Here is a 121,896-nt window from a genome sequence, read left to right as displayed (position 1 = left end):
TAAATTTAATGCCTGTTGATAAATTGTTGGGCTTGTTAGAAAAAAAACTCCTATAAGCTCGCACCTAAATGGCGCATTTTTGATAGAAGGAACTAAAAAGAATACATCGGGTGTTGTTGCCAAAAAAAGGGAATACATTTTTTAGCCAATGTGCAAGTAAGAAAATAGAAAGAAAGAGTTTGTAAAAAGAATTAACATCAATAACCATCTGTTTTTTTTTTTTTTTTTTTTTTTTTTTTTTTTTTTTTTTTTTTTGGGTGTAAAGTCGGACCATCACCTCCAAGCCTGGTGCACCCTGGATAACCAACTGACGATGGCCGTGAAGCTGTGATAGGTCTAGCAAGCCAGCAGTGGATAACTATATGCTCAAGATTTACGCAATCAGCCTCGAAATTATGGACAGACCTACAGGACAACGAACCCGGACCGGACCAAGACCTACGACTACATGTTTTTTGGAACTATCAACATTGGCACTTTTAAAGATAAGGCAGAAGAAATTGTACATAGCATGACACAAAGAAATTTACATATACTTGGACTTGCTGAAACAAGACATGCAGGCAGCGGACAAAGAAGACTTCATGATGATTATGAATTATTTTACTCTGGTGACCACTTAAATACAAGACATGGTGTAGCTATTATTTTACATCCTGAAGTCAGCAGATTAGTGGAGAAAGTTATTTATGTAAATAACCGAATAATAGCTATTACTTTAAACTTCAAGAGTTATAAAATCTCCTTTATACAAGCTTATGCTCCACAACAAGGACGCCCACAAGAAGAGAAGGAGTTATTCTATGAACAATTGCAAGACACTTTTGACACACTACCTACTGAAAGTGAAATTATCATCATTGGAGATCTAAATGGACATGTTGGAAGTATCAAGGTGGAGAATGTCATAGGGGACTTTGGAGTTGGTGAGAAAAACGTGGAAGGTGAAGCAATAATTGATTTCTGTATTAGAAATGGCCTTTCTGTTATGAACACGTTTTTCAAGCACAAGGAAGCCCACCAGTACACTTGGTACAGGTACAATTCTCACGTTGGTACCTATGATATTAAAACTCAAATTGATTTTGTTCTCAGCACCAGAAAATCAATTATCAAAGATGTTAAGTCAATACCATCAGAATCTCTGGATTCAGACCATAGACTGGTGAAGGGTAAAATGAAAATACACCTTCCTAAGATTGAAAAAACATCTGTTAGAAAGAGAGTGAAAATTGGAAATATTAAAGAAGCCGCTGATGACATCCAGCAAGCTATCAGAGAAAATGCTGATAGTATTAAAAGTAATGATGTTGAAGAATATTGGAAGAATCTTCGTGACCATCTCCAGGATATTCAAGAAAACATCATTGGTATGAAAAATGTTGGAAAGACAAAGAAAAAGAAAACTGGTTGGTGGACAGATGAAGTTAAATTGGAGGTTGATAAGAAGAAACTGCTCTTTAGAAAATGGCTAAAGGAACGTACACCAGAAAGCAGAGAATCTTATGAACATCAAAGAAAAACTGTCTATTATACTAAAAAGAAAGCCAAAGCTAATATGTGGACGAGTATTGGCAAAGATCTTGAAAATGATCTTAAAGGCACAAGAAAACTCATATACAGTATGTCCAAGAATTACAAAAACAGAAACGAAGATAAACCAAAGAATGCTACTATTAAAGACAAGGATGGAGACATTGTAACAGGCGAAGAAAATGTTGCTGCAAGATGGGTGGAGTATTTTGAAGACCTGCTAAATGTAGAAATTGAGGATAGTGTAGAGGATGGTGAACATGTTAATGAGAACCATGCTGAACCTGAAATTGACAATTCTGCTAACCCAATCACAATGGAGGAGTTGGAAAAGTCTTTGAGGTTAACCAAAAGTAACAAAGCTGCTGGGCCAGACCTTATCCCAATTGAAACCATTAAAGCAGGAGGCGAACCATTGAAGAATCTGATCCTAGAACTCTTGAACTTAGCTTGGAATACAGGTACAGTTCCAGAGGAGTGGAATCATTCAATTATCTGTCCTATTTTCAAAAACAAGGGGGATCCTCTAGAATGCTCCAATCATCGTGGAATATCACTTATGAGTCATGTTGGTAAACTTTATGAGAGAATTCTTGAAATCAGACTCAGAGCCCAGGTGGAAGATCTTCTTTCAGAAAGTCAATGTGGCTTTAGACCTGGACGTGGTACAGTTGACCAGATTGCTGCCCTGAGACTTTTCCTGGACAAAAGCTGGGAACATAATATTAACCAGTATATTTGCTTTTTGGACTTGGAAAAAGCCTTTGACAGAGTGCCCAGGCATAAAATATGGGATGTTCTATATGAATCTGGTGTGGACACTAAACTTTTAAGAGCTATTAAAAGTGCTTATGTGAACCAGAAAAGCTCTGTTATTAATGGCAAAATCTACTTTACAGTAAACACTGGTGTCCGACAAGGATCAGTTCTCTCCCCCCTCCTGTTCATTGTTTACATGAATCATGTGATTCTTAAAATTGAACGGGAAAATTTTATGCTGGAGAGGCTTGGCTATGCTGATGATGTTGGACAGGCAGCTGACAGCATGCAACGACTTCAGGAAGTGATGACTACCTGGGACAGAGAACTTGCTGCTGCTGGCTTAAAATTAAACTACAAGAAGACTGAGGTTATGAAGGTTGGTAGATCTCCAGAGGAGGGTGAAATTATTATTAACGGCCATACTCTCAAGGAGACTGATAATTTTATCTATCTGGGCAGTAAACTGACCTCAAACAACCTAATTGAAGAAGAAATCAACAACAGGATATCAAAATTTACAAAAAATCTGAACTGCCTTTACCCACTTATGAAAGAAAAATCTATACCAAAAAGTGTCAAAGTTTGTATTTATTCAACTATCCTGAGGCCTGTACTTTTGTATGGATGTGAAACTTGGACTCTAACTACAAAGCTAAAGAGTAAAATCCAAGCTACGGAAATGAGAGTTCTACGTTTAATCCATGGTGTAACTAGAAGAGACAGGCTAAGAAATGACGTCATTAGAGACATTCTCAAAGTGAAATCAATTTTATTGATTATTGAGAAAAGCCAGCTGAGATGGTTTGGCCACATCATAAGAATGTCAGAGGACAGAGATGTAAAGAGAATGTTAGAATGGAAACCAAATCAACCTAGACCGATAGGAAGACCGAGAAAGAGATGGCTAGACCAGATTAAAGAGATAACTAGCAGAAAAATTGCCAACTTTGAGGAGGTCTTAAGTCTAGCCAGAGAGAGAGATGAATGGAGAAGGTTCATATGGAGGCTGATACCAGACGGACCATAGTCTACCTGGCGTACTGGTGAGAAGAATGGGGTGAGAACCATCTGTTTTATTCATGCCAGCTTTGTATAAATTTATTTTATAATGTTTGTCGTGGGTTAGGTTATATTTTATAGAAGTTTTCATCATGTGTCAGATGTATTTTTGACATATGTATAAAAAATATTGGATGTATTTTTGCCAGTGTTGGATGTATTTATAGCATGACAATCGATTTTACTGTAATTTATACAGTAAAAATTCAGTTTGTCATAAATACATCCAATGCACTGGCGAAAACACATCCACTATAAATTTGCTGGATGTGTAAATTGCAGTCCCCCTGTTATACATTTGAAAAATCCATGAAATAAGACCCGTTGGATTTTCATCTATATGGACTAAAATCTATAGTTTGTGCGAGAGGATCCATAACTAAACCAATATGATAAGTATTATTTTTACCCATACAGAAAAGTTTGTTAAAAATATCAAATTTTAGCTGATACAAAAAAAACGCTTTAATTGAGGAGAAGGTCAGATAATAGAAGAAAAAGAGAGGTGATATACCCAGGGCTTGGCAACCACGTATTTTTTGCTGAACTCGGCTGGATTGCCTAAAAAAAGATGAGTTTTGCTTTGGGAAGGTTGAAATGAAAATAGATGGTTTTAAATTTACAAGAGTTAGGCTCTATATTCACCAGTGGCTCTCGCATTCCGTCATTTCATTTAGCGGCTGCGGCTACACATTATTCAAAATGTCTGCGGCAGATTAGTCCTACTATAAAAAGATTAGTAATAAAAATGAGGATTTGGATTATAGAAACGCGATAGTTAGTGTGGGGCAGTATTAAAGTTAACTTACGATACTGCAAATTTAAACTTTTTTATCATTATTTTTGCAGAAAAAAAAGTTTATTATAGCATAGATTTGATTTTATTATTTGTAACAAACTACTTTACCGAATGCCATATATTTTTCAGATACTATAATGGATTGTCAATTATTTTCATTTTTTGATATTTTATATAATTTCTGTGTAATAAATCATTACTGATTTTTTTCTATTGCATCTAAAGGAAATCCATTTAGCCATCAAAGTCAGTAAGCTCTTTCTTTATGGCATTTGATACTAATATGGAAGAAAAAGCAATAAAAGCTGTATTAACATATTGAGACAATTATGTTTTCGAGTGTCATTTCTAAGAGAATAATATTGTAGTTTTAAATGCGCACCCCAGTTTTATATTTAAGGGTGTGGCTAAAGATTTGGCAATCACGGCCCTTTTGTTGCACGTTTATGGAGCTATGCAAAGGAGAGGTGGTGCCACAAAGAAACAGCAAGAAGTAATAGTTATGTAAAGAGAGAATGGTGTCTCTAAGAAAAAGAACTACATTTTTTTTTATAGAAGAGGAGGCAGGCCACAAAATATGAGCACATTCATGAAGCTAAGCATAGGCGTGCTGGTTTCACAAAATAACGAGCTTTTCCTGCCATTTTATAAAGCCTTGAGTAATGAAAATATTTATTATGCTTATATTTTAGTAAGTCAAACTTATCAGCTTGACACTTGAGTGATTCTTTGTAATTTTGTGGCACACATACTAAAGCTTATTTTTTGTATGCAATATGAAACGGATAGATATAACATCACATATATACCCTTCATACTATAATCAGATACGAGTTTTTTTTTACAAGGAAGATATATAAAAAGCACAAATAAGGTATTGCCAAAAAGCGAAATACATCAAAAATGATATTTAATGGGGGAGGATGGGAAATTTGACCATTCTACCATGTTTTGCACTCAAACAATCAAAAATCGCTTATAGGTTTCGGCGGGTGTTTTTTTAAACTAATTTCGTTGTTGGTATAGCTGATCAATAGGTAGTGAAGCATTATACTTGTTCTTAATATAAACAAAATAAGATAAAAAATACAACTACAAAATATATTTAGGAAATCAAATGAAAAATCAATATAAATAACAAAAAATAGTTACATTTAAAAATGTATAAATTCAAATAAATTTCAAAATAAATAGGAAATCATACATTATTGAAAAGAAAATAAAGCTTTATAAATAATACATAATTATTGCTTTTTACAACAAAGGTAATTTATGAGAATGTGATTTTAAATTTATATTACAAGTGAATTAAATTCTTTAAAGATGGACGGATATTGGTAACTTAAAAAATAATATTTTTTAGTAGCGAAGCTACTCTATAATTCACTTTGTTAGTAGCGAAGCTACTCTATAATTCACTTTGTCCGTCCGTCCGTCCGTCCGTCAGTCAGTCAGTCAGTCAGTCCGTCCGTAACGCTATGGGGGAAATGGGATTTACTCAGCTCCTATAAAAGATAGAATGCTGAAATTTTTTGACAACATTCCCATTATTAAGGAGCACAATTGACTATAAAACATCATAGGCGTTCGGACCGATTTTTAGCAGGTTTTAGGCTATTTTTATATTTTTCACATTTTTCTCCATATCTTCAGTGTTTATGGTCCGATTTTCAAAATTTTTTCAGTTATAGATATCAAAATTAAATTTCACGTCGTTTAAAGGAACAACCATGAAGGCCAGACTGCCTTTTTAGCAGGTTTTAGGCTATTTTTATATTTTTCACATTTTTCTCCATATCTTCAGTGTTTATGGTCCGATTTTCAAAATTTTTTCAGTTATAGATATCAAAATTAAATTTCACGTCTTTTAAAGAAAACAATCATGACGGCCAGACTGCCTTTTTAGCAGGTTTTAGGCTGTTTTTTATATATTTAACATTTTTCTCCATATCTTCAGTGTTTATAGTCCGATTTTCAAATTTTTTCAGTTATAGATATCAAAATTAAATTTCCCGTCTTTTAAACAAAGTAACCATGACAGCCAGACTGCCTTTTTTGCAGGTTTTAGGCTATTTTTATTTAACACTTTTTTCCATATCTTCAGTGTATATGGTCCGATTTTCCAAATTTTTTAAGTTAAGGATTTAAAAATTAAATTTTTTGTCGTTTTAATAAAACAATAATGACAGACAGACTGCCTTTTATCAGGTTTTTGGCTATTTTTATATCTTTTACATATTTCCCCATATCTTTGTTTATTTTGATGCAATTTTTCTAACTTTTATGGGATATCAGTATCAAAATAATTTTTCCCATTGTTATGAGCATCTTTAATATAATTTACTTTGACCATCGTCATCATGCAAAATAAAACAAGGTTTCATGTTTATTTTATCCAATAAATCTATTATTGATTTTAGTAAAAACCTTTTAAATCTACCTGTACGTATTCCCATCGACGATTTTTTGTGCTTCGCTACTTATGGATGTTGTCATCCTTGTTATTAACATAAATTGGCATTTAAATTTCTTAATTAATTCTACTGAAGTTTCAAAATAAAAACCATTGCAATAGGACACAGTCCATTATTTTTTTTTTCAAAAAAAAACACTTAAGACTGATAAAACTACTTAAACTAACAAAATGATCATGATAAAAAAAATAAAAACTATAATTTACAAATATGAAAATACAAAAACAATCACACAAGAAGCTACTTCCAAAATATCTGTTCTTTATAAAATGTGATGATCAATATTAAGCAATTTTTGTAAACTTTTTCTTTTTTTTAGTGCACAAAAAATTAAATAACTTTTTAATCATCAAAAACAATCACTTAAAATAATAAAAAATGTACAAAAACTTAATTCTATATTATCACAACAATGTTTTTATACCCTAATCCAAATCATTGTTTTTATTTGACTCTAATGCTCTTTTGTTTGTTCATATTTGTGAGCATGAGACTTATGTAGGAGGTCAACAGATCATCCATCTTGTAACCTACAAAATAAGTATATGTCAATAATTTTTCTTTAAATGCCTTTCTTTCATTTCCTTTATTTTTTATTGGGATAAGTTGTAAAGGAGTGATTGTTAATTCCACTTTTTTATGGAAGTATATTAGATTCTATTAATTCCCCCCCTCCCCCAACCAATCGATTTTTTTTCTTCCGTTAAAAAAGCTTGGACGTTGCTCATTACTCGACATTGCCCATTTCTCCCACTTTTTAATTTTGTTTTACAGCGTCGATGCTTTGAATCAGTGCAATCAACGAATACTAGGTCAACAGTAAATACAATTTTTTCAGCTAAAAGTAAACCAAATTCAAACTTTTTTGTTTCCAAAAGTAGAATTCATATTTTGGTAGAAGATAGGCTACACTATATAAAAGGGCCCGTCATCTGCCTGCGAGGCTCAGGGAGTTCAACCTATTTTAATTTTAAAAATAAGCTGTAAGTCTAAACCTGACCAAATGTGGCAATCCCTTTATTCAAAAAAAAAATCCAAGCATCCAAATGGGTTACAATTTGAGGCTTAGTCGCGGCTGACGCGCGGCTATTGAACCTTGCTATTTATGTATTTTGTATTTAGCAACTTGTTCAAAATCACTAAGTAAACAGAGTTTAAGTCAATATTTTGACCAAAAAATGTTCACTACAAGGTCTTTTATATTTGTCTTTTTATAATTCGTCAAATTTAATATTATTTATGTGAAAATTTTAAATGTGTGTTTCAGAGAAAAGTTTTTAACATCCATAATGTCTGACAAGTCTTTTCCCCCCAAAAAAATGTGTCAAAATAATAAATTGTTACCTAAGCTAGTTTCACAGAGTAGTTTTGAACCTCTGACCAAGTTTCCAATTGTCATATGGAAGTAGGTATTACCACTGGACCAGTTGGATATACGGGTGAACGGATGGGTAACTAGCACATCCTAAAAAATAAGATAATAACATTTTTTGTTATTCAAAACCCTCCCCTTCCAGTGATCATTCACCACCTTAATTGAGTAAAAGTGAACACTGATAAAATTAAACAAAATTACAAAATTGCATATTAAGAATAACTTTAAATGGATATAAAAAAAATGTATTTAATATAACCGTTATAACAGTTCTTCAAAATAAACATTAAAAAAGAGTGTAATAATTAGGTGCAATGCTGTAAATTTAGCAGTTCAAGCAAATTTTGCTCGTTTGATCTTTTTTTGTGAACTTCTCTTCTATGGATGTGATCATCCTTTTGTTTATTAAATTATAGCTTTTAGGTTAGAGGAGGATGACTTAAAATGTGTAAATGTAAACAAAAGAAAAATGCCCATATAAGAACTGCATATCTGCAAATATTTGTCCAAGAAAAGCATTTATGTGTTCTCAGTATTTACCCCGAACAAACTATAGGGGGCCCTCTTTTTTGGCTTAACTCAGAAAGTGCTCGTTGAATTTAGAAGAACTTTTAGTTATCATGTAGCTTGATGTAAAAAAATAATGTATGTGGATCCCATCCCAAAGCCTATAATAAATAGTATTGAAAAAATCTGCCTATCAAAACTTTCAATTTTCTTTCTTTTTCTAAAATCAACAAAAGGAAGAGGGGGGCAAGGAGGGGAGGTCTATCTATATACCCTTCTCTTGGGGCGTTAACGCTTAAGAAATAAATCTTCCGATTGTACAGTAACTTCGCTAGTTTAAATATACAGAATTATGAGACGACATAAAGACGATTATTCGTACTCAGCCTTTTTTTAAAAGTTGTGTCACAGTATGAGGTTTGCATTTGAGTGCCATAAAAGTGGCGTTCGCTCACTTCCACATTTTCTTACATTAACATAGTGATTTATATTTGCAGAAGGAACAATGGACATAACTTAGAGAGGACTTTTATGGTTAATAAATAGATATAATCTAGAGACATACTCTATAAATCAGCCAATAGAATAACAGTGAATGTAAATTGAAGACATGCAATTGGTTAAAACATTTTACAGGTTTTAGTATGTAAGGGCATATTTTTTATTCAATTCGTTCGCGTTATGAGTCAGCTATAAATTGTCGCATACTTTAGAATAAAGATTTTCTTGGGTAAATTATTTCGTGTAAAATTTCTTCCCTCGTATAATGTTAAGCATATGACAAAAATATAATAAGTTAGTTATGAATAGATGAATATCTTAGGATAAAGTTAGCTTCCTATCAATTAAATCGTCGAAATATGTCAGACAACTTTCGTCAATCGTATCTCGTATATAACAAAAAAAATAACAAAGGTTTTTGTCTGCTAAAGATGGGCCATCTAGATATACTATGCCTATTGTTGAAAGCTAAGAAAGGGTAAGAGGCAAATTGAGCTATGTTTTGATGATGTGACACATACGCGGAAGTAAATGCACACCACTAAACGTATTTATGGGCTTCAATGTGGCTATAAACATCATAAATTTAGGTATAATAATAGTAAGATTGTTTGACTGTTCGTAGAAAATTTTCTGATCGGATATATGAATTCTTTCTGAAATGCATTGACTAAATTTTGAAACTAATAAGTTGACTCCTTTTCCCTTTGAATAAAAAAAAATTTTACATTTTTCATGTAAATGTAGGGTTAACGCCAGAAAACTATAATTAATAGCTCAAAAATAAATGGGAACTATCTATTTATTTGCCTGACGATCTAAATTCTTGTGATCGTCAACATTTGTAGTGACTAAATGTACATTTAATCAAATAAACCATCGAAGTTTGTTTATCCAAGTTCTATGCTTCCAGATAATTATAGATTGTTTTCCTAAATTTGAATTCACATATAAAATATCCAAAAACAAAAATGAAGAAAAGAAGTAATCATTGCTGTTATTTCTAAATCAGACGCCAACCTGTTTTGCCATCCCTCTAATCATAAATACAAAACACTCTGTTTATATAAATCTTATGTATATAAATCTGAAGAAAAGAGTCAATAAATTTTTCTATCACTGTGCACGTAAATTTTGAACAATGGACCACCCTGTATTTCTACTCGTATTTGCATTCATCAAAGACAGCGTAACAACCACCCTGTATTTCATTCCCATGTTTAGAAACATAAACATATAGTCAATGCTGTAGTTCTACCCCAATGTTTAAAGATAAAAAACATAGGGGCCAACCTTTACCTTTCCTCCCAGAATTACTATTCATGTATCTAAATCTTAGTAACCTCCTTGTTTTACCCTGTTTCTTTGCAAATATCAAAAATGAGAGCCCCATGAATTTATTTTTATTTGTACATAAACCTAAAACGTATGAGCCACCCTGTAGATCTACCCTTGTGTGTATAAACCTGATACATATGAGCCATCCTGTAGGTCTACCCAGGGAGTAAGGGAGGGGACAATGGGCAATTAATTCAATATAAGAGTTATCAAAGAAAAGGCATGAAATCCAGTTTAATCCAATAAATTTGTAGGAAATTATAAAGGGATTGTTAATTGAATAATAGATTTCCATAGCGTCATGTAAAGTGAAATCACAACTTGTTTTTGATGAAATATATTGAGGTTTTTTAGTGTGATTTTTATATTAAAAGATTATTGGACCGGCCAGCTGCTAGCAAGAATATGACTGCCCCTTTTTATTCTGTTTATTTCCCTTGCCTCCAACTCCCTTCTCCCTTCTCCCCATCTGCTACATTCCAAACTAACACAACGAGTGTTTATTTCCCTTCCCCCCACTTCCCTTCTACCTTCTCCCCGTCTGCTACATTCCAAACTAACACAACGAGTGTTTATTTCCCTTCCCCCCACTTCCCTTATCCCTTCTCCCCGTCTGCAATATTCAAAACATACATAACAAGTAGCGGCATTCTATGCGCAAGTCCCCAAACTCAGTCAGAAACTGCTAAATTCTTGCACATTCCCTTTAAGCCAGTCCCCAAAGTCTGAGACTCCTAAAAATTGAATATTCGATCCATTGTCCCCTCCCTTACTCCCTGAGGTCTACCCTTGTGTGTATAAACCTGAAACATATGGGCCACCCTGTATATCTACCCTTGTGTGTATAAACCTGATACATATGGGCCACCCTGTAGATCTACCCTTGTGTGTATAAATTTAAAACATATGGGCCACCCTGTAGATCTACCCTTGTGTGTATAAACCTGAAACATATGGGCCACCCTGTAGGTCTACTCTTGTGTGTATAAGCCTAAAACATATGGGCTACCCTGTAGATCTACCCTTGTGTGTATAAAACTGAAACATATGGGCCACCCTGTAGATCTACCCTTGTGTGTATAAACCTGAAACATATGGGCCACCCTGTAGATCTACCCTTGTGTGTATAAACCTGAAACATATGGGCCACCCTGTAGATCTACCCTTGTGTGCATAAATCTCTGAAAATGAAATGATAAATGTTTTCCCGGAATAGTTTATCACATTTTAGATCAAAATTTAGATCATCACAAACGTAATTTACCAACATGATATATATCATTTGACAACATAATGAACAACGAATGAAATTTCAGATCAGAAGAAAGGGGATTTTTCAACAACTATAACAGTAGGCTATGAAGAAAATTGTATTACTAACTATTGTCATCAGATTTCACACCGACATTTTTTCAAGACAAGTTTGTTGTTAATATATATCATGACATACAAATTTGCAAATTAGCCACTAAATATTACGGATTAACAAATCTGTAAATTGTTGTCTATAGCAATAAAAATTTTACATATTTTCCTAGAAATAAATCCGCATTCTTGGCATAAAAACTTAATATCAACCCATGAGGATTTTGACCTACACAACAAAAAATACAGTTTCGTCGGTTGCATAATTATTATTCAAAGGGTAATAAAACAGTTAGACTAGTTGTAAGGAGCTAAATATATAAAAACAAGGATGACAACATCCATAAGTAGCGAAGCACAAAAAATCGTCGATGGGAATACGTACAGGTAGATTTAAAAGGTTTTTACTAAAATCAAGAATAGATTTATTGGATAAAATAAACATGAAACCTTTTTTTATTTTGCATGATGACGATGGTCAAAGTAAATTATATTAAAGATGCTCATAACAATGGGAAAAATTATTTTGATACTGATATCCCATAAAAGTTTAAAAATTGCATCAAAATAAACAAAGATATGGGGAAATATGTAAAACATATAAAAATAGCCAAAAACCTGATAAAAGGCAGTCTGGCCGTCATGGTTGTTTTATTAAAACGACAAAAAATTTAATTTTTAAATCCTTAACTTAAAAAATTTGGAAAATCGGACCATATATACTGAAGATATGGAAAAAAGTGTTAAATATATAAAAATAGCCTAAAACCTGCCAAAAAGGCAGTCTGGCCGTCATGGTTACTTTGTTTAAAAGACGGGAAACTTAATTTTGATATCTATAACTGAAAAATTTTGAAAATCGGACTATAAACACTGAAAATATGGAGAAAAATGTTAAATATATAAAAAAAACAGCCTAAAACCTGCTAAAAAGGCAGTCTGGCCGTCATGATTGTTTTCTTTAAAAGACGGGAAATTTAATTTTGATATCTATTACTGAAAAAATTTTGAAAATCGGACCATAAACACTGAAGATATGGAGAAAAATGTGAAAAATATAAAAATAGCCTAAAACCTGCTAAAAAAGGCAGTCTGGCCTTCATGGTTGTTCCTTTAAACGACAGGAAATTTAATTTAGATATCTGTAACTGAAAAATTTTTGAAAATCGGACCATAAACACTGAAGATATGGAGAAAAATATGAAAAATATAAAATAGCCTAAAACCTGCTAAAAATCGGTCTGAACGCCAATGATGTTTTATAGTCAATTGTGCTCCTTAATGATGGGAATGTTGTCAAAAAATTTCAGCATTCTATCTTTTATAGGAGCTGAGTAAATCCCATTTCCCCCATAGCGTTACGGACGGACGGACTGACTGACGGACGGACTGACTGACGGACGGACAAAGTGAATTATAGAGTAGCTTCGCTACTAAAAATGTTGATTTTAACTGGATGAAAGCTCACAGCAAGTTATTTGTTATATGTAAAATGGTTTATTATCAGTAGTTTTAGGAATTAAAAAGGCCATGGGAATAAAGTAAATATTTAATTTAATTTTTTTAAAGAAAATTATTTTGTAAATATAATATTTCATGTTTGTGTATGTTTTGTAAAATAATCCTTTTACAAATTTAAATATAATTTAGTGGAAATAAAAGATTTTTTTCTTAAAATTTTGTGTAAAACATATAATAGAAGAATAGACCCTTTGTCTGTATACAATTTAACAAGGATAGATTTATCTGTACACGTAAAGCTAACATAAAATAACTTATAATTACTATAACATGCGCAGCTACTCTATGACTTAGATAAGTCTTAACGTCCATCTGACTGCACAACTTAAAATTGTAAATATACAGACTCAACGTTGTTCACAGTTTTTCCACATACAAAGTACACACACACAATATTAGACTAATTTAAATATTACATTCATTGAATATGTCATAAATCTTATTATGTAAGTGTGCAGAAATATTTTATGAGAGTGAACATGACTTTTTTATGGTTTAGTAACTAAACGACGTTCGACCATGTAAATGTAAAGCAATCAGTAAAGTAGCTGCGCTACAAAAAAAAAGATTGCAAGGCACATGCAATGAGGTTGCAGATTTTAAATTTGCACGGCCTCGGGAAACATGCAAAATTTAGCATCAGTGGTTTATGCTTTAATATGCTACACAAATAAAATTCATACCCACAAAGAAACCGACATAAATACAAAGCAAAGGCGTATCAAGCTTTAGGTTGGTTGATAAGGAAAGTTTCATGTGTGACTTCATTAAAATACGCCTATATCCATCTCTTTTTTTAGGGGTTTCATTTCCCACTTCTCCTCTCATCCTTTCTTATTAGGCGTATTTTTATGACGTCACACATGACATTTTCCGTATCTCCTGAAGGTATTTGTTTAGTTTAAGATTCATTAAAATTCAAGTATGCATTTAATTATTCATTTTAAGGAGAAATTTCAAATAAAATTGGCAAACTAATTAATCATGAATTTTTAAATCAATATAAAATTAAATTAGTTGATTGGATATATTATTATTAGGATCTTACACCATATATTCATTTTCTCTTATAAAGTGATTCTACCATCGGGCTGAAAAAAAAACAATTTTCCTCTTTCACCCCATTTATCCCATCTCCTCCCCTCCTACTGGATAAACAAACAAACCATTGACGACAATTTGCCCATTGCCATAATATAAACGTATATTTTACATCCATAATTGGTTGTTGAAAATAATACTTTCATATGATATAAAATTAGCCAAAAAAATATTATTGCTATTAGAAAATTTTAATACAATAATTGATCTAACACAATTTTTTAATATGATGTTTTAGCCAATATATAAAGTTTTTAGTCGGTTGTGAACAATTTACTTTTGACAGTCTTGGCAAGATGTTTCTTTTGGAACAAATTTATATATATAGTTTTACACAAAGATAAATCTTAAAATCTAAAATGCGAAGCTGCTCGATAAGTATATATCAAAGTCAGTCTGCAATGACCTTGCAAAACACTTTGTCACAGTAAAAGAAAATATAAAAACTTAATTTTAATTTAATTTTATATCTAAATTTATCTATTGGCAATACATTTTGATGCATATTACTATATAATTATCAAAAATCGAAAACATTGTTTTTCAAAACAACTTTTAACTAGCATTTCGTTATATCATACCAAACTAATTAACATTATTTCCAGTCTATCCAGTAAAAAATTAACTGTATGACCCTAAATAAACAAATTCTGAACCAACCTTTGACTGTGGATGAATAAGGCTGACTCCTTGTTTATTGATTGCTATCAGCAATAGTTCTGGATAATTGGGGTCTGTCGTCTGTTTTACTTCAAAGAAGGCCGAGCCAAAAGTGGGCCATCTGTATATAACCTGAATGTATCAAATTTTGTAAAATATATATTAAGTATATAATAAATTATTCATTTTTAAAACATTTTGAGCTGTAAATCTTGAAATAAAAAATTCTATTTATAATTATAGTCCATCTATTTTCTGTCAGTCAGTCTTTTTATGTGTCTTTGTGTGTCAAGTTTGTCCGTTTGTTTTATTGTTTGTCTGTCAGTATGTAATATTTATGTATGTGTGTCATGATTGTTTGTCTGTCTGTTGAAATTTAAAATATATTTGTCTGCGTGTAACGTACTGTAGTTTGACATTTTGTAATGTCTTCATCTGTGAGTCTGTATTTCAATTTGTATATTAACAATTTTCAAAGCTCACCTTTAGGAAAGCAATTTTAGCTTCCTCCGGAGACATTCCAGAATCTTGGTTGTAGCACTTGACTATCTCTCTCTTCCAGTCTTGACTTGACATTGTCTTGATAATATCAACAGGGACGAGTTCACGCATCATGTGGGGCAGCGCAGATAATTCTTGCTTGCTCTCCCCGAATTTCACCCTAGATAGATTTATTTTGTGCTACTCATTGATTGTGTGCTATAGAATAAAGAAGATAAAAGTAAAAAAAAATCATTTTTGGTTAATTTTAATTTTTAACGCTAAGGTAAAAATGGTAAAAAGTGTATCATTGAAAACACTACAAAAAAACCACATGAATAAAGCAGCTAATAGTGCCTATCAAAATGACGTCATACAATACAAATGACCTATGATAAGCAGTTTACATTTTAATTGACCAACTGTAGGCCAGTGTGACGTCATCATTTATAGGTATTATACTTCCGCATGAATAATTTATTAAAGCTAGAGTTTCAGACAAAAAGAGAAAAGCTTTAACATTATTAAACAAAAATCCACATGTCCAAAGAGAGGCCCTTTCAATAAATTGGTAAGTAAATAATACTCTACAGCTATAGGTTAACCAATCAGCTGCTTAAAAAAATATTTGCCATCGCAGCTACTCTATATTGAATAACTATCCGTCAGAACTTTATTGAATAAGATTACCTGTAGATTAAAGCTCCTAGTAGTGCAGCTTCCTCCTTTGTGCACTGATGATAACCTCTTAATAGTTTGGGCAGCTCCTGGTGGAAATGGAATATTATATCCGCATTTCTGTCTTTACCTGGTTTCAAGGATATAGAGATAAATAAGCAGCCAATAATAGCATTGTTACCTAATTTCCCCTTTATATTTTATCTTTATATTTTAACATGGACTTTCTGAATGGGAAAGAAAACCCATAAAAAAAAATGGATAATCCCTAATTTTTTTTACGTCACATGGCTGATTTTTGAGACACCCTTCTTCTTGGTTATATTTCTGTGAAAAAAATACTACTCATATTACATTCAAATTTATAGATTTTCTATTTGTGAAGATAATTGTCCTTATAAGATCACAACCTTACCCTCCTTAAAATTATCCTTATGAGATTACAACCTTACACCCCCCCCCCCCCTGAAAATTAGTCCTAGTTACATATCACTAACTCCTGCCTGGTACAGTATTGGTCCACAGCTTTTTCATGAAGAACACCTGATATGTAAACTGGGGACTCGAACCGTCGCGCGACGGCCGCGCCTTCTTAATCCAATCCGTCAAATGTCGGACAAAATCAAAGAAGAAATCACCCTCCGGCACCGAAATAACTTTGTCGGCAATTTTGACAAACAGGCTGAAGCCCTCCGACGATCTGAGGTTCAATCTTTGTGCGATATTGGAGCAGAAATCTTTGGCCCGCGTCGACGAATCGACCTCGAAAGCCTCGTCTGTATCGTCGGGGAAGTAGACTTTGTGGAAGATTTGGGTAGTTTTGTGTTGGATGGCCTCGACCTCGACCTGATGGGGTGGGTATTTTCTCTGCCCATGCCTCATGGTTTTCTGTAGCCTAAATCGTTATTTTTGTGTTATGATTTAGTGTCTTTTTTGCTTATTGCACCAATATAGCATGTAGCTGTCCATAGTGCCATGGTAAAATGGATGACACTGCTTTTCGCATACCAATTCTACTGACGTCAGGAAATACCCTATACCCCAACTCTGTTCTAGGGGGTTTCTTTCCCACTTCACTTTCTCTTTCCCCCTACTATAATCAATAGAATAGGCCAAAAGCGGTGACATCTATCCCCATTTTCCTATGGCCCTAAACTCAGCTACATACAACATGTTTTGTTACTGGTAAAGGACAAATTTTATATAATGAACACAGTAAAAGTGTCGGACTGATTATGACGTAAAAAAAATTAGCCAATGAGAGGCCACTATGAATTTTACCATTGGTCAATAATGGCATCTCATTGGCTAATTTGTTTTTGTTACGTCATAATCAGTCCGACACTTTTACTGTGTTCTTATATAATCTATGGAAATAGGGATGTATGATTAAGGTATGTGTTTTGCTTTACCTGAGAATACAATCTAAAGCAATGGGATGTCTTCTGGTTCTCTGAAACTGGTTCAAGTCCTTCATAAGGTTCTGAGAACATGTGAACAAGCCTGACAAAATGTTACATTCAAAATTTCCCGCCATAAAGTGTAAAATAATTCTCAAAATCAAGTTTTATCTCACCATAAAGAATCTAGTGCCTTTATTATGGACTAACAAGAACCTTATATTCCAATTTTTCCCTAATCCCTTCACCATTTAATAACTTGTAGATTGGCGGACATTTTGAATATAATTCCTGTGGCCAACCACATGAGTTCCCATCCTCTCTCCTCAGATAACCGGTTTCTGTTATCAGTCAGCTGTTTCATTACCTGGCAGTACACCTCGTCCCGCAGAATTTCCTAAATTATTCGTCTTTACTAAAACTGATTTTTGGCACAATTTTTAAATTTTAGAAAATAAAAGAATACAGGGACTGAACAATAGTGGATAGAAACGTAATAAAAAGATGTCTGATGTATATAAGGAATGAAGACTAGTCAAAATGAGCATGCATTCGATGAAATGTATTATTTGTCAGCATCATCTACATTACACAATGTAACTTTGCAAATAAAATAGAAGTTTAATTAATCTTTCACAGAAAGATCGAAACTATGCTTTGAGTAATAAATTGAACAATGAAAATTCCTCAATCCTTATTACTTTACTACTAAAGAACCTTTTGACCTACATATCTCTGATTATGTAAAAAACTGTAGTTAAAACCACTGACTTGGAAATTTTTCACATACATATACATACAAAGTTAAGTATAGAAAAATATGAAAATAAATTGATGCAAAAAATTTGCATAGCTAGCTTATTATGCACATGCTATCATACTGATAAAATTATTAATATCTATTATAAAAGTGTTTATTGCTGACATATTGTTATGTTTTTAATAGTTATTTCCGCATCGTATTATAAACAGTTTTCCATGGATATTAAATGTACAGGAACAAGCAAAATAAATCTAATATAATATTTCCGTGGATATACAGCATGACCCTCGAAAAAGTATTTTTAAGCATCTGCAGCCCTTATTTCTCAATGAATTATAAAAAAATGCATATGTCCTTGTTCTCCATAGTATTCCACATAAGTAGATATAAAAATATTTTTTTTACCTCCATTAACACCGGAGATTTTTAGAGCTAAAGTTTTGAAAAAGTGACTGAGGAAAAAGTAACTTTTAACATGAAACGACTTTTTTAGCAAAATTAAGGTAGAAATCCTTTTATTTTTGCTACTAGCAGAAACTTTACACAAAAATGAAATAAAAAATTTAGTTTTTGAGTAAAAAGTATTTTTTTACACATATTTTTTGAGTCTTTTTAGTTTAATGATATTTTGAAAAACTTACTTATTAGGCAAAATTTTTTAAGATTAAAAAACCAAATAAATCTTTATGAATATAGCAGGAAAATTGTTTTTGTTTCACAATCCTAACTTTAATAACAAAAAAGTTATGAAGAAAATAAAATTAAAACATAATGATTTTTTTGTCTAAAAAGCTTAATTAACCCCCTATTAAATTATTGAGATGTCAGAAAAGTAGGCGGAGCAACTGTCATAATTAATCCTTTTCTCAAATAAGGATTAGTTAATAACCTAAAATTTGCAATTAATCAATTCATTCAGTAGTATTTTTTGCCATTAAAAATTTATATTTTTTGGTGGAATAAAAAAGAAATAATTAGTTAACTTGTTTTTCTTTGTGTCTCATTATTCAGTTGCCAGAAAAACATAATATAACCATCCAAAAAATAAGAGAAACAAAAAAAAATTCTTTTTCTCAGTCACTTTTTCAAAACTTTAGCTCTAAAAATCTCCGGTGTTAATGGAGGTAAAAAAAATATTTTTATATCTACTTATGTGGAATACTATGGAGAACAAGGACATATGCATTTTTTTATAATTCATTGAGAAATAAGGGCTGCAGATGCTTAAAAATACTTTTTCGAGGGTCATGCTGTAGAATGTACAATTGTAAGATTAAAACCAGTTTTTTTAGCCCCGAGGTGTCGAAGGCGTGGGCTTATTCACCGGATTCGAATGAATACGAGAATAGTTATTTCTTTCATCGTATTTTAAACCGCTTTCCGCGGATATATTCGTAGAAAGCTGGATATAATACGATGCTAGACATAGTTTTTTCGTATGGATGAGAACCGGTTCCTATCCACCGGATTCAAATGAATACGAGAAAAGAGTTTATTTTAAGTTTAGCTCTCTATTCCAAATCCCTTTAACTGTTACGGGTGGTGATTAAGAAAGATGAAATGTTACAATTTCAATTAAAAGCGATGACACTAATGATTGTGGGTTCTTTATGAGTCAGGGAAAGGACAATGTAAGTTAATTTAATCTTACAAACAAAAATAAGCTTCCATATTTAAAATTTTAGAAACTAAATGATTATAAACTTATCATATTAGCCCTTTCATTGCTCTTAAGCCGTATAAGGATAGAGGGAGAAAGAAAAACACAGAGAAGTTGACAGACAATTAAGCTCTTTCTAGTGCCTATAAAAAATAACGTCATACAATACATATGACAATGATAGGCCAATACACAGACTAAATTACCAATGGCAAGGCAGTATACATTTAAATTAGCCAATGGTAGGCAAGTTACAATTTAATTGGTCAGAGGTAGGCCAGTATGACGTCATTTTTAGGCACTATCAAAAGCTTCAAAAACAACTATACTGAAATATGATAAGTAATCAAGCTTACATGTTTGAGAGGACCCTCGAATATCTGATCTGTGAGTTCATTTCCAGTTCTGGTCCGTCTGGAGGGCAGGTCTCCCATATACTTGAGAATTGCGTGGAAACACATGCACGCCTCTTGGGATAATTCGTCCTAAAAATAAATTTTCAGTGTAGATTTATAATAACCAGACAACTACCTGGATCCCCCTGTTATGAACCTTTTTCGTCTGCTAGTAAATAGCTTTCTTCTATTTTGTAGCGACTTGGCTGTGTTAATTTTCCCGACGCTTTTCGTTGATTTTGAATGACGCTATTTAAAGTCGGCACCGGGTCCTAGGGAAGGGGATATACAGTTATCAAATTTATTTATTGTTTTACTCTAATTTCCTAATAATAAGAAATAAATTTTAAAAATATTCATTCAAAATGTTTTTTTTTATCTAATAAAACAAATGATAACTTTTTTAAAATCCTAAATATTTTGCCTCATTTTAGTAATTTCGTCACAGCTAGAAATGATTTTGCAAAGATTTTCATGTAAAAGTTGCAAAAAAATAAACATAAATGTTTACATTTCCTAAATGATTCTACATCCCAAACGGTTAGTTGTTAAAAACAATTTTACAATGTACGTTCATTGTTGTAAATTTGATTTGATTTTCTTTTGATTTTTGTTCTTTAAAAATTGCATAAATATTCACACTAATATTTATAATGCTTTCAAATTTGTCCAAGAAAAACAACAATAGCAAAACAGTTGAAAGGAATTTGAAAGAGAGGGATCAGAATATTTCTCAATTAAACTAAAATGTATATTGTATAAATTTTGCATGGGCTTTTATGAGATGAATGGAGGATCAGATCTGGCAATAATAATGTGTTTTTTTCATATCAAAAAGATAGTGGAACTGTGCCATATATTAAACATTACATATATGTTGTTATATTTTGTATTATTATTAAGGAAAATAGTAATACTATTACCTTATAAGCATACAATTAAGATTTAAAGTTAGAACGTCCAGATAAAGGTCGGATAAAGAGGTGCTGTTGTTCTGTATTCATAACACTTATCTGTCTCTGCTTATCTTTAGTTATAGATTAAAGATTAGAAAAAGAGCAAGAGTACAGAACGCTATTCCTTTAACTTGGTCATAAAGGAAGGATGTACATTGTACATGGCATATTCAAGGGTAATCTATCATAGTCATACACGGATTTTTCAGTCAATCTAAATAATAATAGTACACTAAAGTTCTTATAGATATCCTTGCAAGATTTTGGTCAATTATCTGTAACAGCACGACTTTAAAACCTGCCAAAAGTCCCTTTAATCGCCTGGTGCATCTCGTGTAGTTTTTATGGTTGCCTTACAAACAATTTAATAGCAAAGCATATTAAAATCGAATATGTCATTTTAAAATTTTGCATGATGAATTCTGTAACAGGTACGTGTAATTTGGAGAGCGTAGCAACTTTATAACCATCTGATATCATAAAGATTTAACCCATACGTGATGTCTACATTTTCAGCTGTCATAATATCCACGTAAGTTTTGCATTCTGATAGTCCATTCGTCTATTTTGAATTTTTAGCTGTTTTTTAAATTAATTTCCTTTATCCTAACAACTCGAGTTTTGACATGATAATTAATAGGACGATTAGGCAACACGTTATAGGCGTTTAAAAAGAATACATTGTTTACTTGCAGTATAAAATACGCTCTAAAAGGGTGAAGAAAACTAATCTTAATAGTAGACACCCTTTCTGTATTAAAAATGTAAAATTACATCAAAAAATAATACACATGTGTAAAAATAGAATAGTTTAATATTCAGCTAAGAAGAATGTTGTACAAATTAGGTAAAGTAAGGTCTGACAACCTTTTTTATGCATGTCTTCGTGCAGGTTTTTTCCTATTTACCTGTGTGCATGTTTTTTCGAGGATATTGTTAAGTTTTAAAAAGGTTATACACAAAGCAAGGGACGTTTTAGAACAATTATGACGAACTCTAGATTTTATTCATTTTCTTAACTAAATAAAACGCATAGCAGTAGTACGTTCTTTAAACTAGCCAAAATGGTGTTTTAAAAAGAAAACATTATTAATTTTAAAAATATATGAATACACACGAGACTTTTACTTTTGTAATTTTATTATACTAGTCCCCAAAGTTTTATAATAAGGCTCTTTTTTAACAACTTTAGAGAATTTCATTGAATTTTAATTGGTTGGTTCATTAAGTTGAGTTTCCAAACGTTTCAACCACTCATTGTATTCTACAGAACAGGTAAATTTGTGTCTCATAATTGGGGATGTAAATCAATTCATCGGCCATTGTCTTATTAAAGGATCATAATCTCCTAATATCTTTTTATTTTTATGTGTGGTTACAACTTTTGATTGTGTAGTTTGCCTATGGAGAAATATGACATTGTAGTTTGAAATATTTGTACCCAAAGTTTAATAAACCAGTTCTTGCATTTATAGTGTTATCTTTGTTTATGTAATTGGGATTGTACATCAATTTATCGTCCATTGTCTTACCCTTAAGATCCCTAAGTTTACCCATGAATGACAAGGACAAGGTCAGTGCAAGACAAAACCCATTCTTCTAACAAAATATAATTAACCATTGTATTATATATCATGCATAAAGTCAAAGTTATTCAATTATTTTGGCTTTTTGTCAGTCGTGTTTACTTTAAGAAAATGCTTTATTTTAGTAAATAAACGACCTTTAGCTTTTCATAATCAAACCATCTAAAATTTTATGGAGCAAAATATAAAAAAAATAGATTTTTCAAAAATCTACCCATACATTTTTATTTTCCGTTTATAATACTATTATATAATATATGGACTCTAAATGATCTATCCCCCCAAATTTAAAAGTATACATCATATTATTGCTTAGCTAAAAGATTTTAAAGTAGCATTATCTAAACTTTACATCCAATAATATTGGTCTATAAATGCTGTTAAATATCATGTAAGAAATTGCTTTTAAAATTTCGTACCTTATTCATAAGTTTCTTCAAGAGTGGAAGTTTCAATGGTTCTCTACTATGTCTCCACAGCTCATCTGACCGGCTGCGCTTCGCTGTAGACAGGGTCATCTTGTTCATTGTGCGCTTAGGCGGTGGGCGGAAATGATCAAGAGCATAATCCTCTGAAAAATAAATTTATTAATATTTATAAAACTGTTATCTTTCTACCTATAACAATTAAAATTTATCTAAATGAAAAATGATGCCTATCATTGGATAAACCTTCAAATCCTCTTTCCTATAAAGCATATGCTAGCTGCTGCGCTCATCGAGGCCTCTGTCTACAGGCACTAGAGGAAAAAGAACTTTAGGGTTGTTTTCCATGGGAAATTTCACATTATATTAAACCATCTATCCATTTGATGATTTATGAGATTCATCTATTTATTTATCTGGTCATCTATCTATCTACCTATCTATCAAATGGCTTACCCAATGTATGAGGTTTTTCTCCATTTTCTACTCCATTTACTTGTCCATTGTAGATACGTTTTCCTTGAGTATCTATTCATCTATCTATCTATTTACCTATCTATATAATTCTTACCCAATGTATGAGGTTTTTCTCCATTTTCTACTCCATTTACTTGTCCATTGTAGATACGTTTTCCTTGAGTATCTATTCATCTATCTATCTATTTAACCTATCTATATAATTCTTACCCAATGTATGAGGTTTTTCTCCATTTTCTACTCCATTTGATTGACCATTGTAGATACGCTTACTGTGTTCGCTTATGTCCATTGAAAATAGGGCCTACAAACAATAATAATTAAAGATTTAATTTGAAAAGTATAGCTTTTTTTAATGTTAAATTGTGTTGCTACTTTTGTAACAGATTATTAACGTATTGACAGGCCCTGACCATAGAGCGGTTGTGCTGTTTCATATAAAATTTGATTAAGAGATATGATTATGATTAAACTTGAGTTGTTGACGTTTTTCTGTTTCATTAATATAATTTAAATCTTATTAAATTGAAATATTAAAAATAATTTCATTTGCGTCAGATTTACATACACGATTCAAAATGATATAAAAAGTTGATTTTATAAATTTTCTTAAAGCATTATCTCAGTTTTTAGTTGCACAGGCAGCATCGCTACAAAATTCCCAAAAATGTAATGAATATTACTTTTAATTTGTCTTGAAAACATCTTTATGAATACTTATTTTTAATCGCTTTTATGTTCTCAACTTTTTCTCCTTTGGTGGTCCCGTGAAGGAAAAAAGCGTCCGAGTGGAAAAAGGACACTGGTCAGTATTCATAAAAAAAATTCTTTGAGGCTTTTCATTTTTAGCAAACGAAAATAAAACACCCGCGGAACCGAGGAAATAAAAATTTAATGTTTAATCATTTTACTTAAAAACATATTATGGAAATTATTCCCTTTCCCTTTTATAAATGTAAAGAATACGTCGTACATACATACATACATACGTAAACAATTATACAAATGGACATTATATGGTTTTTAAAGAAGGTGGGAGAAGAAAAAAAACAATCCTCCCGCACAAATTTTTTTGGGTTGGGGGGCCAGGTCAACTGTTTGTTTGAAGCCTTTTCTCTTGGTATGGTGGAACCATACCAAGCCAAAGTTTCATTTTTATGTATATTGTCAATCATAACATTAAAAATTTTTTATTTGTTTTTCTCGAAATTAGATTTCCCAACCCCTAATTATAACCTTGTAAAGAATGTATAAGACTTGAAATTGGGTCTAGGGCCATTCTATGATATCAAAATTACATAATAGTTGTAAAAGGAAGACAACATTCATAATAGCAAAGTTCCAACAAACAAATTTAGAACCAAAATTTTATGCTAGATTGTAAAAAATAATTTATCCTTAACTTGGACGCGTACATAGAGCAATATGCCGAAAAATATTGGTAATCATCACATAGGCGTCCAAGGGGGGGGGTAATGGGCCATTTGGCACCCCCAAACGATTTTGGGGGTGCCGTAGGCACCCCCAAAATTTTGTGAACAATACCCCCCCCAAAAAAAAATTACCCCTACCTTGGGGGTGCCGTAGGCACCCCCAACGATTTTGGGGGGGTAAATACTCCCCCCAAAATAGAAAATCTTTAACAAAAAAAATTTTTGCGCGCTTCGCGCGCATTTTTAATACTATATTTTTTATAAAATTTAAATTACCCCCCTCAAAAATTTTACCCCGGGGGTAAATTTTGGGGGGGGTAAACAAATTTTACCCCTGCCAACAGATTTCAGGGGGGGGTAATTACCCCCCCCAAACAAATTTTACCCCCGGGGTAAAAATTTTGGGGGGGGTAAAAAAAATTTGCGGCGCGCTTCGCGCGCCATTTTACCCCCCCCCAAAACCAAATTACCCCCCCCTTAAAAAAATTTTACCCCCCCCAAAATAAAAAGCTTGGACGCCCCTGAATCATCATTTTTAAAAAAATTAAAATTACATCATAGCTTGCAAAAAAAATCTGGAAAAACTCTTGAATGTAAGACTTTCTGGTAATGATTTAGTATTGTTACGCTATCCTAATAATACCTAATATCTACATGAATCCCGAAATGAAGTTTTATTCAGAGATGTGCAATGAATTGCCACTCCCTTATTGTGTAAAAGCTTGAATTTTTAAAAAGAAAGATAGATATTGTACTGTGATTACAATAGTTTACTATGACCAAGGAAACAATACTTTGACCAAGACTTTCTCTCTTTTTCTAGTTTTATGTTTGGCTTATCTGATTAAAAAAGTTTGCCAAACCATTTAACATATCAAGGGCGTGCATAGGGGGTGGTTATTTACATATTTATACTCTTTTAGATAAAATTTGACTCACAAAAATTGATAACATACACCTTTTGAGGGGTTGTAAATATGGAAAATTATATATACAAGCTACAATTACAAAATGTTACATATTGATACTGGAGGATTTAATCACTTTTATCCAAATTCCTGTATAACTCTGTGTTATTTTATGTGTTATTTGATATTTAAAATCTTTAAATATCGTCACATTCATAATATCCAATGTATATGAATTTAAAATTTTAAAAACTTTGATGTATAACAGTTTTTATATCAAATTACAAGAAACTAACTTAATGTTAAAATTCTTGAAATTTTTAACTGATTAAATTCATAGATTTTAAAACCAGGTGCATACATAAAGAATCTTAAAAACAAAAATAAGAGATTATTTTATCATGTTAACATTTTGCCTATAATGTTTTTACAAAGAAAGAAGTACAGGGTGCGCCACATAAATCCGGACTTTTTCTTATTTTTAAACAAATGAACATAAATTCGTCAATTTTAAAGATTTTATTGAATTTTAAAAACTGGAAAGCAAACTAGGTATATGACTATTAGAATATTCAATAAAATCGCCGCCAGCCACAATCATCGCCTCTACCCGCCCCCTGAACCGCCCGCCGACCCTGGTCACCATATCCCTGTTCAAGCAGGCGAAGTTCTCCATGATAGGAGCAATGAGAGAGGTCTTTTTGGTATGGGCGCGTCTATTGGTTCATGCTTAAATGGCGCTCCAGGCTCAAAAGTCCATTTGATTAAGATCGGGGCTGCTGGGAGGCCACATATCCTTAAGGAGTGAGTAACAGCAGGATCCAAATTAACTCATCTTTAAAGCTACCCTTTGACACGGCGGCTCTCATTTGGGCCACAGTTAAGCTAGAACAACGTTTTATACCTTTTTAAAAATGGCACGAAGATTAAGATAGGGTTATCAGTGCAATACATAGCCTAAAACAAGTTTCAAGGTTTCATATGGGCCCCTGAAGTCAAGAACCGAGAAATTTTCAAGATTTTTGACATCTTAAAATCTACCACAATCCACTTTGTCGGAGTATTACAGCCAAGTCAGCTGGGATAGAGAGCTCTAGTCTTTTCTAGTGTTTTCACTAGGTATCTGTTAGTATCTCCAGCAAGTTACATTAGGCCATCTCAACCACAGATGGGCTGAGGTCAGATTTAGTAGGCCCAAGTCATAAATCCACGGTAATTTATCTGCGCAATTCGAATCTGCCTTGTTAAATATATGCGCGGCCAGCTCGGCGTACACGTCCTCCATCGTCCAAAGATTTTCATGGGCAAAAAGGTCATTACCTAAGCTTTTTATAGTGGGGTCAAACGTCCTGATTGGTCAAATAGTTTTGGCGCTATGGCCGTTTAAAAAAAGTCCGGATTTATGTGGCGCACCCTGTATATGTTATTAAAAGCAGTAAAATCAAAACTAACCATTGCTATTTCATATATTTATGTTAAGCTGTTAAGAAATCACTTTTAAGTATATTTATTCTTGTGACAAATGTAAAATATTTTTGAATCTATGTGAACGAATAGACAAGTTGACACAAATATGCAACTATCTGTATATCAATTTATTTCACATAATCAGACAAAATAGCGAGAATACAAATTTTAGACAATCAAATTTTACCTCTTATTTGATACTATCTGTCTATAGATTTTTTACACAAATGGGTAAATAGAAAAGAAAGATTATTTATTTAAGTATGCAACTTAACAGTGATTAGGGATTAAGAAGCAATTGAAAATTTGCTGCGGTTTTTATATCGCCAGCCGCCAATTGCCTATTGGTTAATGCAAAACATGCCAAGCCTTATTGGGTTAAATCGATAGCTAAAAGGAGTGGCCGCCTATTGATTGATTTAATTAGAAAATGGAAAAAGTTGAAATATCCCTTTCGAAACTAGGCCGGGACCTAATCTATGGCCAGGCCAGGTTTCCTATCCCTTATCCCTGATTGATAATCATTTCGAGAGCTATAATTTATCTAGTATAAGTACTATTTGATAAAAATATTTAATCTTGCTTTATTTAACTTAATGATCACAATAAAATGTTGATAATTAGGTCCAAGTTTAGTTTAATAGCAATTGCTTTGGATGTAGGTAGATCAACTAGAAATTATAAAAAATAACAATTTTAATCCTAAGAAGCAACCTAGTAATATTGTGTTTAAATCAAACTGAAAATTCCTTTCCTGTTAAAAGAAGCCTGAAAGGGTTAGAAACAAAGCTATTTATTATAAAAAAAATTAATATTAAATTAAAACTGAACGTTCGGAATATTTTTTTATGCTATTCTATATAACTAATTGTTGTTGTTTTGTCAGTATACCAAGGTATGTATGTATGGTTCCAGTCAATTTACAACTTGCAAAATGCTAATAGTGCTAATTTATTATATCTCAAGGTTTTTTTTAAAATTAACAGGTTTTACTTTTGTCTAAAAGTTGGTTTTGCTAAATTTAACCATACTTGTAAGTCTGCACCTAGCCATTAGGGATTTTATCAAATAGACATGTAGTGATATTATCTAAAAGTATTAGATTAATTTATTTTCCATAGCTAGATTTATGATAAAACCTCTGTTTATAAACTCCACCATAAAATTTGCCTAAAAATGATTTAACTTTCCCCAAATGTCAAAACAAGATTTAAAAATTCATCAAATTAAAATTATTGAGCATATATATTTTAACAATGCAAAAAAATAAGAAATGTGATTTTTACTTTTGTTCAAATATTGTGTTTGTATGAAACACTTGAAGAATGCAAATAAATAACTTAAATTTCTACAAGTGTTCATTCCTTTTAAGTAACAGCAATATAAAATTATTAGCAAAACTTACCATTTAGCTAAGTTTAATCTATATTTACCTAGTGAAAAATAAATTATTTATTTTACATTCTCAAATTTATTTAAAGCTAAAAAGGACAAATATATCCATTAGAAAAGCAGCAAGTAACAGGTCAACGCCATTCTGATGATATAAGATAAATTATCAATTTTTGACAGGTGATAGTTTTGTTATGAAACTTTTTTAATAGCCTGCACTTTGATTTTTAAAAATAATTGAAGAGGCTTATTTTAGGGCGTAGAGCTACATTCCTATTTGGCTAATGAAAGTAAAATTTTTATTTTAAATGTATAAACGCTACATAGTTTAGGACTTGTACTTGTTTATGTGTCATCTAGTCACATTCAAGAGTCATTAACAGGATAAGCCTTTAGTACCCTGTTTAAAACCAAAGTTAGTTTGCTTTACAAATAAATTTGTTTCTTAAAGTATCTTTTTTTTCGAAAATTTTGAAACTATTATTTAAAATCTACAAAAAAAATAACTTACCAAAATCTCGTTTGGTGGTTTGGTAAGGCAGGGGATGACATAAACAGTTTCAGCTGGGAAATCTCCCTTCTCCATGGTACGTTCAACTGTACCCACACACCAGCCAGAATTCTGCACTGTCTCTCCTTTACAAAAAGGGTCATCAAGTTTCTTTCTCAAGTTAAAATATTATCTGATTAAATTAATAAGATGCTTATCCGTCTCTCTTTGTCTTCAGATCTCAAATACAGCTGGATCTATAAGGTTTCCCTTTACAGTGAAGCTTCCTATTGATAAAAGGAATGTTAGAAATTATTTTTTTTTTTGAGGGGGGGAGGGGTGTAACCACTTACCTACTAAAAGAAAACTATCATCAGAAAAATATTCCCCCATTTTTTTTACTTTTCTTTTTAAAACCAAAATAGGAAAAGTAGAGTCAAAATTAAGGGAAAAAATAGAGATAGACTTTAAGAGAAAAATCGCAAAAAAAAGGGTGTGAATATAATTTACCTGTGCTTGATTCGTCCAAAACAATAAGATCTCCCTTCTGGAATGTCAACATAGAGGTTCCTTCTCCTAGAAAAAAATATATTTATTTAAACTTTAATAACTAAATATAGTTGTAATGCGAAGTCTTAAAAATGCCAGTTAGTGTTCTAGACGGTCATTAGTTTATCCAATTTTCTCTTTAAAAATTCATATTTTGCTATAAAAAATGGGATCATATGAAGAAAATGAAGTCATTCCTAAAAAGGACAGAAATTCCCTTCCTTGGGTATAGGAAGGCTATTTACTTTCCTTTTTCTTACAAATTCTCTGTAAGGAAGGTGATTTCTGTCCACTATCTTACAAATTCTCACTAAAGGAAGGTGACCTCTGTCCACCATCTTACAAATTCTTCCTAATTCTTAGAAATTCTTCCTTTTCCTCACTATTACAACTATGCTTAATAAATCTACCTTATTTACCCAAATTCTTACTTATTTTCAGAAATTCTACCTTAATTAGACAAATTCTCCCTTATTCTAAGAAGACCTACCTTATTCAAGGAAATTCTTCCTTATTCTAAGAAAATCTACCTTATTCCCTCAAATTCTTCCTTATTCTAAGAAATACTTCCTAATTCTATGAAAATCTACCTTATTCTAAGACATTCTTCCTTATTCTAAGAAAATCTTCCTTATTCTAATAAGATCTACCTTATTCTAAGAAATACTTCCTAATTCTATGATAATCTACCTTATTCTAACAAATTCTCCCTTATTCTAAGAAGACCTACCTTATTCTAGGAAATTCTTCCTTATTCTAGGAAATTCTTCCTTATTCTAAGAAAATCTACCTTATTCCTTCAAATTCTTCCTTATTCTAAGAAATACTTCCTAATTCTATGAGAATCTACCTTATTATAAGACATTCTTCCTTATTCTAAGAAAATCTACCTTATTCTAAGACATTCTTCCTTATTCTAAGAAATTCTTCCTTATTCTAATAAGATCTACCTTATTCTAAGAAATACTTCCTAATTCTATGAAAATCTACTTTATTCTAAGACATTCTTCCTTATTCTAAGAAAATCTACCTTATTCTAAGACATTCTTCCTTATTCTAAGAAATTCTACCTTATTCTAAGACATTCTTCCTTATTCTAAGAAATTCTTTCTTATTCTAATAAGATCTACCTTATTCTAAGAAATACTTCCTAATTCTATGAAAATCTACCTTATTATAAGACATTCTTCCTTATTCTAAGAAAATCTACCTTATTCTAAGACATTCTTCCTTATTCTAAGAAAATCTAGCTTATTCTAAGAACTTCTTCCTTTTCCTTACTAATTCTCTCTTATTTTCAGATAACCTAGCTTTTTCTAAGAAGTTCTTCCTTAATTCCCCTAATTCTTCCTTTTTCTCAGATAATTTTCCTAATTTATATTGGGATATCATAACTGAAATAGAGGTATAGAGAATATATAAATTCTGCCTTTTCCCCTTCCTTATTCTCTCAAAATCTTGGTTTTTCTCACATATATTTCCTTATGTTTATTGGGATATCAGAACAACATGTGTAGGATAAGTTTGAGTTGTATCTTTTGACCTGAAATGTTTGTTTGTACTTTAGTAGGTGGAATGTTCATAAAGTACATTTTAATAGGAACCCCAGTCAGAAGTATGAAATTATCTTAAGAAATAATAGAAAATTCAGTATATTTTTTGGTTGTATCTTTTGACATTTAGTGTTTATGTTTTTATTCATAAAATTATTAATAATTAACATAATTTTGCAGAGAAATAAACCTAATAATAACAGGATAACAGAAAAAGACAAGTAGTCTTTACAATCTTTCTCTAGCCAACACATAAAATATTAGACCAAGACCAAAAAAGTAATAATTTCAAAACAAATTAAAATATTTTGTATATTTTACTGATAATTTTCTTCAATAACTATATGTTATTATCAATCCTTTTATAAAAGTAACAGGATGTTTGTCTGAGCTCCCAAGAAAAATTGCCTAAAGAAAAAAATTTCCCCCCTAACCATCAGAAAAAAATCTTTTCCTTTTCAAAAATAAAATCCCAGGCTTAGAGTCAGACATTTTTATTTGATTAATTACCCAAAGTGTCCATAGAAGCCTCTAGTGGCGTAGCTGCTAGTCTCAACCAATGTAATGTTTTTTTTCTTCACATTCCTATTTATGTGGTACAAACTCTATAGAAAGTTGGCAACTTATTCTTTTCGTCGGTAAAATCAAACAGCTGATAATTATGAAATCAATTCAAGGGCAATTAGAGTGGGTCAATTTTCAATTTTTTTTTAAATTTTGAATTCACCACAATGGATTTATTATTACTTATATCTTACACGAAACATTTCATGTTCTTTAATAGAGTGAACTCTCTTGCGGGCTAAAATAGCGATCTTCCCCACCCAATTCTTTACCCTATTCCCTCCCCTCCTAATGGAAAAATGGTACACCAAATAAAATCGAAGGGAAATTGCAACCTAAACTAACTAAAATACTATTAATCCACGTGAATAAATATAGAATTAATTGGAAGTTGAACCATAATTTTGTATCCTCTTAAAATATCATTGTTGTAGATGGTTAAAACATTATCTATCCCCTCTCCCCTTTACCCTATCTCTTTTCCTTCTTTATGGTGAATAAACTGACCAATAAACAGGTTAGCAACTTAATTTGGCGACAACTTTTCTATGTAACTCTATGTCAATAAGATAGGGTACTTATAGCTTTAAAAATCGAACCATCCTTATAAATATTGACCCAACTCGACCCAATTTGTTGCTTTTAAAGACCAATACTAAAATCTAAATACAAAAAGTTTTGACATTAAGAAATATTTTATTTTTTGGTATTAAGTAATATGAATATTAAGAAAAATTCATTATCCTTTATATCTTTTGAACATATATTTATAATTATAAAAATATCCGAAAATCAACAATTCTTTAGCTCTGATGTTGGTCATCACTCATCCCCTCACTAACCCATATGTTCTATTATTCATTCCGCAAAATATACTATTAACAGGGATCTAAAGGGATAAGACAATTGCCGATAAGTTGATGTAAATCCTAAATGATTAAACATAAAATTATCCCTTCTGTAAGTTATAATTGGTGGTTAAATCGTTTACTATAAACAGGGATCCAAGGAATAAGACAATTGCCGATAAGTTGATGTAAATCCTCACTGATTAAACATAAAATTATCCCTTTTGTAAGTTATAATTAGTGGTTGAATTGAATCGTTAATGGACAGGACACTCATTTTAATGTACAAACCAATAAAATTCAATAAAAGTTTTAAGTCACTGAATAAGAAAACGTTATTATAAAACTTTGGGGACCAGTGCAGTGTAATAAACAGCTCAATATTCACTCCCTCCCTGGATTATTACAGAGTACACTAAGTTTTATTTTAACAATTTCTTATTTATGGGCTCAACAACTTTAGAGACTTTTTATTTAATTAATTAAGTAAATTGATTTATCATCCATTGTCCTATCCCTCTTAATTCCTGATTATAGGTTGATTTCTCTGTTTCGGCATGGGACAAGGACAACATATCAAAGACAATTTATAAATATAGAATATGTAATATAAAAGTTTTTTAAAAATAATTAGATACCCCTGAACCGATATGGTTCACTTTTACACTGTAGCTTCTCATAGATCCTGAGAAGGTTTATAGCTATTTTGAGAAGGGTACCACCACCCACCTTGAAAAATATTACTCCTTTACAAAAAATTTTAATTTAAAATAAAAAAAAAAAGAATGAAAAATGTGGGGATGAGTATGATCCCCCCCCCCCCACCAAAACAAAAAAAATTAACCCCCTTCCATTCATTTTTTTCACTTTTTCATTTTAAACTACTATAGAAAATGGAGATATTAAATTCAATTCCCACCACCTAAAGTGCCCCTAAAAGTGTCTCTAGGAGCGTAGCCGCTAGTTTGAAATAAAACACTAACAATATAATTAATTATCCATTAAAATTCTTAAAATTCTAAATATACATAGTCTATGGTCTTATTTTAAATGTATGTCTGTGGGTTAGTGTTCGTTCATGAAAAATACACACCCTCCCTTACCATGTAGGCGGCCGTGCTGTGTCAAATTCTTGTCCAGGCTAGCCAAGCTGACGGACGTTTTTTTTTCTAATTTCTAAAAGCTACCTTTTTTATAAGAATATTTTTTTAATATTATATATAGAAGCAGTATGGTTCTTCATTACTGTTTAGCTTCTTATAAGACAAAGGAAGGTTTATAGCTATTTTGGGGGAGAGTACTAACACATTCTAAACAGATATCTCCCCTAGGAAAAATCTCCCCCCCCCCAAAAAAAAAAAAAATTAGAAACCCACTAAAATTAAAGAGGTCTCTAGGGGCTAGTTTGTCATTAAATTAAAAACATTCTTATTTTTCACTCTTAAAAAAAGCTAGCTTTTTTATTTGGATGAAAAAATCTGATCTACATAAAATTATTGCAACACAGACTGTTCTCATCTCCTGGTAGAATATGAAGAAAATAGTAAGGTTTTTCTGTCTGAAGCTTAAGATCCCAGGAATGGTTGGTCTAATTAGCAAGAATTAGCTAAATTATCTGAGACAAAGGAAGGATATGTGATGAGAAGGAAGACTTTGAGGGAATAAGGTAGATTTTCTTAGAATAAGGAAGAATGTCTTATAATAAGGTAGATTTTCATAGAATTAGGAAGTATTTCTTAGAATAAGGTAGATCTTATTGGAATAAGGAAGAATTTCTTAGAATAAGGTAGGCTATCTGAGAATAAGGAAGAACTAGGAGGTATTGGGTTAATTTTCTTATAATTAGGAAGATTAAGTGAGATTTAGGAAAAGATTTTCTTAGAATAAGGAAGAATGTCTTAGAATAAGGTAGATTTTCTTAGAATAAGGAAGAATGTCTTAGAATAAGGTAGATTTTCTTAGAATTAGGAAGAATGTCTTAGAATAAGGTAGATTTTCTTAGAAAAAGGAAGAATGTCTTATAATATGGTAGATTTTCATAGAATTAGGAAGTATTTCTTAGAATAAGGTAGATCTTATTAGAATAACTAAGAATTTCTTAGAATAAGGAAGAATGTCTTAGAATAAGGTAGATTTTCATAGAATTAGGAAGAATTTCTTAGAATAAGGAAGAATGTCTTAGAATAAGGTAGATTGTCATAGAATTAGGAAGTATTTCTTAGAATAAGGTAGATTGTCTTAGAATAAGGTAGATTTTCTTAGAATAAGGAAGAATGTCTTAGAATAAGGTGGATTTTCTTAGAATAAGGAAGAATGTCTTAGAATAAGGTAGATTTTCATAGAATTAGGAAGAATGTCTTAGAATAAGGTAGATTTTCTTAGAAAAAGGAAGAATGTCTTATAATATGGTAGATTTTCATAAAATTAGGAAGTATTTCTTAGAATAAGGTAGATCTTATTAGAATAACTAAGAATTTCTTAGAATAAGGAAGAATGTCTTAGAATAAGGTAGATTTTCTTAGAATAAGGAGGAATGTCTTATAATAAGGTAGATTTTCATAGAATTAGGAAGAATTTCTTAAAATAAGGAAGAATGTCTTAGAATAAGGTAGATTGTCATAGAATTAGGAAGTATTTCTTAGAATAAGGTAGATCTTATTAGAATAAGGAAGAATTTCTTAGAATAAGGTAGGCTATCTGAGAATAAGGAAGAACTTAGAGGTATTGGGTTAATTTTCTTAGAATTAGGAAGATAAAGTGAGATTTAGGAAGGTGATTTTTATCCTCTTTTTCAGATATGTGAGAAAAAGGAGAGTGATTTTTGTCCATATTTGAGATATCTGAGAAAAAGGAAGATGATTTCTGTCCTTTTTGGAAGGGAATTTCTGTCCTTTTTAGGAATGACTTCATTTCCTTCATATGATCCAAAAAATGTTTTAAAATTGGGGTCATTCCCAAATAAGGTTTGACTACTGATAAATATAAATGACTATTGACAATCTTAAAGCGGAATATATTTTGCAATTTAAATGAAAAGTAAACAATTAGCATATTTTAAAAGGTAAACATTTAGATGTTCTAAACTTTTGCAAGAATTAACAGCATATGACTTTCTGAATTAGAATAGCATAAAACAAGATTTTTATTAAAAACTCAAATTGTCTTTTTTTTAAATATTGCCCCCTTTTCGATCATTCGATGTAAAACTTTTAGACCATCTATTTATTCAGGGCTTGGCACCTGCGCCTCAGCCGAGCAAAAGCCTCAAATTTTTTCCACTTGTGTACAAAGAAAATAAATTTCTGAAAAGATGGATTGTTTGGTTGAGAACAGGTTTAGACATCCAACAAAGTTTTACAGTTATAAACTAGCTGGATGTTGCGCGTCTGCAGAGCCCTCAATTTATTGTACACAAATATTTCTATTAGTTAGTTTATGTAATCAATTTGGCGATTCTAATCTTCTTACTGATGCCTTACCATTATATCTTTTTAATCCAAGCGAAAGTGATGGTTCACCAATTTTTTAGCATTCATACAAATGCATAAACGTAGAAAATTTTAAGTTAAAACTAAAATACACAATGACCAAAACCCACACAATGGCCAACGAAGAGTTTTAGTGAAGAATGGTTTTCAATGTAAATTTTATTAGAACTTTTCATTTATAATACAATCCTATAACTTTTAATTATCAAAATTAGGGTCGTTTTATTGTTTATATATGGATCATTAAGTACCAAAAAAAATTAATCAACTTATGATTGAGATAGCATGTTTATAAAACTTTGTATAGCAGAATAGTTTGCAGTCCAATGGCAATATCATGAACCCAGTAATAGTATCTGACTGATTATGACGTAACAAAAAAATTAGCCAATGAGAGGCCACTATAAATTTTACCATTGGTCAATAACGGCCTCTTATTGGCTAATTTTTTTGTTACGTCATAATCAGTCAGACACTATTACTGTGTTCCAATATCATAGGTTTCCAAATATGAGTATTATCTATTTGGCTTATTTACAATTAAAATATATTCTTAATGATATCCATAAAAGCAAAGGTTAATGAAAACTTTTTGTTAAAATAGATTATCCTTATACTAAAGTAACAGGATGTCTGTGTGTTTGTGTGTTTGTACCGAAGGATCTCGCTAACCGCTAAACCGATCAGGTTCTCCTTAACAGGGTAGCTTCTCATAGGTCCCGGGAAGGTTTATAACTATTTTGGGGGAGGGTACCACCACCCTCCCAAGAGAAATCGCCCCTAGAAAAAAATTACCCCTTCCGAAAAAGAGACTTGAACGAAACATAAACCAATTATTTCTCTAATTAGATATTTTAAATGAAAAAAACATTCAAAGTGCCACTAGAGGCCTCTAGGGGCGTAGCCGCTAGTAATTAATAAAATACATCAAAAATTTGAATTTTTGACTGTCTGCTAAAATATATATTTATGAATGTTTTTCTTCCAGTCCTATCCATCAATTTCTGCAAATAAATAAACACAATAATGTTAACATCCACATTTTTCACTCTCTAACACATTTTTTACATTTTACTTTTTGGCAGAAACTATTCTTGTAGTTTGTTTACAGAATGATTTGGCTAACATTTACCCAAAAAGGTATTTGTTTGCAGGGAGGGAGGGGACATTGGGAAGTTTTTTACACTAGTCCCCAAAGTTTTATATTAACGTTTTCTTATTCGTTGACTTAACAACTTTCGTGAATTTTGATTGTTTGGCTCATTAAGTTGAGTGTCTAAACGTTTCAACCAATATTTGTAATCTACAGATAGGATAATTTTGTGTATCATTATTGAGGATTTTCGTCAATTTATCGTCCAATGTCTTATCCCTTTAGATCTCTGATTTGTTTGTCCACTTTTTATTTGTTTCAAATACAGAAAAATTTAAAACTCCTCTAAAAGCGTAAAAACCCATAAATAGTGTATACTTGTCCATGTACTTCTAATGTCAACAGTCATAATCAAATAAATGGATGATTAAAAAATTCTACTACTTGGCAATTCCTGATATTGATTAGTTCATTACAAAAAAAACTTGAGCATTGAAAATTGAACTTAAAACAACTTAAGTATTCAACAAATTTTGAAGTTATTTTAATATTTAGAATTTAAAGAAATCTTAGGAAAATTTATAAACAAAATGTCACTCTTAAAAATATAAAATAAATACTTTGTATTTATAAGCTAGGTTACATTGTACATTTCAACCTTTTTATAGTCATTTGTCATATTTTGGTTCTATCTACTGACACCTCACTCCCCTTCCAAACTAAACCAAACCTCACTGAACGGTTAATTAACACGCATTAAGTTTTAACAAAAAGGACAATACAAAATAATAAGTTAAAACTCGCGACTGTAATATAACACAAAGCACATCCGCTCGAAATGCATAATATGCATAATATTGTTTCTAATGCTGCTTTGTCAGATGCAGGAGATATATATAGCAATAGAAGAATACCTCATCATGTAATAGATAAAATCATTACTATGCACAGTTAGGTCAGCCAGATAAAGGTTGCGCGGTCAAAGAGAGGTTTAATAAGATGTTTCTATTGGGTTTTAATAGCTGTAAATGTATAGTTTGAAAAAGAAATGTCTACATAACTATGTTAAAAACCTATGTTAAAGTGTGGGCTAAAATGAAATTAAAGAAGGAAGTTTGGGGTTATGACACCAAATATTTTTGGTTCAACAGTGCAAAATTATAACAGGGAGGAAGAGAACAATAAAAATGTATTTACAAAAAATTCTAGCACATATAATTAATAGTAATAAGTAATTGATATATCAAAAAGAAATTTGGGATTTTAAGAACATAAATTTATTGTTAATTATTGATTCCATGTATCCCTGTAAATTATATGGGAATAAAACAAGTACAGAATATATTATTGTTTTATCAAGGACAGGCAGGAAATATATTAAAACAAAAATAGTTTCGTAAAATTGTTTTTAAATTTTCATACGAAAAAATATTTTACTAATAATAGAATCGTTTACCTACCAAAATGAATCTATGCTCTAAACTCCATAAGTTGAATATTTTTGTTTTAGAGAATACAGTTACAAAAGATCATTAAAATTCATTTAAATTTCGTGCATAAAACAATTATCTATTTAAGAAGAAACTTTTAGGTTTCTATGTTAAATAATTATTTGTAATATAAAATTACGCCAAAGAAAACTATATCCATAGAGCGTAGCAATAATAAGAATTTAATGTTAAGTTGTAAATAAACAAGTAATCCTTATACTAAAGTAACAGGATGTCTGTGTGTCTGTACCGAAGGATCTCGCTAACCGCTGAACCGATCAGGTTCTCCTTAACAGGGTAGCTTCTCATAGGTCCCGGGAAGGTTTATAACTATTTTCTTGGGGGGTGGGACACCCCCAACCCCACCCCCAAAAATGAAAAATTCCCCCCCCCCAAATTTTTTTTTTTAATTTTTTGAACTAAAAAAAAATGAGTTCTTTTAAATCTAAAATAAGAAATTGGGTATTAAATTCGACTCTCTCCTTCTTAAGTGCCCCTAGAGGCCTCTAGGGGCGTAGCCGCTAGTAAGTAATAAATAGTAATATAGTATTTATCGCATTATTATAGACAGCATTCAGCGGATAGTAAAATCAAAAATGATAAGATTAATTCCAGTTTTATTAGCCCCGATGGATCGATATAATATTTTAATTAAACAATTGTCCATAATAATATACGATACATGATTTTAAGGTATGACTAAGAACCGGTTCTAATCCAGCGGTTAATAATAGGTTTCAAAACCATACTGGAAAAAAAGTCAAAACAGTTTAAGTTTACACATTTTAATAATCAAAATTGTTTTAAATAGGGTTTAATAAAAAAAGTAAAGGCCTTTATAAGGGATGTAATATGAAAAAAAGAACAATAATAAACGACAGACAAACATATAAAACATTTCCAGAAACTTCGCACTACACAAAAATAACATTATTTAAGAACCTAAATCTTACATTCATTTTGATTAAAATCCTAAATTGAAAACAAATTTCTTTGAAATATTAAATTGAAATTGTAAATAAAATAATCAAGGATGACATCATGTATAAAAAGCTTAGCCAACTAAGAAACAATCACCAAAATGCGTTGAATGCCAGCTTTTTGATTTTAAAAAAAGAATTGTTACTGAAAACCAAAAGTTCATAGATTTGGAAGTTTCTATGATTCTTAGATTATACATAATTGATACAAAAATTGCAAGGCATATCGTATGAACAGATAGAACCTAAACATAGAATAACTTTTTTCTTTAATAAAATATTATTTAGTAGGACCCGTATTAAATTTACAATTTGTTATGAAAGACTTCTCTTCAAAAGAAACAAACAAGGAAACCAATATTCAAAGCAAAAGTCTACATTTTATGTTAATAGTTTCAGAGAAGCTTTAGCTAATTACTATAACCAGGAGTATTTTGTTTATAAGGCAAGCAATGATAAGCAACACCAATAAGGCAATTGTAGGCATTATAAATTCATTAGAAAGAGCATCTTACCTGTAGTACAACCCCCAACAAAATGAGAAACATAATAACAGACATACCATAGTTATATAGTCGCTGTTTCATTTAAAAGTATGTACATGTTCATATTCCATACAACGCATATTTATAATTTCTACCCTACTGCGACTAAATTGCTCCTAGGCTAAGCAACCCCATACCACTTTGACTTAACAAAAAAACCATAGCTTTAAAGATTTACTGCTTAAAATTTGCTTTTACTTAACGCACACATAAATACACATACACACACAAATGTGATATCACTTCCACATTTTTTAAAAATCTGAAAAGTGCTTAATATTATCAAAAAGACATAATAGCGGTAAAATAAAGATTGGACGGTGAGAATATAGTAAAGAGATGGGGCAGTTTGTGCCGTAGTAATAATTTGATGGTCTGATGATATACATATGATTTTATTTTTTGCGAAGGGGGGGGGGGGGTAAGATAATTTAATCCCCATATTATTTTGAGGCATTTTAGGCTTTGAAACATGAAGCTATGCGCTAAAAACTTTTTTCAGAGTTTTTTTGGAGTAATTAAATTTGGTAAATTTGCTACGATAAAAAGGAGGGGGGGGGGGAGATCCCATATATGTATTTTTTTGGAGGGGGGGTGGAGCTAATTGGTAATTCTTGGACGTCCTTTCATTTAACGGAAGTAATAGTACACCCAAACACTCACATACATTAAAATGAAAAGGCAAAGGAAAGTTAAGAAATTCCAAAGGGTTCGAATGTTTTATGAAGAGGTTTTTTGCTCTTTAACTTGAGTACTTTTTGCATACCTTCCCCCCGTCTGCAAAACGGTCGCTTTTTACCCAACCACCCCTCGATACAACCCCAGTGATGAATTTCAATGATAAAGAAAATATACATATCGGATATAGAAACTATTGTATGATTTTTTCCGATAGATATTTTATAATTAAACAAAATGAGAAATAACGTTGTACAAAATAAATTTACACAAAAAAATATTAAATGTATTGTTTTAACAATAATTAGTGCAATAAAAGTAATTTTTATGACTTATACATTATGGCAGACGTGTTTGTGTTTTCTTCTAAAAAGATTGTAATGTGGTGCTAAAGTTGTATTTTTATAAAAGATTATGAAGCTATAAAGAATTCTAATCACTATTGATGGCAATTTCTAAATCTATGTTAAAATTAATCTATGCCAACGTATCTTAAGGATTAAGAAGTGACCAAGCGGCAGTATTTAACAGTGTCCTTCATTAAAAATGTTTTTTGATACTTTCAATTTCTGGAAAATTTTGTAAAGATTAAAATTCTTCTCTTTTTCTTGTAAGATTTAATCAGTAGTTGACTTTATTTTTGACCGGCAATTGCTGGCTTTGCTTTAATCGAGGCAAGGGTAGTTTTTGTTCTGTATTTTTTTAAATATATAAACTACAATGTTACAAGGATGACAACATCCATAAAAGCGAAGCTCTGAAACGGTAAGACAAACTAACATTAACAATTGTAGAGTGTAATAACTGAATAATCAGAATAACATGTATAAGTATAAACAAAATTTAAGTAAATTTGTTGCAAAACTTCTCAAATAAGGATATTTTTAAGAACATACTTACATTTTTATAACTTGATTATAGAGATGCTTTGCTCATAACATTGTACTTTGTTGTCCTAGGAATCAGTATTCCAAAAATCAGACCAATCGGATAATAATATCACATTATAATTTGTTGTTAAAAAATCTAAAATCAACATGTTTTTAAATAGACATACGGACTTTCTGGTAACATTTATAGAGTTGCTAGGATTTCTAAAGCGTACCTAACTACTAAAGGAATCCCCATGCAAAGTTTAAAATCGATAGGACAATTCTAATATACCTAAATTAACGAAAAAACTATCCGTTAAAAACGGACGGACGTAGGAACTTACCCTTATCATAGAAACCTTCGCTTTTAATAATGTTGAAACTTAATAAGTACACAAGAAATATTATAAGGAAATGTTGGTTGATGCTAGAAAAATAGTGCCAATATATTAAAATTGAATAATCGATATGGACTGTTTTAAATAAAGTTCACGTATTGGCGGGTTGTTACATTGTAATACTTTGATTTTAGAGAGATTGCTCTTCTATTTTAAATTATGCAGTCAAAAATGTGATATTGTAGAAATTACAAAAAGAATATAAGAATAAGATTAAAACCAGGGCTAAGAAAACTGGTATTAATTTATGATTTTTATTATAATATTCGTGGAAAATTGTCTGTAATTTGATGCTATACATGATTTTTCAGTATGGCTAAGGTCCTGTAATATTCTTTCTGATATTAATCAGTATCGAAGCTATACTGAAAAATATCTAACTCAAATGTTATGTACCAACCTGGAGCCTTGTAGTCCTGCAGGGCAATCACAAACTTGGACCTTTTCTTTAGTCCCTCCAGGAAGTAGACCACCAGGTCCCGGATGTCCTCCGCGTTCGGGGACTGGAACGTGAACTCCTCCCCCCTGACAGTGGCCAGCGTGAATGTCTGTGAGAAAGACTTGCTGCTCCTGAAAAATATCAAGGGTAAATGGGTTAAAATAAAGAGTAACTTGGAAAATTTACGTGCTTTGTTTCTCTTTTCTTACATTTTTTTAGTTTCTGTTAGGCTTTTATAAGTTGAATAAAAGAAAGCATTCTTTTAGTGTCGACAAATGGTTCTACAAGAAATTGATAATGGTTGACACAAGGATGCAAAGGGACACCCCCATCACAACCCCCCCTCCTCCCATCCCACAAAAAAAAATTAATTCATTGGAAAATCCTCATTTCATCCCCCTAAAATGAAAACAAATCTTGGACGTCCTTGGGTTGACAATGACATATTAACAATGTGTTTTAATGCAGTTGATTTGACTAATATTTTAGTTAAGTTTGCGATTAATGATTTAAAGTTTATGTTGAAAGTATTGAAAATGTTGCCACAACATGATTTTTGAATACTTTTAAAGAACTCGAAATTGACAACACTAAGCTTTCTTTTTACCATATGCCCCTAAAAAAAACAAATTCCTAAAAACATAAAATAACAACATATGGCTTCTACTTAAGAAACACAAGATTAGTGTCAACATATATAATTCTTATTTTGAGCAGGATAATTTATAACTTTCGGTCTAATAAAAACAAAGATTTTCTTTTCTTAGGGTAGGGTAGGTGCGTCGCAGCGTCAACGAGAAATATGGAAAGTGTCATGTGTGACGTAATAAAATACGTCTTAAAAGGAAGGATGAGAAGAGAAGTGGTAAAATAAACCCCTAAAAAAGAGATAGATTTAGATGTATTTTTATGACGTCACGCATGACATTTCCCGTATCTCCACGTCAACGTTGAAGGGCCTTTTGGCTTATAGGTAATGAAAGAATTGTCTAAGCATTATAAAACTAAATTTATTCAATCCTTTCTATGTAAATTTTATCGAATGTAAAATCAGATTTTATTGGAATTAATTCGGTACTATGTTATGGATATTATATTTCAATCGCTATTAACAACAAAAAAATGTAACCTTGCTAAATTCAGCTTATAAAAAAAAATTGTGTCGAGATATATAAGAAGCTACTCAATGTATTTGGGTATTTTTTGGCCTTGCCCTCTGTGATCTAGCCTTTCTTGTTAATTTATAACTTTTTGTTTATTTCAAAATATATTTATGTTATTATATGATGAAAGTTAACATTTGAAAATTAGATCTTATTATATCTAATTATGATAATATTAAATGTGCCAGTTAAGTATGAGTAGAAACGCCTAGGGAAAAGTTAAGACAATAGGTAAAGTTGTGCTATAGCTTCCGCCAATGTTAGGCTAGAACACAATAACTGAAATAAAATAAAAGATATATGGGAAGGGACATATTACGCTACTTTAAAAATTCGCTAAACTGGTGACTTTTGACAATTTTATAAGAATTTTTTAGACTTAAGATTTCAATAATATTTAATAAGATTAATAATTGGGTTGTACTTTTTAGGTAAGCTTCACAGGACGTTTTAATAATATTTTCCGCCCCCGTCTTACCCTTTGATAAGGAGCGCCGCTTAGTATGAATAAAAATAAGACCTTATGCGGATTTAATATTTTGATAATAATACTAGAATATGTGGGTATAGGAGGGGGAAAATATATATGAAAGGTTTGAGTCGGGGTATGTCCAGAAAAGGACTGTATTCTTTTTGAAAATATTATGTCTGTTATTACGCCAGATTAAGTATATATACTTGACGCAATCAAAAACCTCTACAGGCCGGTACATGAATACAAACACAGACACTCAAACAAATAATAAATGGCTTTTAGAGGTTAATCTTTAGAATTAGCAACTTTCATTAGATTTGTATTTAAATTTTGTATCCAATCATTAACGAATTTTTAAAAATTTTAAAAACTTAAAGTTCATAAAATATAAAAAAAAACAATTAAGTTTATTTCATTTGCAAATAAGGAAATATCTAAATTAAAATTTTAAAACGCACAGTCCTTTTAAATTCATACAGGGATGATTGGAGGAGTAAGAAGAAAGGGAGATTTCCAATGGAAGGTGGTGGATGGGAGGTAGGGGGTGGATGCAACAGTTGGTTGAAGAATAAGATTAACAACAGGTTGGGCAATGTGTTCATATACTTCCACAGAAAAAAACATGATGGCAAACTTAAAAAGCTTTGAATTTTACTTTTTATTTTAAAATGAAAAATATATCAAGACTGCAGAAATATTAACTTATACCACACATACAACCACATTCATAAATCAGATGTCTATCTTGTATAGCACCTTAGTAAATGCTATATTACCATTGTTATATAGAAGTTGCGCCAATAAAAAATAATATATTTCAAAAATTGTTGATAAAAAGTTTCCTTAAATTAACAGGAAAGAATAATAACCAATGGTTGGGGAAAATCTAAGGTATGAGTAAATAGGGGCATTAGAGCCGGGGTTGGGGTGTGGGTTGGTTGGTAAATAACAGTAATAGGGAAGTAAAGAAATTGTGTCATCACATTTACCAAAGTGTCACAATTACAAATGTGCAATAATAACAATATCTCGCAAAATTCTATAGATGACATCAACGAATAGTATTAAAAAAATTATCATTTAGTGGTTTACTACTAGTTTTAATATATTAAAAAATACGCGGAAGAAATATCACACCAAGTAAAGATATGCTTTGATATGTTTAAGATTCCTAAGGGAAAGTTATAGGCAAGAATTCATGAATAAAAGGATAAATAAATGGTTTTATTTCAAAATTCGAAAAATAGCATCCCACCCTCCTCCCCCCACCAACACCCTCCCTAAGTTTTTAAAAAGAGGAAAGGTTTTTAATTTTCAGATATATTTAATTTCAACTAATTTGCCCATTACTAAATCCCTTGAAGACATTATGTTAATAAATGGTTGAGAATCTACACAATAATATAAACCATTTCTATAGATATTATTTTATAAGTTTAGCTACGAAGTTGGGTGATTTTATTGTATATTTTATTAGCTAAAATATCAATAATTTTTACATATTGGTTCTGCAGTTAAAGAACTTTCGCGTGAGGTTCTAAAAACTGGATTATAGCACCTTCAGATTAATAAATTTGAAAGATTTTGATTAAAACTTGAATGATAATAACGAAGGAAATTATACAATGTTTAATTTATGTGGTTTATCCTAGGAGATGGATGATAATTCTTAGAAGAAAAAAAATCTGTAAGAAATTAACCCTATTCCAGATCTATCCTAATGAGATGGGGGGGGGGGAGGGTAAAACCCCTCAAGCTATCTCAGAGAATAAATTTCAAGAACAGTTGCATATTTGTACCATTTGAAAAAATAGAAAATTTTGTATCTTTAAAACGCAGGTTAAATTTTACAATTTATTTACTTTTTTACTGAAAGATAATTTTCTCATTGTAAATAATGTAAAAATAAACTTTAAAAGTATATAAAGATTTATAATTTAGTTTTGAATTTTGGTGTTGAAATTAAAATTAAGATAAAAAATGATTTTAGATGATTCATTTGAAAAATAAGAAAAAAAGACTTTGTTTAACTCAGTAAAATGAAATGATTATTTATGATTAATAATTTTTAAGCTTGCTCTTTGTGAATTTTCATTTTTATGAATTTAGAATTATTTAATTATCTTTTTTTGGAATATTTGTGAATGTTTGTGAGTGTGGTTTAGCCTTGGAAATCCTAATTCAAATAATCAATTAAATACTTTAACCATTGTTCATATATAGCAGATCTAATAAGAATGGACTATTCCTTTAAATTGATTTCTTTTTGCGTCAATGCTTTACATATTTTAGTGCAGCAACTCTATAAGTTGGTTATGTCTGAATAAGTAAATATATGATGGCAGATTCTAATTATTTTTCACAGTTTAGTTATCAGAAAGTTCTCAATATATATGATAAATGAATATCAAAGATTTTCTACATTTTTTACTGCATATCAGTATGGTGTTCTTTATTCAAGTTATTGACAGCTTTTTACTGCTGCATTTCTTATATGCATAACTGCTGTACTTTAGTTGAAATTTTGATACATAAAATTATATAAATTATTTATCCACTTGTTTAAAAATCCATTAAAACTTTTCAATACCCCTTCCTTCCCGCTAATCCTTCTGATTTAATTTCTCTTTTAATTATAATTTATAACAATTGATTAGTTTTATACTGAAATTTTGATAATTTTTTTGTTTAATAGAAAAATCAAAGAAATTGACAGATAGAGAGGAGAAAGAAAAGAAAAGAATTAAAGAGGAGAAGGTAAGATTAAAAGAACTAAGGAAAGAAAAAAAGTAAATATGCAAAAAAGTTGAGAAATATACTTCCTTTGTAAACTAAAAGGTAGAATATCTAATTAATTTTGTAATGAATAGCATAGCTTGTGACTGACCAACCAAAAGTTTATAACAAATAATATGTAATACTTATTACAGGGTTAAAACAAAACTGTAAAAATGAAATTATGCATACTTCAATTTACAAATTTTTATCTGAATATAAGAGGTATGATGTCTGTCGTACAAAAAAAATTCGGTAACCACTGGACCGAAGAGGTTCACCTTTGCAAGAAATATTCAATTAGGTCTCTGCGAGGTTTGTTTTTTTTTAGAAAGAAGAGGTCAACTCCTCCAAAGATATAATTTCACTAATTAGAGATCTTATAGGTTAAAAAGGTATACCTAGATTCAATGTGACTCAACTAAAAATCAATTTCATGTTTAAGATATGAACAGTGCATTGTATAGCAAAGTCTTTACGCTATTTAGAACAAAATAATTAATTACAAGCATGAAATTAATACTAGAAAACCATTAAGATTTTAAGTAATTAATATTTGAAATATTTTCAATTTAACTAGTTGCGTGGCTATTCCATTAGTAATAATTCTGGACTTATTTCCGTACATCAAAGTAATGATTTATTTAAAATACTTGCCTATTATATTTCCTATATTTTATGGCTTACATACATTCTTGTCAGTATATTTTCTGTAGATAAAGATATATGAATTTCGCTTTTATTAATGCGCTAATTTTGTTAAATTTGTTTGTACTCCAATTAAGTTTTATCCAATTGATGAAATTTAGATTAAGTGAACATCACGATTATACCCAATATAATAAGATTTATCGGTGGACCATAACTAACACAAAATGTATCAAATTAAAATGAAATGGATTACAACAGCAAAACTGCCCTTCTTAATCTTTTTTTTATCATTACTAATTTAATTAATAATGTGTCTTTTAGGAGGTATGCAAATTCTAATATAAAGTCAGACTCGAAAAGGTTTTGTGATTTTCAAAAAAAATTAAAGTTGTTCAATGATTTATGATTCATAGTTATTAGGTCAAAAAAAATATAGGTACATTTAATTTCTAACATGTAAGGTCCACAAATTGAGTAAATAACTACATATTATGCGAAAATTAAACCTTGAACCATGAAATTTTTTTAAAAATAAATCTTTCTTACTTTTGGCTAGACACGGTGGTAATTTCAGGGAAGGATAGTTCTAGTAGAACTTGTTCTTGATCATCTACTACATACACTCCTGTCCAGTTAACTGCTATGATTACATCGTTCTTTGGCAGGTTAGGACCTAACAAAAGGATGATTTATATATTATGAATTTTAAAAAGGAATTAAGCTTAAAAATTGTACAAATCACTTTATTGTTTCGTGAGTAAAATAGTAAAATTATCAATAATAATTTCTATAACTCATATGTTTACAAACCTGAATATCTGAAAGCTTCATAAAATCTGGAAAACAGCAAAGGCCATTTATATTTGGCATAGCTGACAACATCCTCCTTGGCCTTTAGTGCGGGCACCTTCTCTTTCACGTAGTAACTCTAAATTAATTAGTAAAATCAAAATTTTAAAAATTTTGCTTCACCCCTATTTTATAAGCGTGCAGTGCAGTGATGTGCAAAAGTTTTTTCCAAGGGGAGAATGCACTTGTAAATTTTATTTTCACAACCCTCTTTAAACCAAACTCAAGTAGTAAGGAGCTGTAAGTGGTCAACCCACCCACTTAAAAGTCAAACAGACTTAACTTTGCCAGGAGTTTGATACAACCTTCCACACCCCCTTATGCATCCCTCTGCATCACTTAAAAAAATTAAAATATACAACAAAACAAAAATCTACACCATTACCTTTTTGAATGCATTAACAATGAGAGCTAACCAATGATGGTTAGGCTTTTCTGGTGTGAGGCAGTAATCAGGAATATAACTTGGCAGTAATCCGTTCATTCGATCCTGCAAAAAAAGGTCTCAATTTAATAGCCCTTTTGCTAACCAGCCGTCAAACTACTGGCTGATTTAATATAAAATTAGGGAAATACGTTGACATGTGCTTAATAGGGTTGGTCATCCATATCGGGAGGGAGGGAACATTTAGCTGTTTATTACGCTAGTCTTCAAAGTCCTCTTAATTTCTTATTCGTTAGCTTAACAACCTTGAGGAATTTAATTAAACTTTGATGAGTTGGTTTATTAAGTTGAGTGTCCTAACGTTTCAACCACTATTGTAACCTAGAGAAAAGGTTATTCTGTGAATCATTATTGGGGATGTACATTTATCTATCGGCCATTAACTTATCCCTTTAGATCCCTGCATACAAATATTCTTAAAAATTATTAAATATCTATTTTTAAGTGGGTATATGTACTTAAATAGAAATATTAAAAAATATTTAAGTTTAATAGTTAAAAATCTGGCAATAAAGAATGAAATTTACCGTATTAAGATCTGTAGAATATTCAATATAATACTGTTGTGCTGCTATCATAGCTAAATCTTCCTCTTTCTCACATCTAAAAAAACAACATGGATGGAAGTCAAATTTCTGAACTAAAACTGTAGACCTTTGAAAGGGAGAATTTGTTTCTATAATTGCCTGTATATTATAATCATTTAAACTAATAGAAAATGGTAACATTGGAACAGAAGTTTGTGGTTTATCTTAAAAGCAGCTGCGCCCAAAGCATCTAGTGGCTTTGTACTCATAGAGGTAGAAAAAGGATTGACAAATAGCGTAAAACCATCCCTCGACCTATATAAAGCCACCCTAAAATGGAGAGCCTAATCGGTTCAGTAGTTAACGAAATCCTAAGCTACAGACAAAAAAACCTTACTACAATATATAATAAGATTCTAGCAACTAAATAATTGTTTACCTATATTCACCAAACTTAACTCCTCTAACATTCTGTTGGTAAATTAGATTAGTGGCTACAGGGTCCTCTGTTGGGTCATGCCAGGGTGCAAATATCTCTTTTCTAAATATAAATAATATTAGTAGCTACAGGGTCCTCTGTTGGGTCATGCCAGGGTGCAAATATCTCTTTTCTAAATATAGATAATATTAGTAGATACAGGGTCCTCTGTTGGGTCATGCCAGGGTGCAAATATCTCTTTTCTAAAAATAGATAATATTAGTAGCTACAGGCCTCAGATTAAAAAGTTATATAAATTTAACAAATAACTTAGATAACTTATTCCTAGAAAAAATTAATTATATAATATTTTTAAAAATGATGATTAAATCTCAAAGTCAGAAAATATATATACATTGTATATGTATAACCTACTAAACAGAAAACCCCTTATTATGAAAAACTTAATTTTAATACATCGTGTAATTTCACTTTTGTTCCCTAATTTTATTACTACTTCAAAACATTATAAAAATGCTTATATGATAATGGTAAACATCTAACCTGAAGAAAAGCCTCCAAGGAGCATTTCTTTCTTGAGCTCCTTGCTCCTTCGCATACTGTTCACATTGAGAAATAGCGTCCATCACGTGATCACCTCCACTACCAAGACTAGATACCTATTAAAAACATATTTTTATTAGTGAACATGGAGATGGTATCCTACACATGATCACCTCCACTACCAAGACTAGATACCTAGTGCAAATATATTATTATTAGTGGGCATGGAGATGGTATCCTACACATGATCACCTCCACTACCAAGACTAGATACCTAGAACACATATATGTATTATTATTATTAGTGGGCATGGAGATGGTGTCCTACACATGATCACCTACACTACCAAGACTAGATACCTAGTACACATATATGTATTATTATTATTAGTGGGCATGGAGATGGTGTCCTACACATGATCACCTCCACTACCAAGACTAGATACCTAGTACAAATATATTATTATTAGTCGACATGGAGATAGCGTCCATCACGTGATCACCTCCACTACCAAGACTAGATACCTAGTACAAATATATTATTATTAGTGAACATGGAGATAGTGTCCTATACATGATCACCTCCACTACCAAGACTAGATACCTAGTACAAATATATTATTATTAGTGGACATAGAGATAGTGTCCTATACATGATCACCTCCACTACCAAGACTAGATACCTAGTACAAATATATTATTATTAGTGGGCATGGAGATGGTGTCCTACACATGATCACCTCCACTACCAAGACTAGATACCTAGTACAAATATATTATTATTAGTGGACATAGAGATAGTGTCCTACACATGAACACCTTCCCTACCAAGACTAGATACCTAGTACAAATATATTATTATTAGTGGGCATGGAGATGGTGTCCTACACATGATCACCTCCACTACCAAGACTAGATACCTAGTACAAATATATTATTATTAGTGGACATGGAGATAGTGTCCTATACATGATCACCCCCACTACCAAGACTAGATACCTAGTACAAATATATTATTATTAGTGGACATGGAGATAGCGTCCATCACGTGATCACCTCCACTACCAAGACTAGATACCTAGTACAAATATATTATTATTAGTGGACATAGAGATAGTGTCCTATACATGATCACCTCCATTACCAAGACTAGATACCTAGTACAAATATATTATTATTAGTGAACATAGAGATAGTGTCCTATACATGATCACCTCCATTACCAAGACTAGGTACCTAGTACAAATATATTATTATTAGTGGACATAGAGATAGTGTCCTACACATGAACACCTTCCCTACCAAGACTAGATACCTAGTACAAATATATTATTATTAGTGGACATAGAGATAGTGTCCTATACATGATCACCTACACTACCAAGACTAGATACCTAGTACAAATATATTATTATTAGTGGACATGGAGATGGTGTCCTACACATGATCACCTCCACTACCAAGACTAGATACCTAGTACAAATATATTATTATTAGTGGACATAGAGATAGTGTCCTACACATGAACACCTTCCCTACCAAGACTAGATACCTAGTACAAATATATTATTATTAGTGGGCATGGAGATGGTGTCCTACACATGATCACCTCCACTACCAAGACTAGATACCTAGTACAAATATATTATTATTAGTGGACATGGAGATAGTGTCCTATACATGATCACCCCCACTACCAAGACTAGATACCTAGTACAAATATATTATTATTAGTCGACATGGAGATAGCGTCCATCACGTGATCACCTCCACTACCAAGACTAGATACCTAGTACAAATATATTATTATTAGTGAACATGGAGATAGTGTCCTATACATGATCACCTCCACTACCAAGACTAGATACCTAGTACAAATATATTATTATTAGTGGACATAGAGATAGTGTCCTACACATGATCACCTCCACTACCAAGACTAGATACCTAGTACAAATATATTATTATTAGTGAACATGGAGATAGTGTCCTATACATGATCACCTCCACTACCAAGACTAGATACCTAGTACAAATATATTATTATTAGTGAACATAGAGATAGTGTCCTATACATGATCACCTCCACTACCAAGACTAGATACCTAGTACAAATATATTATTATTAGTGAACATGGAGATAGTGTCCTATACATGATCACCTCCACTACCAAGACTAGATACCTAGTACAAATATATTATTATTAGTTGACATGGAGATGGTGTCCTACACATGATCACCTCCACTACCAAGACTAGATACCTAGTACAAATATATTATTATTAGTGAACATGGAGATGGTGTCCTACACATGATCACCTCCACTTCCAAGACTAGATACCTAGTACAAATATATTATTATTAGTGGACATGGAGATAGTGTCCTATACATGATCACCCCCACTACCAAGACTAGATACCTAGTACAAATATATTATTATTAGTGGACATGGAGATAGCGTCCATCACGTGATCACCTCCACTACCAAGACTAGATACCTAGTACAAATATATTATTATTAGTGGACATAGAGATAGTGTCCTATACATGATCACCTCCATTACCAAGACTAGATACCTAGTACAAATATATTATTATTAGTGGACATAGAGATAGTGTCCTACACATGAACACCTTCCCTACCAAGACTAGATACCTAGTACAAATATATTATTATTAGTGGACATAGAGATAGTGTCCTATACATGATCACCTACACTACCAAGACTAGATACCTAGTACAAATATATTATTATTAGTGGACATGGAGATGGTGTCCTACACATGATCACCTCCACTACCAAGACTAGATACCTAGTACAAATATATTATTATTAGTGGACATAGAGATAGTGTCCTACACATGAACACCTTCCCTACCAAGACTAGATACCTAGTACAAATATATTATTATTAGTGGGCATGGAGATGGTGTCCTACACATGATCACCTCCACTACCAAGACTAGATACCTAGTACAAATATATTATTATTAGTGGACATGGAGATAGTGTCCTATACATGATCAGCCCCACTACCAAGACTAGATACCTAGTACAAATATATTATTATTAGTCGACATGGAGATAGCGTCCATCACGTGATCACCTCCACTACCAAGACTAGATACCTAGTACAAATATATTATTATTAGTGAACATGGAGATAGTGTCCTATACATGATCACCTCCACTACCAAGACTAGATACCTAGTACAAATATATTATTATTAGTGGACATAGAGATAGTGTCCTACACATGATCACCTCCACTACCAAGACTAGATACCTAGTACAAATATATTATTATTAGTGAACATGGAGATAGTGTCCTATACATGATCACCTCCACTACCAAGACTAGATACCTAGTACAAATATATTATTATTAGTGAACATAGAGATAGTGTCCTATACATGATCACCTCCACTACCAAGACTAGATACCTAGTACAAATATATTATTATTAGTGAACATGGAGATAGTGTCCTATACATGATCACCTCCACTACCAAGACTAGATACCTAGTACAAATATATTATTATTAGTTGACATGGAGATGGTGTCCTACACATGATCACCTCCACTACCAAGACTAGATACCTAGTACAAATATATTATTATTAGTGAACATGGAGATGGTGTCCTACACATGATCACCTCCACTTCCAAGACTAGATACCTAGTACAAATATATTGTTATCAGTGAACATGGAGATGGTATCCTACACATGATCACCTCCACTACCAAGACTAGATACCTAGTACAAATATATTATTATTAGTGGACATGTAGATGGTATCTTACACTTGATCATTTACACTTGGAGATGGTTTTCTTTACATGACTAATCAGATGTGTTTATGTGAAGCAATATTTTATAAATAAAAGCTCTTGATAGATAATTCACTATCAGAGAATTATGTAAAATATAAGAAAACATCACCGATTAAGTGAAATTTGTTTATCATTTCCTTTTAAGCTAGTTTTAAAATGTAATCTTGACATTAGCAAAGTAATTGATGCTTAAATTTTAATCTTAAAATAAAGAATTATTACAATGTAGGTAGGATAGGTAAAAGTTTTATGAGATTATAACAATTATTTTCTTAAAATCAAAAAACTCCAATATTATTTTGCAACTAAAGCAAAGAAAGAAAAACTTACAAGGCAAAATATATTGTTTCATAAAAACAAAAATAACATTATACAAAACCTGAAGAACATTTATTAAAAAAATTTTTTTTAAATATTTAATCTATCGAGATATAAGAAAAAGTAGTACTTGAAAGTGTCATGTGTGACGTAATAAAAATACGTCCAAATCCACATCTTTTAAGGGGTTTCCTTTGCCTCTTCTTCCCTCATCTCTCCTTTTTAGTCGTATTTTTTTGAAGTCACAAATATCACTTTCCAGAGCTTCAAAAAATGCTTTCATTTTTTTCAAAACTCCTAAAATTTTAATATACCTAATAGAAACGTATGGATGGTGTACTAAAATATTCACCTTATCAAAGAGTGCAATATATAGGGAGAATCCAAACTGATCTTTCAGTCCAATCTTATCCGACAGCTGATTACACAGTTCACGAGCAGTTGTTGCAGAATCAGCCAACAAAGTCTGTAAAAAAGACATATTCATAGATTTATTTTGTATGTTAAATATCCTGTAAGAAAGTTATATTAAGCGCGTAGAAACCAAAAATGAATTTATAACTATGACATAAAGTAGTAAGTTTTTTTGTCTGTCCATTATGATCTCGATAAACATAGTATATATAGTATTTTTAATGCCGTTATTGAAACTAAATTGCCTGATATTTATGATCGGTATAAGGCCTTATCAATTAATTGTAAACCATACTTAATGCTCTTATAGTAATGGCAGTACAGTAAAATCTAATTAAATTAGTGTAATAAGTTTTTAAAAACCACAAAAAGTACTTAAAAATCTAAAAGATTTGTGCATAAAATTTGCTGATATTTAAGTTTTTTTTGAAAATATTGCTTTTTAGCAAAAATTTTCAAATATTTTTGACAACACAAATTTGAATTATATAATTCAAATATTCATTGCTAAATTAGAGAAAATATTTTTACACAGAATACATAAAGCTACTTATATTTGGTCCGTCTTCATAGGCGTCCAAGGGGGGGGGTAATGGGCCATTTGGCACCCCCAAACGATATTGGGGGTGCCGTAGGCACCCCCAAAATTTTGTGAACAATACCCCCCCCAAAAAAAAATTACCCCTACCTTGGGGGTGCCGTAGGCACCCCCAACGATTTTGGGGGGGGTATTTACCCCCCCCAAACCATTTTGGGGGGGTAAATACTCCCCCCAAAAAAGAAAATCTCTAACAAAAAAAATTTTTGCGCGCTTCGCGCGCATTTTTAATACTAAATTTTTTATAAAATTTAAATTACCCCACCCAAAAATTTTACCCCGGGGGTAAATTTTGGGGGGGTAAACAAATTTTACCCCTGCCAACAGATTTCAGGGGGGGTAATTACCCCCCCCAAGCAAATTTTACCCCCGGGGTAAAAATTTTGGGGGGGGTAAAAAAAATTTGCGGCGCGCTTCGCGCGCCATTTTACCCCCCCCAAAACCAAATTACCCCCCCCTTAAAAAAATTTTACCCCCCCCAAAATAAAAAGCTTGGACGCCCCTGTCCGTCTTGGTTATTTAATACATCCTTTAATTTTTAAACAATGTTCAACCAACCCAACAGTTATTTTTTTTGACTTATCAAATTTTAAAATATAAACTGCATAAAATTCATGAAGACATCTCTGCACCTCTAGCATCTATGGGCTTTTTATTAAAAAAAAATACCAGAAAACTATCCCAAGACTTAAATCTGAACAATAGACTAGCCTAAAACCATCTGATGACCTATTTTAAGCCTCCCTTTAATTGAGAGCTGAATGAGGTCTGTAGTTATTGAGAACTTACGCTTCGGACAAAAAACCTTATTACTTTATATAATAGGATAGGATATTAATCTATTTGTAGTAAAATATAGTACGTTTCTTGTTAAAGATTTACTATGAACTGACTTTTTAAAAATATTTGAAAGAAAGTTTACTCTACCTTTGTATTTCCATCCATGAATGTAATTGGTAACATTATTGGCTTCTTAGATTTTGTTGCCTAAAAAAAGAAATGAGAATAACACATTTAAAAATGAACACAAAACAGTTTTATTTAAGAAATTAGTTTTAAATCAAGAACTCAGCTTATACATTGACAAAATGAAGCAAATTACAGTGTCTATTAAAATGGCATCATAGAATACAAATGACCAATGATAGTGCAGCATACATCTAACCAATGTTCAATTAAAAATTTTATAGGCTTTATTAGCTGCCCGACAAAATAGGCTACAATAACAGATCTCTTATGAGTTCTTTATGGCTGATATCTAGAAATGTATGATTAAATCTACCTTTAATCTACTATAATACAAGATCATGAAGCAAATGTCGTCTTAATTATACCTGTAATTCAAGCCAGCTAGGTGGCTGATTTCTTGTACCATTGTTGAATGTACGTTTCAACCTTTCTTCACAATAAGGCGCATACCCAGGGGGACCATCACGGATAAAGGATCTGCAATCAAAAGGCAAAACATAAGTTACGAAAATATTATATGATATTTTCTTGAAATCTTATCTATCTATGATTTGAAAAGTGTAAAATGAGTTAATGAAAAGGTTCAATATTTGAGTTATAGTGAAGTCATGTATCTTATTATATTATGAACATTTTCTTTCATTTTCATATCCGCGGAAAATTGTCTATAATACGATGCTAAATATCTAATACATTCTTCATCTGGATTATGTTCAATGTTTTTAAGTGAAAGTGTAATATTATATTTTTACCTTAGATGTTTGACAAACTTCTCCGAAGGAGCGAAGCATCCCACACACAGAGACAGCAGAATCCAGCCCCTAATAGTGTCGTCAATAGTTTATGATAATTCCATAAAAATTGGGCTGCGTTAGTAATTTTGTTTATATTTCAATATCAAGATTAAAATAAATTATAGTCGATCATCAATGGTAAATCGTTTTGCAAATGTAGGGACATATTACGCAGATCTATATTCTACCCAATTTCAGACTAAGAAGAGAAGATCTTAATGGACAAGATGATGACTCTAATAATGTATCTACTGAAGACAATAAGCTGCAAGAGCTTAGATTAATCAAGACTATAGCCAGCTGCCAATAAATGGAGAATCAACAGCTGCCAAGATTAATATGTTGTTACTGCAATATTGTCAGAATAATGTTTATTAATGATGCATGACTGGACCTTATTGGATGATTGTTTCAGAGTGGTCAAGTCTGTTATACCGCAAAGGTGAGCCACTTTATGTTATTGAATTGAATTGATTGATTTAGTGACTTGTCTTCCCAAATTTGTAGCTACTAAAGACAAAATTCCATACATAAGAAAGTAGGGGGAAGATCATTTATCGTCCAATGTCATATTCGAAATACTAGCACACATATATTTTAAATCATTAATTTACCTTGGTGATATTATTATTAAAATTGAAATTAAATACTCAGGAAACTATTGACATGCCTGGCATGGCTTGATTTGCTGGGATTGTTACTCAATTGTTTGCAGATCTGACAGTAAATCTCATCTCTCAACTCAGACCTACATAAAATATAATAAATGTAGAAAATCTTCGAATCTACTTTTTTTAGTTTTAAATTTCAATGAATAAAAGCAAGTACATTTATGTTTATAATTAGCAAAGCAAAAAAGGTTACAAGTAAAATAATAAATTATAGTCATTTATAATAAGTAAAACATTTTTTGTAATTGTTTGAGTTTTAAAATTTTATTTTAAATCCGGTTATGAAGTGTTGAAAAAAAAGAACAATGAAACATTTTGAATAAAATTTTTATCTAAATATTTAGATAGGTACCATTTTATTTTAACAAATGAGCTTTACTTTATTATACTTTACGTACTGAAAACCTTTGACGATAAATATATAAAATAAAGAAATCAAGTGGAGGGAGGAAGATGCAAACAACTCCCTTAAAATAAAATTTTGGTAAGACTACCTTCCCAATTGTATTCTCTGTGTTAACACCCCCCTGACAAAACATTTTGATATAGATATTGGTAAAGTCGATCTACAATTTCTCCCGCCTTATTTTAAATAGATATATTTAAAAGTAGGAGTAAATAGCTTATTTAATTCAGATTAGGTGGGAGTTAATTAAACATTTAAAGTACAACAAAATAAACACTCAGTTTAAAGTTGTGCTTTTATTTAATTATATTTATAAAATGGTTAGCATTAAGTGTCTTTTAAATAACCACAAAAAGCAGTTTAATGATTCAATATATCCTACTGCTTATATCACATTAAATCGTTACCTAAGAATACCGTGACCAATTATAAAATGTAGTTTTTCCAGATTCGATGTGGGCCGGGATTCGAGCCACGAAGTGTAGGAATCTGCGGTATATTCTTCCTCCTATAGTCATGTTTCACATATTTAACCCCGAAATGTAAACTGTGATGGAAAAGGGTGGGCACATTTTATTAGTAAACATTGTTGATAGCTTAAAGCTTAAAGACCCTCACAAGTCCATTACTTAATTTTGGAAACCTGTAATACTAATTATCGGGTGGAAGAACAGAAGGTAGATTAATCAAACCATAACTTTCATTTTCTTTCTCAAAATACTTTAATACTTGGGTTAATAAATGTTAGCATTCCTGAAGTTTTCGTTTGATTTCATCTCCCATCTTACTCTTGCGTTTCAATGTCAAGCTCACTAATTTGTGACGGATTGACCTCTGCTTGTCCTAAAAAGAAACAATTATAGCAAAGCTCTGCTTTTAATCATATAATGTAAAAATTATAGAAGTATACAAACCTTGATTGTTTAGAAGATATAGTTTAGTTATGATTTAAATTCGGTAATCAAACACTTTGGTTTAGTCAGAAGAGCACAAAATCAAAGATCATCACATTGAGTATGTTCCTTTTTTATTCTAATTCTCTGTTTATGTACATTTTGTGAACTTGTAATTCATTTTCTACTGCATCAAAAGCAGAACAATTTATTTAGCACAGAAGAGTAGAACAAGCACAGAAAAAAATAATCAAAACTGTCAGTACCTTGATTGATCCTGGAGGCTGGTTACCATTAGGATCCATTCCCATAAGCTGGGCCTCCTGAAACTCTTTGCTCTTGATAAAGTTTCTACCAAGCGTGGCTGTCACCTACAAAATAATTATAAGATTATTTCTTAACTACAGGGTAAGGTGAATGGAAGATAAATTTTCTTTCTCTCCTATAACAAAACTAATAAAATTTTGTTAGCACGCAGGCTAACGAAGGGAAAATTTGCTTCCTAGCTAAGGTGTCTAATTTTTCTGTAGTTCATATTCCAAGTAATAAGGTTTTTTTGCGTGTAACCTAGGAATTCCATAACTACTAAACCGATTAAGTTCTCAATAATAGGGAAGCTTGACATAGGTTACGTGATGGTTTAGACTATTTTATTTTTAGATTTAAGTCTTAGAGTGGTTTTAGGCTATTTTTATCCTTCCTTATGAATGAATGAATGAATGAATGAATATATATTTTCGAATCTACATTTAATAAGATTACAATTTTATAAAAATTTATAATTTATATTACATGCAGACCATGGTCAACACCCTCCTATGATATGCTTCAATCAGTGGAGTCTTACAGTTGACCAGGTTAAAATTTACAGGGCTACGGTTTAAAGTGCTTTAAAGCTACACCAAGCTTAAGAAAACCAGCAGGCTTCCTATGAGATGAGAAAAGGAAGGCTGATATAAACCTACTTTTGCTGATAATTTCATTTTTTTATTGTGTTAGAGTATTTTTTAATTAAGTCAAGTTTTTTTTGATGTAGGTCTATATTTTTGCATATTTTTTACTTTAAAAGTGTAATTTTTTTTGTAAAGTATTTTTTTTTAGTGTTTATTTTTATGTTTGTCATTTTTTGTAGTTTAGGTATTTGTTTATTTTTTTTTTTTTGTGTATTTTAGTAATTTTAGTATTTTTAGTAATTTGTCTTTTTTATGATAACAAGTCTTTTTTCCTGAAATAAATGAGAGGATTTTAAAAAATTTAAAGTGTTAAACTTTTATTTATGAATGTTATATTTGATATGCTTATTAAGCAAATTCTTGTTGCGTAAGAAAGAAATAAGTTGTTATTTCTTTAAAATGAATTATTATATATGAAAATAAAGAAATATTTAACATTTTTATTAAGGAATGTACTTTACATAAATATCTTTATTTTCTGTGTGTATCCATTTCTCTTTCGATGTTTACTTCTGGAGCTTCTAATCAAGGCTTGTCCTGCAGACAAATAATGTGCATCCCTAACAATTTTAACATTCTTTTATGGGATTGTTCTAATTTTAAAAAGTTTGATTTTGTAAGACAAGAGTAGATAGTCTTATTAGCAGCGGATTTGGCATATTCTGTTTATATGTTTAGATTTACTATTTCAGTTTGTATATCATAATATTTTTGTTTTATGTTTATTTTACTAATTTTACCTTTTGTGTTTGTGAGTTGATCTGAGTACTTTTGAAAAAAAAACTTGCTACAATTAGTAGCAAAAAAATTTAGTTTCATTTTGAAATGTGTTTAATTTAGTCACGCACTAGTATCACATTTTTTTATTATTTTAATGTTTGCACAGAGAGACATGTTCTCTCTATGACTGCCTTTCCTCAATCTCTTAGAAGATAGAAGATGTTATGGACGCAGCCGCTAGTTTCTCTCTCTAAAATGTGTCTCTTATCCAATCAATTACCTTGATTTGTTCATAGTCTTTTTCAATAACTGTATATTTACCTTTGTCATGACACTGGTATTATCCTTGTCCATTGTGTGATACTTTGGTTCAGGAAGGTCTCCCATGAACCGCAGGATGGTGATCCACAGTGCCAGGGCAGCCTAAACAAATATTATTCATATTTTAATCAAAGAATTATATTAATAAAAAAAATAAAAATACTTTACTGTCTTTTTAAGTATTACTGTGCTAGCCAAAAAATGTTTTTTTTATTTTAAAGGTTAGACACACAAACTTTAAAATAATCTTAGACTGTCTACAACTATAGCAAAGACCGCTTAAAACTTAGGAAAACATGACAATTATTTCCAAAAGATCCCTGGAATATAATTCCTCCCTAAAAAAAAATACATTTTTCATAAAAAAGAAAATCTTGTTAATTTCCGGAAGTATAATAGGAAATTTATTTTTATTATTCTAAAGGTTTTAAAATACGTTAAAAACGACATACTTAAAGCCGCTACGGCTTAGAACTACGTCATACGGACGTCTGCAATATTAATCTTCTTACCAATTGATCCCCCTGTGTTTGTAGGGGTAAAAGAGAATACTTCAATGGTTTTCTAGAATACTGATGTGATACATTGCCCTAAAAAAAACAGGTTATATTAGTTTGACAAATAGATATAGTCGTTTATCATAATTCAAAATTTTTGTAATGTCCATCTGTTATATCGAAAGTGAAATGGGCCCTGAAAAAATACAGCCAACCAAAACAAAAGAGTATGATTTGTAGGGTAAGTACTCTTTCTATCTCTAGTATGCCATGTAAACGGATATATAATATTGTAAGATATAACTAGATCAAATTTGTTCATGAAAAAAGCAAAAGATCTCATAATTTAATTAAAGCCAATAAATTTTCTAATTTACCTGGAAATAAGTGGTGGCAAACTTAGGGAATTTAAATTCAGATAAATCCTCATAATCCTCAGGAGTAACTGGCACTCCCATGATCACATCTGAATTCATTATTATGTCACAAACATTATATCATACTATATACTATACTAGCGGCTACGCCCCCTAGAGGCCTCTAGGGACACTTGAGGAGGGGGGAGTCGAATTTGATAACCCAATTTCTCATTTAGATTTTAAAAGAAAAAATTGAAAAAAATATGTTTTGGCCCCCATCATTTTTAATTGAAGTTAAAAAATGTAAAAAAAAAAGCGAGATCCTTCGAGACACACAGATACACAGACACACAGACAAACAGACAAACATCCTGTTACTTTAGTATAAGGATAGTGGCTGCGCAACAAGCAATTAGGGCTCTATATTCAAAAGGATGGGTAATGGTAGAAAAATAGCCCGAAACCATCCCAAGACCTTAATCTAAAAAAGAAATGGCCTAAAGCCACCCTGGCACCTTTGCAAAATGGAAAACTCAATCGGTTCATTAGTAATCGAAATCTTAAGCTACAGACAAAAACAACCTATACGTATTGCCCACTTCTATCAATCCTTGTAATAAAGTAACAATGTGTCTGTCTGTTTGTACCGAAGGATCTCGCTAAACGCTGAACCAATATTTTTCTCCTTTACAGGGTAGCTTCTCATATGTCCTGGGAAGGTTTTAATATATTTGCATGTATCAACAAGACTTTTTTCGTAAATTGATATCCACGGTTTATGACAATCCTGTCTTCTCAAGATTCTTTGGTGCGGGCAGGTCAATAAATGCGGTCGGCGCGGGTGCGGGCTCGCGGTCTCGCTGATCCTCTAAGAAGCCAAAAATATCGTCGACAACGGCGGAATCGTCGATGGGCTGATCCATCTTGAGTTCTGCGTCTCTGACTCTCTGATGATTGAGCTTGGCCTTCTGGTAGTTGCGTCTCTCCTCCTCCTCCTCCTTGCGGGACAAGGACTCCATACGTTCCTACACATATTCAATCAATGATATAAATATACCTACACACATTAGGGTTGGCAATCCGTCCAATTTTTGGACAGGATTCGGATTCTTACAAAAATCCGACCAAAAAGGAAAAAAATATTTACAAGAAAAAATAGACATATGTATTTTAATAGTGGCTGAGTAAACCACATTTCTTTAAACTATACCATAGCGCATTGGTAGAATTGACAAATAAAGTAGGTGACAGATTTATAATACAACAGGCGTAGAAATGCAAATAACCTATTAATGATAGAGCAGCCGATTAAAACACATTTGCTCTAAGTAGATTCTGACAAACAGACGCTCTGACGGTCAGACGTACAAAATCGTTCCTGTTTTGAGATGTACTTACATTAAATTTTTGTTGTGCCACTTCCTTAGCTTTTTTCTTTCCATACTGTCGTTCCAACTCTTTCTGTTCCATTTCACGCAGCCGCATCGCATCTCTTCGGGCTCGGTATTCAATCTAAAAAAGTAGGAGATAAATATACAATGGTCGGCAGCCATAGGTGGACTAATAAGATGCCAATTTGAAACCTTATGGTCGAGAGAAAAAATACTATAATGACGGATTGAAATGAAACAGATTACACATGTAACTGATTTTACAGGCCACTAGGGGCGTATGCACCTCTTCGTGCTCAGTATCATTAAAAGTAGATGATAATTATATAAGGCTCGACAGCCGTAGGTAAGCTAATAAGACGACAATTTGAAACCTTAATGTTAAGTAAGAAAAAAATTATTAGCAGCAAACATATTGCTAATTTAAAAAAGGAATATTACAGGTCTCTAGGGGCGTAGCCACTAGTATTTAATAAATGAACAAACTTACCTTTAATTTTCTGTATCTCCTCATAGCAATAAGTTTTCTGACATGTGACTGAATTTTGATTATTGCCCACAGCTTCTGCTCATATAGTCTAGATAAACAGGTCTTTATGTAAAGTTTAAATAATACAGCATTACATTTCATACAGCTTATACCAACAAAGAAATTATTCGGGGTTGAAATCACGAAACCTATACGTGATTTTCAGCTGCCCCTCAAATATTATTTTAGAATTATTTCGCTTGTTAGCTATACCTTTTTCCTGCATTTCATATAACTTTGTTAACATTTTTTAATGTACATACAATACAGACAGTTTTTATTAGGTTAAAAAATATTTACTGCTTAGTCTTATCTTATGACAAGATAAACCACCACTTTATCTAGCCTATAGCTTAACAATAAAAGTACATGATATTGAAACCTTAATTTAAAAAAAAAAACAATGTAACAGCAAAAAGATACTGCAATTTATTTGAAATCATAACCACTTTTCTTCTGATATACTTGTTGTTTAAGCAAGTAAATACTTCTGACAAGATATCCTCTACACCTAGCCTGTAGACCAACAATGTGTCCACGTAGATACTTGAGTTTTAATTCTTACCTTCTGACAAGATATCCTCTACACCTAGCCTGTAGACCAACAATGTGTCCATGTAGATGCTTGAATTTTAATTCTTACCTTCTGACAAGATATCCTCTACACCTAGCCTGTAGACCAACAATGTGTCCACGTAGATACTTGAATTTTAATTCTTACCTTCTGACAAGATATCCTCTACACCTAGCCTGTAGACCAACAATGTGTCCATGTAGATGCTTGAATTTTAATTCTTACCTTCTGACAAGATAACCTCTACACCTAGCCTGTAGATCAACAATGTGTCCACGTAGATACTTGAATTTTAATTCTTACCTTCTGACAAGATATTCCCTACACCTAGCCTGTAGTTCAACAATGTGTCCACGTAGATGCTTGAATTTTAATTCTTACCTTCTGACAAGATATCCTCTACACCTAGCCTGTAGACCAACAATGTGTCCACGTAGATACTTGAATTTTAATTCTTACCTTCTGACAAGATATCCTCTACACCTAGCCTGTAGTCCAACAATGTGTCCATGTAGATACTTGAATTTTAATTCTTACCTTCTGACAAGATATCCTCTACACCTAGCCTGTAGACCAACAATGTGTCCACGCAGATGCTTGAATTTTAATTCTTACCTTCTGACAAGATATCCTCTACACCTAGCCTGTAGACCAACAATGTGTCCACGTAGATACTTGAATTTTTATTCTTACCTTCTGACAAGATATCCCCTACACCTAGCCTGTAGACCAACAATGTGTCCACGTAGATGCTTGAATTTTGATTCTTACCTTCTGACAAGATATCCTCTACACCTAGCCTGTAGACCAACAATGTGTCCACGTAGATGCTTGAATTTGCTGCTCAGTATTCTTGACCTTATCAAAGCCTGCAATCTCTGGTAACCTAAAAGAAATTGTAGATGTACTATTAGAACTTTGGGGTATAGTCCTTTCCAAGACATCCCTCCATAAGGAGCGATTCTTCGTATTTTTCACAGTAGCTTTTCTCCTATTTCTAGCCCCTGCGGGGGGCTCTAACCCTGCGGGGCCAATTACCTAACCCTGTGGGGCAATCACCTAACCTAAAATAACCTATAAAAAGCCATTTTAAAAATACGAAGAATCGCTCCTTATGGAGGGATGTCGTGGAAAGAACTATACCCGAACTTTGTTATTTTTCAAATAATAAGCAAACAAAGGGGGATAAAAAGTAACAATGTAAAATATAGTGTGTTTATACCAAAGCTATTTGTAGTGCATATAAAAAGGGGATAAATTAAAACCCTTTTGACTAAATGACGTCATGTTAGAATAATGAATTATTCTAATGCGACGTAATTTGGGACATTTAGGCCAAAAGTTTTCAAATGTATCTCATTTTTATAGGCATTAAAAAGAGTTTTGTTTATACCTGTTTTCATCTGAATGTATTTCCTTCTTCCATTGTAAGCCCTGAAATTTTTCTGTATGACCACAGCTGCAGCCTTCATTCGCAGGAATCTTCGCCTAAATAAGAAATAGAAAAGATTAATATAAGTATTCTTTTAAAGGATCTAAAATATATGTATTATTAGCAAAAAAAAATATCTAAGCTAATTAAACATCAGAGGTCTTGTTAAATTCAAAGTAACATTGAATTTGAATATTAATAATTTAATAAGAAGTTATATTATCAAATTATCAGAACAAACTTTATATGAACAGGTTTTTTCATAATACTGCCTGCCAAAAACATTTTTCACAAAATTTCAATTACCATGAAAAAGTAAAGAACAAACGGATAAGGATATTTTAAATCATACCAGCAATTCAATTAATAAAAATGATAATTAATAAATGTGCAAAAAGATAAAGATAACCAAAAGATTTTGAAAGATATATGATTTAATTTCCTTGTAGAGCAAAATTCTCCATCAGGGCTAGGTTTAGAGGTGTAGTGCTCATGAGAGGTTCAAATTTCAATATTGTTTTCTTATTATCAATGCTTGAGCATTAATTGGAATTTTTTAAAACAAAACTGTAGGGTTTGTATTGAAAAAGTGAACTTTTTGGGGTTTTTTTACACCCTTTACCTGTAGTACCATCCTTTGATACATCTCTGTAGGATAAGAATCTTCCTGGTGAGTACTCTGTCTCTCTCCTGCTCCAGGTACAGGTCATGAGCGTCCTTCAGGAACACCTTTGTCCTGCCCAGCTGATAGTCAGCCTTACCCAACACTGTCTGACAGATTCGTGCAGTTGCAGCCCCACAGTCAACCTAATCATTTCATCTGATTAAAACTAATAGCTAAAACTCAGGAATCTAACAGGGCCGAAAGATTGTTGTACATACCTAATGATTATACACAAAAATACCTTTTCTGTAGATTAGATTAGTAGTTGAAAAGTTTGGGCACTAAACTTAATGAACCAACAAATCGAAATTCAATAAAAGTCCTCAAAGTTGTCAAGCAACAGAAAAAAACGCTATTACAAAAGTTTGGGGACTAAATAGTGTAATAAACAGCCCAATGTTTCTCCCTCCCTAGCTTAAACTATTCTAGGGTTTGTTTGTTTGTTTGTCAGCATCTTTTAATCTGTTTTTGTCTGAGTGAAAATCCTTTTTATCCTAATATATAAATTCCGTTTTATTACCGTTTTATTACATAAATTTTTGGACTAACGGACATTGTGAGTCATGGGTTAGCTCATTTATTAAAAAAAATTCTACATCTATCCACTAGCCAGTATTACCTTATGTGCAGGGGGACATCCGTTGATTAGATTTCTATACCTTTCCACAAATTCACGGAAAGTGTGCCTAAAAATATCAAATTTGATACAAAAAATACAAAAAAATCGATAAACTAGATATTTGTTTCATTTTAAACTTAGCGGTTTTAAAATTGTTTAAATACAGCATTTAATAAATAGATATATCATATCTTTTTATGATATCCATCTCTACGATATCTGAATTCTTGATTCTTTACAATGATAAAGGCAAAATAGTGCAAAATTAGCTACCTGTCCCAAACTATAATTATACATTCTATGATATCATGCTCGTAAGATTCCGAGAGTTTATGATATTCCAGAATTATATAATCAATGCTATATTGATAAACCTAAACCATTGCCTATAATACTTTTGTATCTAGTATTATAACCAGTCTGGCAAATCGTAATATTTACCATCATTTCCACAATAACTAACTACCAAGTTTTTACCAGTGTATAATAAGCTACCTAGGCCTTCATCTACCTGATATGGTAATATGTTATCTAAACCTTAATGTACCTGATAGGGTATCCAGCCCTGCGGATCCTGATAGTTTCCATCATTCCGGAATATCTCAGCTGTCTACAACAGAGCTCTCTATCAAACATCTAAACATAAAAATATCTAAATTCGGATATTTTATATGCATTTATAATATAAAGTAGTAATCCTTATATAAAAGTGAAGGATGTCTTATGTCAGTACCAAAGGATCTCGCAAACGACTAAACCGAAGAAGAATTCCAAATAAACCTCTTAAACAGGGGTAGGACCGACGAAGAAAAATATCCCAAAACCATCATAAAAACTCAATTGGTTCAATGGTTAGCAAGATCTGAATAGGCATATAATTATACATACAAAAAAAAATACTTTTTAAAAGCGAAGCTTTTCTATAATTAGGGTCGGTCCGTCCGTCCTTCCGTCCGTACGTCCGTCCGAGATAGATAGCTTTTATTCGTTAATTTAGGCATGTTAGAATTGTCCTATCGATTTCAAACTTTGCATGATGATTCCTGTAGTAGCTGGGTACGATTTAGAAAGCGTAGCAACTCTATAATCATTACCAGAATGTCCGTACGTCCATTTTAAAATGTTGATTATTCTACTTTTTTAACAACAAATTTTCAAGTGTTCTAATTATCCGTTTGATCTGATTTTTGGTATATTGATTCCTGGGACAACAACGAACAATATTATAAGCGAAGCAACTCTATAAGTCCAAAAATGTAAGTATGTCCATAAACATTATCCTGCTTCAAGCAGTTTTTTCAACAAATTTACTTACAATTTTGCTTCGACTCTAATACTTTTAAATTCTGATTATTCAGTTCAGATACCATACAAGTGTTAATGTCCGTTTGTCCTACCGTTTCAGTGCTTCGCTTTTATGGATGTTGTCATCCTTGTTTTTTATAGAAGTAGATAATGTTAATGTTGCGCCACACATGAAATAAAAGTATTCTTGTTTCCTTAATTTATTAGAAAACAAGATTTATTTTATATTCATAAATTTTATAAAGGAAAAACTGTATCTTTGTTTTGAAAAGGTCAAAATATTATAAAAGGTTAAATATAAAATATTCACAAAATAAATTTAATTAAGTAAGTAATATAAGAAAGGAAATCTCAATATCATTCATAAAAACATAAAGTAATTAGATAATAAGGAAATGTTAGAACGATGCAAAAATGTGCAAAACTGTCGGAAACATAAATATGACAAAATATATCCCATTGTCTATTAAGACTGAGCATTAAAAAAGGTTTACGGACGTTAAAATTGAGCAAATGCCAGAGAAATATTCACACACAAAAAAATCCTATTTTAATTGAACAATGTTAGGATAGTATGACGTCATCTTTAAAGGCGCTATATAATCTTTATTTTCGGCACCTGCTCGCACACCCAAAAAAAAGAAAATAAGTTTCTATAAAAAAGTTCTTAATGAACGTACATACAAACGGTTAGAATTATTAGTATAATTATTAATAAAAATTTGAATTACCATAGGCTTTTTGTGCTCGTTGGGTTTGATACATCTGACAAAGAACGGGTTGCACAGGTTGAGAGTTTTCATTAAAGATTCCAGGGACTTCTTGAACTGGGAGGAAAGTGTGGGGGCTCGCTTCCGGGTCTCAGCACCCATGGCAAGATCCTCGCTAAAAAAAATATTTTTTATAGATTTGGAGTGGTAAGGTCAGTAATTGGTGGTTTAAATATAGGAGCACATTAAACAAGTAAAATTTTATATGACTTTCCAGTTAACTTGCAATAAAAAAAGCAGAGACAACCTTTTAAGAGACATTTAAAATCATTATACAAATGTCTAAAAAGCTTTAAAAATTATCTATTTGATTTTAAATGTTTCTTTGTCTTTCTCTGAATAAATTGTAGATAAAAAAGATATTTGAAATTCAACAAGATTTTTTCAGGGCTCAACAGCCGCGACGAAGCCTCAAATTTAAAAAGGTTGGATGCTTTATAAAAATTTTGAAAATAGAGGAGCCATATTTGGGTCAGGTAACAGGTTAAGGCTTCCATATGGTTTTTATATTTAAAAGGTTGATTCAAATGAGAATACAGGGAAAATTATGTTATGAAGAACAACTTATATGATATTATATCATTATAAGTTGTCCTTCATTGATATTTAATAAAGATATAACTACTTAAGTAATACTATAATAGCCAATTTAGAATTCTATTTATAATTAATTGTACAAAATGAGAAAAGTTTTACCTGAACAATGACTGAAGGAACTTATTTTTTGATTCATGCATCAGCTGTAGCAGATCATTACTAAAATAAATAGGTTGCTGTCTATAGTGCCCAAGCAAAATGGGGAAAAAAGTCACCTCTTTTGGCCTACCTATTCTTTTGACGTCAGACCCTAAACCCAATCTATTTTCTAGAGGGTTTCTTTCCCCTTTCTCTTTCCCTCTACTATGACGTCAATAGAATAAGTAGGCAAAAAGCAGTGACATCTATCCCTATTTTCCTAGGGCACTAAACACAGCTACAAAGTATAAAATATTAGTCTAATGAATTTCGTCACCCAAGGATAAGCCGTCAATTAAAACAAAATTACTATATTCCCTTCTTAAGAAAAGGTAAATACATTTAATTAAATATAATTATAATGACATCAGCGCGGTTGTCTAGCAATAAAAATTTGAAAAATTCAAAGTCCATATAAATTGTATGTGTTATTGTTAGCCATTGTATTGCAAATATATCTAATTGATGAATACCTTTTTGGATCATGGGAAAAAACGAAGTAGGGGGTTTCGTAGTATTTTCACAGTAGCTTTTCTCCTATTTCTAGCCCCTCTAACACTCTAACCCTGCGGGGCAATCATTAATATTTACCTAATCTAAAATAACCTATCAAAAGCGACTGTGAAAATGCGACGAGACCCCTTACTTTATTTCTTTCCACGTCATTATAACAATATTAAAGGGTGAGCAAAAAAAATGCGTAGATTTTTAAAATTCAAATTGCGCGGCTTGTATTTATAGTAGAAAAATGTTACGCATACCGTTAGAACCGCTATGAAGTGTATTTTTTGGAAATATAAGAACGATTCCTCTGCTGCATATAGTTAGGGAGCTACGTGGTAATACATATGTTCCAACTGAATTAAAACATGACTTGCGAGTAAAATTTGGAACGTTTTACCACCTAGTTCTTATATTATTTGTAGCACAGGCACCGGTTTTATATTTCCAAAAAATAGAGTTCATAATGGTTCTAACGGTATGCGTAACATTTTTCTATTATTAACACAAGCCGCGCAATTTGGATTTATAAAATCTACGCAGTTATTTTTGCAAACACTATTCTCTTAAATTTAGTTATATACTCGCAAGTCAAGTTTTACGTCAATTGGGACATTTTAACGCGTAGTTCCTTGCCAATGCGTAGCACAGGAATCGTTTTTATATTTCCAAAAAATACAGTTCATAGCAGATCTAACGGTATGCGTAACATTTTTCTACTATTAACACAAGCCGCGCAATTTGAATTTATAAAATCTACGCAGTTATTTTTGCAAACACTATTCTCTAAAATTTAGTTATATACTCGCAAGTCAAGTTTTACGTCAATTGGGACATTTTAACGCGTAGTTCCTTGCCAATGCGTAGCACAGGAATCGTTTTTATATTTCCAAAAAATACAGTTCATAGCGGATCTAACGGTATGCGTAACATTTTTCTACTATTAACACAAGCCGCGCAATTTGAATTTTAAAAATCTACGCATTTTTTTTTTTGCTCACCCTTTAATTAAGATTAAACAAATCCAAAATAATCTCTTATTAAAATGAGTCAATTGGATGCAAAGCAGATTAACAAAGAAAAAAGTGCCGCTTAACACAAGTAGTGTACAATTAAATTAAGTCAACATAATCTCTCATTAAAATGCCAAAAAAAATATAAAAATAGGAAAAATTCAAATTTAATTGCAACTTAAAACTTTTATTTTAAAATCTTAAAATAATCCTAAAAAAATTTATGATTTTGCACAATTTTTAAATCAAAACAAGGATGACAGTATTCATAAGTTGAGATGACATACAAAAGAGGGGTGGGTGAGAGAGGAAAGGATCTGATAAACAAATATAAAATCACGAAACCATTACGTTTAAATATTCATAGTATAACTGACAGTCCAACTGACCAATTAAGGCATATACAAGATGCATATTTGTTTGAGGAATCTTCACCAAAAAAATCATGCGTCTTTCTCAAATAGTGAGTGAGTAAACTGAATATGACGAATAAGTTTAGACGTAAGGTGTTTTTAGAATATGTAATAATAAGCCAAATCGTCCTAGGAATTAACATTTCAAAATTTAGTTTACAGAATATTTCTATCGTGTAAATAATTATAGTCTAGATGGTCAAAAACTGTTATGTTTGAAAAGCGGAACAGCTAGAGATAAAATAGTATTTCTATATCCCAATAAATTACCTAAAAGTATCTCTGTTCTTCTCAAGAAAAGCTCTGGTGTCATAGAAAACAACGCCAGCAAAATGGTTCAAACCAAAGGAGGTGTTCATGTCCGACTTTGGTTTCAGATAGTTCTTGTTACCCCCGTGCTTCTGGTGTAACTTGTTCAACATCGTTTTGTCGCTTCCCTGAAAAATTAATTAGATGAACTTTTTTCATTCTAAATATTTTCTTTTTACTTTTTAATCATCTTTTAGGTTTGTTAAAGGACCAAAATGTTTCTTTCAAATATTTATAATAGATTTTTTAACCCATTAAATATTCCGACATTTTCTATTATTTTTAAAAGCGAAGCTTTTATATAATTAGGGTGGGTCCGTCCGTCCGTACGTCCGTCCGTCACAAACGGATAGATTTTTTCATTAATTTAGGCATGTTAAAATTGTCCTATCGATTTCAAATTTTGCATGGTGATTCCTTTAGTAGTTAGGTACGATTAAGAAAGCGTAGCAACTCTGTAATGTTGTCATCCTTGTTACATTTAACATCCAGCTAAGTTTGCTAGATTATCCACTTTTACCTTAGGAAACTTAGATTCTTCATCAACAAGAGCCATAATATTCATAGGTCGCACAGCTATCAAATCCAACGCTTCTTGATTATCAACAAACTCAATATGCTGCCAGTTAATAGCCTCGTTGTTATACTCTTCTTGCTCCATCTACAATTATATTTATAAACACAAATTCTTTATCTAAGTATTTTTTTAAAATATAAAACATTATATGCTAATTAAAAACATATCAAAATTATATCTTTTGAAAAAATATCATGAATTCTGTTTACCTTAAAAATATGCTGTACAAAAAACTGCTGTAGATTTTCATTGGCATAATTGATACAGAATTGTTCAAAACTGTTTGTTTCAAAATTTTCAAATCCAAAAATGTCGAGAACTCCGATAGCACACTTATCAGCATCTCTGAAATTAAAAATAATTATTTAAGAAAAGCTACACTATTTAAGTAAGGTTTGTCTTCTTTCTGTCCGCTTGATTTTATCATAACAAGAATTAATTATTCGTCATATAACATTAAAAGCAAAAATTACAACATTCTAACAGTGATTTTTTTGGAAGAATATTTGTGAGTTAAAAAATATAGGTTTGTACGCCGTAATGTCCAAAAATTCTGAAACACTCGTATTGTAAGGCCTCATAGTGAGATGCTGCGTAACTAGAATTTTGCTTTATTATTCCAGGAATCACTACTTGAAATATCAGTTATGTAAATTCAGTGTGCATTATTGAACACGAAAGATTACTGATAAGGATAAGGTTGATACGCTTTACCAGATTATACCTATTTCTTACAGGAGTCATTAAAATGTTAAAACGATTCTTACCTGACATCAGGCTTGTATATAGCATTGTTAATCTTCTTGACAATATAAACAAACAGCCGGCCGTAGATTCCTTTGGCGAATGCGTCTCTGATGTCCTTTGACTGGTGGGTGTTTAAGGTTGATACTACAGACTCGCCCTAGAAATGGAGTAAATAAATAATAAAAGTATAAAAGAAAAACAAAACCTGTTCTATGTTTGATTAGTTTTTGTGATATTAATTTATTCGTTTCTGCAGTATTTGACTTTACAAACTCAATAGTTATGACTTTTAGAGATAAATAATAATAAATATTTTTCATATTTTTGTCTGTAGGTTTACCTGTCTGTATTTTTAAGCACTACTGTCGGGGCTTTCACTAAAAGTACCATCAAGCACTGACCACCCCCCCCCCCATATTTAAAAAAAAATGAAATGTGGGGAAGGATTCCCTTGAATAAAACATAACCCCTAACATATCTAAGTAGTTGTAACCCTGCGGGGCTACACAATACCCAATGTAACCTATCCTGAGCTAAAGTAATAAACAGATTAATTGTCTGATTTTACCCATGCACCACACCCCCCCCCCCACCTGGCTGGAGCTCCCCCAGCCAATCAATGGATCTCGTTGCCCTCTTTGATGCTTGGATCGGATACGAGGTACCTATTCAGGATAAGGACAGGCCAACGAGTGAACTAACGCATACGGCCGTCGGCCTAATTGGCTACAATCACTAACTGTGATCGGGAGAGATTATCATTATCCCTCCCATGACGTCATCTGTAGGTTTTCGGGAATACTTATGCATTGATATTAAATTATATTATGATATACCACATTATTTTACTATTAATTTGTTATAGTATATTGTAAAGAAGCAGTCACCAAAACCATAGGCTCGCCTACGCTTTCGGTGGCTTCTCCAATAGCCAGTGGGCTATCTTATTAATATGCAAGATTGTATTCCTAATGAATTCCGAAATAAATATTATTATTATTATTATAAGAAATAAACGAAAAACTAAAAAATAATTGGGTGAGATGATTGTGAGATCGACAAGGCACTCATAGGAAAATTTCCGGCCTGTCTATCAAATGCCTTTTTTATTTCTATTTATGCATTTTTAAGGACGTTTAAGGCGAAATTCGCTTCAAAGACAAAAAATGACCCGCCTACCTGTGCGACAATAGTTTTAGATGTGAGTGCGCTCACAATCTTATGCTTATCCACCCCCAGAATAGCTGCCACACGTTCAACATTGGAGTGATCTGGAATGTCTGTGGCGTCCAGGTTGTCGATAACCTTTCCCTTGTATTTGATGTTACCCATGTGAAGTAGCGCAGCTAGGATCTGAAACATAAAAAGAATGTTATTTTTAGAAAATCACTTCAGATAGATATTATTGAATCAAAAATTAAAATTTTCAGGCTATTTTTCTGTCCCCACAATACCCATTCAATTAAAGAGCTCCTAGATGCTTTAATCAAAGTAGATTAATCCAGCTTCTACCAATAACGAACTTAATTCGGGAAAAAATCACAAAACCTATACATGTTTTTCAACTGTCGTTGGGGGGCAACACATCGTAAAATTGACGACCTCTCCATTTGCCCCCCAAATATTATTTTATATTTATTTTGCTTGTTGGTTATGCCTATTCCTGAGATTAATCAATGACCCAAGCCAGGGTTAGACTGTAAAATCAAGTCTTGTGTGCGCATACCATTCTGGTATCAGCAAATCATACTACATGTTTGTATATATAATCCAGGGATCTGAAGGGATAAGACACCGGCCGATGAATTGATTTACATCCCCAATGATACTAAAAAAATATCCCTTCTTTAGATTACAATTCATGGTTGAAACGTTTGGACACTCAACTTAATAATCCAACCAATCAAAACTTACTAAAGTTCTCCAAAGTCATTAGGTCAATGATAAAAAAACGTTATTTTAAACTTTGTGGACTAGTGTAGTAAACAGCCCGTTGTCACACCTCTCTGATCAACACTTCAGTACAAAATATATTTACCTTTAAAATGTCCCATATTTCTTGATCAGTCATCATGAGAACCTTCATGGCTGATCTGATGTCCGCAAATTCCGCGGCATCGTCGCGCCCCTCGCACACAGTGCTACCATGACCCCGCTCCTGAGCAATTAGTAAATATTAGAAATGTCAAGTATGTGTATTTAAAGGATGCTATAGAAAAAAGAAGTAATATGCACTAAATTCTACGACTGTTGAATCCTTCTTTATTTATTACAATGAACGTTTTACAGCATGCGTGGGACTAAGCAATACATTTTATGGCTTTCAAGTTATAATTATAAAAAGAGACGTGATCAAAAAAATATTACTGTCTTTCATAACCATCATCTCATGTCTTAATTAAATAATCCTAAACAGTATAACCACACTAAATTATTTAATAAAACTGGCCAATAGTCGTCAAAAAGAGCTAACGTCGAAACAACGAACAACTTAATTAATTTTCATACCATATAGCTATAATCTTATAATTTTATTATTTTTTTTAAGGAAAATTTTACTTAGGAAAGTAAAATAGAGTCTCGTTGCTGACCAACTAAACCACAAACAAATATAGTAGCTTCGCTACTAAAACATTAATTTTCACTTACCCCTATTAAATAATGATAGCTGGAAGCATCCTTAAGATGAAGCCTGTCTTTGTGCTCTTTGGACAAGCCAGCCAACATACAGTAGAATATATGGTAGTTGCGCTCCTACAAGTATTATATTATGTATTAATTGTTAAAATATTAATATTTTTAATTTTTTTTCAGAACTTTTTTTGAGCTTTTTTGAAAAGTAAATTCGATTGGTATTAATCATTAATATATTTTGTCAACAACCACTTCAAATAATTAAAGACTTTCTATTCTATTGAAATGGGGTAATGTTGTTTCTCGTATTCATTCGAATCCGGTGGATAGGAACCGGTTCTCATCCATACGAAAAAACTATGTCTAGCATCGTATTATATCCAGTTTTCTACGAATATAGAATTGTACAATTATAAGATTAAAACCAGTTTTTTTAGCCGGTGCCTCCGGCACCTCGGGGCTAAAAAAACTAGTTTTAATCTTATAATTGTACATTCTATATCCGCGGAAAGCCGTTTATAATACGATACGAGAAATAACTATTCTTTATCTATATATGTACATTAAAGACAGCTTTCCGCGGATATTAAAATTATAAGAATAATTCCACTTTAGTTGAACCCGAAACACTAATCTTATATTCTTTTTAGTGGAAAATTGTCTTTGATACGATATATGATTATTCAGTTTGGTTGAGAATCGGTTCTAAATCAGTAGATATCAATAAGTTTCAAAGCCATGCTGGAAATTAAATTAAAACAATTTTAGTCATAAAATTGCTAATGAATAAGGGATAAGATAATGGACGAAAAAATTATGTACACCTTATGTTACGATAACCGGAACTATCCCCCCTATTAAAGAATTAATGCTGAAAAAGTTTAGACACTGAAGTTACTTATGACTTAGGGTACCTAATTTTTTAGGTACACCGACAAACGTCCTACTACGACAAACGTCCTAATGCGACAAACCTCCTAAACGACAAACCCCCTAAACGACAAACCTCCTAATGCGACATCTCTTAAGTAAAACCTCCTAATTTTTTTTTTGAAAATTAAATCTTCTAAATTTGGTTTTAAAATGTTCTAAAAAAAGAGGAAATATATATTTTTTTTTAAATTAAAGGTCTATTTTTGAAATGCACGGTTGTATCGGGTTCGAAACCATTTTGTTTGATAGCCAACACAGACTTTGGGAAAACTGTCGGACAGATTTTTAAAATTTGACCTATGATTAAAGTAATTCAGTAAATAAATTTCAGTTAAAAAATATTTCACTGTGTTTTATCGCCATTTTGAATTTTACATTGTTAAATATTTTTACAATTAGAGGATTTTGTCCTTAAATTTGTAAGATTTTTTTATTTTTCAATTTTTGAAAATTTTTAGAACGTTTTACTAAAGTGATGTCGCATTAGGACGTTTGTCGCATTAGGATGTTTGTCGCATTATGAGGTTTATGACGTCTGTCGCATTAGTACGTTTGTCGCAGTAGGAGGTTTGTCAGTGTACCATTTTTTATTATAAAATTTTAAGTATAATGTACCCTCCCTTCCTGCAAATTGCTAACATTTGTCTAACAAGAAAAAGGATAATAATCTCTTGAGCTGTTTTAGAGTTCTTCAGTGGTCTGTTAAAATTTATTTTTAAAATTATTTACCTGGGGATTTTGATGAACAATCCTTGATTTTTCTAGCAAGTATTGGTCCACCTTTGCACCAACGATTGTACCAGCCTTGTTGAAGTATATATCAATGTATTTTCCGAACCGCGAGGAGTTGTCATTCCGTACTGTTTTGGCATTACCAAAGGCTGAAAATGATAAAATAATATTATTAAGTACATTCTTGTCAGAACAAGGATAGTTGTGTTTATCTAGAAATTTTTCTTTGACGATTCTTTAGCTGCCAAAGGGTTCGTTTTAAAAGGCTAAGCCATTTGAAGTTTGAATCAAATAAAGAATTAAAAGGACAATTATCTCAAAAGCAGCGCAGCCTTTTACATAACCATTTATTAAAGAATCTACAGACAACTATATTAATCAGTCAGTAAAGGAAGAAAACTACCACAATTGAAAAAAATAAGGCAAGGAATATTGACAGATTACGAGAAAAAAATGGGGATACAAAGCTCATTCATTCACATTCAAACGTTCAAACACACCGACATGTCATATAGGGAATAGAAATTCTTCATGAAAAAATGCGCAATGACAAAAAATGTTAAATTCCCCAAGCAGCTTTTTACCTAATGATCTAAAACAATTTGACAAAAAGAATCGTGACTAAAGTCTGTGCAAAAAAAACAAGGATCAACAAGTCCTTAAAAACATAGCCACTTGATTAATATAATTTTAAATTTTGAGTGTTATTTTAAATGGACATTTTGATCCAATTGTATAAAGTAGTAAGCTTTTTTCTGTAGCTAAGGATATTTTTAACCTCTAGGGGTCCAAGGAAAGTTTTTAACTATTTTGGGGGATGGTATCTCCACACATTCCTAATAAAAAATGAACCCCCTATTTCTTTACTTTTCTTTATAAAACTTAAATTTAAATTGGATAGGGGGAGGGTCGATAACACCCCCCCCCCCCCCACCCAATCACCATAAGTGCCTCTAGAGGCTTCTAGTGCCGTAGCCGCTAGTAAAATAGAAAATAATAATCACCAAGCATTGTTTAGTTTTTATTTAGGAATAACTGTTACAGACGACAATTATAGAGATGCTACGCATCTTGAAATGTATAAAAATGTGCATGACGTTTAGCTTAAATGGCCCTTTAGGGGTCTTATTCACGAAGAATTACTTATTTTTTTAGTATTTAAATATGACCTAGATTGCTTAAATTTGTTATCTATGAAGCTGTAAAAATACAAACCCTACTACAGCATTTAATGTAATATATTGTTATTTACATAATATTTACAAAAATTGTCATCCTTTAAATTTTTTGTGAATCCATAATATCAAGTAAAAAATAAAGGTTAAGAAGCAAATGGCAAACGTGACTTCTTTTCTTCTGTATATTTGGGGGTAGGCACTAGGCAGTAATAGCTGTGTAGATAGTTATTATCCAGTATTTAATTTCATTTTTTATAGATTTCAATTTTTAGTCTAGGGAGTATATTCTTTACAACGATAACGATAACAAAGTAAAAAGTTATTTTTAATTTCCAGTTATAAAATTTAAGGTTGTAAGGGTTGGTAATCCATCTTTAAAATGCAAAGTACAAATAGTAAGTAAAATATAACCCCCCACCCCTTTTTGGTTTGAGCTAAAAAAGAAAAAATTTTCAATGGTAGAAATTTTTAAAAATATTATATGAAAAACCATTGTCCTAGCCTTACAATTCATATATTTGACAAATTTAATCCTAATCTTGTTGATAAATCAAGAATGTTTTATAGTTTTAAAAAGCTATAAAAATAAATAAGAACAGTTTTAAGATTTAAATACATAGTTACATTTTTTTGCAAAACATACATTTTCTCACAATCAATATTTATTTCATAACAAGGATGTTTTGTCCGTAGAAGATGAACATTCACAATTTTTATAAAATACATAATTTTAAGTCTGATTTAAACCTTTCCAAGCCTTTTTAAGATTTTTTTACATATGTATATCGTTTTATGTAAAATTATACACTACGCTTTTTTAGATTTTGATAGAGTTAGGAATGACCCAAACAGTAGAATTTAACTTTTTTCTTGTAAAAAAAACCCAACTTATTCTTACTTAAGACTTAATTGAGACTTATAATGTATCTTTACCTAATACAAAGTTTAAGATACACAGTCAAATACTTTCCTTATATATGTGATAAAATGAAAAGCAGAATAGCAACGCTTTCAAAAATATGAAAATGAAAACATTTTAAATTATATCTTATTTTGAACAATCATGTTATTAAAATCAAATATTTGACAGTTTTAATTCAAAATTGCTAATTGTATTGGATGACAAATATTGAAAAGAAAGAAATTTAGAATTTTGTTTAGCGAAGCTACTCTATTTATAAATTTGCGGTCTTTAATCCTAAAACCTTAAGATTTTTTTTCAACAATATCATTTAATTTAAAAATCTAATAAGCAATATATTTCAAAATTAGCAATATTAATACCTTCAAGAATAGGGTTAGCCTCGAGAATCTGTTGTTCAATCCAGCTGTGCTTGCCAGAAATAGCTGCCAGGTATTGCAGGATCAGCTTGGTGGACTCTGTCTTCCCTGCTCCACTCTCTCCACTGATCACTATGCACTGGTTTTGCCTAAAATTAAAATATTAATATTAAAATCATAATTCTACTATAAAGTAGTCAGGTTTTTTGTCTGAAGCCTTAGATTTCTATGACTATAGAACCGATTGAGTTCTCCATTGTTTGTGAAGATTTAAGTTTTTGGGGTGGTTTTTGGCTATTTTTAAATAAATATTCAAATACAGAGCCCCTGGATGCAAGTGGGCAACCACTAGTGTTATATAAGGTAGTAAAGTTTATAGTCTGAGGCTAAATATCTTGTAAAATGCTTGTCCGAATAGGTTTTAATTTTCAAGGAAGTTTTATAAATGTCTAGGGGTGGCTCAAAGTTATATTTCTTTCCTCTCCCGTCTATGGGTATTTTTTGGGGGGGGAAGCTTTATAATTTGTAAGGGTGGGCTTTAGGATATTTTATGGGGAAAAGGGTGTTGTTGACAATCATAATAAATAAATAAGAAGAAAAGTCCCCCCCCCCCCCTAGAACTATTAATAAAGGGATATTACTGACCAACCATGTACATAGATTAGGAAAATCTGCATTTAAATTTAAATTTGATTATCGGTGTACTTTTTAAAAAACAAAATTCTTTGTTGCAGAAAAAATTTGCAAATCATGTTATTGCTATTGCTAATTGTTTCGCAAATTTCTTTAACTGCATTTTTTGGAGTTTGGATTTTTAACTACTTGAAAGGTGAAAATTTAATATTGGTTTAACAATTATATTTAGATGTGATTCTAGTCTAAATATTATTGGTTGGGTGACAAAATATTCTTTTGAAAAAAAGGGTAAAAATATTTATCTAAAGTAGTAATATAGGGCTATAAAAATGCACGTTAAATTAATCTACCACCCAATGATATCGTGAAGAAGCTCGTGATAATTGAAGCGAACAATGTGTTTTAAGGGTCCAAGATTAATGAACGATAAACTAATGAACATACCCAAAGATATTAAACAAAATTATCCCTTCTGTAGATTAATATCATTGGTTGAAAAATTTGGACATTATTAATTTAGACCCAAACTATAACAAAAATTAATAAAGTTACCCAATGTTATCGATCCAACGAATAAGCTAACATGGTTATAAAACTTTGGTTCATGTGATTTACAATACGGTTGTCCACACCCTCCCTGGTATTAAAGACATACGCCACCAAAAATATCTAAACAATAGTTCCTTTACATTCTTAACTTTGTGTCTGTTTATCAATCTGACTTTTTCCATGTTTTACCCTGGGAAAATTGGCCTTGTAATTAAAACTTAAATTTCCTTGCAATTAATATTATTATCATTATTATTGTAATAAGAGTTATTACAAGTTTAACATTAATAATTACAAGTTATAGGAGTAATTATTTATATTAAAATTATCCAATAATAAAAAAGCACCATTTCAAATTTTATAATAAATTAGTTCAATGTAATCCTAAAGATCTCTAAGATGGCTTTTCTAACTACTTAAGTAAAAAAAGAATGACTGTACATCATTTTCCCCAAGTTTTATATTAAACTAATTATAGCCCAGTATAAGTAAAGCTAGCTGCACGTCATTTTTCTATAATTAGAAAATCATTGCTCCCTAAAATGTATAATACTTAACCCCAATTGATAGTAAGCGTAACTGTACGTCATTTAAACTAGGTGTGCGTCATTAAAATACAATTATATAGAAGCTGCTGTTCTTAAAGTTGTAGATAAATATTCTTAGTTATAGAGTAGCTGAACTTATAAAAAAAGATGTATATTATAGCCAAGTAAAAGTGAGAGTGGTTGTAATTCATTATACCTTCATTACAAACCATATGTTTGGACTACAACACATCCAGGGGGACGGGGGAGGGGGGGGGGGTGGATTTGAGAAAAAAAGTGGGAAATAACTTGAAAAGGGAAGGTCTGTGATTTTTTTTCAGAATTTGATATTTAAAGTTGTCATTTTGTGGCGTTTAAACGGAACTTAGATATTCAATATTATTATGTATTCACTGAATTTTAAGTAAGTTTAATAAGAAAAAAATTATGTTCTAAATCAACACAACAATAACAGATTTATAGTATAGATGTGTTGTATATACAGACTAGTGTTTTACTTTAATACAACAATAACAATCAAGTAACATTATTAGATAATTTTGCAGTCATTGCGGTAAACCATTAAATCATTAATATATAGTAAATTAATTTTAAAAATGTATTATTGGCTTATTTAAACTAATTATTACTAACATAATATGATAAATTCACTAAGTGAAAAAGTCTTTTAACTTCCCAGCTATTTATTGAAATATATTTCGGTGGACATTGCACCCTCATCAGTCTAAATGACATAAATCATATTAATTTAATTTACATATTAAAAGATAGGTAAAAATAAAGAAATTTGTAGAACTATAAAGGCAGAAAATGTTGCTAAAAAAAGAAAAAAGAAGAAAATAATATGATCAACCTTGAGTTTAGTTGGATGTTAAAAGTAAACTGGAAGAGATTTTTTTAGCAAGAGACAATATCAGCAGGGGGGGGGGTGTTTAAAATATATTGATATACATAAATTTTAATATTTAACATTTTTATATGAAAAAAACTATTTTCTTTTTTTATTAAATTATCATTCAAAATTAAAGCTTACTTTTATAGATGAAGTATTTAGAATTAGGTTATGCTGCATAGATACTGTAGAATAAAATTAGTATTTAGAAGTCAAGCTTTTATACATTTTAGGTTATTTTGAAAAAACTTTTTTATATATGGGAGTAAGCTATCATTTACTATATCTATTATAGTACTCCAAAGATTTTTAAAGAAGTAAATGTTTATACATAATTATGATAATAAAAATTTTTCTTATAAGTTTAGGTCTTGTAAAATAAAAAAATTTTCAATTGCTATTAGCTATCATTTACTATATCCATTATATTGACAAAAGATTTGTATTTAAGAGTTAAACTGTTTATATATTATTATTGATAATCAAAAAAAAAAAAACATTTAAAAAAAGTTATTGTGGAAAAGGTTCTTTAATATTGGAGTTAGTTATCATTTACTATATCTATTATATTTCCAAAAATATTTTTTTAAAAAAGAGATAACTCTAGGTATATACATAAATATGATAATAAAATTTAAGTAAAATTTTTTAGGTCTTGAAAAATAAAAAAAAATTTATTTTGCTATTAGCTATTATTTACTATATCCGTTATATTGACAAAAAACATTGAGCAAATTGTTGGAAAATTTCTTTTTAAAAAAAATGAATTAGTTCATATTTTCATTTATTGTTTTATTATGTAAACTAAAAGAAGTTTTTTTTAAAAATGTTGCTGTACAAACAAAAAGTGTAAAAAATTAATTAGCTAATCATATACTAATTCTATTATCTATTATTGAGGCCAATTGTTTTTGTGTTGAATAGATTGATACATCTTGCCTCCTTAATTTTTCTCTCTGTTTCTCCTTCATATTTCAGAACATGTAAAATTGTAACTTTCATGTTGTGATTTGGTTGTTGGAAATGTTGTCCTGTTGTCGTGTGTTTGTTATTTGCTATGTATCTTAAATGTTCGCCAATTCTGGTTCTTAGAGTGCGTCCAGTCTCGCCAATATATTGTTGTTTGCAATAAGAGCAGGTTATACAATACACAATATTTTTTGTAAGACAGGTGGCCTCGCAGTTTATTGATATCTTTATACTGTTGTCGTTTGAACTTGTGGTTGTAGATTTTGCATCGATGTATGGGCATATATTACATATATTCATATTACATGGTTTGAGTCCTGGCAGAATTCTGTGTTCCCTGTCAGGGAGTGTGGATTTCACAAGAATTTGACGTAGGCTGGAATTAGAAGGTTGTTTATATGCTACCATTGGTGGTTTGTCAAAAACTTTGTTCAATTGGTTGTCTGTTTCAATATTCATTCTCCACGAATCTTTTAATATTTTTGATATATGTGGCAGTGCAGGGTGGTAGGTAGTAGTAAAAATTGTTCTTGAGTTTTGTTTTTTGGTGACTTTTTTTAGGGTATCGGATCTTTTGAGTTTTAATGCTCTCATAATGCTGGAATTGATTAATTGTTTATCATAGTTTCTTAAAAGGAAAAAGTCTTTCAGCTCCTCCATTCTTTTCAGTAAAGTTGGTCTCTCTGAGCAAATTCTAACCAGTCTATAGCACAGGGAGTAAGGAATATTTTTTATAACATGGGGTGGATGGCAGGATGAAGGAAGAAGGTATTGGCAGCGGTCTGTTGGTTTTCTGTAAATGTCTGTTATTAGTTTGTCATTTTTTATTTCTATTTGTACATCCAAAAATGGGATTTTCCTTGTTGTATGACAAAAACAGTCGTGTGGCACATCTGTTGTTTCATAGCATGGAAAGGGAGAAGTATAATTGTATGTGAACTTTAAAGTAGGATGGATATTATTGATTTCATTCAGGAACTCTTCTAATGATTGTATGCCTCCTGTCCAAAGCATAAAATAGTCATCTAAAAATCTTTTTAGTGCTGATATAGGGTCAAAGTTACCTTGGATGTCTAATGCTAGTTGGTGAAGTTTGGGATCAATTAATTTTCCCATCGTAAGTGTGGCTGTGTTTGGTGCAGATATTGTACCCATTGCTACCCCTATTTCTTGTTTGAACACTCTATTGCCAAATTTAAAATAGTTGCAGTCAAATACTAATTCGAGTAATTGTAAAATATATGATGTAGGAACGGATTTGTCTTGTCTTGTTTCTAAATAATGATGAACTGATGGTATTGCATCTCGTTTGGAAATGTTGGTGTATAAAGAAACTACATCTATAGTAACAAGGATTTGATTGTCTTTAAGATTTCCAGATTGGTTTATGTTTTCACAAAGGTCCAGGAAATCTCTTGTGTCTTCAAGGTAGGAAGGTAATGTTTTGACAAGGTCTTTAGTGTGATGGTCGACATATTTTGAGATGTTTTCAGTAAGTGAACCAACATTATTGATGATTGGTCTTGCTGGCGGTAATTGTCCTTCATTGAATTGTTTGTGGATTTTATAGATTTGATAAAACTTTGCAAGTCCACATTCTTTAGGGTCCATTGAATTAAAATCAGAATTCGTTAGCCACCCTCTTATTTTGCCCTGTTTTAGTGTAGCTCTGATTTTTGCTTTAGTTTGGAATGCTTGTGTTGTTGAACTAAGAGTATAATAACGTAGAATGGGGCCAGATTGTTGGTGTTGTACAGAGTTTAGATGAGACATACAGTTTTCTATGTATTTTTCGTAGTCTATGATACATATGCCCGCTCCTTTGTCAGCAGGTTTTATGATGAGTTGTTTGTCTTGTTGTTTTTGTTTTAGAGATTCTAAAGCTATCTGTTCTTCTTTTGAAATATTGCTTCGGTTTGGATTGAAATGGTTTCTATTCCATTTTGTTTTGTCACATATGTTAGATTCTATTGTGTTTAGAAAAGAAGTAAGATTTGGTGGGATTGGTTTTGGAGGGAGGTTTGTTTTCTCTTGCTTGAAAATCTTTGATACATAGATTGATGTATCATATTTGAAATGTTCTTTCCATGCCATTTGTCTCTCTAGTTTTTTACAGTCAGCTTGTATTTGTGTTATTTTTGGTATTGGTGTTTTTATTGAGAAGTTTAAACCCCTATTTAAAAGTTTTTCAGTTGCAGTGTCTACTATGAAGTCAGAGAAGTTAAAGATTGCCGAGATTTGTGTTTGTTTTTGAATCTTTCTCTGTTTTTTTATGAATTGTCTTGTTCTAATGCCGGGCCTATTCTTTCTTCTATTACTCTTTGTATTAGTTTGTGGGGGAGTGTTTTCTGTATAAGCATCCGGTGTAGGGGGTATGTCTGGGGGCGACGGAGACAGAATTGGGGAAGGGGGGGTGGCGGGTCTTCTGAGAGGAGGTGATGGTGTCAGAGTTGGGGAATGAGGGGTGAAGGGTTGATGTGGGGTGTCTCCTGAATAATCGTTTTCTATACAAGGTGTGTTATTTTGCTTTTTACATAGAAAATTAAATTTTTTAACTTTGGCTTCTTTTAAGTTTCTTGCTAATGTAATTTCATAATTTAGGAGAGAGGAGACAGCAGTTTGTTTGTTTTCTTCACTAAGATGTTGTAATAAAAGTAATTGGGTTTCTTTTGTTTTTTGTTTTGAAATATTTATTTGCTTTTGTAAGTCATCTATAGCAATTTGTATGAAAAATTTTGATGTTTTCACAGATTGGTCATACCATTTCAGTTTGTTTGTGTTAGAAATATTTGGGTTGGGTTTGTTTTGGATTCGGAATGTTGGTGGAATTATGGTTTGTTTGTGTTTGATACATTTTGTTAGGAAGTTGACAGTTGCAGTTTGGTTGTGGAAAAGTTTGATACTGTTTTTTGCTTTAAAAAACATTTTGTTTGTTATGTGGTTTGATAGGATATGATTTAGATTTGTCATTTGTTTTATGTTTGTGAAGGAGTAACTAACCAAATGATTTTTAACTCATTACTTTATCACTGAAATAACAAATATATATGTGGGAATGTTTTTCCAATAGGCAAGGAAAAATCACAGTGATAAAACTTCACAATTATAACTAGGAAGGAGGCTACACTTTATAACATCATGATTATAAAACCTCGACTTGGTATAAGTATATGATAAATTCACTAAGTGAAAAAGTCTTTTAACTTCCCAGCTATTTATTGAAATATATTTCGGTGGACATTGCACCCTCATCAGTCTAAATGACATAAATCATATTAATTTAATTTACATATTAAAAGATAGGTAAAAATAAAGAAATTTGTAGAACTATAAAGGCAGAAAATGTTGCTAAAAAAAGAAAAAAGAAGAAAATAATATGATCAACCTTGAGTTTAGTTGGATGTTAAAAGTAAACTGGAAGAGATTTTTTTAGCAAGAGACAATATCAGCAGGGGGGGGGGTGTTTAAAATATATTGATATACATAAATTTTAATATTTAACATTTTTATATGAAAAAAACTATTTTCTTTTTTTATTAAATTATCATTCAAAATTAAAGCTTACTTTTATAGATGAAGTATTTAGAATTAGGTTATGCTGCATAGATACTGTAGAATAAAATTAGTATTTAGAAGTCAAGCTTTTATACATTTTAGGTTATTTTGAAAAAACTTTTTTATATATGGGAGTAAGCTATCATTTACTATATCTATTATAGTACTCCAAAGATTTTTAAAGAAGTAAATGTTTATACATAATTAACATAATAGTTGAAATTGTAGTAATAGTGTCCTTTAAAAATGAAGAGGCTACTCTACTACATCTATGTAATAGCAAGGATAATTGATGAACAATTCATAATGTTAAATGTTTGTACATTTATTTCTCTGAGACTTTACTAACTATCAGTCGCTTACAACCTTTAAACTAGCCGTCGTGTGAATTTTTGATATAATGATAAATAAAAAACTATGCACATCAAAATTAAATAGTATAATAGTTTTAATAATTGTGATTACTTTATATCATTTGAATCTGCAAAATATACTAAAACATTTAGCAGGGTTTTATAACTTCATTGTTTATTAGCTGATTTTAAAGTTCAAGAACATATATTGTTTTAAATTTACTGAGCTTTTTGACTAACATATTCAAAAACTGTCATTTACATTTAACGTTAAAATATTGTTTGCTTATATTTACAAGACTTTTTACAATATAGCCCTTGTTCGTATTAAAGACAATATAAAATGTATACAATATTATGGCAACGGCTTAGTCATCGGAAAATGATATAACACAACGAAATTAAGAACTGTAAGTTAAGGCAAATTTATACACCACACGGTTTTTAACAGTGGCGTGCGAAGCACTTTGTCTAGGGGGGGGCATTTTGAAGATTTTGTAAAATTTTGCCCCCCCCCCTAAATCAAAGTGCCCCGGGGGGGCACTTTGCTTTAGGGGGGGGCATTTTGATTATATATACTAATTTTAAATAAGGGCGTTTTAAGGGGTGGGATTATTTGATTATGGGCCTTCTAGTCCTTATCCCTTCTTCCCCATCCCTTCCCCCATCCCTATTTCCCGTTTATATCCCCTATCTCTTCCCCCCATCTCTTCTCCCCCATCCCTTCTCCCCACCCTGCAATGACCGAAGGGAAGGGAGCTAGAAAGCATCTTCGAAAAAAAAGTACAGAATATAATTTAACCTACCCCCCCCCCCTCCACCACAAAACATTTTTTATGGGTGGAAGAGGATGTTATAAAATCTCAGCAGGAAGGATGAATAACCCCAACAAAAATAGATTACCTTCATAATTAACCTAATATGTAAAACTGATTTTAAATATTTCTTTATTGTATAACAACAAGGATGACAACATCTTTAAGTAGCAAAGCACAAAAAATCATTAATAAGAATACAGACAAGTAGATTTAAAGAGCATTGTTGAAATAAATATATATTTTAGGTAGAAAAAGTCACAAATCCTTTTTCCTGCATATTGTGTGATGACAGTCAAAGTAAATTACATACTGGATGCTCGAAATAGCAAGAAATTTTATTTTTTTTAATATTATAATCCACAAAAAAATTTATCGTACCATAAAAATCAAAGATATAAAGAACTATGTAATAAATAAAAAAAATTACTTGTCCTTTCATCTACTGATATAAAAATCTCTTAGAAATATGGAAAACTTTGGGGTATAGTCTCTTTTGTGGCAACGCCTCTTAAGGGGCATTTCGTCGTATTTTCATAGTAGCTTTTAATAGGTTATTCTAGGTTAAGTTAGGTCAGGTGATTTCCCCGCAGGGTTAGGCAATTGGCCCCACAGGAGCTATAAATAGGGGAAAAGCTACTGTGAAAATACGACGAAATGCACCTTAAGAGGCAATGTCACAAAAGGGACTATACCCGAAATTTAAAAGATACAAAAATAGCCAAAAACGTCCTGAAAAGCAGTCCGACATCCATGAATTTTTAATAGTTAATTATACTCCATAATGATGGAAATGTTAACATTAAGTTTTAGCCTTCTATCTTTAATTGCAGTTGAAAAAATCACGTTTCCCCCTTAGCATTACGTACTGACAGCCATAGTATTATAGAGAAGCTAAAAAGTTATATCAACATATCCTACCCTCTTTAAATGGCACTTTAAAACTCTGTTAATTTTTCATTAAGTGGTGTTTCCAAGGATTTATAAGGGCGGTGCGTGAAGCGCACCACCTAAAAATATTTACTCCCCCTTTGAACTAAAATCAATTAAAGACAACAAGAGTGGCGTATTTTATCAAGTTAGGAATATAGAGTGTAGTTAGTTTTAAGGGTTTTTAATGAAAATTGCCATAAAAAAAAACATGTCTTTTTGTAAGGGTATGTAAACAAAAAAAATGATAAACTTATCCTGAAAATAAAATGACATCATTTATATAGTTATTCATTTAGACAGACATACAGTGTTGAGAAAAAGGCTTAGATAAATATCAACGCTGTTTCTTTTTTATATAAAATAACTTTTTGATTAAATATTTGTTGTTTACAAATGTTTTTATAGAAATAAAAGCAAAATATACAATGCATGTGATAAAAAGCAGAAACCATTTGGAAGTGCGCGAAGCGCAATTTTTTTTCTTCAAATATTCAGGGAAGGAGGGGTTTTTGGGCTATTTATTACACTAATCCCAAATAATTCATATAAAATTTTATTATTCGTTGGCTCAACAACTTTGGGGACTTTAATGGAATTTTGATTGGTTGGTTAATTAAGTCGAGTTTCCATACATTTCATCCACTAATTGTAATCTATATAAGGGGTAATTTTGTGTATCATCATTGGGGATGTACAAAATTTCTTTGGTAAAAAGTTTGGATCTACTGCAGTTCACGGTAAAATATTGCTGGTAACGAATATTGCCAAAAATTTATGAATTTTAAAGGCTGCTAGCTGCCAAACGGCTTAACATACATATCATGTCCGCACACTGTTTTAAGCGTAATAAGAAGGCCTACAAATAATCTGGAATATCCATAAATCAATAATGCATAATTATCTTGCAGTGCAGAGAAATGCGCGAAAAAGTCCTATTTTACGCGTTTTTTCTTCAGTGAAGCTTTCCCTGTGCATCATTGGATCTTGGCTATTCCAGATTATTTGTAGGCCTTCTTATACCGCTTAAAATAGTGGGCGGGTATGATCTGTACGTTCAGCCGTTTGGCAGCTAGCAGCCTTTAAAATTCATAAATTTTTAGCAATATTCGTTACCAGCAATATTTTACCGTGAACTGCAGTAGATCCAAAAGTTTATATTATACCAAATAAAATACTTCCCATTGCCTGGTTTGTTATGTTCAGTGAAAAAAGATTATAACCTAATTTCTACACTAATTAAAAAATTTGGTATGGTTAAATGAATAGTAATTGTCTGTTTGGCGCGAAGCGCCAAAAATTTTTTTTGTTGAGTATTTCTTGATTTTTTTTTTGGAAACTGGGATAGTTTTGCTTTTTGTAGGGTAGGGGGCAAAAAGGGGCATTTTTGTTGACCAGGGGGGGGCAAAATGGGGCATTTTTCAACATTTAGGGGGGGGCAGGGGGGGCGGTGGCTAGGGGGAGGCAGGGGGGGGCGTTTTGGTCGCTAGGGGGGGGGCGATTGCCCCAAATGCCCCCTTCGGTTCGCACGCCACTGGTTTTTAAGAATAATTGTTAATTCAAAACAGAGAAAGTTACAATTAGGGGTAGGATAATAGGACGTCCTGTTATATAAAGTAGTAAGGTTTTTTTGCCTGAATCTTAAGATCTCAATAAATACTGTATCGATTGGGTTCTCTATTTTAGGCAAACTTTACATAGGTCATGTAATGGTTTTAAGCTATTTTATTTTTTTAGATTTAAATCTTGAGACGGTTTTAAGCTATTTTGATATCCCCTCTCAGCGCCTTTGCATAAAGAGCCCCTAGATGCTATGAGGCTGTGTCGCTAGTGTTAAAGATAGTAGCTATGCTACTCCGTTATTAAAAAGTTAAGTATGTCTTCACATTCTACCAAAATTTACATCTCTCTATTCTTAATATCTATTTTGAATTGTGTTACCATATTGCTAAACTAGCGGCTTCGCTACAAGAGATAATTTAAAAAAAATAAAATAAATATATATATATATGGAGATGCAACCAATGCAACAACTTATACATTTTTTTAAAATCGGGGGGTGTTTTATTTTTTGGGCGGTTGTGGATGTTCCACCCCAAGAAAATAGCCTAAAACCACCACAGGACCAGTAGGATTATTCCCTGAAGATTAGTATCCAATCGGTTCAGTGGTTACCGAGATCTTAAGGGACAGACAGACATAAAGCTACGTTGTATTATAGATTATATTTTACTTACTCTAATCATTTAAAATTAAAATATATTTATAAAACATGTTCAGCTAAGGAACGCAATTTGTGTTAGTTTAATAAAAGCATTAAAATTAATATTTTTTGAAGAAAATCAAATTTTCCTATACTTACTGTGACTTACGAACGAATACATCCTTGTTACAAAGTAGCTTTGCTAATAAAAGTGTTTAAAATACCAGGAAATATCAACAAATTACCATCTCAAATCATTGGAAAAAGTTTTACAAAATTGTTACCGTTGTTTTTCCCACATTTAAACATTTAAGTTTGAATAATGTGACATCAAATTTATATTCTTATTTTAATTTGTTTTTGTTTGTTTGTTATTTTAAATAGCATGAAACCTAATGTTTTTTTTCTAAATAAAAGCACTGCCATAAAAAAATAAACTCTGATTTAATTCAATGAATGAACTCTTTTAATTTAATTTTAAAATAACGCAAAAGCCTTAATTGTCTGAAAAAGCCTAAGCACGTGACACTTTATTTATGCTGAAATGAACAAGTAATGGAGTTGCTCTGAATTGTTAAAGTTTGTACCTCGTTCTTTTCATAAGACTGTAGCAATTATCTCCAATGGCGAATATGTGTGGGGGCAGTTCTCCAATTTTCTTCTCTCTAAATTAAAAAAAAATAACAAATATCAGTGGATAAAGTCCAAGCAATGCCTGGTAAGGCCTTTCCGCGCCTAATTCACAATGAAACTATATCAAATATTTGGAAATCAAAAAAATTCTGATAAAATTTAAATTCTTGAATTACCTGTAGAGCTTAATTTGTTCACTGGTATAGATGGGTAGGATTTGGTATGGGTTGACAGCCACCAAAATTGATCCAGTAAAGGTCTAGAATAATAAATAAAAAAAAGGAGGTTAAAATTTGACACAAGGAATAACAGTTATAATGGTTGGTCCAATGAGTTAATCTATATAAAATTACTTAGATGTTGCAACGGATTTTCATGTACTCTTAGAAATTGATTCCCAGCTGGCTAAAATATCTTTTAAAGAAGGCTGGATAAACTTTAGTTGAACGTTTTGTTAAACATTTTCTAATTGTAAAAAGCTGCGATTCTTTAATTTGTAAAAATGAAGATTAATGTTCTCTTCATGAAAAAAAAAATTCATCTAAAATATATAAATTTTTGTTTCTAAAATCCGTGTTTATCAAAATCAAATTTAATTAAAAAGGATGAAAGGATATTTCTAATTATTGTAACTAGTCACAAAGAGGATTTAATTATAATTGAAAAGAGTAAATAATAGATTGAGTAGATATTTTTAAAAGTACATTATAAAGTAACTTTAAAATACAACTTTATTAGGAAGATTTATCCAATAATTAAATAATTGGGTATTCAAATGGTTTTGTCAATTTAAAGTTTTCTTGTCACTTTAAAACTGTTCATATTCAAGAGGTAAAAAGTGACAAAAACAAAGTGAGGGAGAACATTAAGCTGTTTATTACACTAGTCCCCAAAGTTTTAAATAATATTTTCTTATTCGTTGGCTTACAAACTTTGGGGACTGGGGAATTTTGATTGGATGATTTATCAAGTTAGGTATTCAAACGTTTCAACCACTAATTTTAATCTACAGAAGAGGTAATTTTGTGCATTATCATTGGGGATGCAATGTACATCAATTTATCGGCTATTGTCTGATCCCTTTAGATCCCTGACACAAAGGTCGTGTAATTCACAGGTATTAATGATAAAAATACTTACATAGATAAGATTATCATTGTATCTGATTAGAAGATTCCTGAGAATGCCAGCCTCGTGCAGGTCTCCCAGGGAGATCATGTCCTCGACCCCATGGACGGAGGTCGGATGCATCGCCTTGATCCGCCGCTCTGGAGTGAGCCGCTGCTCGTTCCCGTCATCGTCTACAACCTAAGCATTAAATTTTTGGCTCTGTCAAAATGTTTTTATATATTAGTTTTTTCTTCAGAAATTGTTTATTGATGAGTTTATAATATCTAAATGCAAGTAAAGTAAGAAATAAAAAGTGAAGTTTTGATTTTTACAAGGTATTTGACAATTAATGTCTTAGAAAATAGAACATATTTCTTCTAAAATGTTAAACTTGCTTCTAGTCCCAACCTTTTAATAATTACACTGGCTCCAATATAAACATCAAATATTATACCTGTATACTCCTACCCTCTGCAGTGATTACCCTGGCTCCAATATGAACACAAATATTATACCTGTATACTCCTACCCTCTGCAGTGATTACCCTGGCTCCAATATGAACACAAATATTATACCTGTATACTCCTACCCTCTGCAGTGATTACCCTGGCTCCAATATGAACAAAAATATTATACCTGTATACTCCTACCCTCTATAGTAATTACCCTGGCCCCAATATAAACATCACATATTATGCCTGTATACTCCTACCCTCTTCAGTGATTACCCTGGCCCCAATATAAACATCACATATTATACCTGTATACTCCTACCCTCTGTAGTGATTACCCTGGCACCAATATAAACATCAAATATTATACCTGTATACTCCTACCCTCTGCAGTGATTACCCTGGCCCCAATATAAACATCACATATTATACTTGTATACTCCTACCCTCTGCAGTGATTACCCTGGCCCCAATATAAACATCAAATATTATACCTGTATACTCCTACCCTCTGTAGTGATTACCCTGGCACCAATATAAACATCAAATATCATACCTGTATACTCCTACCCTCTGCAGTGATTACCCTGGCACCAATGGGAACATCAAATTCTCGACTAGAAACTGGTTCTATCCAGATATAGTCACCCTAAACAAAAACAATTGTATTACAAAACAAATTAGATTTAAATTACGAATATTACGATTAATACCGATACTTTCTCTTAAAGTGCTAATCAAGCACTAAAAACCCCAACATTTTTTTAAAGATAAATAAAAAAAGTGGAAGGGGTCAACTTATTTATGCCTAACCCCTGCGCTATGTATATTTGCGGTCGTCTAATTCTAAGTAACCAATATAACCTAACCTAACCCAAGCATATTAAACAAACAAACGAAAAATTGACTTTCCTTTATTTAAAACTAGCGGCTACGCCCCTAAAGCTCTAGGGGCACTTAAGGTAGGAGGGGGAAAAGTGGACCTCATACCATTTTAAATTTGAGTTTCAAAAGAGTAAAAATAATTTTTTTTTGGGGGGGGAGGGGGTGAAGACTCCCTCCCCAAAAATAGTTTAAACCCTTTTCAGGATCTATAAGAAGCTTCACTGTAAAGGAGAACAATATCGGTTCAGCGGTTAGCGAGATCCTTAGGAACAGACAAAAAACGCTTACTACTTTATATAATAGGATATATTTGAAAGTAAGGGGAAGGGGGGTTTTGTGCTTAACTAGGCACTTTGAGGAACACCACTAATTTATTTTCCTATCCATGGAGAATAAGGGAACAAGATAAAAGTAAGAAACCACCAATAACGAATACGTCATTAACACGCAAAATCAAACATTAATTAGGAATATACAAACAAAAAGCAAAAAAATAATTTAGATAATAAAAATAACATGTACATATCTATTTTACATTTTCATCGTTCTTTTTTTTAAATTAACAATTTAAGATGAAACTAAGATCTGGGGTAGATAAATAAAGAATTACTATTAGGTCACAAACTTTTCTATTGTTAAGTTCCATTCCAATTTGCTTGACTTGCATAAGAAATTAAAGATTGTTACTTGGATTAAAACACTTTTTGTGTACATTAAACAAACATACCAATATAATAACTTGAAGATTTCTTTCATCGCGACTCATCGACCTTGTTGATTTATTTGTTGACATTTTTAACCATATTTTAGAATTACCAATTTTACTTATATTTCTTATTTTATCACATGATATTTGGGAGTTTTTAGTTATGATTACGTATAGTACTGATTGTAGAATTATTACTACTGTTTATCCTAGTCTTTTCTTATCTCTCCTTAGCGTATTTAATATTTAATATATGACTAGAACGCTACATTGTTTTATAACACAACAATTATGAATTAAAAAGTAGCTCTAAATGAGTATAGTTAAGAGCTGGCATTGTTTAAGGTTCATAGCATTCCCCTTACTCTTATGACTATGTTCAAATCTTTAGTTATGCGGCAGATTGGGTTCATTGCTTTGAATACATCATCACCCCTTCAAGGAGTGAACGTTTTCTTGTCTTGTTAATTTCAAAATGTAGCGTCTTACGTATGAATTAAAATTCTTCTTTAATTTTTTTATGTTTTTCCTAGATAATACATTATATATACATAAAGACATATTTACCAAAAAAAAACTAGATAAAGGGACAATTATATTCATAAGCAGTGCAAAAAAAATTCATTTTATTAAAACGGTGTTTTCTTTAGATATCTTATTTACTAAGTATATTTGCGATAACTTTTATTTAATGAAATCTTCCAATTTTTAACATGTACAAAACGGCCTGCTTACTTGCTTCAAGATCCATGTCAGATCTATATAGGAAATAAATGTCTATAAACAAGCTCAAGTTTTCCAAGGAATATTTGACTAAAACTCATAGTGCTCCAATAATCCATAATAAACTCTCATTGCCCAGAACGATAAGACTCATTATTTTACTTTATTAAAAATAAATTCCTTTTTTTTATTTCATGTAGCTATTTACCTTATATTGATGTATTTAATTTCTAATCATAAAAGAGAAAATTTAAATTTATAATATAATAAATTTAAGAAAACTCTGTTTTAAAAGAATTCGATTGTGGCGACATTTTGTGTGGTCAAATATTAAACTAAAATTATAATCAGCATCATTAACCCTTTAGTGATGGTAATGTAAAGAAAAAAATATAATTTAAAAAATCTTTTTAAAATCATTTAAATTATTAAATATTTACTTTCTTTTAGATAGTAATGCCGGGTGAGGAAAATAGATTTATTAAGAAATAGATATGCATATAGTAAACTAGCTAATAGGGAGATAATTATATCGAGCCAACTCTAGTTTATTTTATATAGTTATGTATTTTTTAAAAGTTTGTGAATAAAGAGAAAGTAATTGTTAGTTTTATTATTCTGCCTTTAGAGAAAAACACTAGAGGAGAAAGGGGTTAAATAACTGTACATCCCTATCCCAATGTCTTTGTGCCGGCTCCCAATTGGATCTTTGAAATCAACCAATAGGTTGGGGAACATCAACACAACCAAGTAGCAGAAAACAATTTGCTAGCGGGGGAAAGAGGTCGTTGGAAAAGTGGGGGAGGTAGTTATCTGTATATACATCTATACTATAGATCTGTTATTCTGTCTGTAATATTTTTTAACTTATTATCTGTATCTGTGTCGGTTTGCGTCTAATCTTAAAGCGTCAACTTTTTTGAGATAAGAATTGTCATCAATAGTAATTAGTACTGAAAGTCTAATTTATTATACAAAATAAAGAGGGTCTTCACTTCATTTAAGAAATGTTTTAGCTTTTCTTTAATCTTTATTATTGAATATCTAGTATACTAGCATAGTAGGATATGTGTGTGTTCGATTGTACATGTTTATCAAAATTCAAGAATATCTTAAAAATCATATGACAATTAGGTCTTCATATTTGGGTCCTGGACAAGTTAATCTCTTAGTAAAGTATTAACAATGGAAGATAAATTTATTCAGAAAAGAGGTATCTTTAAAGAAGATTACTCATATAGTTTGACAAATAAAACTATTGCTATTCTGTAAGTAAGGTATCGTGGTAGGTATGTCATATTATGAAGTAAATTTCAAACTATTAAGAAGCAGATTATAATAACCAATAAAAAATGACGTCATATAATACAAATGACCAATGATAGACTAGAATACATTTTACCATTGGTTGATTACAATGTATACTGACCTATCATTGGTAATTTGTTTGGTATGACGTCATTTTTTAGTAGGTACTGTAAGCTGCTTCAACTTTAAATATTGATTCCCATTGTCTACAATAGTAAAAAGAAGGTCCGGGAAAGAACGATCGGACCAGGGGTAGGGTTAACTTGATAATACTTAGTCCATTAGGTATTATTTCCAGAACTATACATGAGATCTTAATTTACAAATATAGAAACATGCCAACCAAACGTAACTATGGCTCCTATCTTGTCATCCTATATTGTTATGTTCACACAATATGACTTGAAAACTTTGGATAGTTCAGGTGGTTTTTAAACTTAGTGGATAAATTTCATATTTTGAGACTTGTATGTCATATGTTTCAATCTTTTAAAAAAGTGATACATAAAAAGTAGGACGTCTAAGCTTTTTTATTGGGGGGGGGGGTAATCTTTTTCATTTGGGGCGAGAGGGGGGGTAAAAAAAATATGGGGTTTAGTACGGCATCCCCAAATTCACTTTGTGGGGAGGGAGGGAGGTAATCACCCCTTTACGCCTCCCCTCCCCCCCTTAGACGTCTCTGCATGAAAGGAATATTATACCCATTTCTAAACATTTTATATCCACATATAAAATTGCCAGAATTTTTGTCTTTCTGTAACGGAAGATCAAGTCCACTAACCGACGAGCGTTTTTTTATATAGATATTTTGAGCTATAAAATTTCCAAAAGAAACCCCCCCAAGAAAAAAATCTAAACCTCCCTCCCAATATTTTTAATTATTTACTTCTTAAAATCAAAACTAAATAAGGTGGATCAGAATCCATTCATCCCTCACTTAAAAAGGGACGTAACCAATATTATTTTATAATAAATTTTATTGATTATTCTTCATTTCTATCTACAGATCAGATTGCTGTGAGTTGGCCGAAATAATTTTCATCCACCACATATGGGGAATAAATTTCACGCACGCATCGTGTAGGCGGATCAATGGGCGGCTAAAATTATAGGTATTTATGCAATGTACACAAAATAAAAAAAAATATTAGCCATTCTTAATTTGATAAAAGATTATTTTTTAAACTCTCTTATATTATTTATTAGAAAGATTAAGAAACAATCAAAGCAGGCAACCAAATGTGTTAATTTAATTCCAATGTGAGAAAGGATATTAAAAATAACTCAATTTTCAAGTCAATTTTATCCAATTTTTAAAAATTAATTTAATATATTGTAAAACTGAAACTCTGTAGATACATTCAAATCTAGATTTTAAAACTACAATTATTATTTCGTAGATATCTATTCTTCTGGGCCTGGACATTCTAACAGACGTACGGTCATGCCCAAACAAAAAGTAGGTGCATTCAGTTGATAAAAATTTTATAAAACAGTGGTAAATTTTGGTTTGCTATTTTCTTTGCCTACAGAATAGCACCATATATTGCAAATTCAAATTGCAATACTCTCTCAGAATCAGGGTGCAAAATTACATGCTAATTTTTACAGCTCGTACATGGCAGCTAAAAATAGTTAGTGGCCAAGCTATAGTTAATAGGGACTTTTGCCTTTTGTACGCCAAAGTTTGAAATCGATAAATGACTCGAAATTGATTTCAATTTTACACACAGATAAGCATACAAAAAGAAATACTTTGCTTCTAAAAGGTATTTTTTTTGCTGTTTTCAATACACACTGCTGTGTATTTAAGGCATGTTTTGGTAGGGTTGGGCCTGCTATATAAAGGGGCATCAAAAGATAAGGTTTTTTTTCGCACACCCGATCTATCTTAAGATAGAATTAGCCATTAGACAATTAAATTAAGAGTATATTTATTACTTTTGCTGTTACATTCACAATAGAAAGAATGATGAATTATTATTAACTCTAAATATTAAGGGATTAAATTCAGCACCCAGTAAAAACATGATGCTAATAGTGAAATTTTAAAGTTTGATGCTAACATGGAAATTTTGCAATAAATATGGTAATATAAAATTTTGACTTGGTTTAGTTTGATCTACATATAAAAATGGGACCTAGGACAAACGCAAGAGTCCCAAACGTTGGGGTGGATACTTAATCTAACCTTTTTTAGACCATCTTATAGGTTTTTAAATGCCTAACACCTGCGGGGGGCTTATTTCTACATTCATATCTTAGCATAACCTAATCTGTATAGAAATACTTAATTAAATTAATATTTAAACACTCCTGCGTTTGTCCCCTCCAACGTTTGGGACGTAAAAATGTAATGTAGTTTTATAAGTTTAAAAATAATGTTTGATTACTCTAGAATCTCTCTGATGTTTAAAAGAGGTCATCGTAAATGCACTGGGTTGTAGGTGTTAAAATAGACATAGTATGCACAGATAGAAAGTATGTTTGTGTTTGGGCAACCTAGCAACTGCTTTGTGTTCCTACGTCACAAATCTACCTGTAAATTTTAATATCTTAATATTAAGATAATTTATTGAAAATAAAATACCATTTAAAGATTCTTATGGACAATGAACATCTATAATATCATTTCTATTGTCTGTCTTTCTATACAATGTGGTGTAGCCGAGATAAGAATTACAAATGGATTTTCTCGGCTTTTCCTAAAGATAATCGCTAGAAATTACTTTTTGCGAATTCCCTTCACATTAAGCAATAAGCAAAAAGGTATATGCTATCTATAATAAAAAGTAGAACGATGCCTGTCTGTCTTCTAAAACACAAAAAAAATGGTTTGATCAAACGCAGTTCATTACCTCTTGGGGCTTAATCTAAATATTTTAAAGTTTGTCAAAACATAATAATAAATTTAGCTTTTTAAGTTAATTTTTAATAATGTTTCTCTAGTGTTTTAATAAATCTAATATCAATGCATTTAATAGTTTGTTCATTGCTTAATCTTAAGCTTCTATTTACTATCAGATAAAAATTGCTTTGTTGATTGAATAAAATATTTATGTATCGAACTTTAAATCAAACCCATTGTAAATTAAGTCTTCTCCAAATCTAGTTAAAAATCATCCATTTATCTCTTTTGTTAAATTGCTTTAGCATACAGGAAATTAATAGATTGTGCTAAATTAATAGGTTTAGTTATTGATATATTTATCTACAATCCTTTTTTGGTAAACTTCATGTATGTCTTGGGATAGTTTAATTCCCTTATAAAGTTAAAAGAAAAGCGTATGTAAAGTTTATCTACATGCGATGTCCAATAGGGGGGAAGGGGTAGGTTTGAGGTAACATCCTCCCGAAAATGTCTCATTTTTAAAAAGATTTCACTCTCCCTTTTAACAATATTACGGCTAAGTTGGAAGTGAGATATGATGCATCCCACAAAGTTACTCTAACTTGGGAGAATCAACTAGTAATAAACCATTCAGTTAGTAACCTTTCTCAACCTAATTTAAAAGGAAGAGGTCTACTTTATTATTCAGAAATATATTTCAGGTAAAAAATACTCATTATCAATCGTATCTCTTGTAGAAGTGAATCAAGCAATATTAGCTTGGTCGTTTTAATCATTCATTCAACGATTAAGAATATAATGTATAAATGAAAAAGTAAAACAGATCGACTTATCTATAATTTATCATTTTTGTTCTCCTTTTCTAAGGTTAAAAATGTAAAATTTACATATTCTATGCTAAATATTTTAAATCATGAATTTGAATAATTTAGAATTAGTTTAAATGCATCAAATCTATTCATACAAAAATTATAAAAATTTTAGCTCGAAAGAAGAAAAGCTCTTTAAAATACCAAACAACAAAAGAAATAAAATAATAATAGTAAATTTTAAAAATTCCTAAGAGAAAAGAGAGAATCGTAGATGCTCTTTAGTTAATATTTTTTGCTACTACATATTTTTGTTTAGCAAAATATTTAGTTTTGACTGAACAGTTCTTACTTGAAGTAAATTGTAATTGCAGAAATTCTGTGAACTTGCAGCCTAGGAGCCCTATTAATTTTATACCAAGAATTAACTGCAGTATCCCTTTAACTACTCAGTGGAATAAAACCCTCCAACCAGATATACAAAAAATTTTAATGGCCAAGGTATCAAGACAACAAGGTTTGGGCTTCCCGCAGGGCTAGGCACAAAGAAAATGAACTAACTTTAAACTTTAAAACATAACTATAGCCTTTTAATTCTTGCAAAAATTCTTTTTAAATTTATTGTTGGGGTGTAGAAAATTATCCTCAACATAATTAGAGAATGGGGGGTGAATATTTCCCCTAGCAGATAGGGGGATAAGTCTAATTTAACAAAAGTGTACACTTGATGGAACTAAAAACAAGGAAACATTTTTATTCTTTTAATTTTTTACGATTGAAAATTTTGAAAACATTCAGCAAACAATATAATTTGTTTCATTTTGTCAATAATGAATGGTAAAGTTTCACTGAAATCTTGAAAAAGTTATGTGTACTAACTAACAGATATTTTTTCATTTTTTTTTTGACATCATTAACATTTCTATAAACATAAATTCAAAGAAAAATCATATCAACGTTGATATAAGTTTATAGCAATATGATCCTTTTTTGTAATCAATGATTTGATGTAACAATTTAGGGACCTTGAAAAAAGGGGAGGTGGAGAGAATATAAGGAAGGAGGTTAAATCTTGTAATTCCTATACATTGTGTCCAGTGAGCCATGAAGGTAAAGAACCATTATATTTCTCCAATCAACATTGAATAAAAATTGTGTCCTGTTAATATTATCTTTCTATCCAATTCGCATTTGCCACTTTACATTTTTCAAAACAGATATAATTTACATATAATCAAGGAATGGATATTGTAGAATTGTCGTCAATTTAGCTTGCTGACATGAAACTCGTTTATTGGGCTGTTAATTCAACCAGTGGGAGAAGAGGGAATGGAGTAAAGTGGTTGGAAGGGGAATTGTTATTTTAGCCCGCTGCAAGTTTCACTTTATTAGAGAGCATGAAAATCTGGTGTAAGATATAAGTAATAATATATGGAAAATATGTATAAAGATATTTAAGAAAGAACCCTCTTTAATTGAACTGTCCATAATCAAAGAGATAGATAAACATGGAGAGAAAGACTCGTTGATGGATAAGTTAAATTATCATTAATGTGGTATTTTGACAGATATTATAATAATAAAATAGGTTGGACTTTTCAATGGATAGACAGAAAGACAAAAAGATAAACATAGTTGCAATAGATAGACAAAAGTATAAAGGATGGTTAAATAGATATGTGAGATAACTAATTGACATTGATGAATCATTTTTCATGGAAGATTTGACAATTTGTTCCTCCACATTATATGATCAGCACAAACCAGAAAAAGATGTTCATACTAAATTTACAATTAAAGATTTAATTTAAAATTGATAGATTGAAAAAAATTATTCCACTTGCAGAAGAGTAAAATTATTTATCCTAATATAAAATGTCCCAAATAAGCTACCACATAATAGGTGAATACCTTAGCCAACATATGAATGACTTTAGTTGTTAAGTTCTAGGATAGTTTGCTAAATAACAAGATCAGCTGCTTTTCAGGGACACCTAACCAGTGAAATTTGTATGATTGCTCTAGTTCAGCCTTTTAACAAAATTCTGCGGATTCATTCGACCAAAAAAACAGGGTGGCCAAGTATAAATTTTTTCTTCTCATAAATATAAACTGATGATAATGTTTATAGAGAAAAAGATATTATCTTTTTAAAATCGGTTTAAAAAATATATTCAAATCTTATCATATAAAGTATTCATATTTTAGTCTGAAGCTTAAGATCTCTATAACCATGGAACCAATTGGGTTCTTTATATCAGGTAGGCTTCATATAGGTCCTGTGATGGTTTTAGGCTATTTTTTCCATTTAAGTCTTAGGATCGTTTTAAGCTATTTTATACCCCCCTCTGCCCTGTCGAATACTGATCTTCCAGATGCTAGGGGCGTATCTGCTAGTAACTTTATACAAAATTTGTATTATTAAATAAAAACCTACAGACAAGACATTGATTCGTTTTTAACCATCAAGTGTATAGATAATTTAGCGACAGCGAAAAACTAAGAACTCTGGCCGCCGCGCTCGGCTCCCTAGCCTGCCTAGCCGCAGCGCTCGGCCCCCTTGCCTGCCTAGCCGCCGCGCTCGGCTCCCTAGCCTATAACCTAACCTAACCTAAAATAGTTGATCGCTGTCGGGGGGGGGGGGGGGGAGGCCGGGGGGTACTCAAATTTTCAAAATAGAAAAAAAAATTCTAAGAGGATAAGGTCCAAAATACAATCATCTTAGATGACAAAAAGATAAAACTTAATTTAATTAATTTTTAAAAAGTCGCTAAAAAAAATAAGTTTATTTACTTTAAAATATTGACTAATTGTTGTGAGCTATGGTTAAAAGTTTATATGTCTGTTCTCAAGATAGTAGTTTATTTACAACTAGCGGCTACGCCCCTAGAGGCCTCTAGGGACACTTGAGGAGGAGAGAGTCGAATTTAGTAATTCAATTTCTTATTTTAGATTTTAAAAGAAAAAGTAAAAAAAAATTACGTTTAATGTTTGTTTTTCGTTGAACTCTCTTTCTAAAATTGAGAAATTTAAAAAAAATTTAATTCCTCTAGGGAGGAGGGTGGTGGTACCCTCCCCCAAAATAGCTATAAACCTTCCAGGGACATATGAGAATCTACCCTGTTAAGGAGAACCCGATCGGTTCAGTGGTTAGCGAGATCCTTCGCTACAAACAAACAAACAGATAGACAGACAGACAAACAAACAAACAGACAGACATCGTTCTACTTTGTATTATAGATTACAGTATAATACATTAGCATATCCTTGGTTGACTTACACAGTGATACTCAATATAAAATGAAAAGCCACCTTGTAGATTATTACAGTAGGCCATGCAGCGTGAAAATATTTCATGTCATTACAGGGGATGAGAAGGATAAAAGACGACTATTTTAGGACATTAGTTTTAGACAGGGTAAATTAGTGAAATGTTTTTAAAAATGTTATCAGGGTGGGTGTGATAAAACATTTCACTATGGGTTAAAATTAAAAGTTGTGTTTTAAGTAACAGGATCTATGTATATGTGTCTAAACCGTAAGATCTCGCTAACCGCTGAACCGATATGGTTCTCCTTTACAAAGTAGCTTCTCATAAGTTCTGTGAAGGTTTATAACTATTTTAGAGAGGATACCACCACCCTCCAAAGACAAATCGCCCCTAGAAAAAATTATCCCTCCCCCTTGAAAAAATATTTTTTTTTACTTTTTAAAAACAAAAATAAAAAAATGGGTTGTCGAATTTAACTCTCATCAACCCCTCAAATGACCCTAGAGGCCTCCAGAGGCGTAGTTGCTACATAATGACAAAATATGAAATAATATTTAAATAACTCCAGTCTATCCTATGAGGTGTTGTGAAATATCTGAACTGTATCTAAACAAAGTACATATTTATTGCTAGAGAACAAGGACATTCATGATGATACGCAAGACAGACAGACTGATAGACATCATGTTATGTATAAAGGATAGGTATAATATACTATAATATGTGTTTTTTTGGTTAGGAATTATTAAATGTATTTTCTTTTTTGGACGTATAATGGTCGTCCAATCAGACGTACGTGGAAAACCAAGTTATGTAGAAGCAGCGCTAGTGATATTATAGCAATTTATCACTTTCAAGTGGAAAAAATGAGTAAAATAGTACAATTTTAATTGATTTCCCCCATCAACCATGAAATATAGATATAACAGCTAAATCAAATAAAAAAATTAAGATATGTAATTTGTTTGCACTAGTATAGCAATAGGGTAATTTTATGCAATTCTTAATCAATAGAAAACTCGAGCTCATGAAGTTTTTCCCCCCAAGAAGATTGGTACTTTTTTTAAGGGGGGGGGGTATTTGGAGCGAAGATACTCTACAGATTTAAGTCAGCTTCCTTTTTCTGATAAAACTTAATTATTATTAATAAGATTTTGGAGATTTTGAAATTTGAAGTTAAAAAAGTCATTATTTTCTATCTAATGACTTAAATAATCTATTATGCCTTTTTAGAACTTAAAATGCTGGTTTTTCAAAACACATTATCATTTAAACGAAAGTACATAATAGGAAATAAGAAAAATGAAAAAAATTTAAAAAATAACAAATAGAAGAAGGAAATCCATAATCTAAAGTTAAAGGTAGAAAGCATACAATAATCCCTATATTAAAGTAACAACCGCTAAACCGATATGGTTCTTCTTTACAATTTAGCTTCCCATAGGTCTATTATGGGGAAAGGTACCCACCCTAGAAAAATTACCCCCATTATTTTTCACTTTTAGTTTTCAAACCTAAAATATTAGTAAGAGTGGTGGGTAGACTCTTGAGTATCTATATTAACGTCTACTTAACTATGTTATACATTCAACAATTATCAGGAAAATATTTTCATTTAAAGACAAACCGACCGATAAATATTGAAAGACATCTAGTGCACTCTCGAAACTTAAAATAATAAATAAAAAGTGAGAACAGTTCCTAAAAAGTTAATATTTCAACGAAAACTTTCTAACATAATTGATTGCTGCATAACACTTGGCTTCAAAATATATTATTTGGTTACATAATAGATAGTTTTTAGACTTCTTTTAGTAAGGTTTAAGCCCCAAACTGCGTGATACAAGAGACATCTAATATTTACTGTTGCCCATTGTTTCGATGTTTATAAATATCAGAAAATTGGCTCCAATAATTTAGGGATCATATGTTTTGACAAAGAAAGATAAATTGATACATCCACATTGATGATAAATAAAATTACCCCTCCTTTTGGTTAAAATTATTTTTGAGAAATACTACTAGTATGGAACTAACCAATCAAAATTCAATAGAAATACCAAAGTTTCTTTAGGCAACCTTGTTATAAAACTTTGGGCACCAGTGTAATTTACAGTCAAATGTTTCCTCTCCCTCCTCTTACACTAAAAAGTCGATAAGAGGCAACGATAGCCCTTTCTTTATATATACCCTATATTGCTGGCCCTAACTGATAGAATTGTGTTTCAACAGGGGCTTACATTCAGCATGTTTTCTAATATCATTTTTTAAAGCTTTAATGCCTAATTTCTAAATGGCATAATTCTTGTAATTTTGAATAAACATTTGTAGGGTCATTAGTGTGCCAGAAATTCTTGTCTATTGTCAACAGCCAATCATGTTTAACACTTTTACAGGAAGAGTATAAATTCCACGAAAAAAGTGGATACAGCATGTAAAAATATATTTTAGGCAGATAATACATGTTTTTTTTTGTCAACAATAAATAACTTTTCGAGCTTTAATGGTCGTAGGTCTTTAAATGGTATTAAATTACTGTATATATAAATATTATTCCTGTATTATATTTAGAATTATCATATTAATAATAATCACAATAATTTAACAAATCTTGTATAGGTCAGTAAATTTTTCTCAAGCTTTTACTAGAATTAATATGCGAATTATCAAATAAGTTTATCAATTCTACGGTTATAAGCTTAACATTTAAATAAATGTTTTTAGTAAAGGATCTTTTCATTAAAAAAAAAATAAATTAAAAAACATTCCAGGGATAAGACAATGGTCGATAAATTATACATCCCCAATGATGGTACACAAAATAACCTCTTCTGTAGATCACATAGTTGAAATGGTTCAAATGGTTGCAATTCTTGGACACTCAACTTAACTAACCAACCAATCAAAATACAAAAAAGTTTCCAAAGATTTTTTGCCAACGAATACAATTAACTATAAAGTTTTAGTTATCACTAACTGTTCATATTTATCAAGAATTATTTTTCATTGCATTTAAAGCTAAAGTGTGATAGTAAAATGCATTATACATTTTAACAATTCTACTTATTGAAAATACCCTAATGATAAAAAAAGACCACCAAGTCAGTTGAAGACATTCTTGAAATATTTATGTGTACTCTATTGACTTTCAATCATATAAAAATCTAACTAATTCTGTAGATTATTGAATTTTTTTATGTTTTAAAATCTTTAAATGTTTTTAAAAAATCTTTTATTTTAGTTAAATGTATTTAAACCAAAAAATAAAATTATTTTAAAATCTAATTTCATTTCTTTAATATATATTTATCGTATGATTTTTGTTGACAATTATCTGCAGATAGGAAAATTACAGGATTAGGTCCTTGGATAGTTCCTTCAGCAAATCAGGACCAAAGATAAATTAATTTAACCCGTGACTTTCATTTTTTGTTGACATTTAAAAAATACGATTATTGTGTTTTCAACGGTTTTTTATCCATTTTAAAGGATGGTTATCAATAATTGTTTAGGTCTTTATAGAACAAACTTTGCGAGGGAACAAAAATCTCCTTACCCTAGTTACGATAACCATGGTGACTTTTTCTCTCCAACCAATTAAGAAAAATAAGTATTGGATATTTTGTTTCTATCCACGTCTAAATTTCTCCATTCTCACTGGTTCTCCTATATAATAGGTGTGTTATCAATTCTGTAAAACCAAAAAAAGCATAAATATGTGTAAGCTCAAAGGTATAATTCTAACAGGAAATAAGTACATAATAGCAAAATTAAGCTCTTAAAAGGGGCTTTAACTCTAATTTTGAAAAATAAATAGTGTTCCCTTCCCTTATGAGGGTTTGGGTACTGTTTGGCCCTTATAACATATAGTAGTATTGATATTATAAAATCCATTAATCAAATAATTACATGATAAATCAATGGAATATATGTGACTTATCTTTATTGATTAATAGCTGAATTTGTTTTATATTCACATTTAAAAATTTTGTAATGAGAGTCCCATACTTCGATGATCAAATGCTTTTGTGATTATGTCAGGTTTGTCTGCGCTATTGATATAAGTGCAGAAATGATTGGATACCTGTGCAGTGAGGTGGTGATAAAATGTTGCCCTCTCACTCACTAATCATCCATTCAACTATAGACACAGTCACCTAATCACAAATACGGTGTTTATACAAAAATAACAAAATACTTTACAGCAAAACCTTTCTCCTGTTCCTGCTAGTAATGGTACAGTTAAAGTAGCACAAGTAGTGCAAAAAGAACAAGAAAGTATAAGCAGCCCCAGCCACTCTTCAGTTTTGTAAATCTTTGCAATTTTTAGAACAACTTACAGCAAACATGAAAAATTCTAAGACGCTAAAAAGTAAACAATTAACAATTAATTACCTTCAGGAATTTGGGAAGAAAAAAGTTTTGAAAATTTAGCTATTATTACTATTTAGCTTCATTGTTTCTTTGTAGAAACACAATTGTGACACATACCTACTTCATTATGTCCACTATCTGAAATCCTTAAAACATAAAATCAGTCCCTCTCATTCACTTGCTGATCCTTCATTCACGAGTCTAGGACAGATTTTTTATCACAAATCTTCTAGATTTAGAAAAAGTCTTCTCTTGTGCTACCAAATTATCATTTTTATAATATCTGAAAAAAGTAAATCTATAAGAAATTTCATATAAAATACTAACTTTATAGTTACGTAGCTAATTTTACAAAATAAAATCGAATAAAGTCTCTAAGCAGCTTCTCTTTATTCACACACTAAATGAACTTAACACACACACAAGATGCACACATTGTATGTTTAAATCTCTGACTGTGTAAGTTAAACAATGCATTTAATTAGAATTATTTTGTTTAACATTTCCTGCGTTGCTTACGAAGAAAATTGTTCTTGATAAGACTTAATAAAAAGAAATTATGATAGTATTCTTATAGTTATAAAAGCCGTATAAAATTAGTCAAAGACAATGGTATCATGCTATTTATCTTATTATAATGAGAATAATTTATATTTAATCTAAATAGATTAAGGATGATTTTTATGCAAAACTAGCGGCTGACACACTAGCCTTTGAAAGTTATGGTCATGATTACTCTTCGCCCTATTTTCTCAAAACTTTATCTGTGCCTATAAGATAATTCTTTGAAAAGAAGAGCCATATACGAGATCTTAAAGACTTGACAGCAATACACACATACTTTGAAAATCTTTTAAATTTGAAAATAAAAATAACATATTTAAAATCTTGTCAAAGGTTTGTTTTGTTAAAAGCGAACGCTCTGCAATGTAGAATAAAACATTTATCATAAAGAAGGCAGGGATTTAAAGGGATAAGACAATGGCCGATAAATTGATGCACATCCCTAATGAGGATACACAAAATTACCCTTCTGTAGATTAGAATTAGAGATTTAAACGTTATTAACTCAAGTTATAGAACCAACCAATTTAAAATTTACTATAATCCCCAAAGTTGATAAGCCAACGATTAAGAAAACGCTATTATAAAACTTTGGGGGCTAGTGTAATAAACAGCTCATTGTCCCCTCTCTCTATCTGTAGAGAAGGAGTAGATGAACTATCAGACAAATCTAAATTGTCCAACTTCCGTTCAAATCACAGCAAAAAAGGGGACATAGATCAGATATTGGATGGATACAAATTATCGCAAAATTATATTATTACAATTTTTTTTAATTGATTCCCCATTTGAAAAAGGTAAGCATGTTGAAGCAGCTTATAGTGACTATAAAAAAAACGTCGAAGTGAACAAACGCAGGAGTGTCAAAATATTAATTTAATTACGTATTTCTATACAGGTTAGGTTAGGTTAAGATATGAATATACAAATAAGCCCCCTGCAGGGGTTAGGCATTTAAAAAACCTAAAATATGGTTTAAAATAGGTAAGGATAGGTTAAGTGTCCACTCCTGCGTTTGTCCACTCCGACGTTTGGGACTCCTTCGTTTGTCCTAGGACCAAAAAATGACGTCATTCAATACAAATTACCAATCAAAAAATTGGTCAATAAAAATGTTTACTGGCCTATCTTTGGTCATTTGTATTGTATGGCGCAACTTTTTACAGGCATTGTAAGCTGCTTCTATCATGTTTACTGCAAGATTCTTCACAACACAATATATATTTAGTCAAGGTATATTAAATATTAATCAGTCCAGACTTAGCAAATAATAGCACTAAAATAGATTATATTGACAGCAAGAGAGTTAGTGTGTTTATGTTTGTTTAATAAGTTACCTGGAATCTGCACATTCCATTTGAAGAGAAACTGTGCAATAAGCAGTGTGTAGATGAACTTAATAGAGACTGTATTCTCAAGGACATCTAAGCACTATTTTCTGGGGGTGAAAATGAGGGGTTTCAAAGGTTTGAGGGGTACTAATTTTTTTTTTTAATTTTAAGGGGGGTAAAATAAGGATTTTTAAAGTTTGGGAGGGGTAAACACGATAGAATTAGAAATATACAGCAAGAAAATGGAATAAAAATTAAAAGTTCAGTGACAAATCTAAATTATTATTTTATCTATGGATCAATGCATCATTTCCTATTAACCTATAACAACATTTAAGGGCGCGGCCAGACATAGAAAGTTTTATACCACAGCGGATATTTACATGTGTGCTGAATAAAAATTGTATCCTATCATATAAAGTAGTAAGGTTTTGTGTCTGAAGCTTAAGATTTCGATAATTACATAACCGATTAAGTTCTCCAGTTTAAGGATGCTTCACATAGGCACCTGAATGATTTAAAGCTATTTTAATCTTCAGATTTAAGTCTTGGAATGGTTTTAGGATAATTGTTCAATCTTCCAATCTTTTCTAGATGCTAGGAGCGCAGCCACTAGTATTATTACAACCTATAAAAACAAATTGATGAATACTTTTATTTTTTAACAGCGGCCATACCCATGGACAGCCAAGCCCCCATTGGAACCCCAGAAGGGTCCTGCACGCCCGCAGGACCTCTAAGAGCCGACCAGTTTTTGGCTAAGGAGGAACCAGAAAGAATGGGTCAAGTGTAACTGTCCAGCAGCTGCAGCCTACATTGATTTATTATTATAATTTTTAATAAACATATTTGTTGCTAACTCGCTGTACTGGCACCAGCAGCGAGTTAGCGCCCCTAGCTTAAAATTTTGTAATTAATAAGGTTATTATTAAGGCCATTAATGTAATGTATGTTGGTGCAAATGGTCATGTAGGCCTGCAAGCTGCCGTGCAAGAGGCGCGCAGTTGCACAGGATTAAATATCATATCATATCATATCATCATATATACCTTTTGATTATTTATCCCTGCTCTTAAAAACTATCAACTCTTTTTGTCATATTTCGAATGGAATTTAGAAAACATTTGTGCAGTTTAAATAAAATGATTATCCTATTCATGTAAATCGTAAATATATTTATTTGAAAACTGTTCTATAAATTAATTGCGTAAAATATAACTTACTAGCGGCTACGCGCCTAGAGGCCTCTAGGAGCAATTGAAAAAGTAAAATCCCCCCAGCCCATTTGGGTACCCCCGCCCAAAAAAATGTTATAAACCTTTCCAGGACCCAAGATGAAAATCACATTAGGTTCAGCGGTTAGCGAGATCTTTCAGTACAGACAAGCAGAGATCCTGTTACTTTTATATAAGGTTTATAAAATTATCCAAAAAAAATACAATTCTTAAAGGTAAATCAGTCCGTTCGAAAACAATATTTGGGTTCGCATAAAAATATCTACTTCAATATGATATTATTCTAAAAAATTTATCGAAATTATTCAAACAAGTATTTAAATTTAGCCTTTTATAACAAAGTTGTCATCGAAGTAAAAAGTTTTGAACTAAAAGTCTTTAAATTAAGTAGAAACCTTATAAGGGTTCCTGCATTTTTGCTCGTAGTCGTATGTGCATGTGTGTATGTGTGTGTTTGTGTGTGTGCGTGTGTGTGTGTATGTGTGTGTAAGGGAGTGTATGTCCATGCATAATTAAATTTACAATTATATACAAATTTATCAGGGATATTAAGGATAGGATTTGAAACAATAATATCAAAATGAAATGATATTTAAATTCGTTTAAAATAATCAAATTTTATCAGTGAAGCTATTTTATAATTATGCATGTGTCTTTTTATCGAAATTATACAGCCTCCATACAATCTAGAATCTACATTATTTATAGATTTACAGCTTTTTATTCTTATAATTAGTCCTGTCATACGAACAAGTACCTTTTTATCCTTAGAAATACAGTGTTTCTAAGTCTCTACAGGCAGTTTTGCTGTCGTAGTTATTACTATAAAATCAAAATTTATTATATTTAAAAACTCTATTGTCCCTGATATTGAAATATACATAATATACATGTTCATGTTGGAAATATTTATGTCAAGTTATTGCACTTTTCATGAAAAGGATTTTAGCACACACAAAAACTTAAAAATTAGTAAAATTATAAAATTTATGGTAGATTTTTTATTTTTCTTTCCATGTACAGTTTTGTCTTTTAGAATTTAAAGCTTTAAAGATTGTCTGTTTGTAATGTAACCTTACCAAAATTTGTATTCTTATTTTAAACTTTGGATGATTATTTATGTAACCGTTAGGTACAATTTAGAAAGTGTAGCAACTCAGAAAGTTAATAGAAAGTCCGTACGTCCATTTAAAACATTCTGTTATTTTCTAACATTTTGACAACATTTTTATATCATCCGATTAGTCTAAGTACTAGTACAACAGGGTACAATATATTTAGCAAAGCATTTCTTTACTCAAGTCCTAAAAATTTAAGTTATCCTTAAAAAGAATCCTATATTTACGCAATTTTGCAGCAAGTTTATATACAACACTAAGTATACCTTTAGATTGATATTCTGCTTATTTACTTTTGACAGTTTGACACAATACAAATATTCATGTTCGTTTGTTCTACAGTTTGATTTCTGAGATTCGTTGCTATGGATGTTCTCATCCTTGATATTTATATATTCATGTAGCTAAACATAATAATAAAAACCAAAAAGTTTATTAGAACTAATTTTAAGTCACACATTTCTGCATGAATTATTTTACATATATTACTTTTAAGTACAGAGATAATCAATATAAATTTAAAATTTTATTTATTCTTCCTTTTTCTTTAAATTTCTTCCATGCCATGGCTTTTCATTGGGGTAATTTTTTTATCCAAAAAAATCTAAATTTCCTGTAATTTGTTTAACGAACAAACAACAGTTTTAAACCCATTTGTGAAGCCTTAAAAAGAACATTTTCTAGAATTAGGTCAGTCGCGCCTACGGAGGGGGTCAATTTGAAAAATTGGTTCACATATTTTTGAGAATTTATTTTTTCAATGTTGGCTTGTGTTAAAAAAAGGTTTGATTACCCTAACAAAGAGAAAGAAAGTTTTGTTATCCCCTCCCACCACTTAGTCAAACTTTACAAAGCACTCAATAGGTCAATAAAAATTTTTGGAGTCTTCAAGGCAGCCATTTTTTTTAAATTTAAACAATTAATCTCTGGAATTTAATGATTAATCTCTGTGAAACTTTTATACTGTTATCATATCCACATAAAACTGTAATATCAATATTAAAATTACAATAAATTTATATTATTGATATATAAATGCTCATTTTGTCCTCAATGTTTATGCAAATATTAGGCAAAAATGCTCTTGTCACTGGCATCATTCGACGATATAGACAGACAGATATATCATGCATAAGGATTAACAACTGCAAAATTAGATCTTTGATCAGCAATGTGACGTCATAAAAATGAGGTAGATGAAAGTTTATTATTTATATATCAAAATCTTCTAAATATAGTTTATTGTATAACTAAAATAAATGAAAAATGAAAATTATTAATTTCATTTTTCACACTTTTACTTTCTAAGCATTTGCTAATATTTAATTTAAAATATATGCCATAATTAGGAAAAGTTGTGTTAAAAGCAAAGTAAAATCACAGTGCGAACAGGATAACAATTTCCAAGGGCAGTTTAAAATTATATGATAACAGTTAAACATCATTCTGTCAAAGGTTTAATTTCTATTGTGTTTTTAATAAAAATTGGAATCTTAAAACCAGCTTGTATTCGTTTATATAACAGCTGCCAATCGAAAGATCGTAAACGCGCTCGCATACGCACACAAAAATCACACTCTTACACATAAAATATACACCGACTTACAGAATTGTTACCACACAGAAAAATTCACACACAAAGAGATGATACACAGAAAAACTATGACACACATATTAACATGTGTGGATTGCCAACAAAGAATAAACAAGTACGGCACAATTCATAGCAACTAATTTCATATTTTATTTTAGTACCGCAGCTGATTTTTAACTTTTGATGATAAGTAATTAAAACTGTGTGTACCGAAGGATCTAGCTAACGGATAAACCGATATCCACTTTAGAGTGTGTGAGTGTGTGTCTTCCCATAGGTCCAGGGACGGTTTATAACTATTCTAGAGCACGTTATTACCACAATCCCAAGAGAAAAAAGTAACCCCACAAAAAAACCTTAAATGCCTATAGAGGCCAATAGGGACAAAACTGGTAATGGTTGACTTTTCTTATTCCTTTTTTTATTAATCTTGTATTTCTCTACTCAATATTAACAGAAAATGTCAAGGGAAGCAACATAAAATAACGTACACCATAAAAGAAAATGAACAATTTGAATAAATGAGTTGCGCCCAGGAAGTACTTACAAAAGGTGTTCCTTAGTCTCCACAAAAGTGTCATAACTACTCAAGTTTCATATGAGCCAAAGAAAAAAATGGTTGGAGGAAGCATCATAAAAGAAAGCAAATGAAATGGACAATTCAGATTTAGTACTGATTTATCCAACTGACGAAAATATGAAGGAAAAAAATTGCGGAACTTATTGTGCATCCTAAAATTATACAATTAATCTGCATTAATAACCTTATTTCATTATATTTACATGCAGATTTTACTGAAATTATAGATATAGTCGTTTTCGTGGCAACGCACCTTTCTTCGTATTTTCACAGTAGCTTTTTTTAATATTTCTAGCTCATACGGGGGCTTTAACCCTGCGGGGCCAATTGCCTAACCCTACGGGCAATCACCTAACCCAATATAACCTAACCTAACCTAAAATAACCTATCAAAAGCCATTTTGAAAATACGACGAATCGCCCCTTAACGAGCGTTGCCACGAAAGGGACTATACCCGAATTTATTTCACTAGAATTGACACTGAAAAAAAGAGCAATAAAAAATAATGAATCTTAATAGGGCAGTTGATAAAATTTGACTTTTATTTGTGAGCTTCTTTATAACTGTTTATGTCTATTTTTAAACGGCATAGACATGCATTACTATTAAATATCGAATATAATAACCAAAAGTGTAAGATAGTGTTATATTAAATACTGCTATTAAGTCATACTTATTTTTTTATTTTTAACGTACAACATTTTATTGTATAAATTGGTAAAGTTAAAGTATATACAGAAATATTTTAATTATTCCAAGTTGACAAAGTTATTATTATGTAAAGGTCACTTAATGATTAACTTTTGTATAAATTAATATTTAATTATCATTATTATTATTTCATTAGAGAAGTTACAGAGAGATATAACATATTTTATATTGCCAAAACAATATGATATTAAGGTTTTCGACTAGGTATTCTTTACCTCAAAATAAACATTCCATTGCAAAAAACGCGATATTCAGTTTGTTTAAATATTCAATTAATTAGGTTTTTTCAAGAATTTCATGTGTGTGAAAATTTTTTGAGCGTGGGAACCATTTAATTTTCATTTAAATGATACATATGTTTTTCATTTAATTTCATTTTTAGGACCCGTGGGAACTTTTTTTTAGTGTGGGAACCATTTAATTTTCATTGAATTTCATTTTTTGCAAGTGTGGGAAAAAACGGGAGAAAGAATATGTTTTAGTATAAAGAAATGTTCTATCAGTTTCAAACCTTTTCCATTCGATAGATCATACTGACTTTGGAAAAACTGTCAGACCGATTTTTGAAATTCAATCTGTGAAAAAAGATATTCAAGTTTTAATTTTTTGTTTTGAAAATATTATTTTACATGTATTGACGCCATCTTGGATTATGATAATTTTTTTTGTTAGAAGATTTTTTTTCTAAAATATTTTTAAAAAATTAACTTTTTACAATAAAAAAATCTTTGAACTTAAATTGACCAATAATTCAAAGATTTTTTCTCTTTGATTTGGAAGATTTTTTATGATTTTTATTTTTAATGTCAAATAAAAACACAACAGTGAAATAAATGAAAATTAAATGAAAAAACGTTTTATGATTTTATTCAAGAAATTATTTGCTAACATCACCTTTTTGTTGCAATAGAATGTTATTTAAGCAAACAAAATTTAGCATAAATGGATATTTAAATCCCTCGGTATTAAATGATGAGCTAACGCTCGATCATTTAATACCTTGGGATTTAAATATCCATTTATGCTAAATTTTGTTTGCTTAAATAACTCATTCCATTGCAAAAAACGCGATATTCAGTTTGTTTAAATATTCAATTAATTAGGTTTTTTCAAGAATTTCATGTGTGTGAAAATTTTTTGAGCGTGGGAACCATTTAATTTTCATTTAAATGATACATATGTTTTTCATTTAATTTCATTTTTAGGACCCGTGGGAACTTTTTTTTAGTGTGGGAACCATTTAATTTTCATTGAATTTCATTTTTTGCAAGTGTGGGAAAAAACGGGAGAAAGAATATGTTTTAGTATAAAGAAATGTTCTATCAGTTTCAAACCTTTTCCATTCGATAGATCATACTGACTTTGGAAAAACTGTCAGACCGATTTTTGAAATTCAATCTGTGAAAAAAGATATTCAAGTTTTAATTTTTTGTTTTGAAAATATTATTTTACATGTATTGACGCCATCTTGGATTATGATAATTTTTTTTGTTAGAAGATTTTTTTTCTAAAATATTTTTAAAAAATTAACTTTTTACAATAAAAAAATCTTTGAACTTAAATTGACCAATAATTCAAAGATTTTTTCTCTTTGATTTGGAAGATTTTTTATGATTTTTATTTTTAATGTCAAATAAAAACACAACAGTGAAAAAAATGAAAATTAAATGAAAAAACGTTTTATGATTTTATTCAAGAAATTATTTGCTAACATCACCTTTTTGTTGCAATAGAATGTTATTTAAGCAAACAAAATTTAGCATAAATGGATATTTAAATCCCAAGGTATTAAATGATCATTTAATACCTTGGGATTTAAATATCCATTTATGCTAAATTTTGTTTGCTTAAATAACTCATTTAAAAAGGTGTTCAATCAAAATAAAAAATCATACATTAACTAAAAGACCTCATTGCTATTGAAATCCTATGTTCTTGTATTTTTAAAAGGTAAGTTTTAAATATCGAGCATATTTGCTTTTCAGTACAAAAATATTTACTACTTATTTGTTCCAATTTATTTGTGCTGGCTATTGTTCCTCTTTGTTTTCTTTTATAATTCCATATTTATTTGTATTGCAATCAGTGACAGATAAAAGATAGGTTTTCAGATAATTTGTTATAAATTTTAAAGTTTAGACATTGAAATTTTAAATTTTAAGCTAGGAGGGAGAGATCAATTGCAGTCAATTGTTTGAAAGAATAACATAAATTAAATAATCCCATATTCTTTGATTTCTCTATCTCCGGTCATTTGTCTTATAAAAACCTTACGATAAATACACATTTTGTTTTGCTAGTTTTTTCTAGTCAATTTTAGTTCCTTTTTCAATAAATGAATAATTTTAAATATAAAATCGAGACAAAATGCCTGGCCCAAGTGATTAAACCCTTTTAGTTTGCTAGCAAATTGCTTTCAGTTCTTTTGTAGGGACTTGGATGTGTCTATATTTCCAACGCTATTAGCTGATTTTAAAATACCCAATTCAAAATAGGGATAGAGTCCTTACCTGTGGACAAAGTTACATATAAAAGATGCCCCCTCTATTCTTTTACTTTTATCCTTTTCCTTTAGTTGATGTTGTTTATAAGAAAGAAATCTACGAAAAGACGTCAGTGCCTAATGTTTTTGATACCTTTAACAAAATATAATGCATTCCTTTTTACTACAGGTTGGTATGATTTTCTGATTATCTAAAAATTAAACTTGTTTAATGAAACACAAATTTTTTTTTTCAAATGCATTATGCTGTGATTGTTATTAATAAAATAATAAAGTGCAATGTAAAAGACACTTGGAAGAAATGGATGGCAGAGTATCTTTTTATATGGCTAAATCTAAAAATAGCCTAAACTAATTATTTTTTATCATTTCATTTTTCATACATCAAAATAAAATTTACCTACTAAATCTTTACTTTATGATGCTTTTATCAAGATAGAAGCCCCATTATAAATAAAAACTACTTGTATATTTTTTTACTTCAAACTTAAATGATTAAAACAACCAGTAAAAATGTGTAATGTATGTATGTATGTTTATGACAGGCTATCAAACACTTGAAAACTCTATAAACTACTGTGGATTTGATAGCTAATGCAGTTTAACATGAAATAGATACAAATATTTAATTTGCATATTTTTGTAATAATATACATTTAGTCTCATAAACACGGTCTATCCTTAGGGGTAATTTTGTTTATAATAATTATAGGTGTACATCATTTTATCCTACATTATCTTATCCCTTGAGATTAAGTAAAGGTACTTTATGTTTTTAAACAGAACTTACAGAAGAATTTTGCGTAAAATATTTCAAAACCTAAAATTGCAGCCATAGTCCTTCTATCTATCTATCTAACTTCCTAATAAACTAAATATGATACAAAGTCGACTGTAAGTCTTTAGATAAGTTAGGTTACAAGGGTTAACTAGTCTGACTCCATATTTAGTACTTACAAATGACAAGGAGAGGTTTCTAAAGATAATTTTTACATGCATATCTCAGTACATAAATATCTCTATTTAGGTGTTATGTTTACTGTATTAATGTAAAGTTCAACTATTCAAAGAAATGATAAAAGTTAAGAAGGTCAACTTGTGACTTGTAGGTTTAGTTGGGACATCAAATTTTAATATCACAAGATCATGTTAAAATTATTTGTTCTTTATTTGTTTTGTGATGTTTTCAAGCTTTTCTTTGAATTTGTTAATATAACTTATTTAATTATTTGCAGGGACAAGGGATCAGGAACAATTCTCAGGGAAAATTCCCCAAAACCTTCTCACCGCCCCCCTCCCTTCACCCTCTCTTCCCTTTAGTTACAGAACAAATATCCACATAAACATTCAAATTTTCAGCAATTTCAAATGGAATTAGTTTGCTGAATAACAGCCCATGATTATTTCTAATAACTTAGATTAAATAAGTATATTAACTAACAAAAGTAAAGTAGTGTTATAAAGAAAAGAATACTTAATTTTCAAAATATGTTCCTCATTTAGAGAAACATTTACCTTTCCTTTTGTGAACAAAAGATATAAGGAAAATAAAACCAAAATAAATTTGGAAAATTGAGTAAAAATTTACAAATTAAAATGTAGTTAGAAGAGGCATCAAATATACAAGTTTATCATTATATAATCTCTAGAAATGAAGTCTCTACTAAATTGTACAGAAATTACATTGATTGAAAAAAGGATCCTTTATCTGTGATTTTCTATGAATTTTGGTCTACATACACATTATAAAAAAAACCTTGAGGTACAACTATTAACAAAACAGCCCAGGATAGAAGGGATAAAATACTGTAAAAATACTTTTTCTATAAGCAAAACAATAAAATTTTCAATAGTCTTTCTTTGGTATCATTAATTTTTGTTCTTTTTCAAGTAGAACTGGTCAATTTATAAAAATTTAAATGTCTAAAATGTGATAGAAAGGGAATTCTAATTTCTGGATATTAGTTTGCGAGTTAAATTTGCAATTAATTAAATGTAAACTTTAGCTTTTTTTTAAACATGCTTTGCACAGTTTAAATTTTAACAATAGATTTATTTTCGTAACACAAGTCAGAGATAAATTACATTATATTTCTAAGATCATTCTACAAAATATTAAAATAAAAACTCTTAATATGTGATATGCCTTACCCCTGATGCATAACATATGCTGGAAATTTGCAAAATAAAATCTCCACTCTCAAATGAGTAATATATACTCTTTGTTCTATCACTTCCACCGAATGGCATATTCAAAAACTGTAGAAAATTTGCAAGAAGATACTACAGTAACCAAATTAAAGCAACACACTAAAGGAGGAAGTGGTTAAATACCTGTATGTCTTCTTCCTAAGAACCCTGTGCCGTCTTTCAATTTTGTCTTTAAAATTCAACGAATAGCCTCGAGAATATTAACACAGCCAAGTCGCTACAAAATGCAGAAAGCAATGTGCTAACACGAAAAAGTCTTTAACAGTGGGATCCAGTTAGTTTTCTGGTTAAACATCTTTATTATTAATTTATTGTAAGCATATTAGGTGGGGTGTTCATATATTATAAGAGTAAAAGGAATGCAAGAATTTAATAATTATAGCAGAAGTGATAGCACAATAGTATAAAATTTGTGTGAATATTCACAATTCTGTGTAGGTTATCTGTGTGCGTGTGTATGATTATAGGAATTCTGTGTGTTTGTGTATTTTGGAGGGTGTAAAAGAAATGGATTT

General features: G+C 31.1%; 2 protein-coding genes across 6 annotated transcripts; one reads left to right on the top strand and one right to left on the bottom strand.

Annotated features, from left to right (window-relative positions):
* The first annotated feature begins 448 nt into the window (after positions 1-448).
* LOC145312502 (uncharacterized) lies at positions 449-3,322 on the top strand. Its single transcript, XM_080151759.1, has one exon. It carries the CDS (start codon positions 449-451, stop codon positions 3,320-3,322), a length of 2,874 nt encoding a protein of 957 aa, XP_080007885.1.
* A 1,918-nt stretch (positions 3,323-5,240) lies between these two features.
* ck (unconventional myosin-VIIa ck) lies at positions 5,241-109,812 on the bottom strand. 5 transcript variants are annotated; one of them, XM_080150403.1, is made up of 57 exons: positions 109,651-109,812; positions 109,244-109,316; positions 108,716-108,825; positions 95,163-95,255; positions 94,184-94,351; positions 93,220-93,302; positions 92,998-93,075; positions 80,964-81,109; positions 78,499-78,650; positions 76,852-76,956; positions 76,241-76,360; positions 75,382-75,555; positions 74,223-74,359; positions 73,665-73,800; positions 73,399-73,539; positions 72,840-73,006; positions 70,604-70,663; positions 69,869-70,022; positions 68,380-68,468; positions 67,833-67,899; positions 67,172-67,356; positions 66,511-66,605; positions 65,889-66,003; positions 64,505-64,592; positions 64,022-64,135; positions 63,414-63,648; positions 62,642-62,733; positions 62,280-62,357; positions 61,768-61,869; positions 60,040-60,144; positions 59,636-59,723; positions 59,288-59,390; positions 58,474-58,551; positions 57,762-57,830; positions 57,375-57,486; positions 56,968-57,027; positions 55,381-55,494; positions 50,870-50,985; positions 50,327-50,428; positions 49,888-49,963; positions 49,301-49,405; positions 48,877-48,994; positions 48,613-48,739; positions 42,964-43,133; positions 30,016-30,081; positions 29,527-29,651; positions 24,026-24,119; positions 23,333-23,484; positions 20,333-20,461; positions 17,848-17,950; positions 17,566-17,659; positions 16,657-17,048; positions 16,166-16,283; positions 15,479-15,656; positions 14,996-15,127; positions 7,972-8,092; positions 5,241-7,157 (listed from the first exon to the last, which is right to left on the bottom strand). In XM_080150403.1, the coding sequence occupies exons 3-57, from the start codon at positions 108,731-108,733 to the stop codon at positions 7,072-7,074; spliced, it is 6,525 nt and encodes a 2,174-aa protein (XP_080006529.1). In that variant the 5' UTR covers positions 108,734-108,825; positions 109,244-109,316; positions 109,651-109,812; the 3' UTR covers positions 5,241-7,071. The 5 variants fall into 5 exon arrangements, with proteins under 5 accessions (XP_080006529.1, XP_080006530.1, XP_080006528.1 ...); XM_080150404.1 differs by having other exon boundaries at positions 109,655-109,812; XM_080150402.1 differs by lacking the exons at positions 108,716-108,825; positions 109,244-109,316; positions 109,651-109,812 and adding exons at positions 65,811-65,834; positions 96,219-96,393 and having other exon boundaries at positions 65,913-66,003.
* Positions 109,813-121,896: the final 12,084 nt, after the last annotated feature.

The sequence above is a fragment of the Acartia tonsa genome, chromosome 2, assembly GCF_053477335.1.
Source record: "Acartia tonsa isolate MP-2025a chromosome 2, ASM5347733v1, whole genome shotgun sequence".
NCBI classification, from domain to species: domain Eukaryota; kingdom Metazoa; phylum Arthropoda; class Copepoda; order Calanoida; family Acartiidae; genus Acartia; species Acartia tonsa.
This window is presented reverse-complemented; position numbering and strand designations above follow the sequence as displayed.

Excerpts from the sequence above, each read along its gene's own strand:
- LOC145312502 (XM_080151759.1), top strand. The coding sequence starts at position 449 with ATGTTTTTTGGAACTATCAACATTGGCACTTTTAAAGATAAGGCAGAA.
- ck (XM_080150401.1), bottom strand. The coding sequence starts at position 96,284 with ATGTCAACAAATAAATCAACAAGGTCGATGAGTCGCGATGAAAGAAAT. Across the intron at positions 49,964-50,326 it reads GTTAAGTTTGGTGAATATAG|ATGTGAGAAAGAGGAAGATT; the intron begins GTAAACAATTAT and ends TTGTTTTTTTAG. Across the intron at positions 17,049-17,565 it reads GCTTTAGATTGTATTCTCAG|GCTACAGAAAACCATGAGGC; the intron begins GTAAAGCAAAAC and ends ATAACGATTTAG.